General features: G+C 43.9%; 1 protein-coding gene and 1 long non-coding RNA gene across 6 annotated transcripts; both read left to right on the plus strand.

Moving 5' to 3' along the window:
* Nucleotides 1–7382: 7382 nt before the first annotated feature.
* On the plus strand, nucleotides 7383–72837 carry SYT16 (synaptotagmin 16). 5 transcript variants are annotated; one of them, XM_050336761.1, is made up of 9 exons: nucleotides 7383–7471; nucleotides 19260–19311; nucleotides 20241–20416; nucleotides 31381–31422; nucleotides 31674–32300; nucleotides 52476–52732; nucleotides 56634–57077; nucleotides 58144–58333; nucleotides 70135–72837. In XM_050336761.1, exons 5-9 carry the CDS (start codon nucleotides 31745–31747, stop codon nucleotides 70446–70448), a joined length of 1761 nt encoding a protein of 586 aa, XP_050192718.1. In that variant the 5' UTR covers nucleotides 7383–7471; nucleotides 19260–19311; nucleotides 20241–20416; nucleotides 31381–31422; nucleotides 31674–31744; the 3' UTR covers nucleotides 70449–72837. The 5 variants fall into 5 exon arrangements, with proteins under 5 accessions (XP_050192718.1, XP_050192720.1, XP_050192719.1 ...); XM_050336763.1 differs by having other exon boundaries at nucleotides 31674–32210; XM_050336762.1 differs by lacking the exon at nucleotides 31381–31422.
* Nucleotides 72838–85904: 13067 nt separating this feature from the next.
* Nucleotides 85905–98215, plus strand: LOC126651180 (uncharacterized). Its single transcript, XR_007631575.1, has 4 exons — nucleotides 85905–86074; nucleotides 87260–87382; nucleotides 92889–93005; nucleotides 93094–98215. It is a non-coding gene; the product is annotated as an uncharacterized LOC126651180 (long non-coding RNA).
* The last annotated feature ends 45666 nt before the right edge of the window (nucleotides 98216–143881 follow it).

Below are 143881 nucleotides of genomic sequence, written 5' to 3' on the forward strand. Positions count from 1 at the left end.
GACCACAGTATTAAAATTAAGCTGAAATTTGTCATCTCTTCCTGTATCTCAAATACCTTGAAAACCAGTTGGCTAAGCAGTAGAGTCTAAACTTACTCTTCAGGGCTTAAAAGTAGGGTTTTTTGAAGCTCTTAATTTTAATCTAGATAACTTCTAAAGTTAATGTTTGACACTGTTGAAATGCAGAACTTGACTTTTGAGCTAAGGTCTGCATTTCCCAAGCTGCAATAATCATTGAGTGATGTTAACTGCCATCCATTAGGAGTTTTAAATTGAAGATGCACTGTAAAATAAGATGAAATTAAAGCAGAAGAAATGTCTACAGACACTTACTCTTCGCCCAAACTCATTTGAGTTAGTGCAGTCTGTGCTGGGACAGAAGCAAAGGACAGTGAAGGGGTAGAGTTGGAGGCTGTGGCACTGTCCCAAGGGCAGCCAGCCACTGGTGACATCCTCATCAAGAATGACATGAGAGGTTTGGGTTTGTTTTTTTTTTTTTTTAATTTTTCCCCAGTCTATTTGTGAACTCCTGGGTCATGCACTGAGCCCCATTCTGGCCTCATTTTTCTGCAGGAAAGGGGTAAGCAAACTGTACTTTGCTTTTTTTGTTGATGTTGAGTTTAACTATGATGCTCCAGAAAATCATACTTGTTCCCCTTCTGGTAACAAATGTTCAAATCTCTAATTTACCAGTGTTAATGCACTTAATTAAATAAACTAAATTGCTGTGGGCAGTTATGTAGGCTGCCTCTTAATGTACTCCCAACTTGCTTTTGTTCGTCTTCTCACAACCCTGAGCCCTGGAGACCTGCTGACTTTTTCCAGTGCATCCCACAGATGACTGACATGTGGAGCCCAGACACACTCACCTCTGCTGTGTTGTTTATGGTCCTTGGTGCCTGTATGGTTGAAGTTGCCTGATTTACCTGACTTTCTCTTAATGACTTTTTTGCCCTTTTTGCCACTTCTATGACTTAAAGCATGTTGTTAACACTGAAAACACAATATTTTTTTTGCCCTCAAGTCAAATCCTGAGCTGAACTACCCTTGCAACTGAGCCTTTAATGATGGTGAATCCCCCCTGTACATTTTCCTGCACTGTCTCATAGCTATCTTTTCACTGTTTTATTCTCTTTACAGTGCTGTTAGATAATTATATTGCATTTAAGTGGAGTTGCACTTAACTCTGGAAACAGTTGATCTGTTTTGAGTGAGGATTCCCTGCGTGTTCCGTGACATGAGTATTCCCCAAAGCATTTGAGTTTCTCTTCAGAGTTCCTGAGAGTTTTGGAGGACAATTTTGTGATATCCATTGTTAAAGTATTCACTTCCTCCCACTTCCTGTCTTGTTTCAGAGCACAGCTGGAGCTGGGCTGGGTTGGCAGCACAGCCCTCTGGCATCTTCCTTTCCCCTCTGCTCCAGGGTATGCTCCAGGCAGATCCCTAGCTGCCATTCTTGTGTGCTGAGCATGGACAGATGACAGTGCTTGTGCCGTGTCAAGTACTGTGAAGGCTTTCTGATAACATTCCTGGTGTTTTGAGCTCCTTATTGGCTGCCTGCTCATGCATCTCCAAATGGTTTCACTGTATATGCTAAGAAGCTGGTCCCTTTCCTTCAGTCTGATACTGCTGCTTATCAGTGTTGCTGGGATTGGACTGCATTGTTTGTACATGACAAGTGTTTTAATTAGCTAAAGTCACTCTGAAGGCATTTTCCTCTTATTTGGCAGTGTTCTCAGTTGGTGCGTGTGTTGCTGTTTGCTGGTTCTTCTCTTATTTTTTCTTCCTGGGGTATCTGGTTCTGTCTCCCTCATCTCTCTCAAAATATCTGTTAGGTTGAGTATTTCCCTCTCTACCTCTCATATCACTTTCCACGGTGGAGTGTTTGCTTTTGTCTGTATTCCAGGTCTGTCTCATTTGTCCAGCTACATAGCCCATGTGCTGCCTTGGTACCTGTGCTTTGGTTCCTTCCCTGGACAGAGTCACTGCCTGTGAGTTCACTTGCATTTCTGGAGATTTAGGTCAGCTCTTGTCCATACTCTTGCTTGCAAGCTGGATTTGTGTAACCTAAAAGTTCTCCATTTAATCTGATGTTTCCAAAGTGCTTTGAGGACTCAGTTGCAAGGTGAAGAACCCTGATAATTTCTTTCTTGATTTCTGATCAAAATCTGGCTTTTTTTTTCCTGGGGATTTCCAGCCTCCCTTCACCTCATCTGCGATTGTAATGGTTTTGGTTGTATTTCTGGTAACAGTCTCTTTCAATGCTGGTCTTTTTTTTTTTAATTAGAAAGAGAAAATCCTTGCCACTGATTTTCAGGTATCTCAGTAGACTTGAACCACCCTTTGGAAATCCATTTCATGTGGAGTTTGAGTTGGCCTGTCTGCTTGCTTTGTTTTTAGGTGTTGATTTGCCTGCTGTCTTGTAATTGCTGGGCATCCCACTAAACTGAGTGTTGCTCCAGCCTTTCCTTCTTCCCATCATCACTGTTCCAGCAGAATAAACGTAGGTTGTGGTAGAGACACCGGGTTTCCCCTGAAACTTCTGCAGATTCCTGTGAACTGGACTGCTCAGATTCACTTCAGATGCTATTAAATTAGTGGGAAACTGTTTGAATGGAATAAATGAGCCCTGGGGTTCATGCTTGGGGTGGAAGTTAGAATTGGATGCAAAAACCCATCTGTGAAGTGTTCAGGAACACAAGGCTGCAGCGAGCCTGGCCATCAAGCAGCACAGACTGGAATAGCCACAGGGAAAATGGTTTGATCAAAATTTCTGCTTACTTAATAATCTACAGACACAACTTCTCTCTTTGCATACTTCAGCAAACCAGGTCAGATTCTCTACTACAGGCTTAGTGGGCACGTGGATTTCGTTGATATTTTGGACTATAGGCTCAACTTACCTTGTCTGTGGCTAGTGGCACACAGTTTCATTTCAGTTAGTTTTCAAGCGTGTTTTCAGGTAAACAAAGCATTTGGTATCTGTGCTGCCTCAAGGAAATTTTTGCGAGGAAATGCCGTGGAGTCCAACACGTGTTTAATTCAAACACTGCTTCTGCTAAGACAGTTTCCTGCTCATGAGTTAGGGACCTTATCATCTACACCTGTCAGCAAACAGCAGGTGAACATGACTTAGGCAGAGATGTGTGGTGTAAATATTTCTGACTTCAGGCTTGTCTGGCACAGGCACATTCCTTCCAGTGTAGCCTGCTGCTGAACTCTGTTAGCCCAGAGGAGTGACATACTGGGAGTCACTGTGTGAGTTCAGTAAGACATGCCAGAGATGTTTCACTCATGCATTCACACCTTGGTAAGACTGCCCTGACAGCTTTTCATAAGCTTTTCCAGTTTTGGGGCTCTTGACTCAGCGGCCTGACTCTTGCATGCAGTTTGCTCTTTTGTCTTATATTTCTCTTGAATAGGGCTTGGGGCAGAGGATGGAAAAATATTTGACTCTAAGCCCAAGAAGTGGGAGATGTATTTGTTTTTGAAAGCCTAGAGAATATTGAGAAAGGCTTAATGTAGTGAGCAAAGTGAAAGTGTGAGCCATTGCTGCCTGTGTGCAGTTTTATTGCTATCCTGCCTTCCCTGCACTTTAATGGCTTTGTTCAGCCAAGTTTACCTCCAGCAAATGCTGTGTGCAGTGATAATTGTTTTGCAAGGGACTGCAATGAGAGTGGTGTGTGCTGAATACCGGTGGAGTGTCGTGGCAGATATCCCATGGCTGCTGCTCTGCAAGGGAATGAAATCAGCCACACCAGTGTAAAGCTATTTTGCTTGGCTTAACTGGGCCATGCTGGGGTTGCTCTCACATCCATATCCAGGGCACTCCAGGATCCCTGTCTGTCCTTTGCTCCCCAGGAAGGCATGAGGAGACACAGGACATGGGGATGAGTAAGGGGCTGGGAGGGCAAGAGGGACAACTGGTGGCAGGATCGGAGCTCTCAGGAACCCTCTGAGGTCCTGGGGTACCCTCTGGCTCCCTCCTCGCCCCAGGGTTTGCAAAACTTCATTTGTCCCTTTCCCTCGTCACTTGATAGCAGGGTTTGTGATTCAAATGAGGGTAAAGTGGGTCTGAAGAACTCTTATCTTGGTTTGGCTCAGTGTGGTGAGCCGCTGCCTGTCTGGGGAGGAAGACGTGCGGCACATGAAGGCAGCAAGGACTTTGTGTGGCTTTAAACTAAAAAGGTAAATTCAGATCAATGAAGAAGCTTGGCTGAAATACCCTTTCACCCCCTCTCTGAGAGATGGGAGCCTGGTGCACTTTTAAAGTGAAGAATTAGAAATCAGTTTATGAAGGGTTCTCTCAGAGGTGCTTTTTGGCAAGGGGCTGCTGGTGGAGTTTTGAAGAAGAGCGTTGCCTACCCGTTTGGCAGCAGATGACTGAATGGGATCTTGCTTCTTGGCCAAGCTGGAAGCACGTCCCGTTGCTGGGGGAACAGCCATGCTGTGGCTCCCAGGTGAAAGGATGTTTGATCTTTAAAATAATGGTGTAAAGGTTCACATGAAATACATTGTCTGGGTTTTAAAAATACCAGCCTGACATTTAGCGGGACATAAACAGAATATATCTACAGTTCAGCTGGTGGTTGACAAATAATAATAAAAACTGACTACATCTGAGAACGTATTTGAATTTCTGCCAGTTGTGCTCTAGCTCTTTTAGCACAACAGTTCTGGAAAAAAACAATCCGAAAAAGGGCAGCATTGAGTTGACAATGAGGAGAGTTTATTATCTTAACGTTATTGTGCTATTGTTTCTCGATTACTTTTTTTCCATTGCTATTTTGTAAATGGTGGATTTAGGAGTAAAGTTTAGAGCAAGAACTTAACGTGGGAGATGAAATAAAACACCTAGAGTGCATGGGAATTAGAGTGGATGACTTGTGTGGACTCCTGTTTTCCTCCATAAATATGACAGTCCTGATGAATTCTGGAGAAATTTGAATGAAAGTGAATAAGCATTGTATTTTCACAGAAGAGTTGTTAGGAGCTACAGTGAAAGTTACAGAGGGAAGAGTTCAAAAGTGAGGGAAAAACAGAAGAATCATTGGAAGAAGTTTGGAGTAAACAACTTCTCAGGTGCAACAGCAGCTCGGTATCAGTGGCTTGAAGGAGGATGGGTTTCCTGGGTGACCTGTATCGGACCTGAGACCTTATTTTCTCTTTGGCAACTCATTTCACAGGCTCCCTTCTGGAGATGCTATTTGGACATTTATTTTCAATCATGCAACATTGGAGCTAATTGTGTGCACACAGACCTGCGTGCCCAACTGCCCTGGCCCATTCCTGGCAGCCCGTCTCTGCAAGTCTTCAAGGGATCAGTGCTCCCTTGAAAATTAGCAGGGAAATTTCCCACTGGCTTAGCAGATGAGACAAGTCTCCTGTACTCCTCCTGCATATTTCTAGCACAGTTCCACGCCCAACACCTCCTGCTCTGGGACCTCGCATGGCTCGTCAGCAGGACCACTCAGCCGTGCCTGATACTGGCATCATGGGGACAGGGGAGAGGCTGTGAGTCTGGAAAAGAGCCCTGCTGAAAGGCATGTGTCCCCAGCAGTGGCTTTTAACCAGGGCTCTGCCCATCCCACGTTTTTTACCTGCAGCCATCACACAGCCCATGGAACCAGACACCCTCTCCAGTTACCCCATCCATGGGGATTCTGCTGTGGCAAAGACTCATGTAAGTCAAGGGGCTTGCTTGATGTCCGCTCAATAAGGACTTTCTCCCCCCATCCTTGAGCTCTTTCTAAGTAGCTTTTATTTTGAAGATGCCAGTCTGGACTACTCTTCAGGGATCTGCCAGGCAGCAGCTTTTAAAAACAAGATCATCAGAACACCTTTTTTTTTTTTTTTTTTTTTTTTTTTTTTTGAGGGAAAAAAAAGAGTTGCATTAGGAACACCTGCAGAAAATTGCCTCAGGGAGCAGTTTGCTTTAGAGAGGCAAGATACTGCTGAGAGCAGATGAGAGCCAGCTTACAAATTGCTGCAGGCAGTGGGGCCAAAGCTCTTCTGGCTGTGAACAGCCAGGTCTGTGCACTCCCTTCGTCCCATTTTCTGTCCGCCTTCTCCATTCTCTCTCATGTTTTGAGCATTGTGAGTAGCAGTTTTCAGATGCGTGATTTTTATTTTACAGCCTTTTCATGTTGCTTTTGAGGAGCAGCAGGTACTCTAGAAGCTGGAAACAATTTTTTGCACTAATTAATAAATTATTGGGCGGAGCTTCAGTTTCACTGGAGAGAGACCTTTTGCAGGCAGAGACAGTGGGGATGGCTTTGCCCTGAGTACTGAGGGAAAACAGCCCTTCTTCTATTGGGATTCAAAACTTCATCCAAAATGCACATTCAAAGCAGCACTTGTATGGATGGTGAAAAGGGCATGTGATCTCACAGTAAGTATCACAGAGACTTCCTTAAAATATACATTAAGGTTAAAATAAATTAAAAGAAAAACCAAAACAAATTGAAATCCATTCTCTATGGGTTTTTTTGGAACATTTTTACAGTGAGGTATGACTTGATAAGAGCCAGTCTCCAAGATGAAATCTCCAGCTGTTCATGGGTGTGTAGAAGGTCTATGACCTGGTATGCATTTGGATCAGCACTGTGCTTACACCTTTTGCTCTAAGAACAGCTGTTACCTCTGTGTACACAACTCCCATCAGCAGGCACAGAGCTGCTGCTGGCACAGCTTTGCTCTTCCAGCCTGGGAACCTGCAGTGATGGAGCAGGGCCTGCCTGGAGAGTGAGCAGCGGTTCAGGGAAGTAATGACTGGCTGAGGCATGGCAAGTGCAAGGGGCATGGTGCTCCTTGGAGATTAAACACTTTGTTTTAGACTGAATGTCTACTGTGATCCTCACTTTTTTACTGCAAATCTGTGGGAATCTGATGGAAAAAGTACATCTCCAAAGTGGATCCAAAATACTTAGGAGCAGAGTGTGGATTTAAGCTGAGTAATAAATATCTGTACTGCAGAGAAAATAACTTGCCATTCACTTATCAGGAAGTCGTACATTTTTTTTTCAGGCAAATTTGACAGCGAGATAATTGTTTGAACGAAGACTAGCACTCCTAAGGTGAGAGCAGTAGGAAAGCTACAGGTGAGGCAGTAGTTTTTAAATAAACACCATTGGAAGCAGCACAGGCAGCTTTATCTTGTTTCCCTGGCTAGCATTCCTTTGGTGGCTGTCACATGTTTACCAACCAGCGGGGTTCCTTCTTCCTTGGGATGTTAAATCAACAAGCACATGCAGAGAAAAGGGCAGGAGCACCAGCACCACTCCTGTTTTTCAAACTCAGGACTGTGTCTTTCTACAGTTTTGCCCAGCTTGTGTGAACACCACAGAGTCCAAGGATTTAGCAACCCGTCCCAGGAAGAAAGCTTTGAAATGTGTTGTTTGTGAGAAAAGTGTTCTTGGGAAATTTCATTGCTGGTTTGACTCGTTTTGCTGCTTTATGTAGGTGCGATTGGGTAAGTCTCACGTTTGGAATGCTTTGGGGCTATTTCTTGGTGAGAAGGTAGCTTTCCTGCTTTGTTACTTTGGTGTCAATTACAGTTTGAAAAGCAAATCCTGTGTAACCCTCACTTATTACTTGGATTTGCAGGCTGCTTTGGTGTTCTTGAAATACAAAGGTCTTGGAAATTGAGAGGAATGAAATAGGAGTTAGCCTTCTCTTTTCTGCTCTTACATTGTTCTGTTTCCTGCTATAATATCAGATTTTATTGTAAACCAGTAGTAAGATCATGATTCTGGATCCATAATGAGTAACAAAAGTACAAAGTATTTGCTTTCCTGTCAAGCAGAGGGTAAATCTGATCACTGTGCAAGGGAAGCCATGGGTGTTTGCACGTATTTGTGACTGAGGTAGGTTTAAAAAAAAAGGACTCAAATAGTGTGATGACTGTGGGAGAAAACAGCTGAAGGGATCAAAATAAAGTAGTAAATAGACTTCATAGCTTGGCTTCAGTGTGTCTGAAAACATCCCAGAACATGCTGAACTTTATTCTTGTGGTCCTTCATGTCAAGTGTTTTGCAGAATGTGTGTGTGGATGTTTGCTCACGTGGGCTGGGCTGGAGCATCAGCACTGCAGAAGCCCTTGAAGTGCATGGAATCTATTTTAGTCTGTCTCCATTGCATCTGTTTTGGCTAAAACTCGCCTCTATCTGCCTCCCTGCTTCTCTTCTGGCTGTGAAGTGGCATGGCTCTCCATTTATCCCTGAGAACAGTCAGATGTCACAGCTTGAAAGAAGCTCCGGGTAGATGCTTTGAAACTTGTTAACGCAAATAAATCCTCTGAGACAGTGCTGTGGTTGCTTTCATCTGGAGAAGGCCCTTCTTGTAGGTTTTGTAGTGCTGAGATCCTACCCTGCACATTACTTTTGCAAAAGAATTATTGAGGGTGGATTACATCATCAACGTTTGTTTTCTCTGAGACCATTCCTGCTCCCCATTAGATCAGTGACCACTCTGCTTTTGATTTTCCATGGCCTGTAGAGGCAGATATTTTGGGCATAAGTACCAGGGTTCCTCTTTGATTCAGTTTGGCTGAACTTTTCAGTTTCTGGCTGAAGTGAAATTAAGGAAGACTGAAGAGTGCCTGGAATAGCAGAAGGCATGATACAGGAAAGAATAAACTGGGAAAGCATACATAGGTAGTCAGCTGGTCTCTGACCATTTAAAACCAGCTCTGGTTCCCTCTTCTTTGGGCCTGCAGGACTTAATTGCTTTTCTCTTCACAGAACCCTGGGTTATCTGAACAATGACTTCAGTTCACGCTGCTCTCCTTGCAGCCCTAGTAACTGGTTAACTGGTTTGTTATACAAATGAGATAGAGAAATGTTCACAGTACCATGGTAGGAAGTGGCAGTACTTGCTAAGCTCTTCACTCAGTTAAGTACATGACTCTAGAAACCACTGACATTTTTTTCCCCCAGTCATTTGTTTTAATGGCTTTGGTTGTTGTTAGAACATATTTTCCCAGGGCGTGGGTCACTTGGTCGATACCAGAGGCCTAGAAATCTTCCACAATAGGCTCTTTCTTTGAAACCACACCCTGCTTTATGAGCGGCACCCTTCCGCTTCAGGGCTCCCTGTTATAAACCAATGATTCCTCCATCCTGTTCCTCAAGAGCTGGAGCCTAAGGCTGCTGGCTAGCCCAGGTTCCAGGAAGCCGTGTGGTGGAGCAGCATCTCCTGTGAAGACATCCTTTTTACCAGGACAAAAGATATCTAAGGATCTCTTTTATCCGCTGTGGCAATACCAGGAGTTAATCTGGCTGCAAACCACCTGTGTGGAATGAAACTCAGTGTAGGACTTGTGGCTTTTAGGTTCGGAGAGTGGTGGATTGGTGTCCTCTGAGAAGCAGTAAAGAATGATGCAGGAGGAGAAGTAGAGCCTGAATGCCAGAGTCTGCTGCTCAAACACCCTGATTTCCTTTGGCAATTGCATGGAAAGGTCATAGCCACGGCCATTTTAGGTGATGTAGCTCTGACCGTTGTTAGGATGGTAACTGTGGGCTTTTCATGGATGTGAATCTCACCACCACCACACAGAACTTGTTGTCTCAGCAGCAGCACAACTGTAGGTTATTCTCTCCCCACTGATGTTCATACCTCTTTTTATGGCCCCTTGGTTTGCTAAATGCCAGACTGATCATTCGTCTTTGTGGCTGGGCTTAAATGCAGGGGCTGGAAACCTTTAGTGGAATGTATAAAGGTTGGTCTGGCTTCTACTTAAAAAAAAAAAATCAATTACTGGTTGTGTTTTCAAGGCAAAATTAGCCACCAAAGCTGCCCTTTTAGCATTGCCAGTTAGAAGTTTTAGAATAAAGCAGGTGTTCTGCACTGTTATTTGACAGCACTCCTAGGAAGGTCGAGGGATACACACTTGCCTCACTTTTTCTCTTTGATCAGCAGTTTGCCACTGCTGTTACCTGAATGTGTTTAATGGGAGCCAAAAAAGGGACTGAGTGTCTTCAGAAGGCTCAAAACAAGCAGCAGCAGGACTCTAGAGAGTGTGGGATGCCAATATTGGAAACTATTTTCTTTTGAAGGTCAGGGGTTGGGGTGTGGCCCCTGTGAGAGTCCTGCTGCCCAGTGTCCTGCTGCCCAGTGTCCTTTCTGCATCCTGCCAGGTATATGTTGAGCGCAGGCGTGACCTGCTGTGCTGGCAATGAGCACGTTGTGGCCTCTTGCCACTCCCTCATCTTCTTCAGAACCTGTCTGGAGATGTCTCTGGCCTGCAAAGAGCCAACAAGTAGCAGGTCAAGGAGGAGCCAGGGCTGTGTTCAGAGGGTGCCCTGTTTTCCATTGGCACATGGCCTGCTCTCCACAGATGGGAAATCGCCTAAGTATTAAGAGATTTGGTTTGATTAGCTGAAATCTCCTGTTGGCAGCACATTTCCAGTCCCTGGAGCAGTGGAGATCAGACAGGTTGCCAAGGCAACGCACAGCCTTCAGTGAGAGGTTTGCTGTTGCATCGTCCTTGGTCAATTGATGGAGTGGGGTTTATTTAGGTCTTTGAAAAAAAAAACCAAAAAAACAGAGCTGCTGTTCAGCCTTTTGCTGTGGTGAGTCATTGTGCCTTGGGTCAGATTGGTGAAACTAAGAACAAGGTTTTGTGGATGAGAAAAATAAGTACATGAGAGCGTAAAGATCACAATTAGATTCCTCTTTGAAGAGGCGAGAGCACTTCAGTGCTGAATGGAGACAACTTATTCTTTATTATCCCCCCAAATAAGAGAAACAGCAGCTGAGATCCTCCTTTCTCCTCCCTCTTGTCCCTTTTCCTCTCTCTCCCAAATGCAAAATACTTACTTTTGTTTGCTGGAGGACTCTGTGTTCACTGTTTAATTCTTGACTCATACCAGAGATCCTTTCAGTTTGACCTTCTGTCACTGCTTTGCTTGTTGCTCTTTGCTCCCTTCTCTGTTGCAGAAGCCTTGGTAAGTTCCTCTTATACAAGTTTTCATTTCCTCACATTATTCCTCCTTTTGTACCCTCTGGGGGATGGAACATCTCATCCTGTCACTACTGTGAATGACACCGTGGCAGTGGTTTGTGCTGAGAGTCACTGTGTCTGCTGTTGCCTGTTCATTGATCTGGACCCAAAGTCAGGGAGTGTACTGGGACATGGGTATCTCTCACTATGACTGTTCCCTGAATTTACTGACATAACAACATTGCACCAGTAGTGTGCAGAGCCTTCTTTGAAATTTTGGAAGGGACTTGATTTGATGTTCTTTATGCACAGTCAAGGAGGGAAATGCCATTGTATTGAGTCCAAGGCCTTGACTTGCTAAGTTAGTAAAGGCTTCTTTTTAAAGTAATTCTGGGACCAATAGGGAAAAACTCCAAGGCTTCAAGGCTAAGAGTGTCAGACCTGGTGAGCTGAAGGTGGTATATGGGAGACACCATCGGAATGCCTCTTTTTGTTTCTCTTGCTGTTGAGATGAATGTGGGTTGTGCTCAGCAGTGGGTACCTTGTTAGTTCAGGAAGTAATCACTGTACAAGCAAGAATTTCAAAGCAGTCACTGCATGGTTTAACATGGGGAGCCAGGCTGGCATTTTCTGAACATGCAAGTGCTGTTCTCTCGTGAGTGTGCACTTCAGCAGGTGTCATGAAACACAGGCAGAAGAGAAGGCATTGAAAAAGAACTCTAGACACTGCCTGCTGTGAGATAAATTTTGACCTTCTCTGTAATAAAACCAAGGCATGAACTTTATAAACAGTGACTTATACGGGAGAGGGAAAAATTTAAATGGGTGGGGGAGCCTTTAAAATCTGCATTGGCATCCTTACTTATTTACCCTTTCTGAGAGAATGGCAGCTGATAGATGTGTCACTGTACTGATGCACAGTTATCTTCTTCCCCTGTCTCAAAATACTGCATTAGTTGTACCATGGCAACAAAGAAGTTGTCTTTAAGGAAAAGGGGAAAAAAAAAGCATGACTTCAGTGTTCAAGAAAGGTGTCAGACTGACAGCCTTAGTCTTCCCTTTCTACCAGTAAGACAGTGTCATTGTCAGCTATGACAAAAGGAGATCAGATTATGAGCTTTGTGTTGTACCGTGACTGAAAACAAGCCTGGGACATGATCTGCTATGGGGAGAGCAGGATGAGAATCTTCAGAGAGAACGTGCTCTTGTCGGACAATTAAACTGTTTAAGCTGTAATTTTTTCTGAGAAATGGATTATCTTGGAAAAAAAATTTCCTAGACCCAAGTTGTGTCCCTTTTCAGGATGGAATTCCTCTCTGAGAAGAGCATGGTGATGGTGAGAAAAAACAGCTGTTCCTTACTACTGCAGTAGCTTTTCTGAAGGTTGGACACCAAGTCAAAGGGCACATGGAAGGGGAAATTCAAATCTCTAAACTGCTTGATTCAAACTTTCATTTAAGTACAGGTCTCATCGCTAACATGAGAGCCTTAAGCAACAGGAGATTGCTTTTAGGGACTAGATTATTTCTTTCTTTTGTTTGATCTAATTCAAATTGTATTTTTCATTATTACTCAGCCTCTTTCTTACTTTCCTACATCATAGGTGAAAGCTTCAACCTCCAAGTTAGTCACGTCACTGCCTTGTGTGATGCCTGTTTTTACAACAGAAAATAACTCCAGTGTACAAAATTGAGAATTTGAGCATAGCTCAGAGATTAGGGTGAACACTGAGACAGAGAAGAAATGATAACAAACTCTATTGTAATGGTACCTCATAGACTGTGGACTAGGAAAGTAATTTCTTGCCTGGTTCTAATTTTTCTTCACTGCTCTGGAGAAGGACTGACAGAAACAGTTGTGAGGCTGCAGATTTCACTGTGATTATCTCAGCTGTGGGTCCAACACTGAGAACAATCCAGTGCTGGTGCAGGAGGACCATGGCTTGGATGGGTGTGAGGTTCCTCATGCTGTCCCCAATAAATCTACTCAGCCCTGACACGGAGAGGACCAGCTTTCAGTTCATGAATGGCAATTCAAGTGCTGTGCTGCTCAAGTTCTCAGTCTCTCTGGCCCTGTTAACTTCAATAATTTTGAATACCATGCAGAACTGGAGCCATTTCTAATGTTATTACCAAGGTTGATAATGAGCCTCTGGATCACCCTTTAGAATGACCTCCATTAGACAGAGTGAATGCTCCCTGTCCATTAGGACACATTTCTGTTCCCTTGTTGCATCCATATTTGTGGTATGTGTGCTTACAGATGGAGGAATGGGGAGAGAGCCAGGACTCTTCTGGATGCAGGACATTAGGTGTCATTGTTTGCAAACACTCTGTTCTTGCTGTTGACTTGAACTAGTGCTCCACACTTGTTTGAAAAGCATCCAGCAAAACTAATAATTCATCTTCTCTAATTGGAAAATACCTCTTGTTGAAGGCAGAATATTTCTCAGAGCTGTGTCTGCTTGGTTACAAATGTCACCAAAAGCATTGCTCAAGGCCGGGATGGGATTTCTGCTGCTGAGAAAACAATGCTGCCACAGGGCTGTACACGGTAAAGTACAGAGCAGCCTTTGCAAAGTGGAAAATCTGGCCTCAGGGAAAGCCTTCTTGGAACTGGCCCTTGTTGCTGGCTTATGGCTCTCATAGATTTGCTGCTGGGTACTCTGATGTTTGCCCTCCCAGTGTTTGTGTCACGGTCATTTATCTACAGCAGGTTCTCTGTGAAGCCCAGACTACATCCTGAGGATTCGAGTCTGAGTCTGACTTTTTTGAGCCTCAGTGAGCAGGTTGAGAAAAATTAAGTCTGCTACTACTGCTGGTCCCCAAAACAGGATGCACAGTGAGCCAAGCTGAGACTGAAGGGTGGAGGGTGGCCTCTGCTATTTGTGTGCCTTGAACATGGTACTGGGAAAAGGAAAATGTGGGTTTAAGGGGTAATTTATCTCAGGCCTCCCATTTCTTAGGTGAGACCACTTACTAAATGCCATTGACTCTGAGTGCCCTGGTGTGTCTGATGTGCCTTCCCTTGAACTCAGTGCAGCCTGGAGGTGTCAAACACCTCTACTGGATTGCATCCCTAAGGCTTTTAGGGAAAAAATGCTTTCAGGTGACCCAGTGTGACTGAGGAGAGATGCCTATAGTCCCATGACTGTCACCATGGTGCCACCTCTAGGAAGGTACTGTAGGATGTTCTATTCAGATGAAAAGTGAGATATTTCTAAACACTGAAGTGCCTGTGTAGATGGATGTGACTTTTCTTGATTGTTCTTTTGTGTCTGACTTCCACCGCTTCAGGTTGAGTCTGTGCCATAGCTCCCCTTCTGTGGAGCACTTCTGCTAGCAATTCCCTCCTCCTCTGTTTTGCTGGGGGGATAAATACACTGAAGCCTGTAAGGTGTCTGGGTACTGTGGTTCTGTGGGTTGTAGAAGGAAGGGAGGAGAAGTTGCTGTAGTGCCTGTGAGACCTTTGAAAATGCATGCCTATGTCATAGGGCATAAGGGCAGCTTAAATCTCTCAAGGTGACCTACAAATACGTCAGCGACAGGTACAAGTGAGACCATTCTTCCACCCTTTGATCAGACAAAATTTGCAGGCAAAGTAAATAGAGGTATAGTCAGGTCATAAGTGCCTTTCAGTTCTTCAAATTCCTTATATAAAAGGTCTGAAGAACCTCCTCATTCCTGCTATCTGTAAATAAGCACATAAAAATAAAGTGTGTGAAACTAAGCCTTATTTCAGGGCAAATCCTCCTGCCTTGGATGGGAATTTCACTTCTGCTTCGGCACTGAATGTGGTCTGATTGCATTTCTGATAATGTATTTGTGGATCACCTTCAGGAGAAGAGGAGGAGTTACACAACTGTTCCCTCACAGTGCTGTTAGGAAGGGTCGGGCTTTGTCTCCTTTGAAATAGATACCAGGAGAGAGCTGCAATCCTGTGAAAACACACATTTATTTCTGAAGTGTTTGTGTATTGTTTGTGTGGTGCACATGGATAGAATTGCCACCTGTCCGAGGCTGATAAGGACGAGCAGTGGCCATGAGCTCCTTGTTCTGGCAGTTTGCTGTGCAAGGAATCAGCACCTACAGATTCCCTCTGACTTTATGAAATGCTGCATGCAAGGAGTAGCTTCACCATTTGTGGTACTTTCTGAGCTTGTATAGACATAGATTTGTTAGAGGTTTTGCGATAATGGATACAGTGTTGGCCATGGCTCCTGAAAACCTTTACCTTTTATTCCTTCTTGCTGTCTCAGAAAGATCCCATTAGCTGTACTGTTGCTTTAGGAATCCACATATGGCACTGTTTTCCTTTACTACCTTGGCCTCAGCTTGTGAGTGGGCAAAGTGACAAGATTTTGATACCCACATGCCCTGGGCACGGAGTAGAGGAAATCACTGAGAAACCTGCTTGGGGTTTCCATTGCAGCCAGCAGGGAACTTGTCCTTGCAGTAGGGCTGCTGTCACCATTTCACCCTTCATAACTTTCCTTCAGTAGTTGCTGAGCCTGGCTAAGCACAAGGATGGTTACAGATGGACTCCTGGGCTTTGCTGCACTGTAACACTGCTGATAGGGATGAGGATGGGTAGTTATGCAAGCAAGTGGGAACTTTCTAATACATCATAATAGTAGTAATAATAATAACACCGTACACTTGTACTGCCTTGCAGCTTTTGCTAGAACTTTTGCCCACACACCAGCCTACTTGGTTCACAATACAGTGAACATGCTAGACAATTAGTGGCTGATAATGAAAAATGTCAAGGGAGCCAGCAGGAAAATCATAGCTTACTCCAGATATATAATGAAATGTAATTAGCACAGACAGCAAAACAGACAATTTATGGTTTGGTGGAGGTTTTTTTTGTTGGTTCTTTTGTTTTGTTTTGGGTTTTTTTTGGTTTTGTTTTTTTTTTTTTTTTCATAATTAAAAAGTACCAGTAAACACTCATTTTCCAGGTATCAAATGAAATTAAAAAACTATTGTCTGGAATAGGATTTTATGCAAAATTTAACCCTTGCACAACAGAATGGATTAAGGTCTTGCTAGTTGCACACACCCCACACCCCCCCCGCCCAAGTGAATCTACTGTGATGCTTCTTGCATTCGTTCCCCTGGTCCTGGTCTGTCTGAAGGGGCAAGGTCTGGTAGCAGAAGTGCTGTGAAACCTGCTACAGGCCAAAACCCAGCTGGATTCAATGCACGTAATGGTGTGGCCAATATTTCCCTCCTGTTCTTCCAGACAGACTCTCCCTGAAGCAATCTCATAGCGTGGAGTTAGTTTTGACGGAGAGGTTGGACCAGGAACAGCATTGTAATGCCTCGTGCTCCCAGTGTCCTCTGTTAGATCCCTTCTGCTGACCTCACTTCCATCTCTGATCTTCTCTTTTCTACCTTGGGGCTCTTGACTCTGTGCCTCTAGTTTGTTCTTGAGCAGTGTATGCAAAGAAGTCTGTGCCCTCAACTTGCCAGCAGCACAAAAACTGTTTCTTGCCTTGTGCTCTCACCTGGAGCAGCAGAATGTGTGGACCCTCGATGGCATTGCACAAAGGTGTCTATGGCATTAATTTTTTGGCTTCAAAATGGACAAGTGGGAGAGGATTCTGGCTGAATGGACTGTTTATATCCCAAGGCATGTGGTGGCTGGCTCCTTCACTGGACTTGGGCACCCAGGGTTTGAACCAAGAGTTGCATATGTTACTGTGTCTCATTTTCATGCTCTCAGGTACAGTCTGTCACCCATTGCTGTAAGGATGGACATTTTACCTGTGTGAGAAACTCTGACACACTCCAGCAATGCTGTAACACAAGGGACATGTGTTACATGTGTGCATCTCTGCGGCTTTTCTTCCTCAGCACCTTCTCAGGCCCAGACATCCATAGCCAAAACAGAGCTCTACTCCAAATCAAATTTACAGTTATTTCCCAGGTGTAGCCTCATCCTAGAGTTTCAATTCTGTAGAGAAAGCCCTTCAGCTGAGGATTGAGAGGAGAGCTGAGAATGGTCAGGACTGTGTGCAGGTGCTTCATGTTTTCCTCTTGATGATGGAGGAGCAGAGAGCCAGCATGACTCCCCTCTCAGAGGGATACGAGCTTCCAGCTGGAGCCAGGTGCACAGTCTTTGGCGTTTCTACCCACGTACATGACACAGTGCTCAGGTGAAAACTCACAGCCCTCCTTCAGAGACACTGTGGAACAAACTTCTAGTATCTGGCACGGATAATGTGGGTGAGAGAGAAGGAAACTTCTGCCTAAAGCCGTGGGATTGGGTGTACGAGCTCCAACGCCTTGTGCTGCAGAAGTCCCAGCCACCTCCTCGCAGTCAGACAGACCATCTTCAGGAGAGGGACGCTATGATTTTGCTGCAGCAGCTATCTCTGCAGGAGATGTCATTTCTTGCCAGAGCTGATGTGGTCCTTCTGGGGCACCTTTCCTCTTTGCTTGGTGCCTGCACTGAAGGGAGGTGAGCGAGGGATCCCAGCTCTGGTTGGTAGCAGGCTGATTGTCTTTGCTGTACAGTGAGGGTCTATTCAGCCCCTTACCTGAGCTCTGACAGGAGATACCTTTTAAATTTTTGCCCCAAGAAGTAGGGGAAGGCTGAAGGGTTGTCCCAAGTCCTGCACCACTGAGCTGCTACCTTCTTTTTCCTCTGTAGCTGACCAGGAAACAAGAATTAGGCAGGCAATAACACTGTTGTGCCAGTCTGAGTTCCTTTAGAGCTGGTAGGTAGCTGGTGATAATTTGTCTCCAAACTTTCTTTCAGGATGCCTGGTATAGTCCAAGATCTGATTTTTCCTCTGGGATTTTGCAAGGAACCATGAAAGTCTGTTGGGGCAAGGGGCACTTTGAGGATTTCTGTAGCTGGGGGTTGTGTAGCATTTCAGAGCATGTGTTGAACAATTTGTGGTTAAGAAGACTGGTGGCTTCCATGTGCTCTGTCTGAAAAGGGAAACCCTGGTATCTCCTTGGGCTCATTGAGATTTTTATGGAAGGGTTTAATAAATAATAACAGTGGCATCCTTGCCACCCCTTCATATCACACCCTCTACGGTGAAATCACTCACAAAGAGCTTTCAACACATGATTGTCGGTTTGCTAAATCCCTGCTGCAGCTTTCCACGCAGACACATACATGTGAACATCTGCACTCACAAGACATGTGGTGATCCCCTGTGTTTTATATGTAAGGTAGAACATAATAATCCTTCTTCCTACATATGCTATGCTCAAGAATAGGACAAATCAGTGATGGGACCCAGCCAGGCTTTCATGTATATTCTGTAGTTATGTCTACTTTAATTTATGCTCATCTCCTCTGATTTATACTTGGCTCCAGCAGCCAATTGATGGTGACTTCAGCAGCTGAAAATAGCCAGAGTTGATCACTCAGTCACTCTCCCATCCCCATCCCTGCTCCCTGGGTTGATGCGTGAGGGGAAAATAGGTCTGATGTGTACCTGCCAAATTATCCAGGGGAGATGTGCCATCAAATTTCAGTGCTGGCAAGGAGATCCACTGTCTTCATGGACCCTGCTTAGTGCTGGTGAGGCACAAGGAGGTCAGAGAAGTAATGGCCAGGGAAGTGTTCAAGGCCAGGTTGGATGGGGCTTTGAGCAACCTGATCTAGTGGAAGGTGTCCCTGCCCATGGCAAGGGGTTGTAATGAGATGGTCTTTAAAGTCCCTCCCTCCCCAAACCATTCTTTGATTCTGTGAAGTGTCTGTGCCCATGCAGAAGAGACCAATGGGAATGCAGACGTGATCTTGCTGTCATTTAAGCTGCTGCAATTCAGTGCATATTTCTGTTCTTCCCTTAGGCTGGAGTGAGAAAGGTCAGAGCCACCTCCAGAGTTTGTGTAACACATATTCCTCTGGGTTCAGCCCCAGCCACTCATTCGTTTTTCATGTGGGCCGTTGCTATGTATGGGTGATTTTTGTTTCCAGTTGAGACATGTTGGCTGGTATTAATTTAGTTTTTTAAAATCCCCTAGATTGTCGTCCTACTGTGCACTATCAAGGCTGTAACTGGAGACAGTGTAGCTCTTCTAGCCTAAGTCTTTCGCTGAGTCAAGTCTTATAAATTCCCAGTGGGATATTTCACAGGCAGGTCTGGCGCTGTTTACATCCTGCTCATCTCATCTGAGCTGCAGCTTTGTAATCACAGGCATCCCTGGTGTGCCACTGATGCTGCTGATGTTTCATTTTTATGGGGTCTCTGACTTGAATTGAACAGCTGAACTTCACCCCTTCACCCCTTCCCTGGTGAAGTAATTATCAGAATAACAAACCAATTTTTTTTTTCTTTTTTTTGCAGATGGCACTGAAAGTTTTTGACATGTGTGCCCTTGCCACCCACATCAGATGATGTATGTAGTGTTTGTCCCTTGTTTTGGCATTTTGATATGTGTGAGAGAGGTGAAATGGCTTTAAAAGCTTTTTGCTGGCGCCTGTGGTTTGTTGCAGACCCTGTGGCAACAGGCAGAACATGATAAATTGAAATCAGACTGTTTCTTTACAGTTTGACACAGGGATGCTGGTGGACAGGATTAGGGCACCAGCTAGTGCAAAACTGCTGTGCTCGTTACCTGTGGCCAAACATGACAGTCGAGCTCAACTGAATTACCTGAGCTGGAGGCTTGGGTTTCTTTGCAGAGAATAATGGTAATTATGTTGTATGGTAATATACTTCTTACTTAAGGGTAAAGTAACAGTTGAATGAGAGATCATAGGCTACACATTAGCCTGGTTCTTAATGTAATGAGGTTAGTGATTACCATTATGGGTAATCTGATTGTTTTAAAGAAAATACACAAATTGCAAAGGAGGTGTTGGGCCTTCACCTTCCCAAGCTAATCCTCCCTGCAGCCTCCCCTGAGAATCTAGCTGTGTAGAAATATTTAATGACCAACTGCCCTTTCTCAGCTGCATCCTTGTTGCAGTATAGAGTGTGTCTCTGTTGAAGCTCTTGAATGAATTCTGCATTCATATGAAAGTTTTTGTTAAAATCAGTGTCTTTCCGGTGTTAGAGTTCATCATGTGACAAAAATCAAGACCTTAATTGGAAACAAGTATGATATGTAACATACTTTTTTGTTGTTGTTCTCAATAGACTCAAACAATTAGGATGTTGTATCCGTTTCACACAAATCCAAGTCCTGCTGGATTTCATTTCTATTTCTTCTGTGGAGAGGATGGGGAAGCAGAGCCAGGGACAGAGCTGTGGTTAAACCACATCTTCCTCTGGGTAGTTTTTCCTGCCTGTGCTGATATTTTCTTTCTGACTTTCTGTTCTTAGTTACTCCTGGGGCCATTGGGTTTTGTCTGCAGTTGGAGCCTTCATTATCCTCCCTGCAGTCCTCTTCCACTTCATCAACAAGAAGCTGTGCTTTGAAAAGAGAGGTGGGCTCCCATGCCTGGAACAAGGGTGAAGAAAACAGTACAAAGAGAAGCCCAGAGCTTGTGAAGGCCTTGGTAAGTATCACAGCATTATACTGCCTTTGATGCACAGAATCTTCTTGAGGCTTTGATCACTGGGAGGACAGAGACAGACCCATTTGCTGTTTCTCAGGTTGTTTGTGTGGAAAACAGCAGGGTTTTGGATAGTCCATAGTAACATCCCAAATTCGATCTTATGGATAATACAATTGCTACCATGATCCCATTATCTTTGTTGTCTGGAGTAATCTCTTGAAAAACACTTGGGGAGGGGGAGGGAAAGCACACTCCGTGCTCTGTCTGTTGTGAGAGTGTTTTGTTTATCTAGTGAAGAGCAAAATGTGAGCATTTCTGAGTGACGACAGTGCCTTTCTGCTCACAAAGGGTATGCCTGTCCTGGTTTTCTTGTAGTAGCTATCACGCACTCTTTCATGGATTTGTTGTTTTCTGGAAATGTTATGTCTCAGGTAAACCCATGAGTCCTGGAGTCAAAATAACTGGGAATTTTACTGTGTTTACAAAAATAACATTTTAATTTTTCTCAGCCATCAGAAACACATCCATTCTGGTGATGATGGTAACTGGGAATTTGGTAATTTCTTCATGTGTTTCTTTGTAAATTTGAGGGTCGTAAGTTTATAATCACTGAAATAATCAGCCAAGAAGAGGCCTCAGAAGCCTCGCAATTAAAAGTTCTCCTTCTCAGTGGTTCAGCCTTAAACCTATTGGAGAAGGACACAGTCCCAAAGCGTGGAGCCCCTGGATGGCTGTTTTGTTGTACATTTTGCCATGTGCCTCAGCATGGCTCTTGAAAAGAACATGATCTGGTCATACCTTAAGACTCCAGGATTTATGGACATGTCAAAGGCCTGGATACCACATGTGATAGGAATTCAATGGACCTAAGTCTTGCTAAATGCATTACCCAAAAGGGTACAAGTACCCATGGTGTTTGAAATGATTCCCACCTCCCCCCCTCTCCACTGAAAGTCCTAACTTCAGTGTTTCTAAACAAAGTCTATATGGTGATTTTTTTTCAATAAGTTTCCTTCGTCAATATTATTTTTAAGTCTTTTTCCCCTTCTCTTCGCCTCCCATGAAGGGGTGTAAAAATGTGGCTTTTATTTAGGCTTGTAAGATGACACATCTCCTAGGAGCGTGTGGGTGTTGACATTCTATGGAGCTGTCACAGGCTATCATGTAAACATGTATTTGCAACACTTTTTAAAATGTGAATTATTAATAAACAGGGTGCTTTGCTTTTTTTTTTATTATTTTTCTTTTTATTTTTTGCTTCCAGATTTTGAAGGACAAGAAATTGCTTTCCAGCTGACACTCTCGATAGCAATTTTCATTTCAGACTAAATCTCATGTGTCTGAGTGATAAACCTTTGAAAACATGGGTTTATAATGGAAACTCTAATTCAACTTTAACTACAGCTGTGCCATACTAGCAAAATACCACATACATTAATGAGGTGCTAAATCTGATACGGCAGAGGAATGTGTTGTAATCATTAATTACAATGGGAGCTTGAAGCTGGAGTCTGCTTTTTCTGTTCGAATAAAGTCAGCTCGGCGGGTTGGAGCAAAGAGTTATTTAAAAATATCACCTCTATATTTAGTTTAAATTTCACCGTAGCGTTTTGATACTTGTAAAGCCAATATGGAATATGTGTGTAGGAAATGCCAGTGCTTTTAAAGGACAGCAGCATGAGAGAATATATTAAACCCTGGGCTAACACAGTGTGTCATATGGCGAATGCAGAAACCTGGAGGCTGAGCTCGGGCTGGAAAGCCAGGGAAGGCTGTTTCTAGCACCACAGTTGCCTGGTGAGGGAGCTCTCCCAAGAGCAGTGTTGACAAGCAATGGTTTGCTTCACATTCGGAATCTGACTCTGCTGGGTAGAAAGGAGCAGGATGAGAGGGTTTGTAACTATAAGTTTATAAGTGTAATAAGTTGCAACTTATCAGCAACTTATTCAGTTTTCCTCTTCTCCGCTTCTTCTGATGAGCTGTGTATGTAACGAGGAGATCCCGATTCCAAGGACTCTGCTTTTCTTTACCGTGTGCCCTGCTAATGGTTCCTCTTCCCAGTTCTAAGCTCTCAAACTGGGAAAAGCTTTTTGATTCTCCACATCTGGACTTAAGAGTGGTTGGAACACGTCTGTCTGCTATGACTATCAGCTTCACAGCTGTTTAAATAGGAAAGAAGGCATTTTGAATTTTGATCCCTCTGGCATGACTGTAACTTCTGCTGTAGGATAAATGCCAGCTTGCAACAGCAGAGGTAACTGAAGGCTGTGGCCCGAGAAGGTGTGTGTTCTGTGCATGAGCTGCTTCTCTTGTCCTTGCATCCAGTTAAATTTTGAGTTACCTATTGATGGAGAGTTGGTAGAGAAGCATGAGCAAACCTGTCTACTCCGCACTTTGCAGGTGCACAGGCTGACATTCAGAAAGTGTACTGTAAAATGTCAAAGCCTTTTTGTTGTTGTTGTTTTTGCTTTTCTGTGTAGAGCCTGAACAACGCAAGTAACAGAATGAAATAGGTGTTTCCATCATCATGACTCTAGGATACATCTGGCTGATTTGTTCCTAATTTAATTTTAATTGCACGGTTTGTGTCCTTATGAAAGGAACAAGATAAGGAAAAGATTGTTATGAAAATGAAGGTTTCATTGAAAATCTTTCAAGAGATTTCAGGACAAAGATTCTTAATTACTAGGGCACCATGGATAGCAGACTTTTGGTACTTGAGGCTTTTGTGGATCCTGTTCTTGACTGGTTCATTGACATTAGTGATGAGTCCATCTCTTGTGCTGCCCTGATTGCTTCCCACTCAGCTGCAGGAGTCCATTCACTGGGAGGGCTGGAGCTCATCTGCACACAGCCAGCATTTAGGATGCACTTGGCACTGCGAAGTAGAGGCTCAGAGCAGGGTGCAAGTCCTGGTAGAGAAGCTGGTGACAACATAACTGACAGGAGAGTAGCACAGAGCATGCCAAGCTTGCTTGGCTATGCCCAAGCATGTGCAGGAGGAAGGGATAATGGCCTGAAGCAGGCCTGGACTGTCTGGAGTGATGTAGAGCCTTGATGTAGGTCATGTGCAGAACTCCTTAGTGAGGGAAAGATTAAATACCACACCTTTAGAGTCAGCTGGAGTGGTTCTCCACAGCATTGGTGATCTTTCTGGCAGTGGGGTAGTGTGTATATGTGAAATTTCCCCTGAATCATCTCTCCACACAAGGAAGGAAGATCTTCCCTTGAGCAAGGCTTGACAGATGCTGATGAGGTCTTGTGTGAGACCTTTTGATGCCGTCATGGTTTGGTATCCCTTTCTGTAGTGTGAATTTCAGGACCAAGAAGTGGTGATTATGATTTTACATACAGTATTTATAATGTTGGGGAGCCCTTTGCTTCAGAAGTTCACAGGTGCAATAATTTTCACAGAAACATGTGGCAGTACTGGGCAAACCCTTGTGCAAAGAGCTGTATCTAACCATATGCTTCAGTGCTGTGACTCGAAAAACTAAAGGGCCCTTTTTGTTCTATACAGTCATCTTTTTATAATGATGTGACCTGAGACTTTGAAAGAAATCATAATTTCCTGATTGTGCTTTATGCAAAAATATTCCACTTGTGCCTTGCCTCAAACCCTTGTGATGTTAAGGATGTACTCCTTGGTACGTGAAAACAGCATAAACGTCATGAGGTTTGAAGGAACATTTCTTTCCATTTTTCCTTCTGTTTTAGCAACCTCAAGAGTGCTTTCAGTTCATGTTCTCAAGCTGTTCTGCACAGCCACTGCTCCAGCCTCTGGGGCTAGCAGCACACTTTAAATAAATAAAGGGAGCTGCAGTTCTTATGTAAACCACTCATCTTCCATAGCTGAGGCTGCAAGGAAAGCATCAACACCTGTAACACTCACCAAGGGCAGGGATGTTAGCAGTGCTGCCTGGGTGCTGACCTGCATTGTCAGCACTGCCCTGGGCACCAGTCACGTGCAGTGTGTGGGACTGTCAGATGAGAGCAGAGGCAGAGCTTCATGTTTAGGAACAAATGATGTGGGTGAGTGTGACAGCACCAGTCTGGCATGCACAGTGCACTGGCTTCCTCCAAAACAATGGTAAGCTGTGGAAAGCCCAGGAATGTGCTTCTCCAAAGAAACACAGTTAGGGTTGGTCTTTGTAACTCTGATACTGATTACCCAGTAGCTCCACTATCCTTGGCAAGTGCAGGTTGAAAATGACCCTAGCTGAGATAGGTAGCTCAGCCAAGGTGTTCGGTTCCTTGACCAGCCAGTGGTAGGAGTGGAGAGAAGCTTGTGAAAGGAAAGTTTCTCAGTGCCCAAATGAAGCCACTCTTCTAAAGTGCTTTTTCTCTAAATTGCTTCTATAGAGGCACAGAGGAAGAGTGGCTGGACATGGGACAGTGTGACTGTTGCCACTGATGCCTGCCCTAGAAGTTAGAGAGCCTGAATTAAATGAAGGATAAGAGATAGCAAAGAGGGCAGTTCCTAAGCTGGTAAGGACAACTGCCTACTCAGATCTATGGCTCCAAATTCCTTTAAATTCTTTGAACCTAGGTCTGGTTTTCCCTGTGACCCCTCAGCCTCCCAGCATGTCCAGATGGACTGGTGGTTGACTTAGTAGAAGTGAAAGGAGATGGAAACCACAGACACATGTGTGCACACAGAGGTGGATAACCAGGAATCATTCACTGCATTTTTGGTTCCCAGACAGCTCTGTCTGCACTGCTCGATGGTGGTCCATACAGAGCAATTCCCGTAGGCTCTGTAAGGATTGAGTGTGTGCGTGGGGGGGAAGGAGTAACAGTAACTGGGTGGCTCCTCAAAATGTTTCTAAAATATCTTCATTGTGTTAAACAGCTAGACATGCTCTCCCACTGCTTATTTCCATGCAAGTAATTGCTCTGATTGACCCTGACTTGTTCACTTGCTGCAGACTGGGTAGTGTGATTTCAGGCGGGGAGGAGACTCAGTCCACGGGGTCTGCTCTGTGGAACAGCTTGACAGCACAGGTGGGTGGGTTCGAGTGGTGGTGTAAGTTGGTGTTTCTCCAGCCTTTTGAACTTGTGATTTCCTTTTGGCTCTTCTGCCTTCATGCAAGGAGATGAATGACAGAAGCTCAATTACAGAACGGGCTGCAATTTCTGACTGCAGGTTTCCTCTTTCATTCCCCTAATCCAGTAATTACAGATGTTTCTCACTCCTTTACGCTGAAGGAGCAGAGTTACCTCTACTAACACCACTTTTCTAATACACCAATGGTTTGTGAATTTCTTTATGCCCTTTTTGCAACCCTCAGTTGGAGAAGTATAAATAATGTTATTCATTGCTGCTTTTTGTACTACCGCTTGGCACAGAGCTGTTAGTTTTTTGTGCCTATGCTGACAACTGGCTCTTTAAAGGCAAAGGACTTTATTTTGATTTGAAGGATGTTCAGTGGAGTCACTCTGGACTTAACACCAGTGAAAAGTCAGAATCTGGCTCTTCCATATATCCAGGCCAAATATCATGATCAAGGAACATGTTTCCATTTTCTATGTCCTGAAAATTTGATCAAGTTTTGTATTAATATTTTGGTGGCAGCAATATCTATCTGTGCATTATCAGATCCTCTATTTTTTGGGCACACTGGACTTACATGAAATGAACACAAGTTCAGGAGGTCTTACAGACTGGGCAAAACCAAAGGTGTGAAGTGGTCAGCATAGGAAATCGCCATCAGCTCCTCAGCCCCACTGCTGATGGAATTTCTGACCAAAATATTTGGATGTTGGTCTTCTAGGAACACTTTTTTTCCTTGAATTTGTCATTATATACTCTGTATGGTAGAGAGACCTGGATTTTTTTGAAAAAGGCTCCACAGTTTTGAATGTTTAATGTCACATTTGCATAATTCCTTTTTTCTTCTGTCCCTTTCCTCTTCTCCCCGTCCCACTGAAACTGTGAGGATCAGTAATTGTTGCCATTATTATTGACAAAAGAAGAGCATGAACAAAGGAATGGGAAGAAAGGAGGAGACACCATGGAGCTAAATATCCTGATCAAAACCACTTCTGTCATTTGGGTATCAATTTGTACAGCTAATTTGGCACAGCATCACTAGAGAACTGCCTGCAAAGACATGAGATGATTTGGGAGTGAGAAATAGGTCTGCAGGCTTCCTCTGCGTAGGCTGCACCCCGTGCAGTCGGGTACATTGCTGTCTGTCTGATCCCATCTTTGTTTCCACTTCACCCTTTCGGGGCTTGCAGGACCAACATGTTGCAGCACTGGGTTTATTGCCGTGTTGATTTGTAACCCCTGAATGTTTCCAATGAGGTGTTTCTAATTTATTGGCATAAACCATTAGGTTTTCCTTGAATGCCCTGGAGTTTCTGATTCACCAGCTGAAAACTATTATTACAGAGCACATAATAACTTGGAAAGTGCCTCTGTCTTATCTTTTTTTGTGTGTTAAATCCAGCTACATAAATAGCATTTGTATAGCACATAGGCCAAAAAAGTACCAAGATGTTCTGTATTTCAGTTTTGTTTTTACCTTAGGGAAGCTTGGCCAGTAGTGACACTCACAGTTGATGTGACCCTTGGCTCTGTCTGTGAACTTGCCTCATAACACTTCTGCGAGAGGCTCCAATCAACTGAACAGCTTCAAGGGCACAGGCTGGGGTTGGCATTGTGACACTTTCGACTGGAAATACATTCTCATCACAGCAATATTTGGTTATCCTTCACTGTGAGGGTGGAAGGGCTTTGCTTGTTAGATGTAATTCTGGCAACTACAAGAGGAGCAAAGAGTCCAGATTGTTCCCAGAACTAGGACAGAGGATTTCTTGGCCCAGTGTTGCTACTGCCTGCCTTCTTCTGAGTACATTTCTAATCTCACCTTTGCTATTTCAAATGTGTTCTAATTGGGTTCTAGTCTGAAAGGAGGACCAGGCTCATTAATAGTAACTCTTTTTGAGCTCCTGAAAACTAAATAATCTTAGCCCTCCAAGCTCTCCTTACTTTCTCCTTTCATGAACAGCAAAATGGCCTTACCTTTTACACAGCCTCTTGATGTTCTAGGTATCAGCTTCGATTCATACCTTGGTTTAGGTTTTTCCCCCTGAGCTTGGAGCAGGGCTTCATGTGGGTCTGTCACACTGCTGTTCCTCGATGTCCACACAAATAAATCTTCTGTCCATGGATCTGATCTGTGGCAGGTCAGGTGGGCACGATCCTCTTTGTATGAGATCAGGAAATAAAAGTGCAAATTATTAACAATGTTCTTATTAAAAGTTCTAAGAGGTGGGGAAGTAAGGAATCTTTCCTCTGGGAATGTAGGCACATGTAGTGTGGCTGTTGAAAGCAGAGACTCGACACAGTGCTCAGAATTTCAGTTGTGATCAAGTGGATTCAGCAACTTGCCCAAACTGTTAAAAAAAGGCTTCTTGGTACAGTTTTCTTGGTAGTGGTAAAAGAAGTACATTGTTCTAAAAGAGTGGTGTGACAAAGATGTCTCCTGATCACTGGAAGCTGGGAGCTGGTTTCATCTTTCTGTGTCTCTACTGGGGGTAGTGCATTCCGAGGCAGAGAGGTGAGTCTGTGCATTTCTTCCTCATCTGTTATTTCAGAAATAATAGAACCCACTCAAAAACTGTTCAGTTATTACATTTTGGGACACTATTTTCAAGCTGTGCTCCATAAGACTCCCTGCAAGGGAGGAGCTTGGTAGAAAACTTTTTCAGGGGCCACACAAAAAGTGACTGAAGCAAAGGAAGTTTGTGTCTCTGCTCTGCAATAGCTTGAATAAGGGAAATTATAAGAAATGCACATCTGATGGCACCTTTTTTAGGAACCTACATATCAAGAAACCTGAAAGACATTTTGGTAAGATTACAAACCTCTGCATTGTGGTAGTGTTTGGAATTCTCTCATAGTCTTCTTTTTTTAGCCATACAGTAATTGCACCTCCCAATGGGAATGCTACTCAGGAATAATGATCCTATCAAGACAAGGGAATATAGATTATAGTAAAGGTTATGATGGTTTCTGTGAGAAGCTTAACATTGATCCTTTTAGCTATCGGATTTTCCAGGAGGGGAAAAAAAAGCATAACAACTTTGAGTTAGGCATGTGATTTGGTGTGAAAATTCTTATGATTAGTTTTAGAAGATGGAACTTGAAGTGAATTTGCTAAACTTTTCTTTCTCTCTCTCTTTTTTTTTTTTCTGAATACTTTTGAAAAGAAATGGATTTTTATTTCCCACACATTTTATGTTTTTCTCAGTTATTTTACTTTTTTTCCCTTCTAATGCAAGTCAAAACTGTTAGAGAATTCAAAAGCAAAAATCCGTTATGTTGAAAAGGCCATGTTGTGAAATATATCATAAACACCCTGTTAGAGCAGCATCTCCTAATTAAGGGAGAGAGCTCCTGGGAAACAGTGAGCCTGTGACACAGCTCAGCCCCCTTTGATCCTCTGTTGAGTTTGTAAAATTGTTGCCTGCCTAAACTTGTCTGCAGCTTGTTACACATTTTATCCATCTGCTGCAAGAACAAAAATAAATGATTTATAATTCAGTTGAACTCCAGTTGTTCCCTGTATCACTGGCTGTGGAGTCTTCAGTAAGATGGAAAAGAGAGGAGGAAAAGCCAAGCAAAGGCTAAACAGAGTCAGGCATCCTGGAAAAGGCATTGCTTTTGCATGTAGGGATTGTATAGGTACTGCATTGCAAATTGCACGGGTGAGTTGCAGGTGTTACTGTAACATGGTTAGGAATTTTTGGGTGAAATGTAGTTCAGTGTCTATCCATTGTCTATCAACTGAAACCAAAGCACTTGTAGTGTTTGTCCGGTTTTAATCCAGACCGATTTCCAGGTCTTGGGTAGAATTCTGCACTGTGACTATTTCAGTGTGTTTGTGTTGTGTTTTCCCCCAGCCTGCTTACAGCAAGGTGATCCAGGCAACCACTTGGTGCATAAAAGTTCACGTTCAAGTTTTATCTGCCACTTTGGCTGACTGGGTGACCACATCCAAGCCCTGCAGGTGGCTGTTAATCACTGCATTAATTCCCTTACTACAGTGAAATCTTGCCTTGAAAACTTCTCCCATCTTTATGGTTGTGATACGAACCTGCCTGTGTTGGAGTCTCTTGTGCAGGACCACGATGTTTGCCTGAGCATGGTGCAGTCAGCCACAGCATCCAGGAGAAGTGGGGTGCCTCTGCTGGACCAATTAAGTGTTAGCTCTGAAATCTAATAACAAGAGGAGCTAGTTATTCCCTACGCAAATATCACAAGGCTGCGTTCTGTTGATTTTTAGAGCAGATCAGCACTTCATTTTAGCACCCATATGTTTTGTCTGCATTGGTTAGCTATCACTCCTGGATACCTGAATCCCTCATGACAGCAGGGCTACTGCTGTCATGAATCTTGCTGCTGAGATGGAGGCTGATTTCATCAGAAATCAGAGATTGATTTGCTGTTGCCTGTAAATAAATGACAAGTTAAAGATTTATCTAATAGCCAGTACTTACCCATCTGAGTCTATCTCCTTCCATGCCTGGGAGAGCCCCACTGTCACAAGTAGTTACAAGAAGTCTCCTTCAGTGGCTTCTCTGTTGCTGTGATTTACCGGTAGCAAATCTGCATTGTGCTGAAAATGTGTTGTTGGGAGCGTGTCATCTCTTTAGGTCTATGAGAAAATAAGTTGCACAAAGCAGAGAGGCTTTGCCAAGGGCAGGGTTGGAAAGAGGAGAGTCAAGGAAGGGAACAGCTCACCTGGGAGGTTGGGCCATGACACTGTCTGTTCCTTGCCAAAGATTTAATGTATGGCAGGGAGCTGTACCCGGGTCCCGGCGGCTGAGCCAGAGGCCGGCGGCTGACAGACGGATCCTGGAACAGTCTGTGCCCTGAGCACAGAGAGTTTGCAACAGCCACCAGCTTTTAAAATGGCTTTGGTAACCTACATTCATTCACTGCCCTTGCAAGGACTGTAATTCTTAGCACTCGCTGAAGCTGCCAATAAACCTGTTGGAAGTGTCTGCAGCACAAGTCAGCATCACTGAGCAAAACTATTTGGCACAGGTGTTTTAAAAGGTAAAGTCCTCTTAAGTCACTGATCTCATCTGTAAAAGAGCTGCTCACCAAACAAGGTGGGTTCTCCTTAGTCCTTGCTCCATTTCAAAATCCCAAATATTGGAATTCCCACTCCATTTGTCTGGTGAGCATTTCACAAGTAATACACTTGGCTGCTGAGCTTATTTTCTTGCAGCTTACATTGTATTTACCCTTTTATAATTTGATTGCTTTTAGACCTATCAATTCAGCATGACACTAGTGTCAGTTTTTGAAGCTTCTTTTTGCTTCTTTTTGGTTGTCTCTTAGTCTAAAATCTGCAACTGTTTAATTCTTTCTTCCTAAACCCATCATCCTATTTGTAGGTTTCTCCTTCTTCTCAGAGTTCCTAAAAGAATATCTGTCTTGTGATAATGTGGGAAGATGTATATCGGGCAAAAAGGCATGCTAACTTTCTGCAAGTTATGTTTTTATTTAGAGTTTAGATGAATTTTGAGAAAACATCATATTGACATGACACCAGTGCTTTTGTTAACTTGCTTCTGTTCCCAGTCATTTCATACCTATAATATTCCACCTCCTCTGGTTTTTTTTGGTTTTTTTTTTTTCTTTTTTTTTTTTTTTTCATTTCTATGAAGGGTAAAACAACTCTGTGTTGTGTCACTCTGTGGGCAGAGGGAGCTTTTTCACAGCCTTTCTGGAGCAATGCATTTGAGATAGTTGTCTGTCATGGGCTGGTACTGTGTCCTTTAGGCCTGTCACTTTATTCAGTCAAAACATAATTCTCCCCAGATTGTCCTCCCTTCAGCTTTCTCACCAGGACATGTTAATACTAAGGATGTGGCAGAAGCTGGAGCCAGGAGACTACCTGAGATTTTTGACTGCAGGTTGTTTTGTACTTTTTTTTTACCAGGTCTCTTGACAGCTGTAACCAGAATGTGTGCGCTTCGAAAAGGTACTTGTGTTCCAATGTTCTATGTTTTTATTTTTATATAAGTTTTAGCAATTGAATAAAAGCCTTCCAGATCTCAGCAGGAATATGTGTAATTTGTCCATCATTTCTGGATTTCTAGTGGTGTTCTCAATGGGGAGAAGTGCTTTTTCCATTTTTCCCTCTCGGTTCTAGACATCTTACGTAGATAGTGTGTCGACAGGTGTTGATGGACAAGCAATTTACAGTAATCTCTTATGGTGCTTATTCTGTAGCTCCCTGAATTATAAGTGACATGCTGGCAAAGCTGAACAACTGATCACCAGATACTGGCATAGTATTAAACATGGCTTCTGAGGCTGCTCAGAATTTCCTTCAGCCACTGTCTTCTTGGATGTCTCAAATATATGAAGCTCTCCAACAAGCAGGAGACTCTATATCTGCTTCACTGCTGAATTTGAGTGGAGTGGGTCGTAAGTCAGAAGAAGAGAGGAATCAGGACTTGGAGAATAATGGAGGAGTTTATGAGGATTATTCTGAGGAATCAGATGATGAACAAGACCTGGACCTCTGGGATGAAGAATATTTATCTCCTAGAGAAGATGATTACATTGGGGGTCCCAATCTTGCTTCACAAAACCTCCCTCATGGCTCTGACTTGGGTCCACAGAGGCAAAAACGAGTTAAAAATACCGGCACCTTGCCAGAGCAGTGTGTTGAAAACACCAGGTCTTTGACAGCCAATGGATCCTACTGGACAAGTGAAGATCTCCAGCCACTTGATCGGCTTCCTCCCATCGCTGAGGAAGAAGGTGAGCCCTCTATGAGGATGGGAGGTCATGAGCACAACTTCAGCTTGGGTGGCTCCTTAAAAAGTAATAATGACAAGGCAAGTTTTGCAGGTAAGCAGCCAGCATGCACCCTGACAGTATTATCCAGACCTTTCTTTTCCTGGTATTGATTTGATTTAGTTGCTAATCTGCTCATTATGTTCTGTGTTGTCTTTGTCTCCCACAGCTAAAATAAAACTCCCCAAATCCCAAAGAAAAATCTTAACCTTTCCAGTTCTTCTCTCATTCGTGAGACTAATTTCATTGAAGTAAGTGGAAATCTCCAGGGAGAAAGGCTGCGTATTAGAAGGCAATCAGGCCTTGTCACTGCAGCAAGGAGTGTTTTGCTCCCCCTCCCTGTTTAGCTTCTTGTAGAAGGACCCTTCAAAGGGAATGTTTAGCCTTAAGCCTTTGCTTTGAGAACCATCTGCCTTTGCGTCATTGCTATTAAAGATATATATAATCTCAAACCTTGTTTCTTTGTGCCAGCAATCTCAAGATGTTACTGTGCCATGTGCTGTGAAATGCTGTACTAAAAAACCAGACATATCTCATGATTTTATGGATGAAAGGCTCCCAAATCGCTTTCCTCCCCTCCCACCACCCCCACAGCCTTTTCAAATAAGACTGAAGAGGACAGCAGGCAGGAGATTATGGAAAGGAGAACTGAGTTTGATATTTTCAGTTTAAAATAGGCCTAACTATGACTTCTGATCATTAAGTGACAGGAACAGCTTTTCAGACGATGGCATTCAGGGCTGAGGTTCAGCCGTGTGACTTGTACTCCCTCTCTATCACAATTAGTGATGCTGAAAGTTTCCAGAGTTCCAGAGGTTTGGTGGAGGTTTATGTCCTGACCACACACAGGAAAGCTGCAGTCCTGCTGGCACCATCCTTGGGTCTTGCTGGGATAAAGTTGCTCTTTGCAAACATCCTAGGAATGGGGATAAGGGAGGAAAGGGGACTGGTGGGACTGGATCTGCAATATGGAGCTGATGAAGAACTTGACTCACTGAGAATTTTCAGAATTTGGCTTCAAATATCTAATTTTTTTTTTTTTTTAGTCGAGCAGTAGATGCTCTTGAAAATATGTGTTTTATTATGACCAAGAGCTTTTCATCACTCTTGGCTTCTAGGAAAGTCGTACATATTTAGCCTTTTCCGTGCAGACTGTTGAAGATCAGCCTGTTTGTTTTTGAATTTAATAGGAATATCGGACTGAGAGGGTATAAACCTTGATGGTGTCCTCTAATGAATGTTAAAATTAGTTCTTTTCTTTATTACTATTTCTCACAATGTTATGGCCACGGAGTAAATAATTAAAAAGAGATTTTGGTCTTGTTGTTCTGTCTCCCAAACTGGGACTGCTTGTTTAATATTCCAAATGAACCACTGCCAGTTCTCAGGTTAAGCACCTCAGAGCTGTATCTCTTGGAACCCAACCTCTACCTTCTGGTATCCTTACACATCGCCTGTCTGGTATCCTGCCCCAGGGTTTTTTCATAGGCACCAAGTCAAGGCTGCTACAGGGCTGGATTTACTGTGTGTGCTTGGATTATGGGCCTAGTGTGTGCACAGAAGTCATGGAGCAGGGCAAATAGGGTCCTTTCAGGCAATGCTGGGGCCATGGATCCTCTTGACAAGTGCTATCCTGGGCATACCTTCCTCCTGCAGAGCCTGTACACTCCCAAGAGGGGCTGTTAGAGCAATTCACAGCAAATCCTGGGGCTCATCCAGGTGCCAAATGCATCATTCCAATGGTAGCCTCCACATCTTTGTCCTGTCTCTGGACTACACCCTTGCTGACAGTGGATGGAGGTGAAAGGAGGTGAGCTCTTAGGGAAATGAGAGCCAGGAATGGGCTGCTGTCACTGTCAGAGCTGCTTGTCACCTGCAATCTTGTCTGCAGGGACTTCTGAGAAGGAGGGTCCTTAGGAGTGTGTGATGGACCAGATGAAGTTTCCTGATGAGAGATTTGGTGTGACAGACAGATGCCAGAGTAACCCATCACTGCAGCTGAAAGGGAGGGTCACCCTGGACCTCTCTCCCAGCTGAGAGCAGGTGCTGATCAAGTTGCTGTTGGAGTCCCTCTAAATACTTCTTGTTTTTCCTTCTCAGTAAGCTCTCTGGAGCCATTATGGACTGGAAGGCTGGCCCCAGCACCTACCTTGCTGCTTCCTAGAGCTCTCTACTTCCACATGGAGCACTTTAGGGAGCATTGCATAGCTTTTCACACCAGAAGGAACATCACTCCAAATGCTCTCAAATAGGCTTTAATCTTTTAATCTCTGCAATGCACTGCACAAAGGGCCATCCAATGGTTTCAGGACTTCATAGTCGTAAAGTTGGCTGTTTGAGGGTTAGAGGGCTGGGAACTGATGCCTTTTTTTTTATCAGAAATAAGTTGTATGATGGGAGAGAAAGTGCTGAACTGTGATTTGAAAATGTCTTCCACAAACTCTTTGATGTGAAAGAACTCGTTTTGCTCTTCTAAGTGAACTTTCACTTCCAAAACACACATGCTCTTTGTATTTTATTTTTCAACTCTTTATTTCCTCTTTTTCCTTTAGATTCATTCTGTAACATCAAGAGTGTGAACTCTTCTGATGGTAACCTAGACATGCAGAGAGACTGTAATACCCTGGCAACTTAAAATTTCAGTCATGGATTAAAATGATCAAGAGAAGATATTTGAGGTATCCTTATTTCTGTTAGCTTTGTTACCTAAACCTGAGTGACAATGTAAGCAAGTATACGGACTTGCTGACATTCAGCAAAGCCATTTAGTAGCATCAGAATGAGCTTTGAAGATTTTTCCTTTCATTTGGTTGTTTCACCACCCCCCCAATTCTGCAAAATACATGTTTCTTGTTTATCCTTACATTCTTTTCAGAACATTGCATCTTGACTTTATTTCACTTAATGTACCACATTTCTCTCCACAATAGAATATTTTAAAGCTAAATTGGCACAAAACAGTAGCAATGCTGAATGCTTTTTGTTGCCATGGAAATATTTCTGGGCACTTACTGAAGACCTGGTTGCCAATAGTAATGTAACAGAGAAAATAGATATGCTTCATTTAGCAGCCACTGGTGATTAAAGAGCCACAGAAACTTGTTACAAGGTCATTCCAATATATAGTTTATTGGGTTTAGGGGAAAAAAACCCACAGCCCTAGATGAGAATCATTTTCTCTTAAAAGAGATGCAAAACAAAATCCAATAGATGTTCCCTTCCCTTAAACTGACAGCATGCTTCTGAGATGAAATAAAATAATGCTGTAGCTAAAAACCATCATTACCCCTTCTCCTTTTTACCAAATATGTTTTTGATCACATTTTTGCCTCCTAGGAAATGTTTCCTAACTCCCAGAGTAGATTTTTTTAGGCTCTAAAGCAGCATACACATTGTTGAAAACCATTTTTAGTCTTAGGGATTTAATAAAGTGTTTGAGCAATGAAATTTTTGGGTTCTTGAGTAAAACTTCTGTCAGACACTGCGAGGCATGCTAATCACAGGGTGCAGGTTTGGCTGCTGCTGAGCCCTGGTCTGTAATTAAGTGATGCTACTGAAGTTGTAGCAAGGTTTCCAACAGATGCAGGAGAAGTTTTTCACTTTGGGTGCTTTTGATTCACAGCTTATTAATGAAGGTAATTCAGGAAATATTGCAATGCAAGGTTTTTATTTTAAGAAGTTAGTGATGGGAAGGCAGTTCATGCAGATCCCTGCCACCACCAATGATTTAGTTGTGAATTTTGCAGATGAACTTGCTCTTGCAGACCCTTGTCTGTTGTCTGACCTCAGTGTTTCTGATAGAGAAATTGTCTCACATTTGCAGAGCAGAGGGAGAGCAGCCTTTGCATCCCCCTGTGGCTTAAATCCTGCTGCTCAGCTGACTGGGGGTGGCTGGCAAGAGCACGGCTGCCAAATCCATCATCGCACATTTGGCTTAAAAAAATTGAAAACAAAACAAAACCCAAAAAACAGCAGAGCAATAAATCACATAAAAAAGTAGTGCACTGCGAGTAGAGGGGTAGACTTGGCCAGTCCATCCACTTCCCAGCATGAATCTATAGGGAAAAAACCAGTAATAATGAGAAAGGTGAAGAACAGCACTAACTGTGCCATGAAAGAAACGGCTTTAGCCCATTTCTTCCTCAGGGCCCAAGTCCTTTGCAAAGAAGAAGCCAAAGTGACCAATAAGTCAGAAGTTTCAACAGACACTACCCTGAAAAGGCATGGGGACAGACATACCAGCAGAGCTGAGCTTTCTGAATCAGAGCTGAACTATTTTTGCATAGCAAGTTCTGTGATGGGAGAGTCTCCCGAGCTGTCTGACACTGTGTTCATAAACACTGGTGTAATATATAGGTGAGCACGACACTTCAGCTGCAAGAAGTCCTTGGAGGTTTTCCCCCATCAACTAGGCAATCTCAATGCTAGCCATAGGTGGCAATTTAGTTGCACTAAAATAATTTTTGTGACCTTGGAATGGTAAGAAGTATGACATCCTAATAGAAATCTTGCCTAGATGGGTGGATAGTGCTCCTCAATACATGTACAAGGGCAGGCACACCTCTGAGGCCCTGGGAGTTTTTAAAACTAGAAACCACTATTGCATTTACTTACCTTGGCCTCCAGCTTCACGGGGGTCATTGATTTTTGCCAGTAATTGCTGTAGTAAAGGAAATTATTCTTTCTGGTGTATATGAACACTCTCGACCTCAGTAAATGACCCTTCATATGGGCAGGAAATTCTAGGTAAGAAGTGAATTTTCATTAGGTCCTATAAATCCATATAGCAAAATATACCCACGACAAAAAGATGCTGATTAGGTGACAAATTAAATTTCTGCTTGAACTTGAGACTAAAATAGGTAGATGGTCAGTCTCCATGAAAGTAGTGAAGTGTTTATGAATTTTATCACCTGTCTGGGTATGGAGCCAGCCAGTGTTCTAGCCAGAATGTAGCCCTATAAAAATCAGTGCCTGTACTCCAAGCAGGACACTTAAAGAGTGTACACTGAATCAATATGCCTCAAGGACTGAGTGAAGGGAAGCAAAGGCAGACGGTGGACAGAAAAAAACTTCACAGGAAATACTCCTGGCAGCTCGAGTGGGGTGAAGCACAAACATGACTAGAGACATGCATCTGATCTCTGAAGAATGCCGTACAAGTCTGCAGCTTTATGAAATGAAGTGCAGACGTGAGTTTGCATTGAATGCCTTCTTTCTGGGAAATTCAGAACCACTCAAGGTGTTTGTGCACAGACTTTCGTCCTTGTGAAGGTGGTACAGTGTTCCTATTTATATTTAAAGTACTCCTTTGCAATTCTGTCTCTTCAGTGTTTCAAAGCAGAAGGGATCTTCATCCATGACACCAAAAATGAGTGGCGATGAGACCACACAATAGCCCTGAAAGGAGGGTGGGTTGTGGTGTGTCAGCTTTACAGCTGGGGAAACGAAGCCAAAGAGTGGTTCAAACCGCAGATTTTCAAAGGTGGTACCATTGCCAGCTCTGTCTTGGGCCTGTCAGCTTTGCTGTTCACCCTCAGTCAGGGATTTTGGACACAGTACTTTTGTCAGCCCATAGTAGATCAGTAGAATGGGCTTTCACCAAGTCCCTTGCTTGGTGGGCAGAGCTTCCTCTTGCCTCTCTCCCTAGGGGCATGAGAAGGGATGATCTGTTCAGGAGTACTTGTCATCTCCTCTAGTCATCTAGAAGGTTGCATAAGCTGTATGGAGAAGGATGTATTTGGGAGGATGAAATGGATTCTGCTGTTCAGAGCAGTTGCAGAACAAATTGTGTGTGTGTGTGTGTTTGTGCATGTATTTTCTGATCCACTCTTGCTAAGTGACATCCTCTTCCCACTCCCCATATGGCAGTTGCGACTCTATCTTCCTCTGGGAAGGTTGTTTAGGACTCAAGAGACCTCATTTACCAATAAACAGCATCTTGGTAGCATCTGGGAAATGCTGCCTCTCTCCTAGAAACCTTACCTCCTCACCTTCCATCTCCTACTACAGACGAGGCAGGTGTGAATGATCTCATTGTGTTGTGGTGGAGGTTACATGCAGGCATACTAGCAGCATTCTGTGCAGAGCTGGGACATAGTATTTCTGTGTGCTGATACAAACAGTAGTACTGTACTGGTTGTCTTTTTTTTTTAAATTATTTTTTTTTTTTGATGTGTAGGGTTTTATGTTTTTTTGCACTGCAGTTGTTGCTAGTTTGGCCTGCATGTGCCTAGGGAAGCATGGATAATCCATCTCCATTCCCCTCTGACCCCTTTGCATTGCTTAACAGCACAAAAACACTAATGTAAGCTTAGATGAGACAGGATCACTCTGCCAAGAGGTGAGGTGGTGTTGACCTCCACCTCTTGCCAGATTGGAGTGTGGATACGATTTCCTTGTGCCCAGTTAATTTTCAGCTGTTGTGAGGACCTGGTGGTAGCAGCCATCATTTGAGAGACCTCATAGGCTCCTGAAATAGGTTTAATAACCAAAAGGAAAGACTGCAATGAAAGAAAATAGGGAGATTACACTCATGGAGGTAAAACTGTGCAGTTTTTAAGACAATGGATGTTCTTGTTGGGCTGTAGGGGCCCTCCAGGTAATGAGGAAGGTGTGGTTGGACTGTACCTCTGCAGATGCTCTTTGTGTGATTCTCACGCAGTTTTCACAGATTTACTTGGGGAGGCTTCATCAGTACTTATTTGTGGACCAACACGAGTGACTTTGGTTGAATCTTAGATCATTCCATAGGAAAATCTGTAGAAAATCCCTGTTCATGACCATGAAAATAGGCCTCATGGCATCATCGCCCTATCTGAAAGTTCCCTAATGTCCAGGCAGGTGCTCCCCTATCTAGAGAGCTCAGTACCCACGTGAGATAAAGCATCTCTGGAGAGACTCTTTGCACTGTGCCTGAGGCTTTGCCCCACCCCAAGCTGAGCACTTGGAGGCATTTCTCTTCTCAAGCTGTGAGAGATTCAAGCCCCTACTGTCTATACAGTAGCAGCATAATCTGTGTGGGAGTATTTTCCAGCAAATAGTATGAGAGTGGTGGTACTGCTGGAGAGAAAGCCCTGAATTTGGATTAATGAGAGCCCTGAGGTTTGCTGAAACTCCGCGTTGCAAGGTCAGTTTTGGGGTCTAGGCTTATTGCCATAAATAATGTAGCTATAAAACCCTTGGGCCTGAGTTTTGCAATTGCCAGTAACTGATGTAAATCTGCAGCTGAGACACAACGTCCTTCCCCTGTCACAAAGTAGTGCTACTTCCCATGCCTGGCCCCGTGAACAAGCCACTGTGTGGTGAACTGGACCAGCCTGTTCCTTCAGCCGAGAGTTACCAGCCGCTTCCCTATGACTTTTGAATCAGGTGAGTTGGCTCCGTGATTGCTAAAACAGAAACAAGGGGAAGAGGGGAAGGGGAGGAGGACAGGGTTGCCCCTTTTGGATGACTGCCTTGGTCCTGAAGGCATGTGAGTCTTGTTGCACCACATCCTCAGCCACTGCTGCTCCCAAAGTCAGTGATTTTCCCAGGAGTGCTGTGGTATCAGAGGTCTTAGAGCAGCAGTAAAGGGGGACTGTGGTGAATCAACCCTCCGGCAGCAAGCAAAGTTTTAACTAGAAAAATCAGTGGGAAAATAAATATCTGCCTTGTTGCAATGCAGTTGTTATCTGCAGCAAATCCAAACAAACATCTTTTTGAGGGAGTTTGTTTCTACCCTGTTAACCAGCCAACAAAGGCCTGTGGGTGTGAAGCTGGTGGTTGGGTGCTATGAATGGTATGTGCATATGCTGAGTCTCACAGGTTGTGAGTGTGGAGTAGTGAAACAGCTTTACAGAGGAACAAGACTCAGTGACCTGGGTTTCCTAAATGTTTCCTTGGCCAGTTTGATTCTTGCTAGATGAAAGGACCTACTGGCAATTCAGAGAAACTTCCTTAAATGTAGTGGAGGAAGCTTACAAAGTGACTCCCTTGCATTATAAGAAGCTAAGAAAACAAATAGAAGAGGTGATGGATGGGGAACCTGAAGTGATTCAACCCACAGTGGTACAAAAGCTACCAGGAAAACTGTCATAAAAATAATATTGATAAAACTGAAACTTTTTTGTTGTTGTTGTTGAAAAGAAAGGACAGTGTCTTCTACTTCATCAGCCATTGGCATCCAGCAGATGGTTTAGTTTCCGAGTCCATGAGCATTTGCAGACCCACACCCCAGAGCACACACAGCTACACCTGTGCCCTGCAGCGTCCCCAGTGTAGACAAGACATCTGCTGACAGAAGGTGTTTTTCTGTCTCTGCAGCTGCATGTTTTCTGCAAACAACCTAACCTGTGCTGTCAAAGAGGTGTAGGCTGACTCATGGATGTAACTGCATCCACACCAGGGGGTTTCCTGGCTTAGCGGTGTCTCCTACAGTGTGTAATCTCTTTTTTCTTCCACTTCTCCACAAATCCTGGGCCTGTGCTAATAGAACCTAGAAACATAAATGAAGCCTGACTCATACTTACTCCGCATGTAAAATGTAAAGTAGGAGATTGGGAATATCAGGGACGATTGTGGTTCAGCCTCTTGGCTGCCATTTCCTGTAGCCGTGGAAGAACCCTGGACAGCACGATGAGAATCAGTTTGAAGCTGAATCCCATGTGCCTCTTTTTAAAATCCAAATTTGGGAGTAGGAAAGAAACAACAGGAAAATATGTTGGTTTTAATGCTGTTTTCTGTGGGCAGTTCTCTATTTCTTTGCACAGCAGTGCACAGAATTGGACTGTGTTGGCTCTGACTGTCATGTTGTTCCACTGTAGAGGTGCTTGATGGCCAGAGACAAATAATGTCTTCTGATTCCTCTCTGACTTTTCTGTTGTTTTGCTTATTTTTTTTTTTAAAACTTATTTTTGTTGGAAATATCCCCTGGTTTGAAGGCTTCCAAGCTGTGATTCTCTCTGCCTGCATTGCATGTAAACACCTGAATGCATTCACCTCGTGTAGCTTCCCAATTGGTTTGGTCATGAGGTAAAGACAAATGAAGAGGTGTTACAAAAAGCAGAGCACTGTCAGTTTGACACTCAGCAGAGAGGGGTGAACCTCACCTGTAACACTGGACACCAAATCATTCCCTAGTTATTACACTTAGCAGGAGGGGGCAAAAAAAAAGCACATGGTGGTGGGTGCAAGGAGAAAGCCCATCTGAAGGCTGCCTTCTCCTTGTTAGTAAGTGGCCAGTGGGTTTTAGTCGGTGATGCCTGGTCACTGTGCTCAATCTCTTTGGCCATAATGGTATGGGTAGAGGCATGAGTCTACTCCATAAATTTTAAATAAATTGGAGTCTAGGGGAATGGTTTGGATTGGGCGCTCTCCTCAGTCAAGCCCGTAAATCACGTAGTTGCATTACTGTGTTCTTCAGTTTGAACTCTCAGTTCCAGTGGCTGTGACAGTAAGAGCCAGAAAAGAAGAACTCCAAACAGAGCTGTAGTTGCATAGGAATGGGTAGGAGCAACTCCACGTGTGTTGCTGCGTGTTCCCTTTACAAAATGTTCCTTCTTTTTCTGAGAAACTTTAACAAATCCCTGGTTTGTGTCAGACCCTTCCAGTTTTCCAGAAGGAAAGCCCTTTTTTTCTGTGTGCAGTTCTGGGTTTTGCTGAGGTAGGAGCTGTGGCAGATCACTGTTTCTCTCTGTCATCCTGATAATGAAAATTTTAAGGCCAGGCCAATGTGACTGTTTCTCTAATAGCAAAAAACATGACAACGAGTGCTCCTGGGATGCTCTGGGTGTATGCATTATGCATAGATGCACTGATATGGTCTGGTTATTTGATCAAATACATTTCTTTTGTATAGTATTTCTGTTTCCTTCAGGGCTTGGTGATGCTCCCATTGAAACTCTCACTGACTTCTGTAGAGCAGAACCAAAACCTTTAAGACTGAAGTGGACACACAAGGGCAGCGTTAAACGTATAGGAAAACCAGAAATCTGGCATTTGCACAGTTTTCATTGTTCAGCCAAAATGAATGTTTTTTGTTGCTTTGTTTTTTGTTTTGTTTTGGTTTTTTTTTCTTTAACACTCAGGCACACAGGATGTATGCAGTACATCTATAGTTCCTACCTACACTATGTATTTTATTCAGTAATTTTTTTTTCCTTGGCTAAGCTTGGAGCAAATGATAAGTTATTCTTTATACTTGGTAACACTGCAGAGAAATCTTGAATTATTTATTTCATGCATTTTAGCTTAGTGTACTTGGATGCCTGTAAGCTAACTTTAACTGATTGGGTGTTTGAAATTTCTGAATAAATAGTGGTAGTTTGAAATACCTTGCCAGAAAAAGAGGTCACCCTCCTTCCTCCCCCACTGTCTCCTCTAGGGGGACAGAAAAAATAATCCCACATGTCTCCTTATGAGCAGTGGGAAGTTGATTTGTAAAACAGATGCTGCATAGAAGTAATTGAGTTGAAGTTGCTAGAAATATGTATATGCTACACAACATCTGCAGATCTCAAGATGTATTCATTATCTTTCCAGAATTTAGATTGTAATTATGGGTCCTTTATTTAAGTTTCCATGGTGATATAGAAAATGTTTCCCCCTTGTCCTTTGCTAATCAGGACACTTGTGTATTTGAATGGTGATCGTTTTCCTCTCCCCTGGGTAGAGTTACTTTTATTAATACAGAGATATTAAGTTGACATGGAGCTGTCTGCTGCTCAGGCACTGAGTCAGTAGCAAACATATCAAGGATTTGCTACAGATTCCCCAGTGCCTGGATGCTTCCAAATGTTTGTGAGAAATAGCAGCCACTGTCATAACAAGTGATGCAGTCATGCTTTGGGGATTGGTAAAACTGAAGTCAAAGTCAAGCAGCCAATAATGTATCAAACCAGGCCAAGCTCCTCTACTCCATCCCTCCACCCTTACCCATCTGTCTTAGGAAAAGGGCTCTGCTGTGTCTTGCAGGGAGTTGCAATCGGGTCAGCGCCCTTACAGGAGCAGCCCAAGGGTGCTGTATCCATGTGGCCTTTCCAAAATTTCCTATAGTAGTCAAAATTGTACACTCTGTTAAAGCACATTTGTTTAACTATGCAGCCTCATGTACATGGACCCAGGATTTTAATCTTACAGTTGTTTTAGAAAATGGCAAAATATGTGATTTAATTACTAAAGATGCTATTTTACTCAGGATTTTTGGCAAGCTGTTTAAGTGAAGAGCAGACTTTAGTTTAAGCTAGAATAATTTTTCTTTTTTTTATCTTAATCACCCAAAAGATACACATATAAATAGAACTTAACAACTTTTGCTGGGCATTTGAATAAGCTTTGTAGAGCTTGCATGACCTGCAGGTAGTGAAATGCAGGTAGTTGGCTGAAAAGGAATGTTCAGTTTTATGTGCTTTGATTATTTGAATAGATCATAGCACATTTAGGCCACAGGGTTGTTACACCTTGAAATAATTTTTATTTAAGAAAATTTCAAAGAAGCTTATTTTTAACAACCTACATAAAAATAATCATTTTTTATGGTAGCTGTTCACTGACCATTTACAAACTAATGTCTAAAATATTTTTCCTTTCCATCAGAATAGGAACACTTAGCTTTTTCCTCCAATTGAGGGCAATTGTCTGGAAGGAACAGCAGGCTTATTGTCAGACTGGCAAACCAGACCAGAGGGTCAGATGTGGTGCTGCTCCCAGAGTGGTGCTGGGATGGTGCTGGGAGCAGTTGGCTTTGGTGCTCCCAGCATCCTTGCTCTGTCCTCTCTGCCCAGGGAGTGCTGTCCTCTGTGCAGCAGCAGGAAAATTTATGGAGCTGTGACAGCAGTTGTCATTAAGTTTATACTGCAGATTTTTAACAGACCTTACACAGTGTGTAAAACCAGGATCCAGTTTCCCCACCTGTAGCAGTGTGGTTGATGTGAGGTTCGAGGTGGAAGAAGGTGCTTTCCCTCCCAAACCAGGCAGCGTCCCTGACACAGGTCCCTCCAGCCCTTTGCCTGCAGTGCCCGTTTGTTCAGCTGCTGGGGTTTGCCGTGGTGATTATCAAAGTGGGTCTTGGCAACCATATCCTACACTCCATGCTCAAGAGCAAGCAGTGGCCTGACCACACTTGACAGCTGGCTCGTTCACTCACATGTCCACAAACACGACAAACACCCCACTGCTCCTTTCCTCATGCACTGGTGGGTGAAAATACCCTGCTGTTGTGCGTCCCTGATGCTGCTGGCAGGGAGATCAGCAAAAAGCCTCTGTGTTTCCATCCTGACAGAGCAAGGCTATGTGTATATATAGTAAGTACTGAACCCTCCTTCCCCCATCTGGCGGGCATTCACACACTAATGAGGGTACAGTCATCTCCTATGCAGAGCACGTGTTGGCAGCAGGAGGGGAAGGGCATCACAGGGACGTGCTCAAATGCGTATCTTCACTTTTAAAGGTTATAATTTACATTGGTCTCCCGAGTTCGTCTGCTGCTGGCAGATGGAGTTGGCAGTGCCTGTTAGCCACGTGCTGTATTTATGTGTTGTTGGTGGTACTACCCTGAGCAGGTTACATCTGAGCTGCTTCTTCTGCACAGAAGAATTTTCCCTCTCCACCTCAGCAGGAGCTGCAGGGGAACGGAAGTGTGGGAAAGTTTTCGAGTCCTTTGCTTGCTACTTTGTCTTTGCATATGCCAATTATTTTACAAGTGGTTTTCTGTGTGTTGTGTCTTTGTGTTTGTCTCTGTGTGTGTCTTTACTGATTTACCAGAAAAATTGTTTAACATACAGAGTTGGGCGAGGTCTAAAAATATGTACACAATATGACATTCACAGACTTTCCAGAGCTTTGAAGAAGTAGATGATTCTCAGGTTCATTCCTCAAACCTCCCTAAGCCTTTGGTCCCCTTTTTCTCCCCAGAAAGTCCACCTGAGAGCCAAAAGTCTGCCATGTCCTCTGGCTTCTTGGCCAAGGGCAGCAGACTGCCTGAAGCCCGATCTGTGTTTTTCCCCCAGTGAAGAGTTACAGGGAGGATGAAGAACAGACAGCATTGTCAGGCAACAACGATGAGGTGATTAAGCAGTTTGAGATCTCTGTGTCACACTCATAAAGTTTTCGATCACAGGTATCTGAAAAAGCAACACCAGCAGGGGTGCAGCACAGACCCAGGTTCAGCCACTTGCCCTCCAGCCACAAGGAGCACAGTGCAGGAATGCAAGGGTATTGTTTGCATGAAAAAGGCTGAAGAACTTGGAGCCTAAGATCTGTAGCCTCAACACGGAGGTTCTTTTCTTGTGGAGAACAAGTCCTGATTCTTGCTTTCCCTCTTACTAAACTTGGTTTCCTGATTGGTTACCTGCAGCTAAAATACTTAGAGGGAAGAGTCTGGATCAAAGACTTGCTGAAGTCCATGAAAATCTTCCCATTAATTGTATATAGTTATTGAATTCTTCTCCTTAACCCACAGGGATTTTTATGGATTTTTACTGGAAATTTTACCAGAGTGAAGACTGCAGGACTTGGTTCCAATTATCTTTGATCTGTACCACCATCTCTTTAGAAAGCTTTTTAGCAGAAGTTAAATGTCTCTTTTCTAACAACTTAACGAACACAAGGTGAACAGTGAATGAATTATGCTGTATAATTTGCCAGTGCATATGCCAAATGTCAGACAATGACAGAAACTAAAAATTTATGGCACAGAAGGGAAGAGTTTTATGATCTTCTATGGACTAATGTAATGACTCTTTTATACAAACAGAGATGAAATGCATTTAAAAACATAGCTATTTAGAAAATTGGCCTGAACACATTCTAAAATCTGCAGAAGTTCATTAGAGGGAAGAGCCATGAAAGTGCCCTTTGTTTTTATTTCCATAGAATGTTTTAATTTTGAAATACAATTGCTTGATTTTAATGCACCCTCAAGTTAGAGAGATCATTTGAAGATATGTCTCTCCATCAAAATCTTCCTCTGGTACAACATGGTGCAGGGTCGCTCTTACTTTTCTTTTTGGAAGTAATATTAATACTGGTTAAATAGCTGTTCAGAAACTCAATGAAACCAGGTGTTGAAGCCTGCTTTCACTGAGAAATTTGGCACTCTGTCCCTTTCCTCACTAAGCTCAAGATTAATCCTTTCATTACAAACAAATGCCTATAAACTAGTCCTTGGGTGTGCCAAGTCACCCTCAAATCCAGAGAGGCTTCTGAGCACACAGAGCTGCTGTTAGGGGGTGTAGAGTGATAGCTGCACACACCCACAGCTCCTGATATGAGACTTTCCTTTGTGAGGAAAGTGGTCAGGGTAAACCCTAGATAACCCCACGTCCTGCTGCCCTCCAGGTCTGAGACCTTCATATGTGTGAGAGTCTATGTTGCCCCCTGGCAGGTGCCTTGGTCACAAAACATAAAGATTTGTGGGAGTAAAGCCATTATTGTGCCCCAAGGGTGTATCAAACGCTGTTCCAGCTGAGCAGATTCTCTGGCCTATTCGGGTTGGAGGGGTGAAGGACCTTTGGGAAGTGCTGAGTCCAGACTGGGATCATGGCATATTCAGGCTCTGCCTGAGACTTCTCTTCTCCTCATGTTCTCTTCACAGACCTTTTACACATATTGCTGGTAGTTCTAATTTCTTACAGAAGGAGAAATCTATAACAAACTTAGGCACAGAGCGAAGTTGAGCATCTTGGAGAGCCCTGAATAGCTTCTCTCCCACTCAGCCTTGACATATGGCGAAGTCTTCTCACATCATGTTCTTACAGGAGATTTTCCTTGACCCTCTGTGTCTGTTATTGGTGCCATGACAGTCTGCACTTTGGTCTCATTTGGCTTTAACTTTTCACCTGTTAAAAGAAAAATCTTTGTAGTAACCTGAATAGATCTTGGAAAGAGGAGTGCACACCACAGGAAGGAAATGTTTGGAGGATGCTCTGGGGAGATGAACGGCGTGAATGCCAGCTCTGCCCACGGCCTCTCTGCAAATCACCCTGTTAATAAAGAGCCTATTTTAGTTCTGGAAACATGGAGACTTCTCAGGCTATTACCCAGCGTGTGGTAAATTAAACAATCTTGGCCTGATTGCATAATGTCACTTGAAATTTAAGATCCTTTTTCTCTTTAACCCCTAAAATTTACAAGCCATTTTTGTTTAGATTTATTGTAATTAGATAATAATTCTGCTCCTTTGAGGCTCTTCTAGGAAGTTTTTTAGCACTTTAATGGTGGCTAGTCTCAAAATAATCAGGAGCACTGCTTGGTCTCCCTACATCAGGTTTGTTTTGTCTCAGTGCAAGGGGGCACCTGGTGCAGGGGTACTACAGAGTTATTTGGAACTGGGGTTGTAACAGGGACCAGGCAATAGGATTGCTGCTGTATGAGGACAAATATGCCTCAGTCCCACTAATTTGTATCTTTGCTGCTGTTACTGTCTTTTAGGAAGTGAAGGGTTGAAAATCACTCTTGTAGCTGGGAGTATTTCAAGTCCAAATGTACCTAGATCCATGCTCAAATCCTTTCCTCCTCTGGACCATATTTAAACAAGTTCCTAAGTTTCATTGTGAGTTTCTCTTTCACTCTGGAAAATCACAAAGACACCCTTGTGTGTGTGTGTGAAAGCACAGGATTTCCCTGGTTTCCCACAGCAAACGTGGCCTCGGTCAGCACAGGTTACAGGGACACATAAACTCTTCCTCTGTGTTTCTTGCTGGTCGATGATCTATGTGGTGTTAATTTAGTAAGATCTACCAGGCTCTGTATTTTAACTCTGGTAGTGTGTTTTAGGAAGCGATGAGACCTCTCAGGACGCTTCTTTGGCACGTTGTGATGCTTCATAAAACTGAGAGATTGTGTGTCATTTGAAAAAAATAAAGGTACCGTAGAGTAGCCAGAACATTTACCTGCCAACGTGAGGGTGGACTTCACAGTATTTTCTAGCCTGATTTTCAGTGTTTGATGTGCCAATATTTCCCTCTGTGTTTGGAGTTATCCCAGTTCCTGTTACAGCTTGATTAGGAGGTGGTGCTCACTCTTTTATCTGACAAAAGTCACAGTTTCTTCACAGCCAGTTCTCTGACCTTAAATACAGACTTTTCTGATTTATTGGTAATTTCTGCTCCCCAGATATTCCTCTTGCCTCCTTCCTTGTGGGCATAGATGACACAACAGGGAAAGTTTGGGGGACAGGATTCTTGAGAAAAGTCACACTCTTTTGATGTACAGTATTATCTGCCCTAAACCTTAGAATTGGCTGCTATTCTCTGTGGGGACTCTTGGCTAATTAAAGTTCAGATTGTTAGATAATGCTCTCTCAACCTATATCCCTGATGCTGTGCTGTTTATTCATGTCAGGTATTCATAAGACAGTTGACATTTTCTTCCTTAAAGATCTCTCAGGTAAATTACAGGCATTTTACTGCTCTGACCTTTTCCTTTACAGGAAGAACTTTTGTTTTCACCGTTTATTTTGTGAATATAGTGTTAGAACGGATGTAATTGGAGAGGTGTAGTTGTTCTAGCCTGTATAGCTGGGCTATTACCTGTAATGATCCTCTAACACTGGTTTTTATACGTGATTATCTCTTACCAAATTACTTTAAATTTAAAGAAAAAGCCAGACTGCTTCCCTGAATGGTTTTGGTGAATCACCTTTTCCCTTCCTTTCCCTGAATATTGCATTTGCTTTCCTAACACATTCATTTTGCATTTTGTGCCTGAGTCTTAGGGAGATGGCTTGCTCTATTAATATATTTCTAGAGTTCTCCTGTTACGAGTAGACTTTTATGGCTTTAATGTAGTTTTTGAAAATTCCTCTATTATTGATCTAGATATTATCCCAGCAGGAGTCAAACCCACAAGACAATTGTGTGAGGATAATTTCTTACTACAGAAGCATTTTATTCTGAAAGCCTGCTGTGTGGTGTGTGCTTTGATGGATGACCCACTGTTTAAAATGTGTATTAGGCATTGGCTTGCTAATTAAATGCCTTAAGGAGCGCTGGTATCCATTCAGTCTCAGTAAATGTGTGGAATTTCTGTTCTTTTATTTCTTGCTTACGCTTTTATGTTTACTTCTTTCTGTTTTCTGACTTTGTAGAGAAGAATAGCAAAAAGTCAAATTACTTTCTGCCCTCACTCAAGACTTTCAGCTCAAGGCAGAGGCAAAACAATGAAGGCTTTTGGTTTCAGGACTAGGTCTGCCAGATGGGAGGATGAGGAGGAGAAGAGATGGGTTTTGTGTTTCAGAAGGGAGTGAGAAGAGCACTCACCTGGAATCTGAGAGATATGAATTTGGATCCCTCTTTCTCCTGAAGGACCATCTCCCATGAGGAAGAGGAGATAATTACAGAGCTGTGAGATGCTCTCAGACTCTTCTGTTGAAGTGCCTATGCTGGAAGCATTTTACTGGGAGGGAGAGTGTGAGACCATTCATAGTTGCAGAAAGGGGATAAAGTTATTCTCCTGATTTCTGAGCTGTTAAATTGAAAGAGCAGCCAAGGAGAGGGAAATGACTTCTGCACACTTCCAGGAAATGTTTCCTGAGTATAATCTCCATTCCCCTCATTGGATTGTGTGTGTGTGGAGAAGGTATGCATTGGAAACACCCTATTTGCTGCTAAGGCCAAACACAGGATTTGTTCTACTCAGAAAGATTTGGGCTTTTTGTTCTAGACAGAGGGATGTGTAGAGAATCATACAATGGTTTAGGTTAGAAGGGACCTTTAAAGTTCATTTAGTCTAATCCCCCTGCTGTGATTAAGTTGCTCAAAGTCCCATCCAGCCTGGCCTTAAACACTTCCAGTGCTGGAAGTGCACAGGTTCTCTGGGCAATCTCTTCTCACCACCTCATAGTAAAGAATTTCTTCCTCATATCCAACATAAATATACCCTCTTTCAGTTTCAAACCATTGCCCCCTTTCCTGTCACTACAGATCCCGGTAAAAAGATTTTCTCCTTCTTTCTTTCCAAGTATTAAAAAGCAGCAATGAGGTCTTCCTGACACTTTCTATTGTCCAGGGCGAACAACTCCAACTCTCTCAGCCTTTCTTCATACAAAAGGTGCTCCAATCCCTTGACCATTTTCATGACCCTCCTATGGACCTGCTCTAACAGATCCATGTTTTTCCTGTGGTGGGGACCTCAGAGCTGGACTCAGAACTCCAGATGGGGGTCTCATGAGAGTGGAGTAGAAGGGCAGAATCCCCTTCTTCCAACTGCTGGCCATATTGTGTTTGATGCGGTCCAGAATGCAGTTGGCTCTAATTCAGAGGCAAGGATGTTGTGTAGGACCATCTCAAAAGCCTCAGAGAAGTCAAATTAGATGACATCTGTTGCTCTTCCCTGATCCACCAATGCAGTCACTCCATCACAGCAACCACCAGTTTGGTCAGGCAGGTTTGCCCTTTGTGAAGCCATACTGACTGTCACATTCCTGTCACATTTTTGTCACATTCCTGCCATCCATATGCCTTGACATATCTTCTGGGAAGATCTGTTCCATTATCTTACTGGGCACAGAGGTGAGAATGACAGTTTGGTAGTTCCCAGGGTCCTCCTTGCTGCCCTTTTAAAGGATGGTGTGAAGTTTGCCTTACTCTGGTCACCAGGGGATTCACCTGACTGCTGTGACTTCTCAAGTATGAGGGAGAACAGCTTTGCAACTGCATGAGCCCATTCCTCAGGATCCTGCAGTGTATCTCTTCAGGTCCCACGGATTTGGGTGTGTTCAGGTCCCTCAGAAGGTCTCAAACCTGATCTTCTCCTAAGATAGGTGAGACTTCATTCCTCCAGTCCCTGCTTTGAGGTTCAGGGACTTTAGAGTTGTGGGACAACCAACTGAGAGCGAAAACTGAGACAAAAAAAAGTTTTTGGGTTCTTCAGCCTTCTCTATGTCAGCTGTCACCTGGTTCCCTGCCTCATTTGTCAGGGAATAAAAATATTGATTCATCTAAACAAAAGCAAACTAATAGTTTTCTATTAAACAAAGTAAGTAATATTATCTTTTTTTAAGATTTAAATTGGAGACCAAATTTGCAAGAAAAAGATTGTTCTGTAATAATGATCTTCTTAAGAACAAACAAGGAGGTGCCTCTTCTTGAGCAGGGAAGTGGACAAGATGACCTCCAGAGGTTCCTTCCAACCTCAACTCTTTCTGTGAGTTTAATCTCCAAATAGTTGTGCCTGCAAAGGAAGTCATTCTGTTTTCATTGCTGTCATCAGCTGTCTGGAAGCACAACCTATTTTCTTTCACTGTAACTACTCCTTGCCTCTTTGAAAGGGATGGGGGCAGAATCTAGCTCTTTGTACTCCTAAAGCAAGGCCCATCATGAGATGCATTAGGAGAAGGAGTGTCCCTGTTTTTTTTTCTGAAAGTGCTTGCAGATCACATCCAAGGCCAAATCATGATGTTATTTCCATCTGTGTCCCTGGACATGTAATTATCTGTGCTGCTCCATCCAGAGAGCTCTCACTGGTGCTTTCAAGTGGAGAAAAGTTCCCTGAGTTCAAAATAGAGATATCAATAGTAGTAGGACATGAATCTGTGGTGTGAACCAGAGAAGATTATTTTGTTCTCATTAATGAGCCTTACTTTAGCCCATGGAGTAAGTGTGTAGGAACACACGAATTAAAACTAACAAAAGCAGGCAGGAAATTAGGGAACACATCTCCCCTCAGTTGTCCTTTGGGCAATTTTGCCCAGACATGGGATTTGGAAATTCCTGCTTGGCTTGTGGGGCTGGTCATGCTTACTGAAGCTCTCAGATGGGTGATAGGTTCATGGTGGGACTCTGTTATCTCTGTGAAAGTCCTTTCCTCACCAGCACCATGCCCTTGAGGACAATCCAAACTCCTCTCTTTTCCTTCTCCTCCTGCATAGAAGGAAACTGTTCCTCAGGCCTATTCTGTGCTTTTCTGTAGTTTGTCTGACCTGTGTTTTCATGGAAGAGATTGCTTTGGGACTGCAAAGCAACTCCAAGTCAGTTTAACATCCCAGATACTCCACTGATAATTACATCTGGTGGTTAACCTTGTCAAGTAAAGGCAACTGGTTTCTCAGTTCAGCCCTGTCCCCTCCATCAAATGCTGATTTAAACAGGATTTGTTAGTTTATAGGTTCAGTGCTACAGTACTCAGAAACTGAGATGAGAGGAGAAAAAAAAAAAAAGGAAAAGAAAGGAGAGAAAGGCACATTTTAAAAGTTATAGGGGGAGGAATTTGTTCTAATCCCTCTGAAATTATTTTCTTGCTGAAAATTGTTAGATCTGGATGGGCTAAGCCAACTGAGTTACCAAGACAACCTATCCTATCGTGGAGATGACCATGTATCTGTTGATTCAAGAACAACAACTGGGAGTAGGGGAACTGGGCAGCATAAAGGGACCAGGATGGAGCCCAGCATCAGGGATGGAATTAGCCAGGCAGCCACGGAAGGACGTTTGGAAAAGGAGACAGCACCTGCCAACCAGGGATTGGAAGCAAACGATGCTACTGACAGCTCATCGGTTTGGAGCCCTGAGGTATGATGAATTGTCATTTATCACACATGGTGTAAGCTTTTGGAGGATACTGGGGGCCAAAAAGTGTTAGAGGAGAAATGAAGTGAAAAATTGATCAGCACGGCCCACGATAATGGCACTCCTGTGTGCATGTGTGCGTGAACATACACCCCTCCCTTTGTGTTTCCCCTTTCTCTGGTATTTTACCTCTTGCTACTAACACTAATTCACAGAAGTTCGTTTATTGCTGGATTTCTGACTGCAGTCTCTGAACTGAAATGGGAGCCATTTGCTGCCTGACAGCCTTTACTGTCATTTAGCAGAGAGCACTCTGTGGTGGCCCGGGGCTTTGTCACTGCCTCTACATGCAGGGCGTGTGTCTCGGGACATGGTGTGTGGTCACTGGGTCAGATCTGTGCCTCTTTTTCCAAATGTTTTCTGTGATTTAGACAATGGTAAGCATCCGGAAAGCTGGAGACAGCTGGTGGGGGTGGCCTGTAACTTGGCCAAGTGACCATCGCTCTGGTCCCCACTGATACCAGGCAACCGTTTAGGGAAGGAGAAAACCCAAGGCTGCCTTGCCTTAGTTCTACACCTTTATTTTGAAGCCTCAAGAAAACATTTTGGATTTTAAGGCATTGTAAACACCTGATTACGTAGCATCCCCCTTTTATCTCCTAATCTCTCTCTACCTGATGTATTGATTTTCATTATTTTACCACAGGATACAATTTCTGCAAAAATATCATCCTGCATCAGACGTTAAAAGAGCAGCACAAGGGTCACACCTGCCTGAGTTAAAAGATACTATTCTACAGCTGTGGAAATTAATACTTCTATCACATTCTAAGCAACAAGGCTTTGAGGGAAAGGTTCCTATCCTCAGAGCAGGCTGTCTGCAGCCAGTTAGAGAGATGGAAGGCAGCTCCTTGGTGCATATGCTCCAGCCCTAAGGGGTGTTTGGAGCAGCATTTTGGTTTGCTGAACAATCCAGTACCACAAAACACTGCTCATCACATGGGAACTCCATGTGGCAGCAGCTCTGCCCTCTCTTCACTGTCTGTCTGCCTGTCTGAGGCTCATTTCTCCTTTTCCCAAATTTGATGTGCACTGCCGTGGTTCACATGTGCCTCACTGTCTCCAGTGTCCTCTTGCATTTCTTTGGAATATATCTCTTGTTTTGCTCCATTTTAAAAATGCAAAGAATGATTCTAACATCAGGGGGCAGATATGCCCAAGACCCAGTTTATCTACTACAAGCAGCTTCTCCTCTGAAGGTATTGTGTGCATTAATGAAAGACTTTTTATTGCAGGAACTAAATGTTCTGACATGCCAGAAATGTCCAAGTGCTATTATGCTCCACTCAAAGGACCTCTCTTCAGAGACAGAAATGGTAATTTTATGCCCCTAGTGGAACCACAAGTACCATTTCAATCTGTATCCATAATTAGCTGCTCTTTCAGGTTTCTCTGGCAGAAATGGACTTATTTTACTTAGTGAAGTGGATATTGGCTGTCCTGAATGACCAGGTTAGACATGCAGTACCAATCAGTATACTTGGCTTGACTTCACAACAACTGTGCTGGGCAGAGGGAAAGAAATTCAGATGAAGTAGCCAAACTCAAATCATTCCTTGGATTCCAATTTAAGTGTCTGTACAATCAATATGCTCACAATGCACTCGTAGCCCAGCTGAGCTTTGAGAGCTGAGGGGAGTTCTGTCAATGACTTCCATGAAAGGGAAATAGCTGTGTGTATAGCAAAGCAAACCTGTACAGAGGTGAGTCCTGGGCAGCACAGAAAGGGCCACCCTGTGAGGTCTCTAAAGCTTGGTTGCCCATGGAAAGGTCACTGCCACGGAGTGTGGCATTTCTCTTTCCCTCTCTGCCTCCAGTTCACGCAGTTTTCTCTGCAGTGGGTGTGACCGCAGCTCCAGTAGCACGATTTGACATTTCCTGAAATCCACAATCCTTTCTAGCTGTTCAGTCAAAAACCAGATCTCTGACCTTCAGTCTGCCCTACAGGCTGCCAGAAGGTGAGATACTCAGCCCTGTTGGGATGGGAAATTGACTCTTGGGTCTTCATATCTGTGGGTTTATGATGATGCCCAGGAGTTCACCTTCTCCAGCTTGGGCATGTGGATGAAAGCAAAGTTATGCTGCAAGCACAGCTGTCTCCACACCTCAGCAGCAGCCCTTGAATGTGCTTTGTTTCCAACTCCTCAGCGGCAAATGCTCAGATAGAAGAGTGGAGGGCTGAAAATGTGGAGGGAAATATGAGTCAAGCACAATCCCATTACATTTCCTTCTTAAATATTATTTCATCAACCAGACAGAAATAACTTGACAGCTACACAGCAGCACTTCACATTTGCATAACACCACGCTCTCTCCAGGCAACCTGGCCTACCTTGCATTTTTGCTTTTTGCAGCCTGCTGTTCATACAGAAAGGTGTTTTTGTGGCCAACCAAGTCATTTTGGGTGTTGCCCAAGTGGAGTTTTTTTCTCCCTTTGTCATTACTTCTGCAAGGTGTCTGACAGCAGGTCTCCAGCCTCAGTCTGCACACTTGAACTTCAGTATTCATGTGCACAAGTCTTAAACACCTCTGAAAATAAGGAAAGCTGGATCTTTGCACATCATGGAAGATTATTCTGAGCACTTTGGAAGTAGATTGACAGGAACTAAACACAAATTTTGGTGTTTATCCGAGGCCTTGTTTGAGACATATACCACCCTAGACACTTCTGAAGGGAATTACATCAGACATCTCAAGGCCCATCATCTGTTCTCTGAACAATAAGGTTCCTGTGTTGAAAAGAAGTGTTACTTGAAATGCAAAAGAAGATAAATGTTTGAGGAGGAGGGTGACTCAGATGCTGGTGACAGGCCTTAATTCACCTTCTGGCTATTAACTGAAAATCTTTCCCTAGTACAGTGTATACTCATGTTTAAATACAAATCACTGATCACTATAGCAACCCCTTTATCACATGAAGCACATTCTAGCTCTGAGATAAAAAAGCACTTTTGAACAGAAATGCACACGCCCACTCAGCAAAAGGTAAGGTGAGCATCCATGTTTTTATCTTGTTTTATCAAGGTGGTTTTTGTTTTAAAAGTAGGTAAAAGACTGTGCATGGATTGGTCTGCACATGTTGTGATTGTTTATTTTGAATTTTTATTGTGAATGTATTAGTATCCAAATTGAACAGAAGGAACAGATGCTTCCCTTGAGAGAGTTAAAAAGGGTATAAAGAATCATCATGTATTTAATCAGACTGTTTTTCTCCATTATCATTGCTTTAGCTGTAGGAAAAGTATTGAAATATTGGGTAGCATCTAGAAATGGAATTTTCATTTTGCAAGAAATCCTGAATGGTGATTTCCTCTCCCAACAAACTGAACCACAGTGATTAATTTTTTTAATTTCTAATAGAAAAAAGTATCTAAAAAGTTATCACGTTTGGCTGAATTATTTGATTTTGGTAGTGTAAAAAAATCCATCCTGACAAAAAATTCCAGTGTACGTTCAAAGTAACAGGTTAAGTTAGTCAAAACATTTTGTTAATGCCTCAAAATTGACATGAATGAAATGCAAAAAAACCCACCTTTGTTGAGGTTTCCCCTATGAGGACTGTTTTCCAAATTAACTGTCTCCTTCAAAACATTTAAATATTGATGAAACTTTTCATTGGAAGTGTTTCAACAAGTGCTATTGCTCACTAGAGTATATGGGGAATATTACACAAAATCAGGCAATTAACAACCATTGCCCTTTCAAGAAACAGTGGGATCTTTATTTTGCACAGCAACTGCCTACACTTGCAGGCACAAGGAAGGACAATATTTTTTAAATGGAGCTGAGATCGCAGAGACAGCTGAACTCCAGTGGAGGTGTAGCTTCTTCCTTCTCTTTGCAGGAACATAATGAAGTGAACAGTGTAGCAGCTCATCATGGTGCTCATGAGCCCATCTGCAAATGTGGTGATCTAGATGTCATCTTCAACTATAAACCCTCAAGTCAAAAACTGGTGGTTACTGTCTTGGAGGCCAGGGATATCCCAGACAAAGACCGCAGCGGTGTGAACACCTGGCAGGTGCACACAGTTCTGATGCCAGGCAAGAAACAGAGGGGTAAAACGAGTGTTCAGAGAGGACCCATCCCCGTCTTCAAGGATAAAATTACCTTCAGTAAGCTGGAACCACAGGAGTTAAGCAGCCACGCCGTTCGCTTCCGCCTCTATGCGGTGCACAAGATGATTGGAGAGAAGATGATGGGAGAGCAGTTGTTCTACCTGAGCAACATCAGCCAGGAAGAGGAAGTGAAGGTCACACTGCTCTTGGAGCCCAGAAGTAACCTGAGTGTAAGTCTGATGAAAGACATACGGGATCCATAAAATTGTGTGTCCTGTGAGCAGGGACCAGCCTTACCTGAGGTTTTTCATTCAGGGCTGTTAGCGTGTGACTTGTAGATCTGTCCCGCTGTCACTCAAAAAGTTATCAGTAAGGGGAAGCACAGGGTATTTGCTCCCTGTGCAAAGCTGTGCTTTGTTAACAACAGCTCAGCTAGCAAGCTGACACCAAACCATGTGGATGTGCTCCATCTACATGAATCATGATATGCTGTGTCATTCAGAAATAGTAGGTTGATCCAGGAACCACCAGGGCTAATTATGTCTTAATTTCAATAAGGACAGTGGTTCTTGTGTTGGTGGACCTGTACTACTGTCAGTGCAGGAGCTACCTCATTTGGCCCTAGCTACTAGCTTGTGTATCTCCACATGGTGCAGTTTCCATGTTGCCAGAAATGCTTAGTAATGTTCCTTTACATGACAGATGGAATTGGAGAGGTGGGTCACGGGAAGAGGAACTGGCTGTGCTGCTTCCTAATTTTCCATGCACATCATAGTTGTATCCAGCTCTGGCTATGCCAATCAATTCGTGTAGATGAGCTCTGTCATGATTCATTGTCTACAAAAAGCTCAGTGAGAGGCTGGGCACACAAAATGAATAAAACATCAAACTCCAGCTGAAGAGGGAATAGAGAAAGCATCGTGGTAGCAAGGAAGGAAAGTAAGAAAATGCACTGTACGTGACCAAAAAACCCCAAACTGCAAACTGTATTTCATCCAAAAGCTGTTATCAAGGAGATTGACTGAGCATTAATGTAGTAGGATGTTTGGTTATCTCAGAGGCTTTGATTTACAGTAGTGATAACACATTGTGCAGAGTTCCTCATCTTTAAAGAGGAAGTTCAGAGATGTGTTTTTGTAAAAGTGACGCTCTGATTCTCCTGGTGCCCCAGCATAATTAATTCTTAGTTATTGTAATTTCTTAAGAGAGATCTTACCAAACGAGGCTAGAAGATATAAACTGGGGGAGGGTGGTGGTGAATGTCCTGATGATTCTCTCAGTGCTCTTTCCCTGCAGAGTGCAGATTCTCAGCTTAGTCTGTCAGCAATCTCTCACAGTGATAGCGCTTCCTCAACACAGTCCCTGTCGCATGGAGGGGTGCCAGAGCTGCTCGTGGGACTGTCATACAATGCCACTACGGGGCGGCTGTCAGTGGAGATGATCAAAGGCAGTCATTTCCGAAACCTCGCAATTAATAGGCCACCTGGTAAGTATTCTCACTGCTATTAAATAACACCATTGAGTCAAAATTTGCTTTTTTATTTTCTTCCTCGAGATAGTCAACTATGCCTTTTCTGAGCCGGGCTCCCTTGCAGAGCACCTGATTGAAAATTAAAAGCCATTATTTCAGTTACGTGTGTTGGTAAATGTTACAAGGGTAATTGGAGGCAATCGTATGAAGACACAGCTGATGGGATGGTAATACCTGAATGTCTGCTTTATTGCATACACCTTTACAACATCTGATTAAGGCAAAAGTGTCATTATACCCAAAGCACAGACTAATTCTCAGCAGATCCATAAAAAGAAAGATGCACTTCCCAAGTGTTTATATGTTACCGTGTGACCCACAGGGGCCCTGCCTCGTGCCATTAAGTGTTTCCCAGGGCTATATTTTGTTTAGTCCCCTTGCTGTGCTGCTGAGTGCTGGGTGACCTGGTGCTTTGGGCCCTTTGGGGATCCTCCTGCTGTGAATTCTCTGCTGCTGCACAAGAAAATCTTATGCAGAAGGAAAATTGGAAAGTTGTCACAACAGGGTCACAATAGTTGAGTTCCTTTCCTCCAGTTCTACAGGTAAAAATGGAAATTGCCTTAAAGTAGGTTTAGTTAGTGCCTGAGCTGTAGTTAGTCCTTGAGATGGATACTGCTGCTGTCCATGATAGAGATGGAACCACAAAGCCGTAGCACCTGGTCTTACCTGCTTTGCCGCTGGGATGACTCATTCAGGGGTTGAATGGCATCCTGTGTTGTCCTTCTGCCTCCTGTCTGACACCAGCAACTAAAGGCAATGTGAAATAATGTGTGGGTTTTGTTTGTCTGTTGGTGTGTTTGCTTTTCGTGATGTTTGTCCACTTGTCAAAGATAATAACCTTTGACAGTTCCTTGCCTTCACTGGATTCGTCAGAGTATCTGTAGCTGCAAAATGCTAAGATTGTTTTTACAAGATAACTCTCCTCTTTGGCCCAGATCTAGCAAAATATTTATGTAATATTTCAGTGTATGGATGTGAAAACTCAAGTTTCTACTAAACTATACTGGAAGATATTACAGAAATAATCCGTGTTATCAGTGAGTCCCTCGAGAATTAAGGGCAAGCCTGTGCAACAGTAAAACACCTGACCCCAGTCTGTGTAGTCCTAGCTCATCTTTTATTATCTGCAGCAACACAGGTTTCTATGTGAGTTACTTAAAGGCACGTTCTTATTAATATGTACATGTTTTATTGAAAGATTTCAGTCTGGGGCCTTTTTAGTAATTTAAAGGACAGGTGGACTGAGGCAAGCACCTTAATATATGATCTAGCAGGCAAGCTTTCTGGTATTTATGCTGCAGTGTAGATACATCCTAGAGTTTTACTCTCAGAAATGAAATTAAAGTAGTCCCAGTATAGGTCCAAATAAATTTGCTGCTTTTTTTCCTGGCATGTTTTCATGTATCTACCTGTGGTATTTGGGGGTTTGTTTCTTAGCTGCCGAGAGAGGTGGATTATGCAGCACTTCTGTTCTTAAATCAGGCCCTGCACAAGTTCTCTTTCATCTGACTGGGTCAGGCATTTGTAATGCCCACTTTTTTTCCCATAAATGAAACATCTTCACTGCTTGTAAATAACTGCTTTTTAGCCTACTATGTGCAATATAATGACCAAATTACTGACATTATTTTTGTTTTCTTCTAATAAAAGTCTTTCTTGGTGCATGGTTGTTATGAGCTGAGCAGCTCTGTAACTCGTTGTCTCTGAGTGCTGGAGAGCTGTGTCTGTCCTGGGCCTCCAGTGGGATGGGGTTTGGCAGATTAGCTGTGTGTGCACACGTTATCTTTCAGCATGGGGAAGTTTATCTACCTTCATCAGATGTCTCATCCAGCTTTTTGGCAGTGGGTGCACAGGAGTTCAGTAGCTTGGTTGGCACCATCTTTAAACCTGGGAAACATTTTGTGTTTGTTGATGACAAAAGAAGAGAAGCAGGATATGGGCAAAGGAGGCATTTCTTGAGGGACTTTTTATTTTAAATTCTGACTGAATTTTCCAATTCTATGTTTCTAAGGCTTCAGATAAATCTAATTCAATCTGTTTGATAAGCTGGCCAAAGTCTTCTGTCAGCCAAACTAGCAGTCCTTACATTGTTTCATAGCAGTTCTTCCATCTTTGCTGTTAAGACTATCTTGAGTTGTTTCTTCGCATCCTTTCTGTATCCAAATGAACTTTAGCATTGTCAGACCAGTGTCTCTCAGTGTTAGATCAGCTTTTAGGTGAGACACAGAGATCCATAAATGGTTATAGGCAAATTTGGGACCTATCACAATCTGCTTCTTTTATTCCAAGTCACGTTGTTGCTTCTGCTTTCTCAATTGTTCTTCCATGCCTATAAAGTTCCCAGCAGTGTGGTGAGAAAAGGAAAACCCAGTGAAGCAGAAACTGAAGGAAATTAAAAAGAAGGAAGAAAACCAGCACTTGTCTCAGGTGCTGGAGCAGCATTTCACTGATAACTCCTCAGGCACTGCAGGAGAGTGCTGTGGGGTCCGATCGTTACTGTCTGAAACATGCTGGTGGCTGAATGAGATACTCAATAAGTCCTTCAAGAGGTGAAAACTAAAGCTGGTATCCCGCTTTCTGGAGGGTGAGGAAAGAGCCCTTGTGTTTTCTTAAATAGGTCCTATTTGTAGTTCTGTTGTCTGAGACTCAGAGGGAATGATTTCTTTAAAGTATCATGGAAATTTCAGATATAATAGTGCTTTGGGGCACTTAAATACCAAACCCTCAGGGTAGCCATTTATGGGAAGACCAGGAGAATTCAATGGACACAATCCATCTCTATTCCCAGCCCTGCAAGCACAAACCCTACACAGGACCCATATGTAGCCCTATTGCAGCCCGTGGCTTTAGTACTGGCTGCTGCTGCCAGCTGCAGATGTGGGGAATGGCAGGGGAGTTTTGCACAACAGCAAAGTCTCCAGATGTGTTTTTTGCCCACCTTGATCCTCTTCTCTGCCACCTGTACTCCTATAGCATGCATGCTTCCTCCTTGGCATCCTGGTATGGGGATTTCAGTGTGAGCAGGAGAAGGAACTGGACTGGGGCATTGGTGATTTTAGGTGTTAAAGACTGCAGGGGCTGGAACAGTTGGTTTTCTGGAGAAGAAAAGGACGATGGTGCATGTTTCAGTTTTTCCTGGGCACATCATCTCCTTCACCTTTAAACTGAGTCAGGTAAATATCAAAGTCATGGGTGCTTACATGAGTAATAACTGGGTTAGAAAACAGATGGACATCTTACAGAAACTTAAATCTGTGTGTTCCCTTTGGGTCACATTTGTCTGATTTAAGGATATTTTGGTCAAGAATAAGTGTCCAGGTATTGTTCTGGGGAACATGCTGAGTTATAGGCCTAAGCCTACAATCCCTGATCACGTAAATAGATCCATTATAACTCAGAGCACTTAAGAGCACTCAAGAGTATGGCTGCAGCATTGGACCATAAATTATCTGCGTGCCAAAAAGCCTCATGCAGAAAAGCATCTACAGTTTTGTCAGATGTGGACACTCCTGGTATTTTAGTGCTGATGGTTTGTGTGCTGTGCACCTCATTCTATTTGGTTCTTGTAAAAAAACATTTTGTAGGAGTTCATATTTTGTTCTGTGGTTTTGTATCTTCTCAGAACAAAACACAGCGTGTTCGTTTAAAGGGTGTTTATGATTAAAAAATGTAACAAGAGAAGCCTATACCATTGTCAGAGATGTCTTTAAAAATTTATGACCAGTTACATGCTACGTGCATGGTAGTAATACCTTGGGATCATAGTGATGGAACAGGAATCATTGGAGCTAGTCAGTGTATTAACACAAAACAGAGAGATGTCTGCCCATGTGATGTTAAACCTTCATCTGCTGCTCTGCTGGGTACAGCTCTCTCTCCTCTAATCCAGCTTTCCTTCTTTTCCCTTCTGCATTTCTTTTGGGGTTTATGTCTGCGTGTAATGCAATTTGAGAAGAACTATTGTAAAGTTATTCCCTCGCCTAAGAAAAGTCCTCCAAGGTTTTCAACAGCTGCAGAATTAATCACACATTATAATTACATCCGTACATGATCATTATTATACCAGCAGCATATTAACCCCATTAAACAAATACAATAGCATTAATTCTGGAAAAGAAAGGAGGGAGAGAACAAGCTATCAGGATTTCTATTGGTAACAGAAGAAAGTTCTTCTTGAAGTAAAGACTTGTCTGAAAACAAACATTTACCTGAGCCACAGGTAACAATATCAGAGAAATACAGAAAATGCTCCCACAGAACAATTAGGATCCTTACATTAGGATCTTTGTTGCTCTGGTGTCAAGGTACTTGAAAGCCATTAGTGGATTTTATTTTATCAGATTGTTTGTGAAGGAAGTAAAGTTATTAACCCTGTTACATTCCTGGAGAACTAAGGCACAGGTTAAATTCTTTAATTACTCCAAATCAGACCAAGAAGCTGAAAAAAACCCCTAAACTTTTAACCTGCATATCTTACTCTGAACCCGGAACTTGCTTGAGCTCCTAAAGCTTTATGATTCATATTTCCATGTCATTGATAATAGAAGGGGGATCTTGCCAGGACAAGATGAGGTGGATTCAGTCCTCCAGAGAGCTTGGTTAACAGAGCTGGGATTTTCTGGGAAGCTTCTTGCCAAGTGCTTGCTATAGGTCACAGTGAGATTGTAGAAAATCACCTCTCCTTCTGCGTCTTCTTGTTGCCCATTCTTGAACAGCTACAATAAACTTACAACAAGAACAGCTGAGAAAGTTTTGTTCTGGGTGGGAAAGATGAGGCCAGATGCAAGTAGCCCCGGAAGGATGTCTCAGTAATGAGCAGCTGGGCAGTGAGGTGGAAGATGAAGTGTGGATGAATGTAAAATATTGCATGGGGGCACCTGTGGAATTCAGACTTAATCTGGATGGACTCAATATTTCACTTGGGAGTGAAATATTAGTCTTATAGTAAATAGCTCTAGGAAAATGTCAATTCAAGGATCAGCAAAAGTAGTGAAAAAACCCCAAAACAAATGTGGGCAAAATGAAAAATTGATATTTGATTGTAAATACGCAGTCAGTGGTCTAATGAATACTGTGTAGAGGTCTGGCTCCCTCTGTTTAAATAGTATACGGCAGAACTGAAAAGATGTGGTGAGGAGTGTTGGAGACAATCAGGGGTATGGGAACAGCTTCCAGTGAGCTGTAGCTGAATAGACTGTGCCTCCTACGATGTTACAACAAAGGGAGATGGGGGAAGATTTCACAGAGGTCTACAAGTGTCATTGAGAAAGTGAATTGACAACACTTATTCATTGTCTTCTCCTGACACAAAACCAAAGGATCATAAAAGGAAGCGAGGAGGTAGTGGGTTCTGAAGAGGAGACAGCTCTTCACCTACGCTGTTGAATTCCTCACTACAGAACGTCATGGATGGTAGAAATGTACCTGAGTTCTGTGCAACACAAGAGAAGTTCTCAAAGTTCCACTAAATACAAAGACACTGCCTCTGACTGGGGAAGTTCTTGAGTCACAAATTGCTGGATACTGGAAGAGTGTTTGGGAGGAAACCAGCATATGCCGTATTTTTGTAGCTTGACTAAGGGCTGTGGTATTGGGGTACTGTTGGCTGGATGGACTGACTGGCACAGCTCTTCCCACCACATGTGAGACCTGATTAGGCTTAGAAAGACAAGTGTCAGGACAATGGACTTCCAAAGAGCAATTGTGAGATTTTTGTGGGGGATATTCTATGACAATTAGACATCTAGGGATAGCACATGGTTATCCAGTAATGTTTTCGATAGCTCTGTATTTCTAAAAGGTCTGTGAAAAGTATAACCTATGTTACAGGGCATAAAAATGAAGATATTTCTGAATCAAAGGAGCACATTTGAAGTGGATGTATGGCAATGCTCTCCCACTCCAACAGCTGTCAACAAGAAAAAAACATTTTTCTTCCCCCCTAAAACAAGCAGAATAAAAAGTCAGTTGCTACCAGAGTAGAACTCTCCTCATTACAAGTTTCAGCTGGAGCTGAATGTTTAGTGCAAATCTGCAATGACCTTACAGAGCAGTGCTTGCAGGAGATCTGATGACATACTCTGTAATAAAGCCATGCCCGTAGGCACCACTGCTGGAGGTGACAAAAGCCAGGCTTAAGCACCCTTACATCATGCCTCTACCATTGCTGTTGCTGAGGTGTGTAACCATGATTCCTGATAAGCTCTCATCTCTCCTCTCTTAGGCAGCAGCAACGCATAAATGTGGAAAGTTTTGAAATGCCCTTGTTAGAGGAGAGTCACCTTGTGCATCTGGAGAGATGTTTGTGTTCACTCTTAGCTGGGTCAGCCCGGACTAAAGCTGCACGTCCTCAGGGCTGGGGAGTGCAGGCAGATGGTAAGCTGGCTCTGTAGCCTAACACATGTCCCAGGTGAGGGCTGGTGCTGTAAAATGGAGTGGACATGGGGTGTTGAGGCAGTAGAGGAGGATCACAGAGGAACTGAGCTCCAAGGCAGCTCTGGAAACAGCTTTCTTTCCTGAGAGACCTGGGCCTTGCTTTCAGGGGGCCCTCATCTCCTGCCCCTCTTGCATGTCCCTGCTGCTGGCAATTCCCTCCCCTCAGACCAAGAAGTGCTTCCACGGAGCAGTGCATTCCTTTCTGCTGCATTTTAAATTAAAGGCACTGCTGGTCTCTTCTCTGATGACTCACATGTTGTGAAGGTTGCCAGATTCCAGCCTCTCCCTTGTGTGAGAGCTGTAAGCCCCAGGAGAGGAGACCTGAGCAGCAGAGGCTTGGTGGAACAGGGGAAGGAAAGTTGGCTTCTCAGCAGCATAGTAGGCAGTTCTCAGCTCTTGTATGATTTATAGAGTAGGCCATAAGCTGCCTAAAATCCAGACTTTCATGATGTGGGGTTGGGATCAAAAGCTTGGGTCTAATTCTTCTCCATGCTCTTTTACTGATCTAGCTAGGGTGAGCCCGGTTCAGGCTATTTCTGCCCCACTGCTGGTTTAATGGGGAGGTAAAGCCAGAACTAATGGTCTTCTGGGTCTCAAACCGAGATCTGGCATGGAGTTGCCGGTACAGAGTAGCACAGAGTTGAGCTCTGGGGCTGCTTCGCTGTGCGGTGCTGCCGTTTATTATGTAGGCTGGGAGCGTGGGCATGCCAGCTGGGAGAAATTAAGCTCCAGGCCCAAGGCTTTATTCTGCTGCCGCTGTTATTAGTCTGGATTGCAGCATGCTGACATGGTTATACTGCTTTTGGAAATGAGCTAGCTTGCCTGGAGCGCGGGTGGGAAAGTCCATGCGGCACCGTGGGGTACCCTGCAGTCCACAGACGTGAGGGGTCAGGAGTCTTTGGTTGTTTATTTCCTTTCTAAATATAAATTCAAGCAGGGGGTTAGATGCTTTTGTATTTGCAGTGTTTTTGCTCACAGGTCAGCTTTATTAATAATGGTAGTGCTTAGGGTAAATGAAAGCAGAATGCACGCTATGGTCCCTGCTCCAAAAACGGGAATGCATAAATTAGAGTTGATTATTCCCCTGAGTTGTCATTATCAGTTAGTTCTCCGAGAAAGATCATGACAGAAATGGGTCATTAGAAGAATCGTGGATAAAGTGATTGCCTTTGCAGATGAGCTCTCAAGGGGTGTTTTATGGCTGGGGCAATGTTGATAGAGACAGAGCAGTCTGCACAAGGAGAGATTTGCCCAGACCTCTGGAGTAAGATGATGCAGTGCTAGCCCAAAATGTGTCTGGCTCCTTGCAGCATTCCTTGATTTAGCGCTTTTCACTCTGGTATTAAATGCAGAGGTGTTGATATTTTATGTATATGTGAACATTGTTCAATCTACTCATACCAGAGATGAAAGATGAGTTTAGGGTGAAAACGATTTGCAGTAAGAACTTCTGTTCCAAAACCTGTATGGAAAGGAGAGCCTGGTGGATGCGGTGCTAAAATTGGTCTTGGCAAAATTAGACTTTGTTCTTGAATCTTCACAGACTTTTGTGTAACCGTGGGCAAGCTGCAGTCTCAGACACTCCCAGATATTAAGAGGTCTTGCTCTTCTTCGTGTCAGTGAGATAGGCACCCAAATAGGTGAGCACTTAGGCGTTTTAAAGAATGCAAACCCTAATCTCTCTTCTCCTTTTGTGCTTGACAGAGGTGGCATGAAAATAAACACTCTGAAGAGTGTAGAGTGCTGAGACGCCACCGTAATGAGGCCATTACTGAATCTGAGCATGTAATTAGATGGAAAATGTTTGCCTTCATAATGAATAGATGCTCTTACACATACATTCCTCAGTAAATTGTCAAGTTCATCCTTGCCGTAGTTTCACTAATTTCACTCTGTATGTGGGGATGCATTTTTTTTGGCAAAGTCAACAGGTGGGGAGAGTTTTTCATCTCAGAGGACCAGACTAGACCACAAGGAGGGCTAGGAAATGTTTTCTGATGAGACACCTAAATAGATGCTGCAAGGAGCGCAATGCAGAAAGGGCAAGCTACAATCTTTAAATGCAGTTAGTGAAGCAGAATAACAGCTCAGTCTCATATGTACCAACTCTGCAAAGCAAATTTCAGATGCTAAATATATGATCTACACCTACTCTTTTATTTCTATTCTGGCAATCTTGATTCTTTTGCCTGGTAAAATACACTCAGTGGAATAAATTTGAGGAGAATTAGCAGCCTGATTTAGTTGTCACTTGCACTGGGTTTGTGCCTGTGCTTTCATGGGCATGAATAGGGCTCCTGATATTATTTCTACTCTGAGTACAGTCTCCTTCAAGCCTTCACTTCCCTGCCTGATCCAGACAATACACACAAAATCTCCACCAACCTTGGTGCTGTACAGACAGGGTCTTGATGCAGAAGTATGTAGGAAATCTGATGTACATTAAAGAAAAAGCCATATTTTCTGACTTTGATTTAAGTCATTGGTGGTGTACTGCTCAGTTTTCTTCAAAGGCAGCTATATTACCCCCACTTGCAAAAGCTGAGGCCTCAGTCAGGGATGTAACACCCTAGTAGAGAAACTCCTCCATTCACAGCCTCGAGAATTAACCAGGACGTCCTGAAACAGTATCCTATGGGGCTCTTTAGCACGTGGCACTTGCTTTAGTGTTAAAACCTAAGTCATCTATAATGGCAGCACTGCCTGCTAGATCGCTGCTGAATTATGCCATATGCTTCTTTGATTATAAATTGGTTGACTCCTCTGGCGACTGCTCAAATGAATGTGCTGCAGTTAGGTGTGATGAATCCCACCTGAGCTGCTAGTACTGGTGAAACTCAGAAGGAAGGATGATATGAAGGTATGCTAAGAGTAAAATCTAGACCTCTCCCTGTCTTAGAAGAGATACAGGCATGTGCGGGTGACCTTTCCCTCAAGTGACATGGGAAGATAATCTAAAAAAGTTCTTCATTAGCTGTTGGTTGTGTTGCACATTGCCATGCTCAGGTGGGATAGCAGTGAGGGTGCTGGTAGCAGTTCTTGGCTGCATACAGCTTCTCCACTCTGCCCATTCCCTGCCCCAGCATAGGCAGGGAAACACACCCAGGAACTGCCAAGGGGTCCAGGGGCAGGATCATTCCAGTGCTGCTCCGTGCCCGAGCTCTGCCCTTCTTGTTCCCAGCTCCTACTGTGATCCCAATCAAATGTCCTCAGCAAAGCAGTTCTCAGAGGGTAGAGGGAAAAGCAATGTGACACCAAGGACATATCCAGAGAATAATGGAAGAATTGGGCCAGGAGCAAAGAGAAGGGATCTCATCTCTCTGAATTCCTAGGTCTCAACACTCACCTCTCTTCCACGTTGGCAGAAGTGAGATCCTTCACCTTTCTGCCTGTAAATGGGATTGATTTGCAAAATACACTAAAATTATGTGAAAATGTGGGTTTTCAATATGAAAAAAGAAAAATTTTAAAATTCAAACAGGGAACTATACTAGTCAGTTGCTTGTTTGTATTTAAAAATTAGCCTGGTGGAGATCTTTTACTATTTGGAAATCCCCTCCTCAGAAGAAGAGGATGAATACATTAAAAAAAAAAAAAGAAAAAAATTCTATAAAACCCCTTCTTCTCACTTATCTTTATTTCCAGGGAGTTCCTTGCAGCCTAGACCAGCAGCCAGGGCTAACACATGAGGAATGCTTCAGTACATGTTGTGGTTTGTCAGTCCAAAACAAAGTGACATCTCTGCAAACACTGCAAGAGTTGTGTCTGGTAGTTATCTTGCACGGTTCTACACTGAGCTGAGATAGAAGAGGGAGTCCTCTCTTGGGCTTTGTGCTTCTGGTGGGTCTGAAGTTGTTACAGATTTCAGTCCCTCAGCACCACCAACACTGAATATTAAGGTGGAAATTAGTCCACCTCTTAATAAAGTGAGTTTTGTTTGGTTTTGTGTGGTTTTGTTTTGTTTGGGGTTTTTTTGTTTGTTTGTTTTTTTCCAGATACTATCAGGAAATTAAAGCAAAGCTCTACCTTTCTGTGTAACAAGTAGGTCTTTTTTGGCAAGATCTACTTCATCGCCAGTGTTACGCTGGGAGCCAAGCTGGCATCCCCAGCTAATGACTGGGCTGAACTTTCCCCGCAGTAACTTGATAGCTGTACAGCTGTGCAGGCTCACAATTTGCTCCTCGATTGTCAGTCTCCTGACAGCTTTTTTCGATGGAACAGTTTGAGAGGAGTGGAAAGCCCTGCTTTGGAGACATAGAAGTGTTTTCACACCTGAAGTGTAATTTCACACCTTGTGTTGCTCAGTAGATAAGTGCGTAAAATAGCACATCAAACGGGAACAGAAGAGGATAGAAATGCTGCAGACAAGAGACGGAGGCTTGTTATTTATTTCACATCTTCAGCACACTCTGAAATAATACTCACTTGCAGGAACCCAGGCACAGATTATGAAGGGGTTAGCAGAGGACTTGTCTAGCCAAGCAATCTGTCACTGTCACGTGCAGAGCAAAGTGAAAACTTACACTGAGCTGGGTCTGTGGAGCATTGGGAGCTCTGAGACCACAATATTAGCAAGCACATAAGAGAGGTGAACTAATTAATACAGGAGGCAGCAAGAGTTTAAAGAACAGATTTACAGGAACAATAAACTGGACCATTCCTTCCTAGGCATGTTTACTCCTTGTACTGATTTAGATAGTGGATAAAATCGACCCTGAGTCCACCAAAAAAGTACTATGAGAATTTGGAAAAAACTTGAAATTATCATGGGAGATAAATCATTTCACCATGTATGCAGGCTTCTTTTCCCTCTCTTTCAAGACCCTTTTGTTTGGTATCTAGAACAATAGGTCACAGAGGCATTCTTCCATAAGAAAGTGGTGGAGAGACAAGGGCAGTCAAGGGAAACCTGGGTGAGGGAGACCAAATGAAGCTTGATTGTGAGGGAGAGGAAGGGAAGGAGGAAACACACCATTTGATGTGGAGAATCCATAGAGATGCTCATAGTTTAAGTTAGTCTTAGACAGTTTTGTTAGGACTGGATAGCAGATACCTTGCTCTTTCCAAGAGAGTAGGGCTGAAACACACATAAGTTTCCTTTTCTCCACAGCTTAATATGAGAAAATCCAAGAGGTGCTTTCATCTGCTGCTTCTCATCCTATGGATTTTACCAAGGAGAGCTGTCCAGCCCTCATCTGTTATTCACTGCAGACAAAGCTGCTCTACTTGAAGGGGTTTGGGGTGTTTTTTGATCACCTGGGGCTTCCATTTAGTAGTTTACCTGTGCCAGGTGTATCATTTCCTCTTGTATTCTGTCCTAGATACCTATGGAAAGCTCTGCCTGCGCAACTCTGTGGGTCAGGAGATGTCTCGCTGCAAGACCTCCATCCGCCGAGGACAGCCCAACCCTGTCTACAAGGAAACCTTCATCTTCCAGGTTGCCCTCTTCCAGCTCTCTGACGTCACCCTGATGATCTCCATATACAACAGGCGCAGCATGAAGCGCAAGGAGATGATCGGCTGGATTTCCATGGGTCAGAACAGCAGCGGAGAGGAGGAGCAAAGCCACTGGCAGGAGATGAAGGAATCGCAGGGGACACAGGTCTGCAGGTGGCACACGCTGCTGGAGTCCTAGTGGTTACCAGGGCAACCTGAGGATCCTGGGACAAAGGGCTGTCTTACCTTGTTCTCAGCCAGCAGAAAACAGCTGTTCTGTGGCAAGCATGGTGCTCTGACAGGGCATGTGCGCTTTAACCTGGATACCTGGAGTCAGCAGTCACGGGTATTAAAGGTGGCAAGGCCTGGGAAACATGTTTAGTTCTTGTCTTTCCAGGTTGTCCTCCATTTTCTACATCCAAATAATTAACCCTAGTGAGAAGCAGTGGGAACACCTACAGAATCCTTTCCTTGGTCATTGTCTCGCTGATTTTCTCATAGGCTTAATCATCACAGACTGATTCTGATGCTGTTTTCTTCTGGGCTAAACTCTCTCTTCTCTCCCTCCCCTTATTTATATTAATGAAGTTTGCAAATATTCTTCACACGCAGATAGCTCACAGAAAGGCTAACCTGCATGCAGATCACACCCTCTCCCTTTTATTATCGTGTTTCTAAGTCCTAGAAATAAGCATTTGATACCACTGTAGACTGGATGATATATTTTTCAGGCAGCATGAGAAAGCACTCTTGAATTCTCTGTCAACTTTAAAGTGCCTAGGCATTACTACTGTTCTCCTGTACTAACAGTTGATATTAGGACTTAACACTATTGATATTTTTAATTAGGCACCCTGTGCACTTGTTAGCCTGCATTGCCATGGGTTTGCACAAGAGATAATGAGCATCAGTTTTATATTGCATTATACAATGCATGTTTAGATGTTTACTTGAAGTTATGGCTTCTGTCATCACAAATACCAAAAAAAGACCACAAAAAGCTGCACATCCACCTTTGTGCCTGAATCACTCTTTTCTGCATCACTGTTTTGCCAATGTGTTAATTTGGTTTTTAGAAGTGAGGTTCATTCAGGAAAGCATTTCTGTGAGCGTTACAGGGGAAGGCTTCAGATCTGTGGTTTCTCTGTGATTCAGCTGAGCACTACTCAGTTTGCTGAGGGCTCTTCTTCAAATGTGCTGTCCTTTAATATCTTCTCGGGACATGACAGGGGACTGGTTCTGGCATGGTGAGCCATAGAGGATGCCAGACCATGTCACCTCATCTTGGGGGCAAGCTCTCCTGCAGGCAAGGAATACGATCCAGAGGACTCCCCAGAGGGGTTGTTGGCTCTGCTGAACCAGCACTGGAGAAGAGTATTGTGCTTCCTGCCTCTCACTGAAAGCAATGCAAGGAGCAGGCTTGCTGGATGAGGTGATGACACTTTCACATAGTTACTTTTCAGACTACATTGTCCTTTTTCCACTCCGTTCTTTTTTCCTGTCTCTGCAAGTTGAAGCCGTGGAGATGATGGATAGGGGACGTGTCTCGGTCTGCTGCTTGACTAAGTGGTTGTTTTTGCAGTGCCATGTGTGACACAAAGGAGGATGTTCATCTTCAAGTGTAGTGATGGTGTGTAGGCAGTGAGGTGCTGAGATCTTCAAATGCTATCAGCTGCCCAATCTCCCATTCCCCCCAGCTCCCTAGGAGAGGACTGGCATTTCTCCATTCCTGCTGATGACAGCAAGACACAGGAAATATTTTGCTGAAAAGGTTTGTCTGTACTGAGTCACTTTGTGTTTTGGTTTTGTCGTTTGCTGAGATCTGGCACTAAATTCTGCCTCCTACTGCACCACAGCCATCTCCTTCCTTCAATGGTGCTGTACAAACCCAACCAGTGCAAATTTTGTCACTGGCTGTTTGACCAAAATTGGGCTTCTCTGTTGGTTTCCATCACTTCCAGGCCAGCCAGGCCTTGAGGGCAGTGCTGTGACACTCACAGGTTATCACTTGGTGTCATACATACAGGCTCTGTCTGTCCTCATGAGGCAGACAGAATAATCTACGTGTAGAGGGACTTCTGGTACAGGTGATACAAGTTATTCTACAGACCCTGCTTTTGTATATTCTTATCACCTGTCTGAGCATCATTTTTTCAGGGAGGTTGCTGGGTATCCTATGCAGGAGGGTTCTCCTCCCCTGTCTAGATAAGCTGGCATATCTGCTTTGCAGTACTGGGGCTTTCTATCACAAGACAGGATACAATCCAAATTCAGCTCAGCAAACAAATACATTTTTGACTGCACTGCTAATGCTGCTGTATTACCAGTGCAAGAAAAAAATGAACACTTGAGTGGTAACCAGCAGAATAGATTTTTTTTTTTTTATCACACACTTTTCTTCTGGGAAAAAAAAAAAGCAGAGGGAACAGCCCAATTCAAAAGGTGCATTTGCTGATTCCAGTTGTTTTCCAATCTCTGCATCTTTTTTTTTCCCCTGAATGGCATAAAACGTATATGCAAGTGTTTATAATTAATTTTATTACCTGGAATGTGAATATATAATAAACTTACTGAGATTTTCTCCATAACTTCTTGAACCTGTGAACTGTTGCTTATGCTTCATGATTAGCTAAGGGAAAAGTGTAAGCTGATAATATGTTTCACTAGCAAACTGGAGATAACTCAGATTTATAACAGTATGATTAAAAAAAAAACTATTGAAAAAGATCATTTTAAAAAGCAATGTAATAAACTGGTTTTGGACTTCCATGCTGTTTTCACAGTAAGATCTTTTCCAAAGACACAGCATTATGAGAACTGAATTTTAATACATAATTTCAGTGTAGAGTATTGGGAGTCAGAGGAAAGCAAGAGAAAACAGCTTACTTAGAGTAAGTTAATATCTAAGCATGTGCTAAAACTTTGTTGTCCAAGGGAAGCAGGTTGCTGCAGTCTTACTGCAGTCTTTTTGCCTTACGTTTTACAAAGAAAATTTTGGAGTGGGGGTAAAAAGGGATGCAGCAAATGGACCACTGGGGTTTTGGAGCTACTGCCAAAACTGCTGGCATATCCATGCCTTGAGCAGTGCATTCATGGGATTCATTTTGTTCCTACTGAAGCAATGGAGGAACTTTTGGAATCTTGGGATGAACAGGGTGCTGGGGGTGCTTGTGCTTGCTAGTTGCATTTTGAGATTTTTGTTGCTCTCATGGTTTATTTTTCTTTTTGGTGTTGACAGTCTGTGAAATGAAGGATTTGCAGCAGCCCTGGCATATTCCAAAGCTCCTCTAATTCTTCCCATTGACAGATTGAATTAGTCATTGCTAATATTGATACAGGCTTGGCTTGTGCTCCTGGTGTTTCTTATGTAAATACCACTGCCCTTTCAGTCAGTGTTTTAACCCCTTGTTTCCTTTGGAAGTGGCTGATAAGACTGAATTTGCAGAAAATTTTCCATTCCTTGGAAATCTTGACTCTCCCTTGGCTCAGAGTTGGTGATGGTTGGTGTACTGGGCCCTGTGCTTCAGTGGCCTTCCTCCATGTGGATGCTGATGCTTCCTCTCTGCCTCTCTGGGGTTCCAAGGGGGGAGAGGAGCTGTGGGAGGGCCACGGGAAGTTCAAGGAGCAGGATAGGAAAATTAAAAAAAAAACCTGAAAACCCACAAAACCATTGTGTGAGAAGGAACCAACTGCACTGGCAGAGGCCCAGAATGTTGTGAGCAAGTGCCCTGCATACAGCTCTGTATCTTGAACAGCGTCGTTCAGCTGGTTGCAGTCTGTTCCTTCCTTGGTCTCTCTCCAGCCAGCACGCCCGTCCTGCTAAGCTCTGCTGTTATTTTATCTTCTGGTTTTAATGTGTATCGAAAACAGAACAGAATGATCTCACCATGTTTATATTCCCCATAGTGTGATCTTCAGCTGATGCCCACAGAAATGAGTGCCTCTTTTAGCCCACTGAGCTGCAGTGATAGCTCACTGAAGTGTCCAATTGCAAAGGCTCTATCTGGATGGTCTTCTGCATCCTTTGATTTGTTTGGGTTTCCTTTTTACCGGTGTCTTTAATTAGCTGGACCCTGCTGTGGCCTGCTCGTTCCTGTCGCTCTGCCTTGCCTGCGTTTCCCTTCGGAGGTAATGTGGGTTGTGCGGCTCCTGGGGCACATGGACAATGCTCAGATATATTTTTAGCGGCTGCAGATCCCGAGAAGTTGTTTGGTGCTTTACAGAGTCGACTGATCTTCAGTCATGAATGTCTTTAGATGTTCCTGGATGCACAGAACCAAAGGCTGCCAGCTGCTATTGATCATTTTTCCAGCATAAAGCCGGAGGTGGCAGCTTGGCAGAGGAGCAGGCGTTTCCTCTGGTGGCAGTTCATTTTCCCCTTCAGTTGGAGCTGGCAATGACCTTGGAGCTGTCGTGCCTGCAGAGCCTGCTTTCCGCTCCCATATTTATCATCATCTTTAATCTGTATGATCACAGCACTTCATCTCTCTGCCTCTCAGCTGCCTTCTGCCCTTCAGCACGGAAGGTGGACAGAAAGGCTGAGCAGAGAATATGGCCTTCTCCATCACACTGTCCCCAGGCTCAAGGGAAGCTGACTCTTAGAGGGGTCATCCTTAAGTCACGATGCTCATGATCAAGGCTTTGCCCCTTCTCTCTAATCTGCCTGTGGACTTTGAAGGTTGTTAGCTGGGCTGTGATACTTTAATATTTACAAAGTAGTGACACCCGTTCACCTCAGTGTGGACCAAGTTAATGACAGAAGAAACAACCTGTTCTGTATTTGCTCTCTTTTTCTCATGGGCATTGTGTTCTGTAAAAGGACAACAGGGCCAGAGGAATTAGTATGCAGGAACATCCGCTTTCCATTTAAAATGTACTGTGATGTTTGCAGCTAAGGTTTGAGGAGAAAAAACAAATCAGCCAGGGTTTGTAGAAAAGCTCACACTTTGAATGAGGCACGTTTTCCCCTTCAGCATGTGCTACCCTAACAAATACGTTCTCATATCCCAGGAAGCGGTGCTGGCTCTCAGCTCATCTGCTTCTGTGATACAAGCAGCCAGAAGCTGACAGATCCTAAAGCTTGGAAAGACATCCAGGATAATTCCCCATAGCTGTTTTGGGTGTTTATTTGTGATCTGGTGCAGATTTAACAAGATGTCATGCAAGAAATGAAAACCCCAAGCAGTGGTGGGAAGCTGGTGAGGTGGAAGGGAGGTAGGGAAGGCTCTCAGTGTGCTCCTGCTGCTGTAAAGCTGGGAGTCTGCTCACTCTCTACTCCAGAAAGCAGCACAGCTGGGCTGCAGTGGCATCAAGCCTGAGCTGAAACCCAATTTCTCTGTGTGATTCCTGAGCTCCAGATCTGCTGAAGGCATACAGCTTTTTTTTTTTTTTTTTTTTTTTTTTTTTTCCAGTGTGGGGTGAGCTCGTGTCTTCCTGCAGCCTACACTGTGGGCCCTAAGAAATGAATGTGTAAATATTTTGTCTCTCACAGCAGCCCAAGGTCATCTTTCTGGAACAGCAAACAGGCACAGAATCCAAAGAAGATCAGTCTGTCATAGGAGTAAGGTTAGCATCTGCACTTACAAATGACAAAGGCTATTAATCCTCATGCTGTAATTCCCAAGCTGTTTGCCAGCTGGCAGCAGGAAGATGTTCCCGCTCAACCCACACAGCTATCCATGTTTTTTCACCTTTATGGAGCAGATATAGGTCAATACTGTAGCCTGGATAAAGGACTTGGTAGATACCATTCATCTATTTTGGCATTACAATCCCTCTCCTCTCCATACAAGCCATCTGTACAAATTAGAGGATAAGAGGAGAGCTGCAGTCTGGGCTCTCCCTGAGCTGCTCCCACAAAACAGAAGGCTGAAGGTGAGATTTTTTTTCCCTCCCCTCTGCTCCTGAGTTTGTCATGGGAGGGTGAATTTTGAGATCTCACTGCAGAGCAGAACAGCTTGAGCAAAGCTCTGTCACTAGACAGATTTTATACACAGAGTAGAGAAAACTTAATGCTTGCAGAAGGCAGAAAAAAGTCCAGTGTTGATACTTTTTTTGATCCTAATTTGGGAACCTGCATGGGATTTGGGTATTGCCCATCACAGGAACATAAAATCCTGAATCCTACAAGTTATCACTACCGATAAGGCAGAAGAAAGACTGATGCTTGGCAACAATGCAGATGGGCTGTGGTAGTCTATATGATCTCACCAAAAACTTACTTGGTCACTGTGTTGCATCCAGTGAACATTAGGCAGGTTGGGGTTGGAAAAAGTTGAAGAAGAAACACAAAAACCAAATGGGAGCTGTGAAGCTCCATTTAGGCCTGTTACTCGCTCATCTCTGTAGAAAATTGGAAAGCAAATTGTTGGGTTTTACCTAACAGAAGTGGTTTAACAGAAGTCACAGCTGCTTGGGCAGCTGCAGGTGTGAGGAAGTAAGGATGTTTCCTCTTGGCTCTTGCATTTCCTCCCGCTGTAATGGGTGACATCAAATAAACATCAAATATTCCAGAGGTGTCTGTCCTCTGTACCATCATACCCAGCGTGGGCTGATCTTATTGAGTAATAAGAGACAGAAAGCTGATATTGGCCATGGGTGAAGAACAAGGATTCAGGATCCAGACAATAGCTAGAGTCTTCCTGAGCCCCACAACCATTAATGAGTCGTGACCTCCAGGGAAGGCATTTTATTTGTGACCTCCCTCTCCCTTCCTTTCTCAAACGTAGGATAATGTTGCAAATTTCTGTCTTCATTAGCAACTAGGAAATAAATAATATAATTTTTCCAGATTTTCTCATCCCTGTTGTGTTTTATCAACACTTTCCAGGTGTTTTTCCTTCATGCTGTCTCCATCACTGTGTCTCCCATCCTCTCATTAATGTCTACAGGGGTCTGCTCCAACACAGGTCTGTGCCTGGTAGCAATATTTTATGTTCATGGTGCTCAGGATAAAAACTATCCTCTGATCTCTTGTTGTCACTACGTGGCACCTCAAGCACAAGTTTTCCAATTAAACTGGTACCACATCTCTCCTGTATTCCTCTGCTGGCATTGCCGTGTTTTGTGTCTTGCTGGGCTGTATTCTCAGCTTTAACTTCATTGACTGTTTCCCAGCAGAGAGTTTTGTTTGTCAAGAAGAGTAAATGAAGTAATCATTCGGCAGACTTAGCATTTAAATACTGTGTGACATTTATATGTGTATATATAAAAATGTTTTTTATGGTAGAGTGCCGCGAGGCATTTGCATGAAGCACATCTCAAAGTATATTTGACTGTTGATTTAAATATATTGTATATAATAAGTTACTTTTAGTGTGTATTGACTTCTTTCTATATTGCAACAATATACCACCTCTGGCAGGCTTTTGTTGTCTCGCTGTCGCAGTCACAGCTGGACACTGGTGATGCAGAGACTGAGGTGCGTGTCCATCTCCTCTTTCCTCTGTGTGTCCTGTGATGTGGGAGTCTTTACCCCCAGCAGCTTTGTGAGTACACAGATATGACTCCTGGGGTGTGTTGCCACACGACAGCGTTGTAAGCCTCTTACTGCATTTCCCTCCTGGAGTTTAGTAGAATAATCTGCCTTGAAGATTTGTCCTTTCTTTGCTGTCATCTCCTAAGTACATCCCATGGGTGCGCAGTGAGCCAGTTGGTATTCAGAGTGATTCAGCCCTCTGGATGAGGCTGCATTGGGAGTAACAGAAATCTCAGCTCCCGTTTCCCAGCCTGAGGTCACAGAGTCACAGAATGGTTTGGGTTGGAAGGTGCCTTAAAGACACACATGTTCCAAACTCCCTGCCATGGGCAGGGACACCTTCTGCTACACCAGGTTGCTCATAGCCCAGTCCAACTTGAACACTTCCATCCACAAATCCCCTGGACAACCAGTGCAGCCACCTCCAAAAATATAAATGACAGGAGGACACACCATCCATTCCTACTGTTAAATAGCGAGCACTGCTGGCATTCCTCATTCCAGCATCCAGCATCACTCAGTATAGAGAGATGCTCCCACCAGTTACAGGTCTATAAGAGCACTAGATGATCCAGCAGTGATTCAACAGGAACCAACAGGCTGCATGGCTGTTTCTCCTGGCATGTTTGTATCCAGCTTTCACATATTGAAAAGAAAATATTACCATGAGTTCCCAGAGAAACAAAACGTCTCATAAAATCACAGAATGGTTTGGTTTGGGAGGGACCTTAAGGATCATCTAGTTCCAACCTCCTGCCATGGGAGGGACCACCTTCCACTAGACCAGGTTGTTCAAAGCCCCATCTGACCTGGCCTTGAACATTTCCATGGACGAGCATCCACAGATTCTCTGGGCAAACACAGTATTTATCTATAAATTGATCACTTTAAATAATAACAAAACAGAAAAATTAAGAAAAAATGCGAGGTCCCTAACTTCTATTGTTTCAAAAGCAAGGCTTCTAGAGCTTGCATTTATTGTTGAATTACTTTTATGAGAAATAAATCTATAGAGGGAGAACTGTTTATACTATGAAGTTTATAAGAAACAAATTCATATATCCTTTCCACTTGTGTAAAGTTCAAAGATTTGCACTGAAAATTGTACCTTCAATCTAGTTAATAAACAGCTGATATTGACTGGTGAGGCCATCAGGATCATTTGACCGTTGTTTCACTTGCTGGGTACGTGACTGAAGGAGATATCTGGAGTGCAAAACTGTGAGAAGAAGATGAAACATGTGATGAAAAGATGTTTGGATATTCAACAGGAAGAGTGGTACGGGTTTATTCTTAGCTTTTCATGCAGCTGACAATGAAACATTTTTATTCTATTTAAGTGCTAACGTGCATGATCATACAATATATTGCCTCTCGCTAATTATATGCTGTGTTAGGAATACTAATGTCTAGATGATATCTGACTGGGGAAAAAGAGAAAAAAAAGCATTAAACCCACCTTCTGCAAAATTCTGGGCTGAAATTACCCCCACACACATACAACCATCCACACCTTAGAAACAGTCTTATTTTGCTACGGTGAAAGCTGCTGTTGCAGGTTTTTATCAGTAAAATAGAAGCAGATGGCTCATGTAGACATGCAAACCCGACGTATCTTCCTTTTTGTTCCCACTGTGGCAGAACGGAGTGAATATGCATCTAGGAGAGGTGGATGTGTTTTGTTCAGAACTGGGATGCAGGTGCCTCGTGCATAATGCATAACTGGGAGGAATGGGAAATATCTACCCCCCACTCAGTCCCCGTGTCCATCCACACTGACAGAGGGGTCCTGTGGCAGCAGGCTGAGGGGGCTTTGAGGAATTGGAGAGGTTCCCATGTCCCACCATGTGTCTACTTCCTCCTGCACATCTCATTTCAGCCAGCTCTGTGTGGGGAAGGAGAAGTGCTGGCTATGCCTTTGATGCCTGCTCTTCCCCACTCTGCCACCCAGCACTACCAAGAGTTGGCAGAGGAGTCCCTCCTGCACTCTCCCAGGTGGTTCCCCAGTCACTGGGTTTCTCCTAAACACCAATGACCTGTTGGCATCTGCACCAGGGCATGCAGGGGTCAGTGTCACCATCGTGTCTCCTGTGTGTAGATACCAGCCTTGTTGACATCCTGGGACACTGAGGGATGTCCTCACAGCGGCTGGGGTGGCCACAGGGTGGAAACAGAACTAAGAGCTCAAGTGATGAGCTGGAGAAGCTGAAACTGGGCTGACATGAAGCCAGGCATGAGGGATATGTCTGTATCTGGTGAGTACTTTTGCTTGCATCTACCTCTGATCGTGATGTGTTTGTGTGAGTGGTTTACTTCTAGCAGGTTGAAGTTGTAGTCCATGCCTACGTTAAGACAGAAAAAGACAGAAGCTAAAAAAACTTTCCAGACTGGTGATTTTGAACTGGGGTTAGTTTGTTCCTCTCAGAATAGCAGTGCCACCTTTGAGGGAGACATGAGAAACCACGATTTCTGCATCCCTGCTGGCATCCACAGGGTTGGCTTTCCAGGACCAGCCTAGAAATAGAGTTTCTTTTTCTGGCGATGGTTGGTAGCTTCAGTCCCTGGAAAGCTCAGGAAAGGCAGCCAGTACGAGTCATGTCTGGGGACACAGGAAAACCAGCCCAGAGACCTTCAGCTGAAAGACAGCAAGGAAGTGGGGTATGCTGCGAGGCTCAGAGAAAAACAAGGGATGTTGGGAAGACTCACCCTCCTTGATGTAAATTGGGGATGAAACACATGTGTTGATGTTCATGAGTGACCAGGCTCAGCTGAGAGGGCTTGGGTGGGGCTGCAGGGCAGGCTGGGGCTTTGCTCTGGGGTGGCAGCCAGTCCCCCAGCAACTACTCTAGGCACAGAGGAGGATCTACAGAACCAGGCACCATCTGCAAGCTGCTCAGGGGTTTGGGAGCTCAGGTGGGTACTGCTGCCGAGGTGGTGACATGGTCTGAGTTGGTACCAGGACAGAGCTTTCCTGGCTTGATTATTCATAACACTGCTTCACCCCACGCATTTTCTGAAAACCACCTAAAATTCTCCCTGCCCAATCAACCAGCCTGAATCCTCCCACCAACTCACCCTATTCCTCCTGTGTAAACCCAACACTGAGGGATGCCAGCAATTACCCTGGATGGTTCAAGCACTGCTGGGGGGACCACGCTTGCATTGCTGTTCCTGCAGCCTCACCATGTCCTTGTGGGAATGTCCCCAGCCTCAGGGTGAGTTTTCTCAGGCTGGTTCCCAGAACAGGGCTAACCAGCTTGGGGTTTGTTTCACTCTTCTGGGCAGACTTGCCTGTGTCCCTGTTCAAGCTCGGCACACATGATGATGAAGCTGCTGGCATAGAACTCGGGGAGAGAGGGGGTAAGTCTTGGTGCCAACCCTTGGTTAGCTTGGCCTTAGTGAGGCTGCCCATAAATTTGGGAATCAAAGACTCAGGATTTCTATGTGGTTGGTGGACAACTAGTGCAAGTGCAATGGGCTTAGCAATGCACTTGCTGCTCCTGCTGGGACAACCCTGCTCAGCATGAGCTCATGTGGGTCTCACTGGGCTCCCGGCTGGGTTATGTTTTATCGCTCTGATTATCCTGTTCTTCCTCCAGCTGCATTTTAATTCCTTGCTTAGAATGACTTCGTTCCTTGGCAAAGCACCAAGTACTGTTTTGTCAAGACATCCCTTTTTTCATCCTAATTTTGACCAGTTGGAAAAGTCACATTTTTAATGTCAGGAAACTAAGTTTTGAATTTCAGCAAAAGAGTGATATCATTTTTCACGAGAGGGTGAAAGCATTCCCACTTCTCAATCAGCTCAGTGGAGGCTAAAGCTGAGCTGTCTGCCATCTGTCTCCTCGCCAGTCTCTCTTCCACCATCATCACTTTTTAACAGGTTGGCCAATTTCAATCACATTTGAGCGAAGGGTAACTGTCTCAAAGGCAGTTTTGCTTCTGCAAGTTTTGTCAGCTGGTAGAGGATCATTTACAGGGAAGCAGAGAGAAGTAGGTTTGATGGCCTAGGGTTGGTCAGCTGGTCCATCGTGACAGTGTAAAGCTCCAGATGACCTTCAGCATGTGCTGCCTTTGGTGTTGTCTCTGATTGAGCTGTGGGTGTCCAAAGGGATGTGGTGGAATTTTCTTGGGGGTGGTGGGGAAAATGTAGGGGATAAAGGGCACAGATAAGTAGGAAAATGAACTTCATTAGTTCTGCTCTTCCCCAGCTTGTTTCAGAAAGGTTTTTTTAAAGTTTATTTTAAATGTAAGAAGGTAAAAAATAAACTATCAAATTTTAAAATACCAACAAATTTCCTTGTACAATGAACTGGGAGACAGGGGAGAAAAATAGAGTTCTAGTACTGTAAGAGCAGAAAGAGAAAGAGCTGGTCTTTCAAAATGAAATGCAAAGGCTTCATTTTAGATGTAGGCAGGATTAGCCTCCCTGGGCATCCGATCCCTCTGAGGCTGGCCAACTGTTGGGAGGCATGAACAGGGTCCAGAAACTGGAGCTACTCATCTTCATTTGCTGTGACAAACCAGTGGCTGGGAAAGCTTTTGAGGGTCTGTGTCTGCTGGAGGCAGCTGAGCATGCCAGGCCAGGGACAAAACTTCATCCAGGATGTAACTCCTCACATGTGAAAGTTTTCAGGTACAAATTGTGAACATTTTGGGTATATTTTATCTTTTTAAAATACCTTCCACATGCTGTGTTTAGAAATACAGTACCTGTATAGGCATATGCTGCCTGAGAGGACCGGTGCTTTTGTACACACATCTTTTGAATGCTTGGTGCTTGAATTCATTATTTTAATTCATTTTTTCTGTAACACTTGAGGAGACACAACTGTTTTGAAATGAAGGAACAGATTTTTTTTTTTCTAATTTTTTGAGACAGTTAAAGTAAAGTAGATGCTAATGTTCTGGGCTTTTATATTCCCAATTGCTCTAAAGCATTTTAAAATATACATATGTTATAACACTGACTATGCCAGGCAATCCTGTTTTGAAAAGGCTAAACCAAAAGAAAAAGCTGCTCTTCTGTTGTCTGCCTGTCCAGGTTTTATCTTATGCAGCACACATTTAAAGTCTTATCTTCTCCAATAATATCACTGTCAATAGGGACTTTGGTCCCAGTTCACAGGTCTGTTTAATTTCCGTTGCATGAAAACATTGTGCAATTCAGCTGGACAGTGATTCCCAACCAGGCATCCCTGGCAGAGGGGAAAACTCCTCTTCATACAAGGAGGGGAGGTGACCTCTCATGCTCCCATGGCAAGAGGAAGGGGATGGGATGGTTTGAGATGGAGCGTCTGCTGCTCATCTTGGAGGAGGTGCCTTTCAGCCAGCAGAGCAATGGTGGTTTACACTGATGGGATCTGTTTCCCTGCACTCTCTGCCCGCCGGGAAAGCGGACAAAGAAAAGCAGCTACATTTGGATTGAGGAAGAATTTCTTCCGGGCTGATCTGGGGTTGGAAATACTTCTCGGAGCCAGCTGAGGAAACACAGTTGACCTTTTGGCTGTAAATTATTGCTAGCTAATAAGTCCTGCTTGTGTGCTGAAAGGAGAGGGGATGATGTACCTTTGCAGCAGAAGTTGTGTTGAATGTTAAAAAAAAACCACAGTAAATTTCACAAAGGTTGGAGTAAGTGAGGCTGTCGTTCATTCAGCTCTTAGGCATGGAGTAGGTGCTTCTGTGTCTTCCTTTTCTGTCTCTGCTTACAGAAGTGATATTACTGAATTAATTATGACATCTTTGTGAAGAGCTGACAAATTGCTCAAGTCCTCTATTCAGCAGTAGAGAAATGTCAGGTTCATCTCACAGTAAATTTAAAATTACACCAACCTGAACTACTGCAACTGGCAGCATAATAATAAGGCAGGTAATCAAAATCAATTAAATTCCAGTGCCTTCCTATTGTCCTAGAAAATTCAAATTTGAAATTAGCTGGAGTTCATTTGACTTCTCAATAAAAGAAGCAGAGCTTCAGAGGTAATTTGAAGTAAGTATGTGGCCGTGAGTGATCTTTCCTCAAACTGCAAAGACCAGGAGAGATGAGTGCATTCACATGTTCACGCATACTGAGTGCCAAACTCAGCCAGATGCTCAGAGTCAAGGGAGTAACTGGTTTGAGTCAGTGGCATCGATGTGTGTTAGCTGGGACTCAGACCTACCAAGACTCAGTCTGTTAAAATTTGGATGAGATATTGATCCAGGGGAATGCCAGTTGAAGTGGGCTTCCATTCCTACCATGTAAGAGAGAGCAGGACTAAGCCTGGTGCATGCTTCTCTGCAGGGACTTCATGGAGACCCTGGAGCAAGCAGAGGGAGGGGAACTCCATGTGTGCCACCAGCAGTGATATGCCAAGTTACATGTGTGGGACACCATCTTATAGATCCCAAGAGAACAGGGGATGGCCCAGGACCTTCAGATGCTGCTTAGATGAATGTGTTCCAATAGCACCTTGACTTGGTTTTGTCGCTGCCTGAGACTTTGAGTCACCTTCGGTAACAGGATGGAACACGATTGCCCAGAGAAGTTGTGGCTGCCCCATCCCTGGAAGAGTTCAAATCCAGGTTGAATGGGGCATTGAACAATCTGGTCTAGTGGGAAGTGTCCCTGTGCATGGCAGGGAGGTTGGAACAAGATGATCTTTAAGATCCCTTCCAACCCAAACCATTCCGTGATTTATGGGCTGGATGGAGTGATGGGGCTGGCTGTGGTATTAGCATGAGTCTCTCAGGAGCCGCGGTGTCATCCATGGTGTGGAAATGGACACAGCTGGAAAGCACAGAAGAATAATTATTGTCTAAGAAGATTTCCTCTAGGAGAGAAGTCCTGAGCAAAGCCCAGGCTTGGTGCTGGGACTGATCTGAGACAGTATTGTGCTGGTAACTTCACTGCAGCCATTGGCCCCAGTCCGGCTTTCTGGAAAGACTCGTCTTGTACAACTCCTTTTCAACTTGTACAACTCCTCTGGGAATGCCTCACTTCATCCAGGGAAGTTCCCTACATGTAGTTGGCTGTACTAACTGTTTTTTAGAAAAGAATTTTTTTTTCAAATTTTTTTTTCATACTCTTCTATCTGCCAGTATTTTTGGGAAAGGGATTTCCTCTCTTTGTCCACACACTTGTCCCTTAGACAGATATGATTTTATTTGCTCCTTTTAAATTTTTTCTGGGCCTTGCTGGCTGCACCCTCGGTTATGAGGATAGGCTGAGCCTGATATCCCACCTATTGCCATAAGGAGGGTGCTCAGCAGTTAAATCCTGCTGTCTGACTGAGGCACAGTAGTTGTCCCACCCCACAGTGACCTGCTGTTTTGTTTGGGAGGAGATTTGGGTTGTTTTGCTCTGCAGCTTTTATTCCTGCAGCAATCCAATTTCTGCCCGGGGGATTGCAGAGTGCCATAGTGCCTCTTTGGGATCACGGGTGTATTTACCAGGGTGAGACCCAGGGCACCGTGGTGGAACATCCCGAAAGCTCAGGGGAAAAACGGTGTGTGAGGATCTGATGTGGGAATGGAGGAAGAAGTGAGCAATGTAACTCGGGAGGGAAGAGAAGTGTGAGCCAGCAGTAGAGCAGAAGAGCTTGGCTCTCTGCACGCAGTACCAAACTGGACTCGTCTCTCCCTCCAGCCTTTCCAGGCACTGAGTTGTGTTTTTCCCAGTCTTGCCCGGAAGCGAGCAGAGCTCTCGCCCTCTCAGTGCCGCAACGGGCACTCAGCAAATCCCCTGCTGCCGACCCTCTCCGTGCCTCCTTCGGTCCGCCCTGAAGGGAGGTTTTATGCCCCCACCCTCCCACTCCGTCGGGCTGCTTCCAACCCCCATTCCCCCCCCTCAGTTTTGGTGTTTCACATCCCCATCCTCTGCCGCGAGTTTCAGGCAGCTCCTCACCGCCTGTCCAGCTCTGAACTGCGGCATCTGCTCCATCCTCCGGCTCACCCCGCAGCCCGGCGGCCCGCCCGGCACAGCACGGCTCGGCTCGGCTCGGCGCAGCACGGAGCATCCCGGTGGCGGGACCTCCCCCTCCCTCCTTCCCCATTCCTCCTCCCTCCCCGCGGCCTCGAGTCGCGCCAGTGATGGAGAGAGCGTCACCGTCTCCTAGCAGCGCTCCTAGCAACGCTCCTAGCAACCGGGCAACATCTGCTCCCGCTGGACCAATCCGCGCGGGGAACATCTGGGCACCCACCTCCGCGGGCTGCGGCCGGGAGGTGATGCGCTCCTCAGTGGCTGCAGGGACCCGCAGGAGCTGCCACCACCACCACCGCCGCTACCACCACCTCCACCGCCGCCACCTCCTCCAGGAGCAGCGAGGGAAGGACGGAGCAGCCCTCCCTCTGGAGCCGGGGCTCGCTGGGTGAGTGGCGCTGAGCCGGGGGCACGGCGAGCTGTGGGGTTGTCCGAGGCAGTGAGGTGGCGTGGGGCTTTGCTGGTGGGATCTGCCCCAGCGGGTTTAGCAGGTGGCTACTGACGGGGAGTAAGTTTTGTGTTTGTTTGTGAGCTCTCGGCTTTGCGGCATCGTGGAAGAGGGCAGGGAGCTGAGAGGGAGGCTCATGCACGTCCCGCAGTGTTATGAGCTACGGGCAGAAGTGCTGCTGCTCTGCCGGACTGTAACATGCTCTACAAAAGGTCATTTCGATCAGAGTCCTCTTTCTACGGCAAGAGCCGAACTCTGAAAAGTAACCATAGCTCCTCTTTCATTGCCTGTTAATGGTGTCATCCTCTGGGATGACACAACTCTCTAAATATAGTTGTCTTATAGCTGCGAGGCATGAATATGCACACATACATCCTCTTTCTCTCTTGCAGGATTTAGACACGTCTACTTTCATTCGTGTGCATAAACAAGTGAGTGTTTCTGCACACACATGTGAAAGTGCAGAGTTTAGGTAAACTCATACGTATCTGTGATAATTTTCCCCCAGAGTGGGTGATACTCTTACATGACAGATACTTCACCAAGAAGGCAAGGCATCAGCCTGGAAACTGCACTGTATCTCAGGCAAACACTGAAACACGCACCCTGCAATAACTCTGTTGAAGAGAAACGGGAATTTGACTTTCCCTGGACCTGTATTGCTCTGTGGGCAGTGTTAGTGTGTATAATAGGAAATTAATGCTACTACTCAAAATAATGGTGTTGTTTCATAGTAGTCCTTTAGCTGTCCTCCGAGGATTAATGGAGAAATAATGTCCCATTTTAAAAGGTGGTCGGGGTAGAATTCATGTTCTATGTCTGGGAAAGTCTGGATATTTAAGGAGCAAGCTGTATTTTTGCAGCATTTGCTCTGAGAGGATATACCACTGAGGCACTGAAATGTTTTTTCTTAATGTTTTATGATGATGTTTGAAAGGGATTCCAGGAAGCAAGGTCAAAGTTAGAGAATTGGGTGTGACATCAGAACTCTTATTTATTCCTGTTACTAAACCCTGTGGGCATGCTGAAATAGCACTTTCTTCTCGTGTGGTCCAGCTACTTGCCGTGTTTGTCCTGACTTTGCCACCTGAGCCATGTATGTTTCTCCTTGATGCACCACCCCAGGTAACCGTTCAGCAGTGCCGTGCTGCCAGAAATGCTCGCTGAGCCCGTGCGAGGGGGAAATCTTACCAGAACTGCTGAGATTATCCCAGAAAGACCCTTTGCAGATTGACTCCGCATCCTCAGGTAACTAACAAGTTTGCAGACTTTAGGTGGTCTGGCTGAGTGAGGGAATTTACTGGGATTAGTGTTGAAAGGGGATGAACCCAGAATTATTATTTTGTTCTATCGATAAAAGCAGTGGGACTGTAAGAAGTGAGGCAGGAATAGTCACTCAGCCATTAAATCTCGTGCCTTCATGCCCTCATGAGAGCTATTCAGATGCTTGTGCCCTGTACACATGTGTGCCCAGGGAGAATCTGCAATTAGGGAGATCTGCAAAGCAATTAGCCAACTAAAAGGCAGTTTTAAAGTGCAAAGGCAGCAGACAACAGTACGGCTGTGGGTCCCCACCTTTCCGTGAGTCAATGAAAGGGGGCTTACTCTGTCTGAGAGAGGGATAAGGCTCGATACGCTGGAAGGACTGCAATCGATTGGCAGTCCGTGTGAAATCCTAGGGCTGGCATGTGTTTTCGATCCACATGTTCATCTGCCTGTGGTCTGGTAGCTTTGCATTATCAACCGGGAATCCCACAGTGGGACCAGCTGCTTATGCTTCCCCTGAAGGGGGGAAAAGCTGCAGCAGAGCATGTGAAATCAGAGGCAGGTTTCAGCTGAGCACCCCCTAATTGCAAGTGCTCTGAAGTTCAGAGAGGGGGAATTAGTCACGGCAGTTCGACAGCAGTCGCAAGGACATGATGATACATCCTGCCGTGTCCAAGTCACATCTCCCGCCAATAATAAAGGCCAATTTCTGTGTGCTCAGAAGCCTGAGGTTTTCTATTTGTGCATGCAAGAGATGCTCAGAAATGGTTTCCGTCTCAGCCAGCTTTAGCTTGCATATTGATTACCCTCCTTACGCTGCGATAGGAACCCTGCAGGGCACCGGCACATTTGAGTCACCACCTCCGTGCGCAGCGGCGGCAGGTCTGGCTCGGCCAGCCGGCTCTGTGCTTACCCCCTGCAGATGTCTGCATCAACACCAAATAGTATCGACTCGTACAACCCCTTTCACTGCAGCACTGAGCAGGCAGGGATGAATTTTCTTCCACAGAAAAGGTAGGGGAGGTGGAGGCACAGGCAGGTGTGGGGATGCTCCCAAGAGCTCACGCATGAGTTATAGGACAGAGCTGCTGTGCAGACCGGGGCTTCCAGATCCCTCTCCGCTGCCTAAGATGAAAAAGCACGAGATTTGGTTGGTTTTCTCCTGGCTGTTCAATCTTTTGTTAAACTCTGTCTTAGCTCCTGTCTCGGCTGGGTTGCAGCTCTGTGGAAATCACCCGGCACTAATTCGTGCCAAAGAGGGGCTCCTGTCACTGGGGCAATGCAGGAGCACAGTGGCCAGATGAAGTAAATTTCTAGCAATTTGCAGTTCAACTGGGAAGTTGCCAGGCTATAAATCTATTTCCAACCCAATTTAGATAAGATAACCCTCTGTCCAAACACGGCTAATAACTCTGTGAGTACCACGCCATGGAGCACCATAATTATTCCTGGAGAAACAAATAGGAACAGACATATTCTGCTCTTTTGAAAGTACAGTTAAAGCCCTCGCGAAGCTGTGTTTGAGAGATCCAAAGCTCGAGACAGAGGCGCCTATTCCCTCCTCACTGCCGCGCATGGGATTTATGTTTCAAACTTCCATTAGCGCTAATGGCAGCTGCAGCCGCCGTGCTCCGATGTGCTGATGTGCCGCGCATGCAGAGCAGGCACGGCACCGGCGGGCTGTAAACACCGGGCAGCGTGAGCAGCAGCGCCTGCCCTGGGGCTCCCGAGCCCTTGGCAGCACTTCCCGCCTCTGGAAACTGCACCGAGTCCTTGGTGAGCAGCAGAGGGCTTGCGGCTGAACGCTGCCGGGATGCTGAATGCGCTTTTCCAAGGTTCGTCCAGGCTGGAAGGACAAACCCCAGGCTCAGGACTCAGCGCTCCGCTGGTTAGTCTCCCCGTGGGGAAATTTGGCCCCGTGCCTTGACTTGTGGTGTAGCGCTGAGAAAAAACGTAATGTGATTAAGATGTATCTGTCTCTGAGCTTGAGTGAGGCAGAGGCAGTGACTCATACCACCTTGCTGTAGCTGTCAAAACACTTGGCTCGCGAGAATAGCCTTCTACACAAAAAGCACTGATTCAATATGTTTATATTTAAACAAAACACTAAGGGTCTGATTCACTGCGGCATTACTACAGCCTGTAACCCCAGCCAAGCAGCTCCCAGGCACGCACAGAGCCAGTGCACGCTGACTTTCAATAAGTGTTAGAGAAAGGCTTGGTCCTTGTGAGCCTCCTGCAGGGAGAGGGGCCCCTGGAAGGCTTTAGCATCCGTGCTGGTGTCGAGGGCGCAGTGCAAGGCACAGTTCATGCTCTCATTCCCTGCACCTGCAGACAGGTGTGTGGGCATCACCAGCAGCCACAAAATGTGACAGTGACAACGAGACGGGTGGTGGTGGGGTGGTAGCTACACTGAGCACAAAAGGCAGACCTCGAACTTCTGTGGAGCAGCCCTGGGATGGGATTTGTTTGCCTTCAGTTCACTTTCTCACCCTATAGCTGCAGGTGTGCAGGCAGCACCCTTCCCTCCCAGAGAGAGGTAAGGTAGCAGCTGAGCTGGTGTGGGAAAGTGAGTGCCCCTAGGCACTGCAGATCTGGAACTGCTGGGGTTTGCTAACAGCTGATGTGGTGTCAAGCAGCTTGGGGCTACTTTGCTCCTAGAGTGTAGTCTTTCATTTAAAAATGGGAACACATTTAAAGCCAAACTTACAGCCTAGAGACACTCTCGATGTTTGCTTAGTTGTTGTTTCCCTTCCTTGCTCCTAAACCACGTTATGGGGGGGGGGAGATGGGGGTGTTGTTACAACTCTGCTGCTTTAGCCGATGTAAGGTCTTTAGGAGTTTAAATACAGTCAACCTTTTGCACCCAGTGGGAACATCGCAGGCTGGTGCTGAACATAACCCCACAAAAGAGGTGCCATTTGCATACTCAGTGATGCCAGGATGGTCATATATGTCCCTCAGCAAAATACAATTTTTCCATCTGCTCCTGCCAGCCAGCAACAGCCCCCATCCTGTGACATGTGCTTAAACACAGCCTTTCTTCCCTCCCTCCCTCCCTCCCAGGGTCAGGGTGACAGTGTTCCTTGCTTTGTCCCGGCTCTCTGCTATTTGCTGGTATCTCCAGGACCACCTATGGCCAGGGGATGCTGAATTTCACACTTTCACTCTCCATTCTCTGGGGCAGGGAGAGAAATTCCTGTGGCCTGGAGCAGCAAAGGAGAGGTTTGTACGGAACTAGTGGAGCTGCAGAACTGAGCCACGATGCTCTGGCACTGCGATTGTCTGTGCTGCCCCTGCACTCACTCAGGCTTTTTCTGTTTGTGCTTCACACAGGCAGTACTAGGGCCATGCTTCCAGCTTTTTCTCTGAAAAACTCTAGGGAGCAAGTTAGAGCACTTAGAGTCTTGCTTTGAGGGAAAGGATGGGTCCGTGGTTGACTCATCTACCTGTGTGCTGGGTTTGGCTCCTTTCCCAGCCCTGACAGCCTGGGTGGCTACAGGAATGTCACTTCATCTGTCTATACCTTTGTCTTTCTCGGAGAAGTGTGAGGAAAACTGTAACTCATCCCATGGCACTGGGAGATAAACACATTTGTTGTGCTCAGATAAGACAGCAGTGGGGTTTCCACCTAGGAGAACCTAATATCAGAGTAATTAAATGTCCAGTCTGTCATGGCTCTGGTGTAACTCAAATAGTGGAATAAAACCTCCAAGCAGTGAAGGTTGCTGCACATGAATTTAAACCAGTGTTTGCAGCTATGCCTCAATGCCAATGGAGTGGTGAAGACCACAACTGTGCCCTTGCCCTTGAGAGCTGAGGTGGGTGCAGGGAGCATCTCTGGTGCATGTGGTCCAGGGTGATGAGAATGTAGTGTTGTCCCAGAGAAATGCTGTTGTTTTGTTCAGTCCATGTTGGGATGGGTCCCAGAGCAAGGCTCAGGGGTCTCAACTCCAAATGGGCTGTTAATCCACCAGTCAGGAATTTTCTGCAAAGATTTGTAACATGCTTTATGAGAAACCTCCCTCCTCACCAATTTGAAATTCAGGGAGAAAATACAAGGAGACTCTCGTGTGAGGGAATTTCTTCTTCAGCCCCTTCTTGTGGGTTTGAGGAAGGAAGGAAGGAAGGGAGAGCACATTGCTCCTTCCTGCTAGTGAAGGATAGATACTGTCAGTCCTTGAAATGGTTGTGTGGGTATCTCATTACTCCCACCTGCAGCTATGACTCAAGGAGTCCCTCATGACCCATGGCAGGATCCTTCCAGTGAAGGGAGGTCTGTGTTCTGGCTGTGCAATACCTTTTGGCTTTTCTGCTGTGGCAGGGAAGCGGTCCAGAACCAAATCCTTTATTTCCTCAGAAAAATGAAGTTTTAAATGCTACCATGAGGAAATCTCAATTTGGGGAAGAAAGTATTTCCCATAGGACCGGACTTTGAGTTATTCTGTGAAGTGGGTCTGAATACTTTCCCTGGATTGCCTTTAGACATCAACATAGTAAGTTTTTAAAAATGGTACATTTAAAAGTAAACAACCGAATTTTCTTATAAAAGAGAGGGTGTGGGAGATGATGCCTCCTGCAAATGCACATGCCCCCTCGTATTGTCTACTGAATAGCCAAGCAAAGACCAATCCTGGCTCTTACAGGGACCCAGTGTTCACCAGACAGTACCACCGAAGTTAAGGACCTCATTAAGATGCTGAATTAGCACCATGACACCTTTCCATGGAGATGAAAGAGGTCAGAACAGCCAGCCAGGCCCGCCTGCAGGAGCACAGGGTGCCCTAGTCCTTGGCAGGGCTCTGCTGTGGGGGACCAGACCTCCACTGGGATCTTATCACAGGCCAAAAGAAAAGCCCTATAGTTCCTTCTCTTAAACCAAAGGTTGAACCTTCATCCTGTGTGCCCTGAAAAACTGAAGCAACACGGAGAACAAACCAACTCCATCCCCCTGCCACTGAACTGGGGCTCTGCTGCTTCTCTGAGACGACACCACCATCTAGTGAATATGCTCTGTATTGGTTTTCCAGGGAAGCCGGGGAGCTCTGTGCATGGCGTGTGGAAATCAAAACCCATCCCTTGGCCTGCACACCCCACAGCGTGGCACAGGGGCCTGTCCTGCAGATGGATGGTCCCATCCCAGTCACTCCTCACGGTGACCTTCCCGCCTTGGGCATATCTCACCTGCTCTGTGATGTCATGGCTGGCCAGGACACCCCACTGGGCCTGTGCCTGGTGATGTGGTGGTCACTCCAGAGAGGGGCTTGCAGTGCTGATAAGCCTCAGAGTGGGTGTTTCAGAAGTGCCTTCTCATTTGCCAGCCTCTCAGTTGTTTTTCCGGTGCCTTGAAGGCTGCAGGTCAAGGCTGAGTGTCCCCGTGGCTGCATCCCCCCTCCAGACTCCTCCTTCCCCTACACACCCCAGGCTGTGATGTCACATCCACCATGGCAGCAAGCAGTACTGACCTTCTTTTTATTCTTTTGTGCAGAGCTGGTCTGATCAGGGCCTACCAAAGACATTAACGACGTCGAAAGTAGCCTACTTTAAGAGAAAATATGCAGAAGAAGAACATTTACATCAAGATTACCATGAGTATTGTCCAAAAGTGAGTATCTCTCTGATTCCAGACCCCAACCTCCCCCAGTTTCACTCCTTGCTTCTAAAGGACCATTCACTTGCTCTTTACTCCCCAGCACTTGATATTACCAGAGGACCGGACTTGTATCCTAAAACTGTCTCTCCAGAAACTCCGCTTCCTGGACGACCCCGAAGCCTATCTCCGTAGGTCTGTATTAATTAACAATCTGTTGAGGAAGATTCACCTAGAGACAGAGAGGGAGAGCTATGAATACTTTAAGGAGGCTCCGTGCTATAGGACTGCTTACTCTGACGCGCGAAAACGGCTGAAGTTTATGGTGCAGGAGTGCTGTTCCCAGTCGCTCTATTATGAAGAGCTGCACTCGTATCGCATCGTGCCTTACTCTGCAGAGAACGCCGTTTACGGGATGGGCTACACGGGCAGCCACCTGGAGCAAAATTCTCAGTTGCTTATTTATAAAATGAATTAAAGTAGCTGTTAGACCCACTGATGTTTGTTTCTGAATGCTTGAACTGCTTACTGAGGTGTTAAGGTGAGGCACTAATTGCAGATCAAAGGCGGATGCGTTGGGAGCTGAGTGGAAGGTACTTTGGATAATGCTGTGCAGCCCCCGCTGTTAAACCCCCCGGCTGTGAAGTACCTTGCTGTACACACAGAGCTGGTGCAATACGGAGGTCCTTACCCGCAGAGACTGCGTGCAGCGCGCTTTGTAGAAACAAAGCTGCATTTTTAAGTTCCCTGTGTGTAGATACAGACGTTCCAAATCCCTCTTACAGTTATAAATTACGCCATCCCTGGTGGAAGGGGAACCGCCCAAAGCAGTGGAGTAGTCTAACAGTGAGGAGTAAAACACAAGTTATCTTCTGTAAAGTTATAGCTAGAAAGTTTTTTGAGAAATGCTTTGACCATGGAGGAGTCAGTGCCAAAGGAATCAGCCTTTAGTTTAGGATTTTCAGAGACTGAACTCGCTTGCTACTTACAAGGTACTCTGTACTGAGATTTGCAAGGGTTTGTGGGTTGTTGTTTGTTTTTTTTTTTAATAATTGCATTCACCTTTTACTTATATTATCTCTTAGCTGGTATCTACTTTGCTATTTTAATAAGAACCAGAATGACTCACAGGAAAGATTGTTTCTTCAGCCCATCATTGGTGTTCCCTTAACTTCATTTGCCTCTTTCCCTAGCTGTTTCCCTGATACTTCTTTGCATGCTAATTTTGCTGTTTGGCCCGAGGTTCGCACTAGTGCTAGGGAATAGACAGCAATTTCTTTTTATGTGGAATATAACAGGCAGAAAAACAATGATAACCCTCATAGATAGAGAATGAATGTATCTGACAGATGCTGATAAGGCCTCAGAGGTTCTGACGAAACTGCTCAGCATTAGTAATAATGTTTCAGGTTAAGTGAAATGTCTAATTTTAATCTGGGAATTAACTTTAGAAGATGTAAATATGTATTTCACAAGCTACGATGCGTGAGATGTTCAGCAAATGGAATGACTACAAGTGGAAAGTTTATAGCTGCCAAAGCTACATCATGAAAATACCAAAGAGTAACACAAGGGAAAAGATGATGCTCCAGCAATGGGGTCAAAAGCAAAGATTGCACTATAATCTGGGGAAATGTGATTAACGAGCCTGTAAATTAGCCGTTAGCGATACACCTGCAGTTCACCCACGGGTGACCTGCATCCCAGAACTGCTGAACAAATGTACAAGATGATTCAAAGCCTGTCAAAGCCCTGCAGGTCTGTTGGCTTACAGCGAAGAAACTGGCTTTGCCTCGCTGGCTATCACCACTTTAAAGCTTTAAAGCGAAGTAAATAATAGTGCACGCTCAGCTGGAGGCAGAAATATATACATATATATATAAAAAAGAACCTAATTTTTTTTATTATTATTTTGAAAGGCTTTGCTCGTGCAGATGTGGCTGATGCTATTTCTGAAGCATTATACAGTATGAACAAATACCATGGCTTGCCAGGAACGTGCTTTGTGTCAGGGTCCTCCTGTCACCCTGCTTAGAGCATCCTAGTCATGTGTGTTGCACGTATCATCGCAGCTCTCAGGCACATGTTAGTGCAGGAGAAAAGGCAGGAAGGCGAAAGCAAGAGGTGTGAAGAACAAAGTTACTCTGGTATCAGTGGTTAGAAGGTGGTAGAGGTATAAGAGATAGAAGGAAGTAGTAAAATCCAGATTTTTTTTTTTTTAAATAGTAATAAAAAAAGGCAGCAGTGCAATTCAAAACAAGGATAACCTGCAAACTGGAGAACATAAACAGCACAGATACTGTGGGAAGGCTAGAAAAACAGGGCTGTGCTGTTTGGAAGGTGCTGTTAGTCATGATGAATGTTCAGGTTTTATTTTTTATTTTGAGACGAGGCATATTTACTTGTCTTGTACAAAATGGTATCTTTAAATCCTTGGTTAGTGCAATTCAGGATCAGAGCTGCCTGGCTATGTGTGGTTGATTCGTGCTGCCCCTGGGCTTGCACCAGCCCCAGATCGTGTGAGTGGTTAAGCTTTCTTGTGGTATGGTTTAAGAAATCTCCAGCTTCAGGCAGCCGTGCCCACCTCATCAGGGGGCTGAGAGAGGCCAGGCTAATGATCAGGTGTGAGGAGCGGCCCCAGTACCACCAGTAAGAGCTGGCAGAGAAGCCCATCTGCTGCGTGGGCTGTGGGCTGGCGAGAGGAAGGGTGTTGTGAGAGGTGCCATTATCCCCCAGGGAGCTCTCTGGCCTCTGCGGGCACCTCACACGCCTCGTGCTGCCTTTAGGGCTGCCATGGTGGCAAAGGAAAATTGCTCCTGTCTTCTGATTTTTCAAACCATGTAATTTTCCACTCTGAATTGGTCTGATTTATGAATTTTTTTCTTCTTCATGTCCATTTCACTTGAATTCATAATGATCTAGCAGCTACATGAAATGCTAAAACGTTTCATTTCTCACTGACTGACTTTATTATATTCGTAGGATTTGCTGGCTTGAATAAACAAAACTTTTAACTTAAAATCAGTAACGTTTCAATGAAATGGAAAAAGCTCAGTAGGATCAAAATCTTTAACCTCACATGAAAAAAACCCCACACTGGCCCTGTCAGATTCATCTTTGGAAAGGTTCTTTGCCTGCTGGAAGAGGTAGATACTTTCTTGCCTATTGAAAGCTTCTCTGATAAGGTGTTAAGATAACTGAACACATATAATAGACAAAAATCTGCATCAGATCACAAAACTCCTAGGAAAGAGGATGATCTTTTACTCTTGTTTTTTTCTTGAACAAAAAACATTGTCTGATTTTTTAACTTTTACTTGCTCTAGAAGCTGTTCGAATGGATAATTTCTTTCTAGAGAACAAATTGGTTTTGTTTGGTTGACTTATTAAATGGAATCAAAGGTCCCCAATTCTAAATGTTTTAAGTCTACTTTAGTTTTTACTGCCTTCCACTTTGCCCAGTGATTGGTCCTGTTGAAAAGTGGATCTGAAAGATTCTACTTTAGTACTTAAAAAACATAGTTTATGGGGTGATAAAGAAGTACAGAGGTGCAATAGCACTGCAAGTGACTCCCAAAATATTTAATTTGACAGCTTTTGAACTATATACTGATTTTAACATTGAGTTACCAAGTTACTGGGTACCAGCACTTTAATACAGTTATATACAGTGATTTTTCCTTATGTGGTTTGTAGCTAAAATTCAGCTCTTCTGGCTTCTGATGTGCGAATTTGTCTGTAGGTGGTCAGCTTTCAGTGATATATATATATATGTTTTATTATGACTGCATTAGGAACTCCTACATATGGGCTATGTTTGCACTGGATGTAAAGAAAGTCCTTCCTTCCCTTTGACTCAGTTGCCTTGGAGATAGAATATTCATTGGAGAGAATATAGATGAGCTGGGTGACAGGGACAGACTTTGTGATGAGAGCTGATCATTTTGAAAATGACTGGCTCAGGACGATTCATTTTCACCTTGGAACAGCAGCACGCTGGGCTGTAATTAGTGTTTCTATGGGTTGAGTTTTCTTTGTGTTGCTTTTCCCTACCTGGCTGCACATGTTGATTGATAGTGGGGCGGCTCCATGGGAGGCACAGTGTGGGTGTCATGTCTCTGCCTGTACAACCTGGTGGTGAACCCCAATATTGCTTGAGCAACCTGGTCTAGTGGAAGGTGTCCCCTGCCTATGGTAGGGGGGATTGGAACTGGATGGTCTTTAAGGTCTCTTCCAACCCAAACCATTCCATGATTCTATGATGTCAGGGCCCTGATCCTGTAAATGCTTCAGTTATCATCCAATTTCCTTGCACAGACCCTCTTGCCTAAGCCCAAGAGGCTCCTCGTGTGCTTGATGCTCAGCATGTCTATGAGCCTGTGCCGGGCTGGGGCTGCTGGTTCTCCTCACTTGCCTCATTATCAGTGAAAGTGATTATCGAGCTGCCGCTTGAGTTCTTGAATACATTTATATTGCACTGTAAATTGAACTTTTGTTTTCAATGAATGTGTTGAGTATATGGACTATTGTGCCTTAAAGTCCCATCCTTATACGAGCCTTTGTAAATGTTCTGTAAATCCGCAAAACTTCTATCGCTGATGACTCTGTGCACTCTATACAGATCTGATTTGGTACTTGGCAGGACCTTGGGAAACCCAACCCTGACCTCGGTTTGCTGTGAACACGGAGGGGATATGCCAATTCCCTCTCTTTCTTTTTTTTTTTTTTTTTCTTTCCTCTTTGCTGTTCATGAAATTCTGTTTTTCTGGTTTCTGTCATAGCTGGGTTCTGGGTCACCTGCAGCACCAGAAGCCCCTTGCAGGAACTCAGAAAGTTGTAAAAAAGTTGTCTCCAGCTTTTAAATGCCACCTGTGCGGCGTGCTCTCAGGAGGGAATCACAGCTGCATGTAACAACTGTGGCAGGTGTTGTCAAGTATATCATCATATATTTGACAGGATTAACAGAGCAGAAAAGGGAACACCTATTTCTGTTGAAACGCATGAGCCTGCATAATGTTAAATACATGGTGATTATACACCAAGTAATTGGAATAATACTTAATGGTTCTGTAACAAAAAACAGCTTTTTAATGTTTAAAATTACCTGGGACCTGATTGAAGGTTTTTATGAAATTGTTTTCTAAAGTGAATAGTAGAAAAATGTATATGTATTTTAAATATACGTATGATGTGCATGTTATTAATAAAGATCTATTTCTATTGAACCAGATGGACTCTCGTTGAATGTATGTTGTTTGGTTTAGAGGTTAACATGTAATGTTACTAAAGAAAGTTTTCCAACACCATTAATCCCCTGAAAAACTTACAAGCTACAGATTCTTTGAGGGTGAACCTGGGGCTACTCCTTTGGATGCTGTGCAAACCCTGGCAATCACTTGTCCTGTCCTGATCCCACTGTTTACATCCCAACTTGCCCATGGGCTTACAAAGCCCTTCCTCTTTTCCTTGTTTTTATTTAATTTAAAAATCTGCAAGAAGCCATTTTTCTAATGATATTCTGCAAGGCATCTTCCAGATGCTTCAAAAAATGAAAGAAAAAAATAGTTAGCTATTATTAGTTCAGGAAAACTGTATTTTTTACTAAAAATCCTGAATATAACGGAAAGATCACCATCTTCCTCCTCCTTGGGGATTTTCTTTAGGATTCTTTTCTTGAAGAAGCTGAAATGAAACACTGAAAATATTTAAGAGATGCTGAAAAGGAGAAATATTTACAAAAGGAACTTTCTCCTGTGGGCTGGAGCCTATTGGAGCTATCGCAAGGAGACGTTTTCCAGGGCCAGGTGCTTCAGCTCCCATCTCCAGCCAGGACTTGGGTACCACCTGGGGCTGCAGGTCCAGGATTTTTAAGGACAAAACATTGCAACCAGGTGCCATAGGCACAGCAGTACACGAGTCACCTCCTCTGATGGTGTTGCATTAGGAGACAACAGCTGGGTGTTGTCAGCCTGAGGACAGCTCTGAAATCACTGATTCTGAGTGCCCTACATACCTCATCTGAATGTAGCGTTACCAGGATTAACAGCCACCACCCAAATCCTGAGATGTTTCCCGTCTCTGAACATCTCTTCTTTTAAAGCAAAAGGCCACACCTGGACGTTGACATGACTTAGAGGAATGGACTTCTTGCTCCATGCCTGCAGGTTTAGCCTGTTTTCTCCCCATACTGTGTGTGAATGACCAAGGGTCTCTGGGGTGACATATCCCTGTCACAGAGAAATATATTCAAATGGCCAAAGTTCCTCCTAGATCCCTGGTGGGAACTGCCACCTTTGAAGATTCACCACTCTGGTGGGAGATACTGATCCTTGCTTGGTCCAATCACAGAAAGAACTGTTTTAGTGTGGAAATAAAAGACAGTGGAGCAACTTCACATCTCCCAGCACAGACACACCATGTTGTCCAACACATGCAAATACTTTCCCACTATGGATATTTTCAAAGTCCTGTGAATCATCCTGCCACAAGGCAAATTCAGCTGCAGACTGAAGGTGGGGTGTTCTATGCCAGTTATTCTGGTGCTAAAGGAGGTGGTGGAAACACCGTGGCCGGACCACCGTGGGCTTGCTTTGCTCTCAGCTGTGTTTTCTTATTTATCTCCTTACAACCATTTGCAGCCACTTTGAATCAAAGCAGCTGCTGGGCTGCCCCACCTCGGCACTGCCAGCCCAGAATCATGGAGCAGCTGGCACAGGACCCAGGGAATCCAGGTGAGAGCTGTAACTCACCATTACATCCCACACTCCATGCATTGCAGGGCTTAATTAATTCAGACCCTAAGGTAAGCAGCACTGATGGCCAAACTAGACAGTGCTTTGAGGTCTGCAGCCTCCCAGCTCTCCTAGTCCAGCAGGAAGTCCTACTCTATCGTGCTGATGTGCCATTGATGGGAAATTATCCCCAGCTGGGCTGAGTGGTGCCAAATTGTGTCAGGAAAAGCTGCCTTCCACCGGTAAGAGCTACAAACTCCTTAGCGAAAATTGTTGCCAATTTGCTGCAAGGAGGTTTGTGTGTAACATCTGCTGTCAGGGTACAGGAAGGATGGCTGGAAAGGTAAAGGTCTTTCTCCCTGTAAGGTGCCAGAATCCCCTGTTAGTAGTGGGGAGCTGTTATTGCTCTCCCATGTTGTCCTTTGAAGCTCAGGACCGTGCAGATATTTCAGGTCCTGCATGGGCTGTTCTAGAGGGTGATGCCCGACCACAACTGCAGCCTTTGGCTCATGGAATCAGGGTGCTGTTCCTGATGATTCCAATGAGTTGGGCCCTTTTCTTACAGCATTAATGTAAATAGCTATTTTTCTGCAAAATTTTGTGTCCAAGGCCAATGGGTATCTTGGTACCCTTTAGGGGCACAGATCCATATGGAGATAGTTGGGGTGAAGTGTCTGCTCTGGAGGAGAACCAGAGACCGTCTCCGCTTGCTGCATAGACAGGTGGGCTGCAGAATGGAAAGGCTGTTGTGGGAGCACTTGAATTAGAACAAAAAAATCTGTACTGGAAGAGGTGGAAGGTCTCAGCTCTCAGGAGCATTGCTCTTGCTACCAAGGAGTTACTCTCCTTCTGGAATTGTTTCACCTGGTAATTTGTATCTTGGGAGATGGGTCTGAATGAAGCAGTGACCAGGGGCTGATGGACCAGCTCAACAGTGTCTGCTCTAGTTCCATTTGAGATAACAAAATCAATGCTGCGAGCATGGGGAGGGAGATTTGTCACAAGGCTGAAAAAGCTCACACACATTTTGCATTTTCATTCTCAAGGCTGGGATCACCTGGAAAGTGAGGGTAAGCTGCAGCTGACAAGGGGCAATAGTAAGTCAAATGCTGATACCTCTGGTGACTGAGCCTACCCTGCAGCACATCTTGTCCTTCCTACTCCTCCCGAGAGGTGCAGGGCAGGCTTTGTGCCTGAAGATGGCACTGCTATATTGAAGGATTTCAAGATTGCTGTAATGGAGCTTCGTGTAAAACCAGAGCTGTTGAGGTGAGCTCAGGGATGGGTGCAGTGGTGGGTGCTGGCTGGGCCTGGACTTGAAGGACCCCGTTTCCCATGACAGCAACCCCAAACCAAGGCTCTCTCTGCACCTGTTTGAAATATTATTTTGAGTTTTTCCTCAGCATTTATCACCTGACAGTGTCCAAATCTTGCTGGTTTGATGTAAACTCTCTCCTCTGCTGTCTTAAAAAGTTGTATGATGTGTGTTGGTTGCTGAGCTCTACAGAGGTCTGATGTGAGCATGCAAAAATACAAGGAGCTGCCCTGACTTCTTCACGAGGGATTATTTCCTTCTTGTCCTGGTGGTAGAAAGGTGGATGGGAGCACGACCCACGCTCTGCCCAGGTGCTCACTTCAAGTAAAACAGGGGTAGTCAGAGCCACGAGGTGTAAATGAAGTTGTCTTTCCTGTGCTCGTGTCCTGCTCCCCTTCCCCTTCTGTTCTTGAAGGACCTGAAGTAACAGCAAATAATCCTTATGTTGTGCAGGTAAGAATTAAACCATACAGTGAGGAAATGATGACCCCCACTGGCCCCTGGATGTCCAAGGTGTCCCAGGTCTATTGTCTGACCATCAATACTGTTTCTGTTTCATTGCAAAGGTGGTGGGAGACTGACTGCAATCAGCGTGAAGTGGCAGTGATGTCTTCTAGGGATCGTGACTGAAAGTGAAGTAGCCTAGAGGCAGCATCCAACCTGAGCTTGGTGGTTTGGGCGTTACCTGCATGCCAAGAGACCGAGCAGGCAGGGTTGGGACTGAATTAGGATGGAAGGGTGTCCTGTTGCACACTCTGCAATTGGTTTGAAGGGCTCCTGGGCAGAAGGACACCACCCCAGGTCAGACGTGGATGAAAATGGAGAAGCCTTGCTCCTCTTAAAGCTCTGTGTGCCTCAGCTTTCTGCTGAGGTCTGCTGGTCCTCAGCCCCTAAGCCACAGTCCTTGTGGGATGAGCCCATTTACCCTCTCAGAGCTGGTCTGGATTTACTGTTTTCTGTACACTGGCACCCCCAAATGCCACCAAGACAGAGAAGACGCAGCATTCTTTGCCCATTACTGTGACTCTGCCTCTATGCACACACAATAAAAATGCACAGGTGTCTGTCTTGATCTTGACCACTGGAGGGCTGCATCTACCTGCAGACTCTATTCAGGTTACATTAAACCCACAGCACCTGTCACCTTTTGAGATGTATTGTACCAACGTAATTGGGAAAGGCTGAAAAGCAGGAACTGTTTTCTTTGGGGAAAAATCTGACTGTAAACTTCACTGGTTTGCAGTGAAAGTGGGTTTTTTTCCCTGTTGGAAGCTTTGTGGATAGTTCTAAAAAAGGTTGGGAGGGAAAGAGCGAAATTGCTTCAGGATAGTCAGGCTGTGAAAATAAGAGCATTAGTTTGTTTTGACCTGTGTTCCCTCTTTCATAAATTAAATATTATGGCCATATGCCATTGGAGTCAAAAAGGTCTTTGATCTCCTGAATATGCCCCCAGCCATTTATTTCTCTCTTGTGCCTGAACTGGACAGCGGTTTCCTGCAGCTCAGCCCCTCTGGTCTCCAAACCCAAGCCCTTCTCGATCCCCTTTGGCTCAGCAGGATTGTGCAGAGTCCACACAGCAGGCTGAGCTCCCTTTTTCTGGTAAACTCACGGGAGCAAGACGTGCAGTTGAGCAACAAGAGCTTGACAAGTGAAATGTCTTATCTGCAGATGTGTTACAGTGTGCTGAGGAGCTGTGCCTCTCCAGGGGTCCCTGTTCAGGCTGTTGTGGGATTTTATTTTCCAGCTTCACACAGACTTAGCGGATTTCTATTCCAGTTTTGAATTCCTATAGCTTGGAGACACAGCACTGCTGCCAGACACATGAGCAGCAAGCCAGGTATTGCCTCAAGCTATGTCTGTCCCCTTTTTAGCTTCAGGGTGGTGCCAGTGAAGTTTGATGATTGACTCTCAGGGAGTGCTTCCCTTGGGATGGCTGCACTTACAAGTGGTGACTCGCTCTTACCAGAGTGACGTTGTTGCTTGCCCAGTTGGACTTGTCACCTTTTTCTCATGCCATCTTGGGCTCACACTTCCAAGTGTTGGTGGAGGAATTCAGTTAAAAGCAGGAATGTTCCTGCCATGGACTGAATAAAGCTCTGCTTGGACTACAGAGGGCAGCAGATAGTTCAGAATATAATAGACTTAATCCCATACTAATTTTAGCAGCTGCAGCTCTGTTGGAGAATTTCCCTGCAGCTGAGGAGTGGGGCTCCAGTGCAGGGACCAAGCAACAGCCAGGGTGGGCAGAGCAGCCAGGGCCTCCCTCCTTGCTGATTGTGGCTGGTGTACTTTTACTCTTCTCCACAAACTCCTGAGAAAACATGTTTGTCAGTAGAAACTACCTGGGGTGGAAAGCTGTGCCTTGTCTTTTCCAGATTACAGTGTGATATTTAAAGATATTTAAAGTGATACATAAAGGTATGTGCTCTCCCCTGAAAAGAGAAAGGAGCAAGCAAGGAAGGGCTGCTGGTTTAAAACCACGGGCAAGTGATCCATGGATAAAGTCTTCTGCATTGCTTGTAGGGGTTGTGTTTACCTCGAAACCCCTTTGCACCTTGGTGTTTCTGCTCCTCTCTGGGTTCTGTGCATTGAAGTGTGTAACTGCTTCAATAAAAGCTTTTGGGGAGTTCTTAGAGAAATCTTTCATGGAATTTCAAATTTTTTAAAAGGCCTTTCCAGATGATGGCTCTTTGTGCTGTGCCTTTCTCCCTCCCCTCTCAGATGACCATGTTCCCTTTAAGTGCCTTTGAAAATAACAGCTTTGATAAATAAATCAAGCAGCATTGTGCTTCAGAATCACTAATGGGATCTGACACTGGTCAGCCAGCAAACTGTTCTATTTGAAACCAGTTGTATGAGGTATCTTGTGTCCTCCTGTCATTTACATTTTTGGAGTGAAACAGGTTGCCCAGTGGTGTTGTGGATGTCCCATCCTTGGAAGTGTTCAAGGCCAGGTTAGATGGGACTTCGAACAACCTGGTCTAGTGTAAGGTGTCCCTGCCCATGGCAGGGCATCAGAACTAGATGGTCTCTAAGGTCCCTTCCAACTAAAACCATTCTGAGATTCTATGAGACATTTCATTTCTCTGGGAAGTCACGGTATCATTTTCTTTTCAGTATAGAGAAGCTGGATACAAATGTGCCAGGAGAAAGAGCCATGCAGCCCTGCTGGTTTCTGCTGAACCACTTCTGGGTCACTTAGAGCTTTTATAGACCTGTAACTGGTGGTAGAATCTCTCTCTGTACTGAGTAATGATATGCACTGGTAGGAGGAATGCCAGCAGTGCTTGCTATTTAAGAAGTAGGAATTAATAGTAAAGGTTCTAGAGCACAAGTATTATAAGGAGCAGCTGAGAGAACTGAGGATCTTTATCCTGGAGAAAAGGAGGCTGAGAGGAGACCTTATCAATTCTACAATTACTTGAAGGGAGGTTGTACCAGCTAGGGGTCAGTCTCTACTCCCAGGTAGCAAGCAATAGGACAAGAGGAAATGGCCTCAAGTTGTGCCAGGGAAGGTTTAGATGGGATATTAGGAACAATTTCTTCACTGAAAGAGTGGTCAGGCATTGGAATAGTCTGCTATATTGGAATAATCTGCTTAAGGATGTGGCAGAATCTCTGGAAGTATTAAAAAAGTGTGTGGATGTGGTGCTTTGGGACAAGATTTAGTGGTGGACCTGTCAGTGTTAGCTTAATGGTTGGACTCAGTGGTCTCAGAGGTCTTTTCCAACCTAGACAATTCCATGATTCTATGTATGTACATAAATGGAGTGAAATACAAGTCTGTCCATCGTGCATGTGTCCAGTCAATCCACTTTTACCCTTCCTACCTATGGGATGGTGGGTACAGGAGAGAAGTGCAGAAGGCTGTACCACAGATGTCAGTAAATGTATTATTTTTCTACAAAAGGCAGCTTCTCTTCCAATTCAAATGTATGGAAAGGGATAACAGCAGACAAGAACCAGCTGAGATAAGGTATTAGCACAGTGAAAAAGGCATTGGACTGTCTGTTTTGGGTGGTCTCTTCATTTCAAGGATAGTTTTGGTAGAGGCACAAACGCTGCTAAAGTCCAGGTAAATGTGGAACAAAATAAGGCTGTACTGTCATTGCTAGGAAGGGATATTTAATCTCTTTTTATGCAGCTATTTTGGAGGCTTGGTTAAGTTGAAGGAACTGCTAGTGAGATTTTGGTAAACTCTGACTGGATTCCCTCTTGGGCTCCTTATGGGGTGACTGCAGGACAACTCCCAGAAAGTATCCATTCATGGTTTGGAGACTGTCCTTTCTTCTCCCAGTGGTCACAACCACTTAAATAGGTGACTCATAATTTTCAGTTCTTTTTTTTTAAAGTTTCTTGCTTCTAATTGGAACTGGTCTGGACTCAACTTCTAGCCAGGAGCCTTTTGTTAAGCTGCTCTCCTAGATTAAGAATCCTTTTTAAGTGCCCGTTATCATCTCCATGTGAAGACAGTGTAATGAAATTGCCTCCCACTCTCTCCCTTTTGAGACTAAACAGATTGATCTCCCTGTCTGTGGTTAAAAGGTCTTTTCTAAACCTTCCATCAGAGCTTCACTTGGATATCTGGGGTTGAAATAGGACCATAATCACTAAGTGAGTCTTGGACTAAAGTGATTTCCTAAAGTACGACATGAAGCATTAAGGGTTTCTTGGCCTACACAGAGTGCAATCTTTTTTTATCCAGTGTCTTGACTCTCTGCCTTTTTATGTTTGTTTCAGTGGTTTGGACTCCAAGATGCAGAATTGATTGTGGATGTATCATCCTACAGTGCCAGCAGGCAAGTTTGTTGGCTTGGGGTGCAGATCCCTTTGTCAAGACCAGAATATTACCTGTTCCCATTAATCCCAGATCACATGGGAGAAAGAAGGTGAAGACACGTCTGCTGGCAGGGAACTGGGAGACAAAGAAACTGAGAGTGCAAGTTTTGAACTCAGGAAAGCCCAGTGATTAGTTTGCTGCAAGTGCCAGTGTGATGGCTATAGGACAGGAGGTACTAGAGAAGGGTTGTATTGATTCCCTAAGGGGGTTCATAATGGTGCGTCCTTGCCTTACATGGCATGTGTTCCTAGCACAGAATTTCTGACATGAAATTCTCCACAGATAGGTGTTCTTCTTTCTACCCCAAGGGTATAAAAAAACCCCCAAAACTGCATATCAGAAGAAAAAGGGGAGGAAAACCAGTCAAAAAAACATGGATAACAAAGGAAAGAAAAAAAGCAGGAGAAATAGCTGGCATTGTCCCCTTCAGTGTTGCTCACGGTGCTGTCTGTAATCCACCCTGCAGTGTCTTGAGAGCGTTGGAACTCAGTGGATCATGCAAGTCCCAAAAGGCTCAGACCTCACAGTCAGCACAGGGTGCTCTGAGACCACCAAGGTGTTATGGATCAGTGCTAATCAGGAAATCCCAAGCCTGGGAAATCTTACTCTTTCCCTGTAATATGAACCTCAGAAACTCTTGAGCGCTTCTGTAGCCTATGCTGGAAGCTGCTACTGCTGATCAAGAACAGGAGAAATTCCTGTTAAATCAACTTTGGGTTAATATTATAGTGCTATGACTGATAAGAAGGCAATCTGCCTTCACAGTAGTGTGTTAAAATTTATCTGGATTCCTGTTGCAGGAGCTGGATCTACTCCTTCTGGAGTGTCCTGTAATACACTAATGCTGCCCAGAATGTGCCCACACATTGAAAACCTCCAGTGTGTAAAACTCAGATGACTTCAAGTAGCTATTGAGGCTTGTTGGATCTTTTCTTTTTTTTTCCTTTGGAAGCAAACTTCCACTGCAGCAGTACGGGCTTACAGTGCAAGTGGTGGAATGGGGACTGGGAAGTGTGGTGGGAAAGCACAAGCAAGGGAAGACCAGAAAGCGGTTTGATGGTAACTTGTCACATGGATGAGTTTCTGAAGGTGGGTTTGCTGCTGGCCAGTTCATTCCTGGGGATGAATGCAGAAAGGCAGGGAGGAAGCAAAATATTGTCCCCTGCAATAAGAATGATGGTGGTACATAGTATACATACACATATGGTGTATGTCTGCTTATGCTCTTGACAGTATCTAAGAAGGCAAGGAAGCATATCTTATTTCCTCTTATAACAAGGAGGGTTTTTCTTTTCATTCCAGTTAGTTACTGGTTTATATTGCTGTTTATCTTTTATAAACTGTAAGAATAGAGCTCCAAGATTTTTCATAACTATGTCAAAAACAGAACAGGCAGAGCCTCATTTTTATTTTTTTTTTCCTAGTAACTCCCCTGCCTTCCACTGGAAAAAAAAAAAGATAAACTCTCAAAATTTCCTTGTGTGGGAGAGAAAAGTCATCAAACAATCGGTGTCTGCCAACTTATTTTTCAGGGTCCAAATTAAGGAGAGGTCAAGGACTGAATGAAAAAACCCAGAAATATGAAGACTACAAATGAAGCCAAGGACACTGTGATTGCTTTTTTGAGGGAAAGGAAGCATGTACAGTTGCATAATTATTAGGAGGTACTCAGGCATGCTTCCTCTCTCTGAAAGGATCAATATAATAGAGAGTTTTCTTTCTGGAGACCAAGGAAATAATAAAAATTATTAAAGTGAGCACTTCAAAAGTAAATGTATAAATATCACTGTTCACTACTAACTCATTATTTCTTTTGGTGAGTTATATCAATTAGCAAGCTTTGATTTCCTAGTGATGGTCCTTCTAATGAGAGCACCTCCCATCTTTCTGGTGAGCAGCTGAAGTCAAACATCTATAGCAAGTGAATGAGTTGGCTGTGACAGGTTGTGGTTGTCATGTGGCCATGAATGTTGTGCAAAACACAATATCCCATAGCAACTCATTAAACATTGTTTTTCTTTCTGTCTCATAGGCTTTCATTAATTTGTCAGCTCAAAGTGTGTGGTTTTTTTTCTTTTAATTCTCTATTCTTTCTCTCTCTGAGAAACTTCTAAGCACCTGTCCAATCTCAGCCTGTAGAAAAGAAAGCTTTTTCAGAAAGTCATACCGTGAAATCTACCTGCAAGAGCAAAAAGATCACCTGATGACCATGTTGTTCATATCCCAGCTGAAACCATCACTGGAGATAAACTTCTGGGTGTGCAAGTTTATTTAATCCTGATGATGCTGAGTGCTCCTTGTACTTTCTGTTCTGATCTCGACCATGGCAGTGCTGTGGAGCTGCTAAATGGGACTGTCCAGCAGACCACATTACCCAGAACACAAAGTAAAAACTACTCAGCTAAAAACTGAAACCTTCATCCTGTTTGGAGAAGACAGGAGAAAGCATGGATGTACTACATTTGGGAAAGATTGGCACCTGTAATTCATGGGAGTAAGTTCTTCTCTGAGGTGACTGTTGCATGACAGTGACCCTCATCTTAATATGTAATAAATAGTTTGATATTTTTAAAATTCATTTAATTTTGCTTATCTTTGCAGCACTTTAGGACTCTACACTTCTGTTTCTTAGTGCTGCTGTCAGAACCAAGGTAATTAATTCCACAGATAACTTCAGCTTGAGGCCAAGTGAACCTTTGGGGGAAAAAATGAAACAAAGCAGAGAATCAAATGGTAAAAACCTACAGTGTCTGTTTATTATACTTTTGGTGAAGGAATGAAGTACATAAAAGTGCCCTCTGCTTTGTATGTGAGTTTAGTGCTGTGAGCCCCAGCACTGTAATTTGTCATTTGGTTATAGTTTGTTCATGGTCCAGTTTCAATCCTCCCTGTCCTGCAGCCTGTAATGAATTCCAGTTGAGTCCAGTTCCAGATCTGAACAACCTTATGGTCTCCCAGTAAGCTGTTTGTGCAAGTGACCCAGATGCACACACCACAACTGGGTAGCAGAGGTCACCTCTGTGGGATAAATTGAGGGGTATTGATAAGGTTTGTTGTGGAATGAAGAGATTATATAGCAGCCTCTGTGCTTAAATGAGAGTGTCAGAAGCAAAAATTGTTACTTTTCCTATTTATTCCTCCTTTCCCCTGCCCCTTTCTCCCCAGGCAGCAATGTGCAGGTTGGTTTGTGTTTGCAAGCTGTGCTCTGGTTTGTGCAGTCTGAGTTCAGGAGGCTGCTCCACACCAGCCTGGGTCAGTCCCATCCCTCTGATGGGCTCTTGGTCTTTCTGTAGGATGGGGGCTGAGCCATCCCCTGCCCTGTGGCAGGACATGGATTGTGGAGGGGATGTTTCTGCGAGTGACAGCAGCGCAAGCCATCAATCTGAAACAACAGCCCACAGACGCGCATGAAAATGTCGTGCTTTCTGCCACGGGAGAGAAATGACTTCCACAAAACGACTGTGGAACAGCATTAAACTCAAGTAAAGAGCTGAATTAATCACAGGCTCCATCAGAGCGCTGTGGAGGGTGGCACAGATGAAGGAAAATGAGCCACCGCTGAGAGCTGAGCCAGCAGCCGGCTGATGAGGTGCTCTGCTTGCTTCCAAGAAACTTGCAAAAGGACTTTTCCCCCCTCTTGGAACTAAGATGGCTTTTCAAATGTGGGGAGGAATGATGACAGTAAACATATGTTCTGCTTCCTGTTAGCTGCTGTCTGAGATTTTGCTCCTCCTGAGTACGACTGATTCTTGATTTGTTTCCACACTTCTTTTTCTGTGCCCAAAAGCAGGAACAAAAGGGCAGAGGAGCAGCAGAAATGTGAAGACCCAGAACATTCACCACCCACAGGCCTTACTTTTGGGTATTTTTCATAATATTTTTATGTCAGGGAGGGCTGCATGTGACGAGAGGATTTATGGCTCTAATTCCTTGTTCCTGCATAGTCACCATATCCTTTGGTCTCCCGCTTCTTCGGAACATGTCTCACAGGCTTATTTCAGCCATCAGCTGAAACTTTTCATTTTCAGTATCTGAAGCATTTCTACCCTTGCTCCCCAATAAATCCCACACCTGTAACAGAATTTATTTGTCAAATGAGATATTTCTGGACCAGAGATCACGTTGCTTTCAGAGCTTTGGTCCAACACAACTTCCCAGCTTCCCGGATTCCTTTCTTCCTCTGGGTACAACCAGACCACACAGAAAGTAGGTAGTGGTTTAGCTAATTTCTGTGCAATCAGAGAGTTGATTACACCCCTTCTCTTGAATGGCAAACAAGGTGCAGTGTAGTCCACAGATGGGCTGATGCACTACTGGTCTACTCCTAAGTGGTAAACTATGACAAAGTCTTGGAAATTTGTAAGGCCATGAGAGTCATGGGTGCTTCATGGCCAGACCTGGACTTAGGGCTCTTGTTTTAAATAGTGCCTCTGGGAGGCACAAGGGGAGAGAAAGCAGAGACCTTGTTTGATTCTCTCTCTACAAGTCTTAGTCTTTGTGAGGATTTAGTACAACTTAGAAATAAGAGTAAACCCAAGGGAATATAAAAGCACTTATGCAGGATAGTAGACCCTCCTGAAATGTGGCTCTGGGCTCCAAAGTTCTGCAGTTGGAGTTATAATCAACCTCTTATCTCTGTGCTGGGCACAGAGAATGGCCCATTTAACATATTTACACTCTCTGCCAGCTCCTTCATCATATGCATCGGCCAGAATATTTCCCGAGGTTGTGCCTACCCCAATATAAACCCTTGTTACGTGTCACATAGCTCTTGACTTCAGTTTTGTCATGGCCTAGACAGTGCTGGATCAATGCTGACATTGCTTCACGTGTCTCTTGGGTGTCTCTCTCTCCTTCAGACCCCTCCTGTAGCTTCTCCTTTTTGAATCAAACAAGCACTGTCACTGCGTGTCACTTCTGGGAGCAGCTGCAGGACCCAAGTCCTCTTTGGCAGGCACGTCACCTACTTTTCTCTCATCTTATTCTTGCAAAACCATCCAGTTTGCCTCCTTGCCTAATACTTTAACTTTTTTGGACTGCTTCTCCAACTCATCATGTGCTGCTCTGTGATGTCTGTGCACCAGAGCTCCAGGGCTGCCACATATAGAAGTATGGGTGTGCTGGAGCAAGGCTAAACATGAGAGCAGTCAGATTTATTTATTTTCTCTGACTGTAACATTTGCCTTCTGGGCAAGCACTGGGGACCTGCCATGTAAGCAGTTACCAGTTGAGCTCAAAAGCCAAAGTTCTGCAGTTGGAGTTATAAACAGCCTCATATCTCTGTGCTGGACACAGAAAGTGACCTATTTAACACATTTACCACCCTATTTTAAAATAGTTTCAAAAATTGCAAGTGCATGATGAAAAGCTGTGCAGAAAGAGTTCAAACAAATTTTTCTTCTACAGCTTTTGCCAAAATCAGGCTCTTTGCCCCCATCCCACTCGCTCACCTCCTCCCCCCCCCAAAAAAAAAAGGTTGTCTTGGTTTGTGACTTGCCTGCATGGTTAGTGCCAGATGGAGTTTAATAGCAGGTACATAATATCCTGCTGTTTAAGGGTTTAAACCTTTTTTTTCAAACAAAAACCTCTCTTCTTTCTTACTTTTTGGAAGGGTCACATCTATGAATAGGCAAAAGCCTGAGTTTTGCTATGCTCTGCTAATTCATGTTGTTTAAATATGGCCTTGCCCTTTTCTAAGATGCTGTGTTTTTCTGCTTGAGTTTGATTTTTCTTTTAAATAACAGAAGAGAAAGTCACAAATATCCCTGAGAATTTTAGTTATTTTTCTACCACTTCAGCTAAATCAGCAGTTGTAAGTATAGAGGATGACCAAAAATCATCCCAGTACTGAAGGACAACAGCCCCAATCACTCTGTCCAGCAGGAATGCAACTGCAGAATACACTAGAAATTGAGAGAAAAATATGAGTAATAAAAATTCTGACATAAATTCTCTAATTCTAAGCATCTTTTTCATATGTAACTTGATGTTAATTCAGCATTTACAGAGTGCATGTGTTCATTGAGGGGATTGAGACAAGAAGGGATGGGAAAGATTTCAGGATGCAAAGGAAGAATGTCCCAGTCTCCCATCCCTGATGAAGTTAAAAGTTAGTTGGGGACTGAGGCAAGCTATAGGTCACTGCATCATTTTTTTACTAACTTAGACTCCAGGGAAGCTTGTTTCTGCTACTTGCAGGACCACCTTATGGAAAACCAGAGCATGAGGTATTAGAAAGAGGTTCTTCACCCAGAGGGTGGTTGAGTGCTGGAACAGCCTCCCCAGGCCGGTGGTCACAGCACCAAGGCTGAGAAAGTTCAAGAAGCATTTGGATGGTACTCTCAGGCACATGGTATGACTGTTGGGGATGGTCCTGTGTGGGGCCAGGAGTTGCACTCGATGATCCTTGTGGGTCTCTTCCAAATTGGCGTATGCTGTGACTCTGTGACTCTACCCCTTGGGTGTGGAACTGCCCTTACAGGTGATAGTACTGCATGAAAGCTCAGCACTTTGCAGTTGAAGTGTGTTTTGTGCTCAGGTCCCCCCTGCTGCCTCTCCAAAACAGAGAATCATTGCTGAATCACCGATGGGCTTCACCTAAATGCCTTTTGCCTGCAAAGCTTTCTTTGCAGAGACACACAGACCGTTTATGTTGAAGATGCAGTGATCAAAGGCATAATACAAAGACTCAGTGTTGCTGTGTGCTGCAGAGGAGGGCTGGAAGTAATTTGGGTCAACTAAAGTTAGAAACCATCCTCACCTCACGAGACAGATGTGAGCTTTGAAGTTGGGGAGGTTATCAACAAGACGATCTAGCAAAACCACTTTCCCCTCAAATCAGTTTTTAACTTGCAAACTTGAAGCCTGTGCAGGACTTGGTGCCTGCTGCTGGGTGAGGACTCTGCCCAGTCCTGTGACCTGCCCTCTACAGAGTCCCAAAAATGACATCACAAAATGTAAAACACTTGAGTGAGTAATGCTGCAGCATATTTTTGGAAAACAGTCCTTTGTGACCAAAGGGGTTTGTGAATAATTTAGTCTGAAGAGCAAAGGAATTGAGGGTCCTTGTATTTGCTTGCTGCATCTGATGTGAACTGCAGGAATAACCATAGCTCTATTTACTGATTTCAGTACTGGTGCTTGTGCCTTCTGGGTCTGGTGGCAGCATGTAGCCTCAATATGACCATCCTGTACAGCTGAAGGAATCCTGTTCACAGACTAAATGGTCTTCTATAGGAAGACCTTTATCTCTGCCTTGCACTGCAGATGGAATTTGACTTATTTGGGAATAACAGAGGACCTGTCTCCTAGATGTTCCTCCCCTTGCCTCCCTTAGCTCTGCAGAGGTGGGTGCTGTAGTTAAGCAGTGCAAGCAGAGGTCCAGAAAAATCCCCCAGAAGCTGTAAAGAGCATCTTTGATGAAGCCCCTATTTTGCACCTGTGCATGCTCAATACCTCATTGTCACTCTTTCTTTTTTCCTGCCTGGGAGAAGATAGTCAGCTCAGTTCCTTTGTGCTGTTTTGATGAGTAACCCTATTATTAGGGAAATCCCTGACGTCTGTGTCTGGCTTTCCAGACTGCTCCCTACTGCAGACTCCCAGCTCCTAAGTGATAAATGACTACCACAACAGTCTGTAATCCATGCTATTAAGGAAGCAGTTTCTGTTCTGCAGATGCTATCTTACCTTTCCAAAGAGTCTCGTGGCAACCTTCACTTACAGGTTCCAGCCCAAGGGATGGCTCTAACAGCTTGGACTGTCCTCCCCCTGCAAGTATTTTATGGACCAGCTGGCAGACCCAAGCCAAGCACAGGCTGAAGCAGAAACCACTCAGCCATGACCCCATGCCCAAATGCCTGGTACAAGCAAGCAAATGTCTTGATCCTCCTCCTGGTGTATTGACCCAATTCAGGCTAGTCAGGGAGTTAAACTCTCTCAGAAATTCTCATAGGAAAACCCTTCCAGTGGTTTGTACACCCAGAACCTCACCTCTGCAGAGGAGGCTCACTGCTCCAGGCCATCTCCCTGTGTTCTTCCTTCCACATCCCTGTAACACCAGGTGCCGTTGTCCTGATGTGTTACCTTGGCCTTCATGGGTAACTTCACCTTCTTTACCACCACACCATGCAGGCAGAAGGACAGCACTGATGTGGGTCATGGGTACAAGCACAAATCACCTGCTTGTCTGTCTTTTATTGAAGATCCTCACTCTTCTTCTGCAGGTGCAAGAGGACAGCAGCTGACACAGTAAGACTTTTTGAACAGAGAGTTTGGAAGACAGAAGTATGGGGCAAACACTGACGCTAATTCTTTTGCACTTTCCTATATAATATCAAATAGCAAAATGGTGAGAGATATTTGGATTTCTGGGGGTTTGTGTTAAAGACATCAAGCGTAATTTCCCTCGTATCCCCACCTGATCTCCTACCCCTATCTCCAGTTCATTCCTCATCTTCTCTGCCTCCTGGTTTCAGTCTTCGTATTTCCCAACCAGTTTATATCCCTGTCTGTAACTTGCCCCTTTGCATGTTAATCCCTCACCTTTTCCCACCTCTCTCTTGCCACTTCTGCACTTCAAGGAGGATGAGGTGCACCCTTTTCCTCCAGCATGGCAAGGCTCAGCAGGAGATATTATGAATAGGTTCATGACTCCCATCAGACCCAGAATAGACCCCAGTGATGTCCACTTGAAGTGGTAGGGAAAGTATCATCTTCCATGGGAGCTGAGAAAAGGGTCCTGGGGTATTTTAAAGGTTGAAATAACAAAAGTCAAAAATGTGGATCTTCATGTGGTGAAGGGAGGAACAGGGTGTTGGTGACTGCTAACCCCTTTCTCTTTGCTGACCTCCCACAGCATAAGTGTGCTGGAGGTTTTCAAATAAAAGCCTAAAAATCCCTTCCTCTCTCCCCAGGTCTGGCACAAGGACCAAGCCAACACCTTTATGTTATTTCTTTTTTTTTTTTTCCTCTTTGGAAGCCACTAAGCTGTTTGGCTTTGAATGTTCTCCAGAAGTGCTCCCTGAAGCAACAATACGAACACTTCAGCACAAACACTTAATGTTAAACTGAAAAATAAAAAGAGTGGGGCAAGCTTAATACCAAACGGTGTTGTAAATCAGGCCTGTAATCTGTGCAGATCTGGTACATAATTAATCTTTGGGGAGTCTCTGGGTAGCAACTTGCAGGTTATTAGTCAGTGAACTCCCACAGGTCTCCCTGGGTTTGGGATTAAGCTCTGTGTGTGAATAATCATCTAATTAATCACCTCATGCAGGAGTTTTAGAGCCCTTCAGTCCCTGCTCTTGGAAAAGGTAGAGGTCTAAGCACAGTTGTGCCACAGCATGCTAACAGAGGGCAAGAGAAATTCAGAGAGGATGTAGTTTTCATCTCAGGTGGTGCAGGAGGTTTGAAGTTCTCATTTATTGCAGAGGTAAACTCTTCTCAACTATGATATGAACCCAGGCAAGTTTGCCTGAAAGTGATAAAATATTAGAGATTTTTTTTTGAGGTTAACATATATTAAACTTGATGACAAAGCCTGTCCTAGACCACCTCCTGACTTACAGATATCTATAACTCCTGATTCAAATTATCTGTATTTGAGAACTCTTTTGCCAGAATTATTGTTGCCTTGTCAGGACTAAGTACAGCCGTGAGCTGAACGTGTGCTTCAGCCCCATTTCTGAGCACTTTAGCATTTTGATAAGGAGAAGCTGCCTAGGGGTAAAGAGTGGAAAAGCCACAAGTGGCTTTTCTGCTGGATGTGGGCTGTGAATTCCCACCCAGCCTTGTGGCTCTTCAATTCGAGCTGGAGCTCATATCCTCAAGGGGTGCTTCACCTTCACCCACGGGAGCAGAGATCTCTCCTGCCATCACACCTTGGTGAGGACAGCATTCAGCAGAGCACCTGGGCTGTGCAGCTGCTGGAATCACTGTCATTTGAGGGTCAGTCTCTACTCCTTTGTGATAGAAAGGTCTCCATTAGCAACATTCATCTGCACAGTTTACCCTCTGGATGTGGCTGCATGCTGCAGAGCACTCAGGGAAACCCACTGTCTTGGTAAAACATCAGATAGAGAGATGGAGTTAAAGCTGTGGAGACTTGCCTGTCTTGTAATTATCAGAGTTATCTCAGGAAACTGGAAAAATTTTGGGATGCAACTCCTTAAACACGAGTTTTCCAGGCAAAGGATCTAAAATATAGTATTGAAAATTTCTGGTAGATAAATCTCAGAAAAGAGGCTTCTGAAATTATTGTCTGGTAGGAAACTCAGGGCCAGTTTCTGCTCTTTCGCTTTGCTGCAGCTTGCAATATATTTTTAATGCCCTTACAGTGATTTAAGTTAGAAGAAAACCAGAATTAATATGCACAGTATGAGCAAATATCTATTTTAAAAGCACCATTCTCCACAACAAGGCCATGGATTTAACAGGCTTTTACTGTATTATCGATAGCACAATGCCGTGGCATTGAACCACAACTATAGGGAACAATCCAATTATCATTCAGTTGAGCCAAAGCAATTAGCAGTCGGTTTAGGCCAGGGGATAATGCAATCAGCTGAAAATGTTCAACAATCAGATTTGCAGAAAGCTGAAACTCACATTTTCTTTCTTTCTTTCTTAGCTGACTCAGAGATCTCGTTCTAATGAATGAACAAGGGAAAAGCAACAATCCAGAACAGGGTGGAAACCCCAAGAGGTCTGTGGACAAGGTAATGATGACTTTTTAAATTGGCAGGTTATTTCTGAGATGCACAAACCAAAGGTTCTCTCTGTATTTCATCCTCCTATAATACTGCTAAAATATATTCAGACTAGTCTTCACACTTTGATGCTTATTTTCTCTATCTAATTCTTAAACAAAGGAAAAGAAATTATGAAAAGTTTCTGTTAGATCAGAGGTATAAGGATACAAGGAATTAAGTGGTTGTTTAAATAGATGTGCAAACTTGTGTTCTTTGGGGCTGGCTAAACAGAAAATTATTTAATCAGAGCTTTTCCTATAAAATGTAAATACTTGTGTGAAGGTCACGAAAATTTTCTGGAAAGGTTTTTCTCCAAACTATTTTTGTTTTGGACCTGGCACTGCGATTTGGTGATTACGTTGCCTGTGTAAAGCAAGAGATTAAAAGATTTAAGCTACAACATTATGGAGTATCCTGTGTTCTCCCCTGTAGCTTAAGGATCTTTTGAAGGCAGAATTAACATAACCAAAGCATTAAAGACTCGAATACTTTTGTCTCATGCTGAATGAGCAATTGATACGTGATGGGTCTGACTGCTGTTTCACAAGTATTATGCTTCCTTTGACTTCTTTTGGGATTGTTGCTACTCAGACTAATGGTATATGGGATCCAAATTGTCATGTTCCTAGTAGGAAGAATTGGAAGGAGGTGCTAACTCTGCAGATCGTTGCTTTTGCCAACAAAAACTGAATACAGTGAAACTCTTCCTATCTGAGGATAATCTGTTTGGATAAACTTTCTGTTAACCTGACTTACTCTCCTGAAATAATTGACTGAATAGTGCTCCTATGTTTTGTTACGCAGAAGAGTTGATGTGGTTCTACTACCAAGAGAAAAGACAAAATACAGTTAGAATAGTTTAAGTCTGGAGATCCTGATCTGACACAGGTGGTCTTCAGGCACAGTCTGCTAAAAATCTCTGGGCTTTATCCCATTTATTCCAAAAGGTAGAAGACAACTTGATTTTTCCAAAGGCCGAATATAATCTGGGTTTGAGCAGAACAGGCCTAGGAGAGTTTGTAGTGTTATAGGCATGATTGCTTCTGCACTAACCAAAGGAAAGACTGCCCTAAAGCCAGTATCTTTTGAACTCAAATCATCACTTAATAGGGAGATTATATTGCAGTACCTTCTAGGGTGAGGATGTAACCCAAAACTGCCTCAGCCTCTAAGCTTGGGTTAGAAAGAAACTGTTGGATTTCTCTGAATTAAGCAAAAATGTAAAAACAATGTGCATGTTGGGGTTTCTCAAAGGTTGACATGAAACTAGGTTGTGGCAGCTCTTTCAGAATTCAGTCTTTTGCCTGCATCTTTCTGTGAGATATGTACTGGGCACTGCTCTTGAGATAGATAGGAAGCCTCACTTGGAGCAGTCTTTTGTGCAACTCTTTAAAGTTAGCTCAGAAATCTATCAAAGTGAGAGCTTGTCTGGATAAAGGAGAGTAGTTAGGGTTCTTCCTGTCTAATTAATAGATTGAAGGCACTGATGTGGAATGGTAGAGCTTGGGCTAACTTCCAAGCTAATATACTGCTGTATGTGAAAATATTTCTGCATTAATAAAGAAACTGTGGGATTTACAGACTCTCACTTGCCTCTAGCATTGATAAAAAAAGCTTAATAAGTCCTTGTCTTGTGCCCTTATATCAGAATAGATTTACAGGATGGGGATGAGGGAGTGTAAAAGAAACCTTGAGGTGTCTCCCTCAGGATACGAGACTGCAACATCAGCTGGTCTGGATTATGCCATCTCTGCAGGTGGATCTGGCCCTTGTGTCCTGTTGAAGGGGGAAAAACATCATTATCCTGGGAAATTCTGAGTGAATGCAAAGTCTTTAAGCGTGAAAAAGGATTTTTCTTGCTTCTTAGTTTATCTTGAGGCTGTTCCCGAGTTCTGCCCATTTGCCTTCATGCGTTCCAAAGAATTTGTCTCTGGAGTTGAAAGCAACTGTTGTAATGCTAAGTTAGAAATATTTGGGGAAGACATTAAAATAGAATTTTAGAGGGTTTATGACATGCTGTGCCATTATGTACCACTGTATAAAAGTTGAATAAAAAATCATCCAAATGAGCTGCACTATTCATGTAAGGCTTGCTAACCTATGAATAATGTGATCACCCCAGATACAACATTGTAAAGGGTTTATCAGCATTGTTAGAGTATTTTTATCTATATTTGCATGCCATAACAGGAGGAAATAAAGGTACTAAGGTTGTAGAGTCAAACTTTTAACAGTAAAGAACTTGGCTCTGCGTTCTGTGTTTTATTTTTTTTAAAGCTGCTTGTCTGGGGTATGGAATGCTGAGTTTTCTGTTATGAAGAAAGCAGGGATTTGGTAACATTACCCTGACTCCCATATCTGTTCTGTGGAGAAGTCTTCCTATGTAGCACAGAGCCATCATAAATGTGTAGTATATGAGGACCATGGAGGGAACTTCTCTCTGGTCATGGCAGTGCCCACCTGCCCAGACACCCCTCTCCTTTCTAGATATATTACGTGATCCTTATAAGCCTTTCTGCTCTTCATAATGAGGGAAAGGAGATGATTTCATAGCTTAGCTGGAGGGTGCCCTGGTAGCACAAACTTTCCATCTGCCTGGTGAATTCCTATGTGATACTGTGCAAACCCAGGTCTTGCCAAGTATCCACCAGCTGTCCTCAGCTTTCAGGACCACTACAGTGTGGGAGGATGTGTGACAGCTTTATCCTTTGAAGTAAGAAAACTTTACAACTTTCCCCGCTCACTCTGGTTGTGTTGTTCTGAAGTTCAAGTTGCTGCTCAGATCTTGAGTTACAGCAAGAGGTAGTAGGAACAGGTTGTCACTCATGGCGGGCAAAGGCTGGAAGGAGATGAACTTTACCATCTCAAGCTGTCCCCTTGTACTTTCTAATGCCTGTGGATGGAAAGGGACTCAGGACTGTGCTCCAGCGGAAATAAGAAAAAGCCCCAAGCCTTTCTTTGCATCTCCTGTAAGCTTGTCTTTTTCTGACATCCTCCCTTTAACGTGTAACCGTCCTGTTTCAGGACATGGACCTGTTGGACTGAGTCCAGAGGAGGCCGTGAAGGTGTTCAGAGGGCTGGTACACCTCTCCTATGAAGACAGGCTAAGAGAGTTGGGACTGTTCAGACTAGAAAAGAGAAGGTTCCAGGGACACATCAGAACACCTTCCAGTGTCTAAAAAAGTGGCTACAGGAGAGCTGGAGAGGGACTTTAACACAGGCATGTGTTGATAGGACAAGGGGTAATGGCTTTAAACCGAAGACTTGATATTTAGATTAAATATTAAGTAAGAATTCTTGACTGTGATATGGTGAGGCACTGGAACAGGTTGCCCAGAGAAACTGTGGATGCGCCATCCCTGGAAGTGCTCAAGGTCAGGTTGTATCAGGCAATGACCAGCATGGTCTGGTGGAAGGTGTCCCTGTCTGTAGCAGTAGAGTGAGAACCAGATGGTCTTTAAGGTTGCTTCTAATACAAACCATTCTATTATTCTATGATAGAACTGAGCATCCAGGGGTAGGAGAAAGGACAGGGTTTATCTTTAGAAAAGATGGTAAGAAATGCTATCTTGAATTAAAATTAAATTTGGTTGGCTTTTCCAGTAGATCCAAATCTCTGCTCAGGTAGAATTTGTACAGTTCACTTCCTGTGATCTTCTGAAGCATATCTGGAGTTGGACAACTGTTGCAATAGGGGTTTTGGCAATACTAAAGCTATGTGACTGTCTGAAAACCTCTCTCCCTCGTGCTCTTTGATCTCCACCCTTTAGATAAAACACTGCATGGTACAATCGGCTTACACTCAGTAGTGCTCATTTAACTAAGTGGAAAGAAGCAGGAGCATGGATCACACTGATGTGTAGCTGTGTATGTTACTCAGCCTCTGGATGAAACTGCTGCAGCTTATTCACCTTTGAGATTGATTGCTGCTGTGTTACGTTCTTTCATGTTGTGAGTCACTTACCGAACAGGACAGCCCTTCCCAGGCTACTGAACATTGCCCAGAGCTTGCTAATTGAGTGACTCACTGCAGTGTATCACTTCTAGTGTCAGCACTTTTTTTTGGTCCTTTATCCAGGTTTCACTTTGGATGAGGTTTTTTGGTGCTGTGGGATGCTTAAGCATTTGGTTAAGGGGAAAGCCTCCTGGAAGGTCTGACTCACCAAGGTGGTCTGCTGACCAAACCACGAACATTTCTAGCACGGGAAAGGATTCCTTCTCTTAATCCTGAGGGCTGTATTGGTTGCTATTAGGTTGCCTCATGCTTTGTCACACCTGACCAGGTATGCCATACAATGTGTTGGTGCTGTGAAGACCCAGCAGGTGACTTACATATCTCGTGTCCATTTTGTGCCCGTGTGCATGGAGATGTGAGAAGGTGGCTTGGAGATATGGAGACAGCAAACATCTAAACATATCTACCTTGTTTGATGTAGTCCAGCTGTTGTTTCCTGGGCCCAGAAACCTTTTTTCTTCCATGGCTATGATCCTGCTATGTGATCTTGTACTTGAGAGGTACTTTATGACAATTGTTGGAGGTGTCTCAGCCCTTGGAGCAGCACAGTGTGCAGAGCCCATGGGAGTCCAGAGACAGCTGGTGCATCTCTGTTGCAGAGCTCAGAGATGAGCAAGGAGCCAACAGAGGCCTGGAGGCAGCAGAAGTTTGGGCATTTTCTTGCTGCTGCCAATACAGTTGCGCTGGTGCATCTACATACTGACATGGAGCCAGCATCTCACACCCCACATCTTAGAGATAGGCCCTGAGTGCCTCAGTGATCTCTATTCAAGATTAGAAAATTATGTTTATTCCTCTCTCCCTCATCCCTGTCTCAGACAAGTGTGATTCATTAAAGGTGCCCAAGTCCCAGATACTATGAGGAGAAAAGTCGAGAGCTGTATGGAAATGAATTGTGGGGACACAGAAATAATATCTGCTTTGCAGCGTCTCTGCTGTCACTGCATCTCCTAGGGACTCCCTTTCCCATCCACAGCTCACTAAATTTATGCCATCTGCTAAGGGGATGTTCTTGGGAAGCATTTAGTGCCCAAGGCTGTGCTGTGCTCCCACAACACAGTCAGTATCTTTAGTTGCATTCCTTGGGTGAGAAATTGCTGGAGGCAATAATCTGCACCAATTAAGAGCAATAAATGCTGAGGAGTAAAGACTGGGGAGGATGTCACATTGCTTAAATCTACTCAAAACCAGTTGTGTTGGACATGCTTTTGTTGAGATCTCCAAATTCTTGGTCAGCATTTCTGAGACGATTGACTGTTCTTTGCCACCCCAGCTTTAGCATGACATCAGAGAGTGAAATAAGAGCTCCTCTGGGCCTCTCTCTACAGCCTGGCATTTTGACTCCTAGACACAGTAAATTGCAAGGGGAATTCAGTGCTCAGAGGCCAGGTCTGAGCAAAGAAACCACTCTGGACTTTAGGATGAAGATACCTCCTGCACATGCTCGAAGTGGGAAGGATGGAAATCTCAGAAGAGTGACAGAATTGTTTTTAGTGATTTCCAGCAAGGGACTTTTAGACCTGAACTGTAAGGGATGAGCTCTTGATGTGAGAAGGAAATACCGCCTGACTCTTCTTCCCAGGTAAGTTCAGTTTGTGGTCCTTTGTTATGATGAGTTTGGCAAAACAAAAATCTGCTCTTTTTAACTGCTGGCTTAGTCATGTAGGAACTCCCACCCTATGCTGTGAGAGTTTCTGGCAAACTTGGTTTAAGTAGTCCAGGACCCTTGGTTTAAGCAGTAAAAGCCTATCTTTCTGCAGATGAACTATCTGCCCCCTGGATAGTGAATACAGCTCTCTGTATGTGTCCTCAGCAATTTGTAGAGCCTGCTTGTATATTCTGGTTTTTTTCATTATTGGCCAATAGCAATGCCTGATTTATCTAAAGTCTCCCTGATGCATGATTAAAAGTCAGCAAAGTCAAGGGGTCCTCAACAAAGTTAAGATCCTCTAGAACGTGCTCAGTAGCTGTCTGGAGGAATAAACAAATGAGATGAAAATCGAAATGTAATTTAACCACAGTGCAGATGCTTCTATATCAGCCAGGAATTTTTCATTTTCCTCTATTACGTTTTGTTATGAGCTTTATTCATATTTGAGTCACATGCAGAAGAAGTTTCAGATCTTTCATGTCAGACTATAAAGAAATGTAGAAGCAATAACTTCTTCCAAATATTGTGTTATAACCTTCAGATGGATTGCCTGCAATTATCCCACTGATGAGAAATAGTAATTCTTCCCAATGTATTTCTATGACACATCCTTTGAACTCACAGTGATCTGTAAGCATTCTAGCTCCTCATAGAAAGAGTCTTTCACTTGCTGCCTTGTAAACAAATGGAAGAATTAATGGTAAACCGAGAGAAAAGGTGGTGGTTTTTTTTTTTCTTTTACAACCAATAAAGTGGAAAAGTTTTGGATGCAAGAAGGGACAAGGCACCCAACAGAAATGCCTCCCCACCTCAGTATTTGGCTCAGGAATGTGTCCCCATTTCTAATTAACAATGATTGTTTTCAAGTCCAGAATTTTCAGACTTGTGTGAGTGCCAGATTTTGGCTCTGTGTGTGTGGTTTATTTATGTGGTTTCTGACAACTTGGCTTGGCTTGAGCTAAGTGAGCTCCAGCCCAGCCCCAGCTGTAGAAACCCTGAATTTTCCTGAACACAGGAAATCCAAAGGTGGAATGAGACCTTCATGTGGAAGTCCACCAGTACACAGATGAGGGAAGGGAGGAGGCTGTCTACTAGCACCATCCAGATACCTCTCAAAATAGTCCCTTTTCTGAAATTTCCAGCCTGATTTGGAATCTGAGGCCTCCCCAGCGTAGTGGTAGTGACAATCACAAGCAGCTGTGTGCTTGGATGTCCACTTACATCAAATACAACAACTGGATTGTGCTTTGGAACAAAGTCTCCCATAGCACTGAGATAGGCAACAGTAGCAACATTCCACCAGACTTTCAGGACTGCTGCTGTATTCACAACTCTATTCTTAGAGTAAATCAACTATTTCCCCTTGTAGGGTACTGTTTTCCAAGCCCTGTTATGGGACTCTCAACAGGCCTATGGCCTGTGTGCACCATGTTGCAAGACTGATCTCTGTTTGAGGGGAGGGAAAGGTTTCAGCCAGCTCTGTTCCGTATCACAGGGCTTTCAAGGCATCTCCTTGATGAACAAGGGAAAAAATTTTTTAAAGCTGTAGCCAGAGGCAGTGCTTGGCATCTGTTCAGGTAAACATGCCAAGGACAGGTGGGCTGTACACTGAGGGCAGTTCCTATCCTATGGAGGTAACGTTCCTGCACCGTTCGGCACATCCTTCAAGACAACCCAAGAGAGTTGTGTCCCTCTCAGATGGTTTCCCAAAGGCTGACTGTGCTTACCTGGATTTCTGATGTCAGGAAAGTAGAGAACAGCATTAAGCCTTTAAACAAGAATATATTAAATTTGTGATTATTCTGAAATCCCATAAGGAGGAGCAGGTGAGGGGAAGGAACAGTGATTGAAGTAAATTTACGGTCTCATTTAATAAGTTATGACTGGGCTGGGGAAAAGCTAGCAGAAGAACTCTGCTGAAATCTTTTAAACCAAAACAGTCCTAGCTTGATGGGAAAATCATTGAGCCTTCCAGGAATAACTCATATGCTAATGAGGATGTTATATTTTATTTTCTTCCAATAATGTCTACGGGTGAATTAAGAACAGGGCTCACTGTGCTATGAGTTGTATAGACTGTGTGTTAGACTCTCAAGACATTTCTGAAGAGTTCTGAAGAGTTCTCAAGAGAGAAAGGATGTAGAAGACAAGAAGGAAGAAAAGTAGCCTTGGTAACTCTAGAAAGAAAGCTGAAGTCAGCTGAAGTTAAGATTTTCTGAGTTTCCATCCTCTGCCTTGTCTATATAGCCTGACTTTACAAATGCTCTTGTTAAAAACAATCCATTTCAAATGCTATGGATCACCCTGTTTTCTGTAATTGGAAAGCTTTGAGTGTTTCTCCACTTAATGTTGTTGAAGATCCTCAGACAAAAGGATTTTCAGAATAATCATATGCTATTGGTAAATACATACTTATCTAGCTCCTTATGCAGTTCTCTTCATCAACATCCTCTTCCCAAAGGGTGCTTCATCCTATCTAACAGCAAACTGGCATCCAGACAAGTAAGACAATCTGCAGGAATGATGTGTGCCTGTGGGATAAATCAGGTTCTCTCCACTGCCTGGTTTCTAAAGGGTATGTATTTACAGAAAAAAATTATGCTGGGGTGGGTTGTGATGGCTACCAAGAAAATCCTTTTCTGTTTGGTGATAGAGAATCTGTCCCAGCATAAAATCATAGAACAGCTGGGGTTAAAAGGGACCTTTAAAGATCATCTAGTCCAAGCCCACTGCAATGAGCAGGGACAACTCCCACTAGATCAGGTTCCTCAGAGACCCATCCAACATGACCTTGAATATTTTCAGGATAGAAGTATATTACTGGTATTTCTTGCCAAATGAACCTGTAACACAAAGCTACCTATGAATAAAAGAAATAGGAATATTCTTGCAACGCAGCCCTTCTGTCTCTAGGAACATTACAGCAAATGTGCAAAGAAAGTTTGAGTGGCACAGAATTTAAACAGCTTTTTAAAAATCCACCTCAAGTTAAAGCTGAAAGATAATCCAATATTGTGTGGGCTTGAAAAGGTTGGACAGATATGAATTTAGCAGAGTGGTTCCCATGCCAGGCTGTATGTCTCTAGGAATAGACCTGTAGGAAATGTGTGTTGGAGAAGGGACTGTCAGAGTTTTCAGAAGATGACGGTGCAGAGGCAGATTCCTTAGCAGGGCCAGCTCCTGGCTCTGCAGCAGGACATCTTCCATTTGTTAGAGGTTTGCATGGCACAACTTGGATTGGATCCCCTGCAGCAGACTTAGTTGCTGGGTTTCTTCACTGGGGCTTTCTAGCCTGAAAAGTTCCAGCATCTGCATTTCCTACAAAAATGTGGGAGCATTTAGGGAGATACCGAATGTAGTACACTTGTGTGGCTCTCACCTGTCTTGAAATATGAATTGTTCTATGACTAATGAACTCTTTAATTCCTGTAAATAAAATATGGGAACAGATTTGCTAGTAGAAAGCGTCCCAGCTCAGCAGCTTTTCTCAGCCCCAGACAATGCCATTCGCTTGCATTACTTTCATAGATTTGTAAATATTGCAAAACATGAGGAGTTTAAATTTTCATGCTTTAATGTGAGGCTGTGGCTGCACTGTGGCAGGGGATTAGGCTGGGAGCTTGAACACCAACGCTGGTAATTGATAAAAACATACAGGAGGGGTAGGGTGGGAGGCTTCCCAAGGTGTCATTTGAGTTCATCAGCTGTATGGATAGAAATGTCCTTTCCAGGTAGAAGGTAGAAACAGAATCCTTTTGACTAAAACTTTGGGGTCAAATTTTCTTTTTGAGCAGAGCAATGACAGATGATGTTGATGGTCTGAGCCCCGTTTCTCACTCCATTCAAAAAAAAGGGCTAATGAGTAATTTTAATTTTTCTTTCCCCTTTCATGTGATACCTTATTGATAGGAAACACTTTTGTTACAAATCTCAGACACAGCAGAGAAATAACCTTTTTATGTTCTGGCTAGGCCTCTCTCAGGAATGGAGTACTGAGCCCCCAGATAGTGCAAGTGGTCTTTTCCTGTATTAAATGAGTCTAAAGCTGCCCGTTATTAGTTGCACTGGGCTGGCCAGCCCCAAGCCCATCCACATGAATTCATTTAGGCAACTTAGAAAATCCCCAGATTTGTAAGAGGACCCCTACATATTTCATGACTTGCTTGGAAGTAAGGGGGCTTTCTGGGTGAGAACATTTGCTGTGGTCAGATTGTGCCAGCAGCTGTGAGCACCTGACTCTTTCGGTGTATGGTGTTTGATCACATGATTAGCCTTTTGTGAGCCAAGGAAAAATTTCCACATTGACTGTATTTTTTTGTGTAGTTTTTCTTTCCTAAATTGCTCACATAGTGCGTATAAGCCACACAACAAAACTGTATGTAGAGTAGACTTGCTTTTTGGTCTGTGGAGATATGAAATATGCAACTTGTATTTTGCATTCATAGTAGTCTGAAGGAAAGAGTTTATGCTTTTGGAAAGCATCTGGAGGTATTTTTTAGCATCTTCATTTTAAGGTGTCTGGCTTCAGGGATTTTTATGGAATTTCTTCTCTGAGAAATTTATTTGAGTAAGTAATAGGTTATGAGCACATTCAGGCAACTTCAGTCAGTAGTGACTTCAGCAATTCAGGGTCCAGAGGCAAGGAGAGCTGTAAGACCTGGTTTATGGAGAAGGACTGAAACATTGGAACCAGTAATAGGTGGACCCTGCTACATTCATTTCTTCACCACCATTTGGGATTTGAGAGGTTCAGGACCACTCTACTCTTTTTAAGGTGGGTTTATCACCCTTAAATCAGCCATCAGGAACTGCCTTGATCTATTGGGCAATCATGGTCTTGTCAGATATAGGTATTCCCTAGTTGTAGGGGTTGCTTGCTATCCTCTGCAGTGACTAGGCAGGGCACTTGTACCTCCTACATGGACAAAAATCATTCTTCTTCATCATGTTTCTACTGTATCCAGTAGTGGAAAGTGAACAGCTCTAATGCCATTTTATTTGCTTCAGTGATGATATGGGAGAGACACTTACACAGAAATTGTGTTAACTGAGAGCAAACCTACATCAAAATGGCAGTAGATGATGTGGAGTCACCCATCAGTATGTGCACCAATCCTCCAGGCCTTTTGAAGAGTCATGCACAAGGGGGTACACCTTGGTTTCCTACAGTTGTGCTTAGTGACAAAAAACCTGTGGCACCAGTGCTGGCTCTCTACATCCATCTGTGAATATTTTGGCATGACAGTGGCTCAGGGAATTCTCCAGGATTTGGCCTGTTATTAGCAATTCTAAACCGATGATTGCTCACAAATCCTTTTTAATAGATACAGCAACGTGTGTGTGTTTAATCTAAAGCCCGATTACTTGGGTTTTAGGCAGCAGGGATGAATTGCACCCAAGAATGGTCTGAGTTGCAAAAAGTGGTGTTCTCTGATTGGTTCCTAGTACAATTGCATTGGAAATACCTAGGGCTTGGCTGGTTGAGGGGTGTGTATAACATGTACTGGTGCAGTGAGCGCAGCTCCTGGGGACTAAGATTGCTCTGCCGTGACCGTCACACCACACTGCATACCTAAGTATGCAAAAAATCCCCTGAAAATGTACTGCCTGTCATGTCTTATTGCTTAATGATGTAGCCAGAGGCAGACCTGGCATTAAGGCCATTCTTTCCTCCCAGTGGGAAACGCATCTCTAATCCCATCAGAGCAGATGCATTTAGAAACTGCAAAGGGAGCTGTCACTTCACTCCCTTAATGAGTCCATTCTTCAATCAAGGTAGTTTCTTCTCTGGGAGCTCAATGATAATGTTTGAATATGGGATATTTATAGTGTTAGTGCCAGGCTCTTAACAACCTAATGGCTGAAGGCAGGCATCTCTGATTTTGCAAGCTGGATCAGCCGGGCAGCGGGAGAGGTGGGTGGGATGGAGGGCTGTGGTTGAGCTTTGCAATTTAGACTGCCTCAAAAAGGAGTCTGGAAAAGCTGACACCTTATTAATTCCCATGCCTTCTGGACAGGGCACTACTTAACAGCTTGTGCCAGGTGAGGACAAGGGAAGGAAAATAAAGGGTGTGAAAACTGGAGCAAGCTTCACGCTTGCTCTGGAAGCAAGGACTGCAGCACAGCATTGCGCTGACAGTGCTGGGACTCACCTGCCTCTGTCAGCAGCTCTGCCAGCTCCATTTGCTTTGCTTAGCTTGGCTTTGCTTGTCTTATTTTGCCTATTCCTTTAAAGTAATAGGACTTGGCTGTGGCAGAAGTACCAGACTGGTGGCTTGCAGCGTTTGGGGAAAGGTCTCTTTTGTGTAACAGTATCTTTTTTTATGCCCATTCCTCCTACTACCTCAACTCCTCAGTTTTCAGGAATTACTTAGGAATAAACAATGCTGCATATTGAGCCCAATCTGGAGCTGTTGTGTCGAGTTTTCATGTGTTTTCCATCAAGACTCTCAAGACCTGACACCAAATCCAGGCCCTGCTAGCTATGGATTGCTCCCAGGTCATTAAGGAGAAGCAAGAGTGTTCTTATACCTGTAAGACATAAAAATGCACTTGACTTGGCCAGAGGGTTTCCATAGCATTCTCCTGAGGTTGCTGAGCTTGCTTAAAGATGTCAGGGTAATAAAAGGCATTGCCCACCAGCTCTCTGCACATCCTGGCACTCAGCCATTCTTGCACACTCACTTCTTATTTTGCAAGCTGTGAAATGCTAAAACAATGTTGCTGTACAGCTTTCAAATAAAATATTAATGAGTGGTTGCAAATCGTCAGTGAAAACATCCAACCATGGCTCTGCAAAAAGGAGAGATAGAGCTTTACCCAACACCCAGCCTTTCTCACCAAGGAAAAGCTCTGCCAATTGTCCTTCTTGCCACCATCAGCACTTTGAAACCGGAGAGTCATTTCTGTGATACCCACGGGTTGAAGAGGAGGCTGCAAAGCTGCCAAACAACCAGCAGTGCTTAGAGTCAGTCTAGTAGATACTATCAATTTCTTCTCGTCATGGAACACACTTGTGTTTTTCCCCTTTGGGATGCCAGTTGTGAATAAGACTGTGAATGCAAAATGCTTCTTGTGCAGTCTTGATTGTCCCTTAACCTGGAAAAATTACTTCATGTTATATTCAAACGACATTTTCCGTAGAATCATAGAATAGTTTGGGTTGGAAGGGACCATCTAGTCCAACCCCCCTGCAATGAACAGAGACATCTTCAACTAGATCAGGTTGCTCAGAGCCCTGTCCAGCCTGGCCTTGGGTGTTTCCACCTTAGGTTTTACTGTTCAGTGGATAAGGGCACCCAGTGATGTCCCAGGCACGTAGGCAGTGCTTCCTGCTACTTGTTTTGGAGAAAGGCTCAGGGCTCGGAGGTTTGTTCCTCCTTATCCCTCCATGCCAGCTGATCTGCAGAATGGAATGTGAGTGTTTAGCCTTGCATGTCAGGTAGTTACAAGGATCCTGCACTCATCTTGGTTTTATTCATTACACTGTCACAGTTAAAATAAATCTGTGTGTTTTTAGAGGAAGATCACTGTAAGTTTCCCCCCAGGAAGTCTGACATACTTGAAAGTATATGAGAAAGGTGTTTGTGCATGTTTTCTCTTCATGCACTTACTGCTTCGGTCATGAGAATGCTCGGGTATTACTTTTTAAAAATATATTTTCTTAGGCCTTGTTTTCTTGAAAAATAATCGTGTTCAGCAAAGCATCATCATATCAAAATTGTCCTCTGTCAACAGCCTCGCACTTTAGTTCCTGTCCTCTTCCTAATCTAAGAAGGTTTTACTGTTACTCATGCTGCAAATACATGACTCACAGGAAAAAAACAATCATAAGCCCAAATCAAACCAATATTTTTTCATAAATGAAACAAGGCTGTGTGGAAGCTTGGCATCACCACTGATATTGCAAACAAATCTTGTTTATAATAATCAAATAGTCTGTTGTCATTTCTGTGACAATGAAGGAGGCACTCAGGAGGACAGAGCACAGCAAGCACCACCTGCGTCTTCTCCTCCTTGAGATGGGCTATTTTGGAGTCTACATCAGTGTCTTGCACACTGCAGCTGAAGTTACGAATTTCATTCCTCAAAGTGTTTATACAAAGTGTCCTGTGAGTGATGTTGTTCTTACTGTGGAGATTTGGGCAGGCTTTGGGTTGGGGTTGTTCAGATCAGGGTCATGTGCCTTTTATTTCAGGGCTGCTGTCCTCCCTCCGTGGTGGGATTCAAACCAATGCTGCTGAGGAAGGGTTGGACAAGGGTGAGACCTCATTCCTCAGTCACTGCAACTCTGTGTGGGACAAGACTGGGATAACCCCACGTCTGCCTGTCAGGGCTGCCCTTCTCCCTTTCTCCCTTGAGATCATGTCCTTGCTTAGGGTCCTCATGGTCTCTTAGCACTAGTGCTCCCCACCAGCTCTGAGTTTTGGGGTTTCTAGTGCCAGATAGATTAAGCAGAAGGTCAGATGGGATGACCAACTGTGATTGCTACTGTTTTATAAATCAGTGAGTACCGAGGCAGGCAAAACATTGAGTGGGAGCTCCCTTTTATTCTCTGAATAGTTAATGGTTGTGTCATGTAAAAGACCACCCATTTCAAGGCCTGGCATGTGAATTGCCCTTTGCTAATTAGAGCCAAGGGAGGAGAAACCATGGCATCAAAAGTTTAAATAAGTCCAAGTCTTTATGCATTTATTTACTATTGTTTCACTGGCTGTTAAACTATTTGCTAGTGCTCATCCCAAATTCATGAAGTACTATAAATACTCTCAGAGAAAAACTTCATTATTTTTTCATAAAGGACAAGAAATACAGTTGGGAGGTTCAGATTAGTAGTCATGCCTCTAAACAACTGAGGGCTTGCTGGGTTCCCATTAAAAGCTTGTCAAATGGTGCCTATGCTTGAGCCCTGGGTGGCCTATTCCAACAGTAAGATGGAAAAGTTAAACATTTCTAATTAGGCGTATTCCCGTATGTTAAAGAGACAACCTTCCTCTGACAGAGCACTTAATAAATTCTCTAGAGACTGTGGAAGATGTTTGCTACCTATTACCACCTACCAAGCTGCACGTTTGATTCTTAACCCCAGGTCCTCTTTTAGGTCCCGTCATGCTGCCATTTGAAATGATTTTGGTATGAGTAGGAATGGAATTCTGTCCATTTGTTAATCATAGGAAATGGCTCTCCAAAGTCCCTTATCTCCTAAGATTAGCAAACAGCTATCTAGGGCACCCTTTTGCCCCAGGGCATATCAGTTCTGCTTTTCTTATTCCTGGCATATGAAGTCATAGAATGATAGAATGGTTTGGGCTGTAGGGGAACGGAAAGACCATCTTGTTCCAACCACCTTACCATGAGCAGGGACATCTTCCACTAGACCAGGATGCTCAGAGCCCCATCCAACCTGGCCTTGAACACTTTCAGGGATGGGACATCCACAGCTTCTGTGAGCAACCTGAGCCAGGGCCTCAACAGCCTCAAAGCAGAGAAGTTCTTTCCAATATATAATCTAAACCTACTCTTTCAATTTGAAGTAATTTCCCTTTGTCATATCACTATATGCCCTTTTAAAATGTCCCTCTCCATCTTTCCTGTGAGCTCCCTTCAGGTACAGGAAGGTCACAATTAGGTCACCCTGAAGCCTTCTCAAGTGTAAAATTTGACATCTTGCTTAAATTCCTTCTTCAAAGGGATCCTAATACATCCTCCCCATCCATCCATCCACATTTCTTCTTCTTCTTCAGCTGCTTTGCTGAGTGTTAGCAATGTGAAACCTACGACAGCCTGAATTTCCTTTTGTTATAATTTAAATTTACTACTCCTTGCCCTTCACCCCAAAATGTGAAGAACAGTTTATTTTCACTGTCTTGTTGGCTGCCCTTATGTACACAAACATGATTCTGTGCACTCTTAGGTTTCCCTGTGCTTCTTCAGAGGCCAACATTTTCTACCTATCTGAACCTTGTGATCTTCTCCAGCCTTTCTTCAGCCAGCCAACATCCCAGCTGTATTTTAGTGCTGCACATGGGAAAATCCCAGCATGGCCTTTGCACTGGCGAATGGAATAGAAGAAATAATTTGCATCCTGCAGGCGTTGCTTCCATTTGTGCATCCCAGTATAACTTACAACTTTACAGCAGTGATACACAACTGAGTCAAATTTCTTTTACAGTTGGAAGTGTTGCCTCCAAACCTAAGAAATCATTCTGATGGGCCCAAACTCACAAATTCAGTGCTTATGTATCCTTAAATTGTTTGCATTGTGTCTAGCTCTCATTCAGATCATAATAAACTTGGGTTAATGGAAAATGGGTGCTTTTTTTTCTTGCTTGTGGTGATTTCGTACAGGGTCCTTTGTGCTGATGGGGGGCACTGCTGCTATCCTTGACAGATTTTACCTCAGATATAATCTGATTCCATTTTTTAATTTATTATTACTATACTCATTATACCCCCTTAAGTGATATTTTAAACTTTGCTCTGAGTCATCAAGTAGGTTTTCTTTCCTCCTACCCATTTGTAATATTTTCTAGATATTCACTCAGGATAATGTTCATTAATTTAGGTTCCAAAATTAATAATCCCCTGATAAAATGCTCTTGTTTAAATAACTCCCTAGGCATAAGGCAGATGTCATGTGTGAGTCATAATGTATTCCCACCACTTTGAGAGGAATATCGTTCACAATGTCACATCCAGAGACATCAAATTATCTGCCGAATATTTAGACATGAGTGTAAATTTGGTAACTAGAAAGAGCAGATATAAATGTGTGTTCCAAAATGCTATTATTGCAGTGATACTTATTATGTGGTTTTATTTGTTGGCTGCAATATAGCTGTTTCAGAGTATCTGGCTTTTTTTCAAAAGTCAAATGGATAAGACACTCTTACAGGAATGCTTGTAAGCATTTTCTAGACTAATTTTCTTGCAGTCTGGAATAAAACTGATAAATCCCTCAGCAATCTCTTTACCTCTTGGTCTGTTCTAAGCTTGGCTTCAGTATTAGGCAATCTAGGAGAGCAGAGGTAAATGTGCTGCTCTGTTCCTGTCCTGTTGCCAGTTTTCAGGATAGGTCTCAATGTCTTGGATCTTCTAGGCTGACTTTATTCCAAAATCTTGCATTTACTTTTCTGTATCAGGTTTAATGTCAAGTCTGTGCTGATGAGGCACTTACACCAATATCTGATTGCCACCAGGAATGCACAAACTGTGCACAGCAGCTGATATGGTTGTTCTTGATCTGAGCAGAGTGAAGGTATTAAGACCAAATTTGTACAAAGTTAATTCAAAAAAAAACACCACCGAAAGAAACATAAATCCACTGAATTTGGTGTTGTGGTTTAAGTCTAGCTGGCAACTAAGTACCACACAGCTGCTGCTCATTCCTCCTGCTGTGGTGGGATAGGGAGGAGAATCAGGAGAAAGAGAGGAAAAAAAAGCCCAGACTCGTGGATGGAGATAAAAACAGCTTAATAGTTGAAAAAAGAGAGTAAAATACAATAATACTAATGATAATAATAATTGTAATGAAAAAAAGAGAGAGAAATTAAACTGAGAAAGGCATAGTTCAACTGCTCACCATCTGCTGACTGATGCTTAGTCTGTTCCCAAACAGTGACCAGCACCTCCTGGCCAACTCTCCCAGCTTATACACTGGGCATGATTTCTGTAGTTTGGAATATCTCTTTGATTAGCTCAGGTCAGCTGTCCTGGCTTTGTTCCCTCCTGGCTTCTGGTGTGTCTCCTTGCTGTCAGAGAATGGGAAACTGGAAAGTCCTTGACTCAGAGTAAGCACTGTTGAGCAACAACTAAAACATTGGTGTGTTATCAATATTATTGTCATACTAAATCCAAAATACAGCAGTGTACCAGCTACTAGGAAGAAAGTTAACTCTATCTCAGCCAAAACCAGGACATTTGGTTTTAGCAGCTAGTGGAGTGAAGCGACAGGCTGGAATGAGTCTGCAGACTAGGATCTGATCTTGCCTATGACACCAATAAATGAATGCCAATAAACACCTCTGTGCTCCTAGCTTTCCTGCACAGAGTCTGCTACGTTTCCTCTCTTGGAGAAGAGGGAACAAGGGATTGCTGGGTGTGCCCAAACGCTCAAGGAATGCGGCTTTAGCTGCCTGTTTGCTCAGCCCGCATCCCACTGACAGGGAGAGACACTGCTGCTGGATCGAGGCCAGCGGATCCCACCGTCAAGCTTCTGACATGTCAGCTTCTGCTTGTGGAAAACTCCATCTGCAGGTTTGCAGACTGTGATGTTTAAAGCCAGATTGGCACTGAGAGCCAAGAGGTGCCCCTGCCAAAGCGCTGACAGTTGGGAGAGCATTCGCAGCATCCTCCGTGTGTGCCAACGTTTTGAAATGGAAACCGGTTTTACCTGAAGCACCAACCCAGAGTCTGAAACGGTCACATCTGGGGGTGTCACCCATCTGGGTTGGCACAGGGACAGAAGGGGTCATGTAACTTTGCTTGTCACTCTCTCAGTTAATGCACAAAGGAGTAGCAGCAGCACTGGAGGTTCCTGGGTGTGGGCCACTAAACAACACAGCGGATCTGTCAGGACTAGAGAGGTGTGTTGGTGTGGTGGGAAACAAAGACATCAAACACATGATGCTGATGTCCTGTGGGGTACATGGGGTACGCCAGCAGAGCAGACTCCAAGGTAAAGACTCAGATCAGGACCCTTCAGCTACATGAAAAAAAGGGAGGAAAAGCAGGTAGGAATCAGGGAGGCCCTACAAACCCAGCGGGCACTGCAACTCAAGAGGGATGTGATCAGTGAGACATGGTCCAAGTGGGAAGCTGGTGCTGCTGATGGACGTAGCAAGTGAACTTTTTGTATAGAAAGATGGAAAGAATGGGGTCTCCTGAAAATGGAGAAAACTGAGGGAGAAGGGAAACAGTCCTCAATTGTGTTAAGTGTGTAAGTGGCTTCAAAGAGCGGGGGAATAATCTGTTCAAGTACATGGTGGGTAGAATCAGTAATAATGAATTTAAATTAAAACAAGGGAGGTTTAAATTAGCATAAGAATTTTGGCTCTAAGTATAGCAAAAAAACTGGAATAGGAGGTGGAGCCTCTGTTATTCAACCTGTCCCTAAATCTTCAAACAAAATCAGTCGAGGATGGCTCAGGCAGAGTTAGATTTTTTTTTCTCAGCCTTATTTTTTGCTGGTTGGTAGGGGAGCAACAAGGTATTTATATCTGTATTCCCTTTGCTCTTTAAGACTGAGATTCAGCTTTGCTACCTTGTTCTTCCTCAAATAATCTCTTTTTAGGCGGGGTCATGCTCTGAAATGACAGCCTTCAGCTGAGCAAAGTCTTAGTTTGAAACTGTAAATTTTGGAGTTTTCCTTTGATTTTTGGCAACCAGTGTCTAAATCTCCCTTTAGAAAGAAGTGGAAATAAATTACTTTATATTGTCTGGAGACTTGATCTTGATTTTGTGGCAGTCTTTCTGTCTCACCATGGGTAACTCTCTAACACACCTTACCATATCCAGGTGAGGACAGTAATCTTTATCCTTCGGAGAAAAGGGAAGATAGTACTTTCTTAGTGGCAAGGAATATTTCTCCTGTGTGCTGCCCCTCACATGTGAAGATACAGTCACACCTGAAACCTTCCTGCAACTGCAACAGGCAATAATCTTCCTTTGTCAAAATCTGGGGTCACCAATGTCACACGAATACAGAAAGCTCCCACACAAAACTTCCTAGGTGAAATCCTGTAATAATGTGTTTAAAGAGTTCAGGGGGAAAAAAAAAAAAAAGAAAGAGAGAAGAGAACTCACTCTGGAACTAATGCAGAAGGACACGCTCACGCAAGCCCAAGGCTTTCTTTGTGTCTCCAAGGCAGGTGTGTGCTGGTGAGAATACCTTGTCAGGCATTTTGGTACCACGCTGTACAGCCTGCTGGTCTTGCAGTGCAGAGATTTGGAGTTATTAGCAGCTGTTTGGCTTCGTTTTGGGAAGCATAGTCCCCTGAATGGGACATGATACAACTGCAGGGAGTTACGTGTTGCAGCAGGTTGCACATCTGCAAAAGAGGGGCTTTATGATGCTTGAGGTTCTTACAAGGGAGAAAATATTTTTTTGGGCTCAGAAAATGAGACAGTGTTTGTCTTCATTGCTGTCCTAAAATTTTTTGACTTCTCTTCCCTTGAAAAATTGTTTCAATCTCCTGGTTACTGCAGCCCCTCTAGAGTCATGTCTCCTCATCAGCATTGCTCTTGGGCACTCCAGAAATGTCGCTGGTCATGTCTGTGTTGTGAAGTGGCACTGTTTACTCTGCAGGCGGTATATCCATGGTGTGCTAGGAAGATGTGCAGGCCCCTGATGAGTCTCTGCTGGCCAGACAGTCTGACAGTCAGGTGGGAATGTACTCCTTTTTGGAATGGCAGATCCCTTATCTTGCTCAATTTCTGTCTCCTGGTATGGCCCTTAGGGTTTTATGCCTTCTCATGTTGGCATTTTTTGTTTGCTTGAGTTACTGTTATCATCACAGCAACTTGATTTCTGTTTCCCTTTCCCGTCCTTTCCTTGTGTGCTATTAACATACAGACTATTTGAGCTCACCAACAATTTTTGAGGGAAGAAGAACTAGTTCTGCACAGCTACAAATGAGCACAGGCTGGATGCCTGATTCAGCACAGCTGAATCCTGGGCTGGAGTTACAGAGCTGCTACCTGACAGAGTTTATACATCCATCAGTACAGTCAAGCTTTGCTAATCTGTGTTGAAGATGTTCATGTTAATTTTTACCCGTACAGTGTTTCACTGCATTTCAATTTCTGGCATTTCCTTCCTTTCCATAGAATTAAAGAATCATCAGAGTTGAAAAGGACCTCCAAAATCATTGATTCCAAACATCAATCTAACACCACCACATCCACCAATAAACCATATTCCTAAACACCACATCTACATGTTTTTTTAACGCTTCCAGGGACTCTGATTCCACTGCTTTCCCAAGCAGTTTGTTTCAATGCTTGGCCACCCTTTCAGTGAAGAAATTTTTCTCTGATATCCAGTCTTTACCTCCTCTGGCACAACTTGAGGCAGTTTCCTCTTGTCCTGTCTCTTGTTGCTTGTGAAAAGAGTCTGATCCTCATCTTGCTGCAACTTCATTTCAGACAGTGGTAGAGAGGACTGAGGTCCCCCCTGGGCCTTCTTTTCTCCAGACTAAGCACCCTCAGCTCCCTCAGCTGCTCCTCATAAAACTTGAGCACACTTCCCCAACTCCCTTACCCTTTCCTGGACACATCCCAGCATCTCTCCCCCTACAAGTCAGTAGATTCCTTTGTCAGGAACTGGAAGCTCTACAGGATGAGAAATTTTTTTTTTTTAGGAAAGTACCAAAAACAGTCCCAGGGACACACTCTGCCAGGGGTTTTCAGATACTGAAGTTGAAGGTATACCTTTTAAAACACACGCTATTAGCCTTGATTCAAAATTCTCCCTGTCTCAGGAAGTGGCAATGGGAACAGCTTTTTAGCCTGGAGAAGTGTTGGTCCGCTCCTGACTGGAGTGTCAGTCTGTTCATGGTGTTAGCATCTGTTTTCCCTGGCACTGAAGCTTGAGCAGTGAGGAAGCTGAGATGGGGAGAATGCAAAAAGCAGGATGGGCTGAGCCCCTACAGACAAGCACTATTCTTAGTTCGTCTGTCCTTGTGCAAATCCATTAATTCCTGTGACATTTCTATAAGCTTATGAACAATTTTTCCTTTTAGAATTCAAAACCCCGTGACTCTTTTGTTCCGATTTCTTCCCCATCACCAAGAAAACTCCAAGACTTTTCTCTGGGCACATTAGAAGGCAGCACTTCTGTCTTCACCTGTTTAAAGCAGGAAACTAAAAAGAACACTCTCCTGCAGGAGGGACAAAAAAAACCCCGGCAGTGACAATAACAGAGAAGCAAGATTTTGCGTGGAGGGCAGGCACATACAAAGTGAGACCTCTTTGGGGAATGATCATATTTCAGTGGGACTGTGCAGAGACAGTGATGTTTTCTCAGACAGGGTTCAAACTGGAGCAGAAGAGCAAGGGATTGAAGCTATCCCGGATTTGCCTGTGGAACCAACTTCAAGAAGAGAGCAGCTGATATAATAACCACAAGAGAAGTTGCAAAACCTGTGATTTAAAGCTGTTCTGCTCCAATGCTATTGCTATCAGGCACCCTTTTCAGGCACTGAAAGCTTTGCCAGGGATAAAGTAAAAAGAGGCAAGGGACCCATATAAATAGTACAGCAGTTTGATTGTCTAGTTCTTAGTGCATGGAAAACTTTTTGTTGCCGTGATAGTGGCAGCAGCAAGAAGCATGAAGTTTGACAACTTAGTGTCTTCTCCCTCTGATGTCTCTTTTCTGTGTGCTGAGCAAGGGTCTAAGAGCACTCGTGGTTTCCTGTGGTATCCAAAACCCAAATTTCACTCAACATCTGCTTTAGGTCTGGCAGTCCTCACTGTGGAGATTTCTCCACTTCACATCCCTTTCTGCACGTGAAAGAGACGTCTGTCTGAAGGGATTAGATCCCATCTTGTAACACTTGCAAAAATGCTTATCAAGCTGTGGGACAAAGCACAAGGAACTGAAGTGAGAAGCGACAATCTGCTCTGTGCAGCAGGGAGGCACTTGGCAAAGATGCCATCTATAACTGAAAGAGTTGCCAAGTTTTTTTGTTTTAGCTTGTTCTGCTGACTTTTGCAGAAATGTAACCTGGGAGATTTTAGGATGGCTCCTCTGTAGCAGATTTCTGTAGAAAGTGTGGTGTAAAAGAACAAGATGCGGTGGGGCAAATTCCCAGCTTCTCAAAGGTTGCTTTTTTTTTTTGTTGCCAGAGTAAAGCAGGTCTGAAGTGAAAATAATTGTAAATGATAAAGTTTCAATAATCATTCTAAATTCTTGATTGGGAAGAAGGAGTTTTGGGCAGGTCTGCATAGATACTCTTGTAAACAGAAGCTTAAAAAAAAAACCCTACTGCTATAAAACCAAATACATAACCCAAATATTAAATAAATAAATATGTGCAAAGCCATATGTATAACCCAAAACATCTGCCCCATCCCTGGAAGTGTTCAAGGCCAGACTGGGGGGAGCTCTGAGCAACCTGGTCTAGTGGAAGGTTCCCTGCCATGGCTGGGGCGTAGGAAAAAGGTGATCTTAATGGTGCCCAAGCCATTCTATGGTTCTGTGTTTAAAACAAACACACAAACAAAAAAAAAACCAAAACAAACAAACAAACAAAACCCCCAAAACACACACACACAAAACAAACAAACAAACAAACAACTAAGTGGCTATCAAAGAGCAGAAAAGTGCCTAGAAGGGCACAGGTTTGTTTCTATTTCTTTTGGTGGCACTTCTTAGCTTCAGTTTGGAATTGACCTTGACCAAAACAGGTTGTTTGAACTGACTTGGAGGTTATTATTGGGATTGTCAGGGCACAGGAAGGGATGAGAGCTCTCCAGAATGACAAGGTCATAACAGCCAGGAAATGTCCCACCACCCCAGGGGGGAGTGGAGCATTGAGCACTGGGCACTCAATGGTGAGATGGGAATTAAAGTTTCATGTTTTGCATGATGAAAAAGATTAAAATATAAATTTTATTTTAAATGTGTATTTCCACTCACTTCAGAGTCTATCTCTCCAGTTAATCTTTGTGTTCAAGCTCATCTTCCAGATTCATGGAATATTTGGGGTTCCAGTCTTGCTCAAAAAGGTTTTTCAACTTCTCCTGGTTAGGCGGTTGCCTATTTTGCAGGTTGGTTGAATTCTGTTTGATAATTAGTCCCACACCAGTTACATAACTGAAATAATCATCTGACCAACTGGAAGTCCCTTGCAATGGCAAAGTAGCTAATTAGGAAAACATTAATTTTGCAGTGCTCTGTTCAGTCTGCATCCTTGCTGTGTACACATTGCTTGGCTTTGCTGATCCGCTGTCTGGCTGCAAGTCTCAGTCGGGCTGATAGGGCAGCAAAAGTCAGGTCACTTCTCTCTTAATTTTAGCCTCCACATTTAGGCAAATCACAGGGAATGGCCTGAAGTTCTTTCAGGGGAGGTTTAGGTTGGATATTAGAACAAGGTTCTTCACCAGAGGCTGGCTGGGCACTGGGACAGGCTCCCTGGGGATGTGGTCACAGCACTAAGCTTGGAAGAACTCCGGAAATATTTGGATGATGCTGTCAGGCACACGGTGCGACTTTTGGGGATGGTCCTGTGCAGGGCCAGGAGCTGGACTCAGTGATCTTTGTGGGTCCCTTCCAAATTGGCATATTCTGTGATTCTGTGATTAGCTGCAGCCCCAAACTTTCATAAAAGCGAATCGTTAGAGCCTGTGGCAGAGATGTGTAAATAAGGGAACAGAGTGCAGAATTTGGATGTTATGAGGGGTAAAACCCAACTGCATTGAGAAAAAGAAACCAAAATCACTAATGTACTTCATTCTCTGTGGCGCAGTGTGCTACCAATAAAAAAATCTCGAGCAGACTGTATACCATCAGAAGCAAAGGAATAACAGCAAATAATCTTTGGAGTATAACTCTTTAAAGGAAAATAAGAGGAGAAATCAGATCCTTGATGAACAAGTCTTTGGGAGTTTTTATGAGTCAAACATGCAATACTTGTTTTTAATCAGGTCTCCCTGTCAAACCTGGGAATCATCTGGGGCTCTCTCCAAAGCTATCACCATTCAGAGCATTAGACCCTCTGAATAAAAAACACTTTTAAGCATTTAGCATTTCTCCTGGTGTTTGCCTTAGCCAGAAAAAAATTGTCTGTGCTTAAGAAGCATGAGTATAAGCATGCTTAAGCATGAGTATATTTTATCTGCATATCTGTCTTCAAAAGGCAATTCAGTGAGAAACAAATTATATTTAAGTCCCTTGAAACTGCAGTTCTCAGCTGGCTGGAAGCTGGGGCTATTTGCTGGTTTGCCTTGCTTTGGGGGAAAGACTGAAATGGAAGATTTGTCTCACTCCCTTTTCTGAGGGATCCTGATGTGAGAGTGAAAAATAAATGCAACGGTGACTGTCAGGAACTGAGCAGCGATGGATACTTTTGTGCTCTCATTTTCACTCCCAGAGTTCTGTTCAACAAACAGGGCATGGAATTAATTCCTCTCAGCAGTTTCTTCTTCTTCTTCTTTTTTTTTTTTTTTTTTTTTTAATGAACAATATTTTACATGGTATAGCATTAGCTGTCACTGCAACATTCTGGACACACAGACTGTGAAATTCCTATGGTGCTTATCACGGGCCACGTGCTTGGAGTTGTCATGATCTGTTCCTAATGGTTCAGAATTGTATGAAATAATCTCTTGCTAAACTTGACCTACGTTATTTCCCCCTTCACAGCTCTACTACTTTACAGGAGGGATGTTCTGATAAAGCTGTATGCTTTGACATGTTTATCTACTTTACGCAACAGATTTATCAAATGTAGAAGTGTTGTTGACTCATTTTTCAGTTAACAGCTCCCCCAGGAAAGTTGTCACAGCACCAAGCCTGACAGAGCTCAAGATGTGTTTGGATGATGCTCTCAGGCACATGATGTGACCCTTGGGAATGGTCCTGGGCAGGGCCAGTAGTTAGGCTTGATGATCCTTGTGGCTCCCTTCCAACTCAGCATATCTGTAATTCTCTGATTCTGTCCCTTCCAAAAAAACCATTCCATCATTTTATGATTCTATGATTGTGGTAACTAAGGAAAGGTAAGTAGCAAACACCTGAAACAAAAAGACGATTTGTAGCCTTGTTATTATTAACAAACAATAATAAAAGCATAAGCAAAGCACACAAGGTTTCACATGGGTTTGTGGTAGCACAAATTTCTGTCTCTTAAGAAAAACCAATTGCTGAAGTGAAGTTAAATGGTTCGTTCCAGCCAGTACATGGCAAGAGGAAACCTATTCTGGTGTGAAGAGATTCCCTCTGCCTGAGTGTGATCTATACTTAGCCTGCATCTTTGTCAAAAAATAGTGCAAGTATAATCATTGTCATCTTGTTAATTTAAACTGGTCTACAACAAAATTCTAGGGAAAACAAGACAACAGTAGAGTTTTAGTTCTATCCCTCAAAATTGGAAAAATAAAAATAAAATGAAACAGAGTAACTTTTAGCAGGAAAGATAAGGCCTGTTAATGGAGTGAAAATGTACATCCTTAAAGATAAGACAAACTACTTAAACTCCCTGCCTTCATATGCATCTTCAGTATTGAATTGAAGGCCAAAAGCCCAAATGTGAGAAGTACAGAGAGAAGAATATAAGGGAAACAGAATGATTAATAAAAGAGCTTATAGTCTCTCTTTTTTTTAACAACTCCAGTTTCTGATCTTTCTTAATTTGATTTTGAAGCACATAGGTGATGGTAATTTCGTATGCCAGTGCAGGTAACTATCCTTTGCTTAAAGCATCTGGTTTATTAAGTTTCATCTCTCTTACAACATGCTGAATAGCTGCACTATTCTAGACTCAGAGGCTGTGCCCCACTCTATGGTGAGATGAATCAACCACACAAATCTCACAAGAACATTCCACTCCTGAGAATGAAGCACCTCACATTTGCACTGCTTCAGATCTAGGCTGAAGATCTGTCACTGAAGTTACACAAGAATAAAACAAGAGAATCACTAGAGAACCAACCCAAGAATCCTTCCAGGTGATTCTTTCTTTGTTTTCTTTCCAGTTGCAGAACTAGTGCCAGCCACTAAGATTCTGTGCTAATTAGCCTTTAAGTACTGCACAGAAAAGTAAACACTTCAGCAGTCCAAGCCCTGTTCTGAAACTTTAACAAAAGACTTGAAAGAAATGAAAAACGGCGTTCCCACCCATGCAAAAAAACACCCTGAAGTTGAGAAAAAGCATTAAAAAAAAACAAAGATGAGGAATCAACATCAAAGTTTACTGCACCAGAAGTGCCAGCTATAACAACACAGATATCAAAGCTCAGTTTAGAAGTACCTGATCTGATAGAGAGCCCAGATAAACAAACACCACAGGCCTCATCAAAATTTCCCCCAAAAGAGGCAGAAATGAACAACAGATAAAAGAAAAGGAGAAGGTAGAATCCAAGTAGGTGTAATGGATCGTACAGCATGAGGATCCGTACAGGTAAAAAGTTTGAAAATGGCACTGGTAAAAAAGAATTCTGTATGTCACTTGACACACTGGTAATGAGAAAAACAAGCAGCAAAACAAAATTTGGGTTATTTGGGATGTGGACAACGTCTCTGGAGCTATGAAAAGTTAGGAAAGAATCTTTAGAGGAAGTTCCAAAAGACATGAAGCCTCCTTACATATCAGATAATAGTTCTAAACTGAAAATACTGGACATTTTAGATTTTTCAAACATCATTTCAGATGAGTAGATTGGGAACTGAAGTTTTTCAGCCAGAGTATCTTTCTTATGCAGAAAGAGAGAAAACTCCTGCTACTTTTTCAGGGAGTGTTGGATCTAAAATTCTTTCTGTCTGCAAGGGAGGTAGAGCCTCTACAAATACTGTATCTAGAATTTCTGGCTTGGGTTTGTCCTAAATTGATATTCATTCTTCCAAAATTGAACAGCAGTCTGCACTACCAAAAG

This window comes from Myiozetetes cayanensis, unplaced genomic scaffold (genome assembly GCF_022539395.1).
Source record: "Myiozetetes cayanensis isolate MyiCay16 unplaced genomic scaffold, myiCay2020 scf6-25, whole genome shotgun sequence".
In the NCBI taxonomy this organism is placed as follows: domain Eukaryota; kingdom Metazoa; phylum Chordata; class Aves; order Passeriformes; family Tyrannidae; genus Myiozetetes; species Myiozetetes cayanensis.

Excerpts from the sequence above, each read along its gene's own strand:
- SYT16 (XM_050336761.1), top strand. The coding sequence starts at position 31,745 with ATGGCTTCTGAGGCTGCTCAGAATTTCCTTCAGCCACTGTCTTCTTGG. Across the intron at positions 32,301-52,475 it reads TGACAAGGCAAGTTTTGCAG|ATCTGGATGGGCTAAGCCAA; the intron begins GTAAGCAGCCAG and ends GAAAATTGTTAG. Across the intron at positions 57,078-58,143 it reads AGCCCAGAAGTAACCTGAGT|AGTGCAGATTCTCAGCTTAG; the intron begins GTAAGTCTGATG and ends CTTTCCCTGCAG.